Source organism: Chamaea fasciata, unplaced genomic scaffold, assembly GCF_029207755.1.
Source record: "Chamaea fasciata isolate MVZ Bird 193981 ecotype frontalis unplaced genomic scaffold, bChaFas1.0.hap1 SCAF_2, whole genome shotgun sequence".
NCBI classification, from domain to species: domain Eukaryota; kingdom Metazoa; phylum Chordata; class Aves; order Passeriformes; family Sylviidae; genus Chamaea; species Chamaea fasciata.
Genome location: NW_027094087.1, coordinates 43,145,478 through 43,289,656, shown reverse-complemented (window position 1 = coordinate 43,289,656; position 144,179 = coordinate 43,145,478). Strand labels below are relative to the sequence as shown.

At 40.6% G+C, this 144,179-nt stretch overlaps 3 protein-coding genes across 6 annotated transcripts; 1 reads left to right on the top strand and 2 right to left on the bottom strand.

Moving 5' to 3' along the window:
- Positions 1–8,528: 8,528 nt before the first annotated feature.
- FDX1 (ferredoxin 1) lies at positions 8,529–23,893 on the bottom strand. The gene is made up of 4 exons (XM_066175809.1): positions 23,609–23,893; positions 18,289–18,413; positions 15,393–15,522; positions 8,529–11,656 (listed from the first exon to the last, which is right to left on the bottom strand). Exons 1-4 carry the CDS (start codon positions 23,776–23,778, stop codon positions 11,542–11,544), a joined length of 540 nt encoding a protein of 179 aa, XP_066031906.1. The 5' UTR covers positions 23,779–23,893; the 3' UTR covers positions 8,529–11,541.
- Positions 23,894–43,369: 19,476 nt separating this feature from the next.
- RDX (radixin) lies at positions 43,370–88,273 on the top strand. 3 transcript variants are annotated; one of them, XM_066175805.1, is made up of 15 exons: positions 43,370–43,618; positions 51,626–51,697; positions 60,466–60,549; positions 65,356–65,451; positions 67,654–67,928; positions 69,140–69,223; positions 69,671–69,817; positions 71,281–71,377; positions 71,998–72,161; positions 72,776–72,906; positions 75,022–75,182; positions 76,150–76,242; positions 77,077–77,319; positions 78,284–78,444; positions 87,623–88,273. In XM_066175805.1, the coding sequence occupies exons 2-15, from the start codon at positions 51,686–51,688 to the stop codon at positions 87,657–87,659; spliced, it is 1,785 nt and encodes a 594-aa protein (XP_066031902.1). In that variant the 5' UTR covers positions 43,370–43,618; positions 51,626–51,685; the 3' UTR covers positions 87,660–88,273. The 3 variants fall into 3 exon arrangements, with proteins under 3 accessions (XP_066031902.1, XP_066031904.1, XP_066031903.1); XM_066175807.1 differs by lacking the exon at positions 87,623–88,273 and adding an exon at positions 83,261–83,285; XM_066175806.1 differs by lacking the exon at positions 87,623–88,273 and adding an exon at positions 83,258–83,285.
- A 5,529-nt stretch (positions 88,274–93,802) lies between these two features.
- Positions 93,803–138,248, bottom strand: ZC3H12C (zinc finger CCCH-type containing 12C). 2 transcript variants are annotated; one of them, XM_066175803.1, is made up of 6 exons: positions 137,994–138,248; positions 117,919–118,685; positions 105,648–105,787; positions 102,655–102,889; positions 101,658–101,764; positions 93,803–100,905 (listed from the first exon to the last, which is right to left on the bottom strand). In XM_066175803.1, exons 2-6 carry the CDS (start codon positions 118,611–118,613, stop codon positions 99,509–99,511), a joined length of 2,574 nt encoding a protein of 857 aa, XP_066031900.1. In that variant the 5' UTR covers positions 118,614–118,685; positions 137,994–138,248; the 3' UTR covers positions 93,803–99,508. The 2 variants fall into 2 exon arrangements, with proteins under 2 accessions (XP_066031900.1, XP_066031901.1); XM_066175804.1 differs by lacking the exon at positions 137,994–138,248 and having other exon boundaries at positions 117,919–118,770.
- Between the last annotated feature and the right edge of the window lie 5,931 nt (positions 138,249–144,179).

Genomic DNA, 144,179 nt, shown 5'->3' with positions numbered 1-144,179 from the left:
AGAGGTGCCTTTGGCCAAAGCCCTGCATTCTACCCTCTGGCAGGAGCAGCCAGCACTCACCATGTGACCCCTGCTTTGGGCTGCCGAGGGGGCTGCTCTGCGTGTGTATAGATGCTTTGAACCCCTCGAGCTGCCCTTGTCTTGGTCTTGCAGAGGTAAGAGCAAGGTGTGGTAGTGAGAGGGAATTTTCATATGGAGAAACCTGGCACAAAGCAGGAGTTGAGTTTTCTCACATTGGTCCTTTCTGTTCCCAGACAAGAGCTCCAGCATCCCACCAAGCTTCTGAGACAGGGAACAAGCTGTGATTTTTGAAAGTAATTGCCTGTGGGAGATAATAATTCTATTTTTATCCTTCCCTGTAACAAAAGCTTTTCAGTAATGTCCTCACCACTCATCAGCATTACCCACTAAATACATTTAAATAACACAGTTTCTGTACTACCCTTTAAACTCCCTGCATGCCTCTTGATATTTGGCCCAATAAATAAATGCCACATTTCTCTTTTCAACACTATTGTACTTATATGCTCTCAGGACACCTTCCAAAAATCATTTCCTAAGACAGAAAGATACTCTGTTGTGAAGGGGACTGTCCTAACCTGGAAACCAAGAAAGCAGCACACACACACACTCAACTCAAAGATCAATTGAAAATGCACATGGTAAAAAAAGAAGAGCTTATGAGGTCAATTTGAGCTTCAAATTCCATTTGAAGAACAAAGATTAGTTAGAGAGAGGATGCATGAAGCCACTTGGTTGCATAGTCACCCCCAAAACTGGGATTAGCAAATATTTTGAGCATAGAGCTCCATTGAATATATAATGTAGACCCACCCTAAACCACACACAGGCACAGTAAACATCTAGTGAGCAGAAATATGTCATGAAGCACAGGGCTAGACTTAAGGTGACTGTCAAAGATTAAGGGAAAAGAAATGAACCATAAAGACTCCTCAGATCACCTCTTTTCCCGCGTCACTGTTAGGGACTTTGCCAGACAGAAGTGCCTTGGTGGTCACAAGGCTGTGAGTGTGCCCTGCCACTGTCCCTGAGCCACAGGCTCCCACAAGGGGCCAGAGAGGCAGGACAGTGCAGGCAGGGAGGCACACAACCCTGGGAGCAGAGGTGCACCACATCAAACCCCCTTCGTACTAAAACACAGATCCACAAATGGAGAGATTAAAAGTTAACCCTTCAGCAGGGGGAAATGGACCTAAGGGTTTGCAGCTTCTGAGGCACAGCACAGAAGTTCCTCGCCCATGATGAAGATGAATCACAAAAGAATCCTTGGATACAGATCCAGGGGTGATTAAAAATGTCTCTAATCCTCCCACTCCAATGTCCTTAATTTCCCAAGACAAATGATAGCATCTGAGTATTTACATACTCTGTGCAGACTGATGGGAAAACAAAAAGATCCACCCAAGATTGTAAAAATTTCTCCTCCTTCTGGGTATATCTTGAAAATGTTGAATAATTACAACCTAGTTGGAAGATCATACTTAAAAATAACTTTTCTTAGACCTGTGTTGGGTTTTTTTACCCACAACCTCTCTGGCCCTCCAGGCACCTCCCGCCCATTCCAATCTCACCTCCAGAAGCAACATACCTAAGATTAGAAATGATTTGGGTAAAAACTAGGTGACCATTAGTCGCCAAACCTGACTAACTGGGAGAGCTGATAAAGGCCCAGAAGAACCCAGTTACCCACAAGAGATGTGCATTCACAGCACTCCTCTTCCGGATCTCTGACTCTCAGGGGATCCAGCTGCTTTCAAAAGGTAAAACTTCAAAAAGAAATTAATGATTACTTCAGATACTGAAAATTATGGACTCCATGAACTTGGGTCTTTTTCCAGCTGAGTGGTTTCCTAACAATTATCATTTTTCCTTCTCAGCCATGATCTCTGAAGAGCTTTTCTCTGGATTCTTTATCATTTGATAGGAGAACAGTTTTGCCTTCTAAAGCCACTTATCCCCACGGTGGTTACGGAGCTCATGCCAGAGCAGGATACATTGGGTTCACACATGTCACACCAGAAGCTCTACACTGAGAATAACCTTTGAACTAACTCTTCAACTGAATCCTTGTTCCTGGCATTTATATTTATGAAAAACAGCAATAAAACTGCATTTAAAGCCCATTGACAAAATGTCTTAGGAAATACTCCCGGTATCCTGGGGTAATTTTTTTTTTTACTCCTCCTGGAGTAAAAAAAATTGTTAAGGAGAACTGCTTTATAATGTATCATGAATTACTTAACATATTAAACTAATAAAGTCTGTGAAAACATACCGAATTTCAGTAATCAACTTCCTGAAAAATCAGAACATGTTCAGCAATAAACTTACCAGATACACTGGAAATTTTATGCAGCACCCTTACCAGATGCACAAAGTATATGCAGTTGCCTAATCAAGTGCACTGGGGGCCAAAATCAGCGATCTCTGAACTTTCCTTCCACCCCAAACTGTTCTGAGTTTGTGTGACTCCCCAGCCAGATAGCTGGGGTTTATACCCTTCTGTCCATCATTTTGAAAAATAATGCAACATTAGAAAAGACTTTTTAGATCTTGGGCTATAGGGAGATAATTTCAGTCTTTACCAGACTTAGAAAACATTAAGAACATGTTTACCAGAATTAAATGGTATCATGTGCCAGCCAGAATTGATTTTCTGCACATGCATTTTAAATTAACTGCTTCATTGAAGAGAATGTCTGAAGAGCAATACAAAAAGAAAAATTTTCAGATTCCACATGTTTTTCCCAAGAAAAAAAAATTAGGAAAAAGAATCAGAAAAATTCAGCCGTTTATTTACATTTTCCACGAGAAAATAAAAATGGTAATTGTGAAAATACTGTAGCCCAAAATTCAGTTTGGAAGTCAAAAAGCTCCCAGCCAGGACCTGGAGAAGTTGTCAGCAAAGGGGATCTTTTTCAAAAGCCCTACTACCAAGGCTATGAAACTACAAAAAGAGCACTTTGACCATACAGATGGCCTCAGGGCCGTGGATAATCTGGGAGAAAAAGGAGAAGCTGGTCCCAGATTTCTGCTGCTCCACCTTTTCAGAAGAGATGGTGGTCAAGTTTCTGGGGAGCACATCCAAGTCAGCAGCACTAGCAGGGAGAGCCGTGCCTGGCAGGGGCAGCGTGCGGAGGCCGCGGTGCCGGATGGAGCTGTCTGGACGGGAGTTATTTGTGCAGTCACCAATGAAATTGTCTCCTGCTCTCTGCTCAGCCACCCAACACAGCTCCAGCGTCTCGCAGCAGGAGCTTTGGCAGAAGCCACTCAGCAGAAGCCTGAGGTTTTCTGGCTTTGCATGGCTCTAGGAATGTCTGCTCCACAGAGTCATTTGGGCAGCCCCTCCAATGCTGAGCTGTGCAGCAGTGTCATGCTGGGGTCAGACCCTGGGTTCCTCCTGCAGCTCCTGGGCATGGAATAGAAGACACAAGCCAGTGATGTGGCACTGGAGCCAGGAGCTGCTCTTGCACCCCTTTCCTGTTTCCTCTGGCAGCTCCTGCAGAGCTTTTACTTCTACCAGCAGTTTACCCCACCAGGATTCCAGGCATCACAGTTCTCTTACTTAAAAAGTAAGAAAAAGCTGAAGAATTTCATTACTATTGAAATGAGCAGAGCTTGCTTTCAATGCAAATATTGACTTCTGAGGTATAAAGAACAGTTTTACAGCACGCCTGATGTCTCTCTGACAAAGGAACACCATAAAAAGGACATAAATTGAGCAGAAGAAAAACCTAACAGATGTACCCTCTGAGTGTGTGGAAGTCATGAGAAGCTGCAGGCAATGGAGTGGGAGGCAAACAGTCAATAAATCACAGGCTCTCCTGCAGAAGCAGTGTAGGAAGAAACAGAAGAGAGGGCTTGGGAGCTCACTGCATGCACCAGTGGGGCCTGGCCAGGTGGTTTATTTTTATTTCTAAATATTCAGTGTAGTCTGGAAGGAATATTGTGATTTTCACTTTTGAACTACTACTGTGATGTGGGTCAAATGCAATTTATTTAAATGTTTTTGCTAAACCAAAATGTACAAGCCTGTTTATTTTGGAGGGATGAGGAGCAAGTGGCAAGGGTTGGCAAAGGGTCTTTTTCTTCCCTCAGTGGATCTGTGTAAAGTGTTTACAGATACACACATGATGTCAGAGCAGCATCCACTCAATTTTTCTGACAGGAATGAACCCCTTAAATAACATGGGTCTCCATCCAGGCTAGAAGATGACCATGAATTTATAACAAAAGGACCTTCCTGTGTATTTTTGAGTGCACTCCAGATTTGAAGGGCTAAAAAATCCCCATTGGTCTAGTACACAGCATCTCATTGCAGAAAACATGAACTGCTGCCCGTGCCTGCATCAGGCAGTACGTCAGGTCCTGGGTCAGTTGCACTTGCACAGATTACACTGCAGCTCAAGCTGAGCTGAATTTTTACTCACTGGCTAAAAGATTTGGGGAAATTACTTTGCCAGAGTAAGAATTTCTGATAACTGACCCTCAGGGGAATGTTAATGTTACAAGTTTCCTGTGATTAGAGCCATTACGGAGACTCTTCAGCTCAAAGGAAGTAGAAAGGGATTAAGAGTATTATATATGGTGGCTTTATGGTAAACCAGGAGCTGCCCAGTGCTGGGCAGTTGGCAGCACTAATTAACCAGTTATATAAGCAGTGAAATAACACAGCAAATATCTGGCGGTTACTCTGTACTTTTATTCTAAAAATTAACTCCTATTCCCCAGTAACTGATTTTCCCCCTTCATTTCTGTGTGCTGCTGTAAAGATCTCTGATGTCTTGTCCCCCCCTTTAGGCATTTTTACCTCCAAAAGTAAGTACTATGACAGACAACTCAGAAGCTAGGTCTTTCCCGATCTTTTTAACCAACTATTTGATAAAAGGCAAAATAGTAGAAAATAAAGACCGGTGATGAGGTATGTAATTAAGGTAATTTTTAATGTGAAGCTTGCTTTCAATGCTCAGACACAGGCTGTTCAAGCTGGAAAAACATTTTCTGTATACATCACTCAGCAGAGGGAGATCCCAGTTTCCTGAGCTTCCCTACTAGGGCAACACTGACCCTCAGAGCAGCTCTGCTCTGCTCTCCAGACCTCTGCCTCAGAGACTCCTGTTGCTGTCTTTCTCCTCGAGGGACAGCCCCAGAAGTGCAGGAAACTTCAAGACAAGGGACATCTATTGCTTTTATTTCTCCAAACCAGAACAAAACATATTTTTCCTGATTTTCTGATGAAAATCCAAAGGCTGTGATCATAACAACTCAATCAGGCTGGAAGAAACTATACCCAAAAAGTGCTAAAATCTGAAACAGAGACTCTCCTGCTCCAGCCATCCCCTGCTGTGCTCCCTCCTGACAGTCATCTGCCCCTGGAACTGAACCACGGTCTGAACAAGTTTCCCCATCACTCTGAGCCACCATATTCCTTTTCTCTGTGACACCATTTGTTTTCTTTTTTAGCTATTTTCATCTGTTGCTAAACATTGCTCTGAAAAGACACCTTCTCCTTTAATCTGCAGCCAAAACCCATTGCTTGCTCCCTGGGATGCGTCTGCCTCTCTCCTGGATCTGAGAAGCTGCAGCTGCATCAGCACAATCTTGTGTCCAGTCTCCCTCTCTTTCTCTCCTCCAGTCAGAGTTTTCTAGGAGGGGAATGCTCTTCTTCTTCCAAGCCATTCCCAGTAAAGCCTGTGAGCACTCACCACATCTAAAGCTTGTGCTAATTTACCTATGCAAGGCAGGGCCGTTCCTCGAAGAGTAAAACAAAAATGAGCTGCTAATCTGCCCCTGAGTCTGGTCAGATGCACTCGGATGGAGTAAGAACATCCAATTTATCTGGATATTTGTTTGATCCAAAACTGGATCCTTAAGGAGAGGCATTTTTGATCAAACACATCCTGAAGGAGGAATGCTGTCTATGGCCTGGCATTTCCTCCAGTGAGACGGCAGACTTCTCCAAACCCAGCGATTCCAGCCCACCAGCTGCCAGTGGCAGTTTGCTGCCAACAGGAGGAAAACCAGATCAGCCATAGCTGCAAGCAGGTACAGCTGCCACAGGTGCTTGCAGACTTCCCTGGTGTATCAGGAAGAGGATACTTAACATGGCACCAGCATCCCCGGTTGCTACCACTTCTCATGTGAAATACATGCTCTGCTGCTTGCTGCAGTGCTGGAGAAACCAGGAGCACAAATGTCCCACGCTGTATAGTGTTCAGTTATGTGATCGATGGATCACAGCCACCAAGACATGGAAGCAGACACACCGTGACAACCCACGTCCCCAGCAGAGCCGCCTGAGCCCCTGGCAGGGCTGCTCCCAGGACTGTCACGGGACGCCACCAGCCCCACGGGCACCGGCAGGGGCTCCCCGGCGGCTCACAGCCGGAGGTGTCGGTGCCTGCGGGGCTGTGGCTCCCCGGGCAGATGGCTGGCGACGCGCTCCGCGTGCGTGTGACCGATGGCGTGTGCCCGTGCATGTGTGTGTCTCCGGCACACACACTGGCAGCCTTGCCGCCGCGGCAGCCCGGCCTGATGCGGCAATAGCGCTTTTCCAGGGCCACCCTAACCCCGCCGCCACAGACACCCGAACGGGCGGCACAGCGAGGGCGCTGCCTGAGCGGGGCTGCCGCACACGCCCGCTCCAGCACGCCGCGCAGCTCCCACGCCCGTTTTAATCTCTGGAGCGATGTGCTGCAGGGATTTACCACCTGGGGTCAGCACCAGCCGAAGGAATGTCTGCAACACACGTTCTCTAAAAGAGCCGCCAACGCGACGGCTCCGCGGTACCCGAGCGGACCCAAAGAAGGTGGCACCAAGTCTGCTCAAACCCCGTTCTGTACCTTCTCATCTCTCGCACCGCGCTATGGAAGGGGGCGATAGGCGCAGAGAACATGAGGCCGGCTAGACCCGAGCACGTGGAAGCACAGGGGCAGTGTAAAAACACGGAATAGCCTTTTCCTGGCTGGGCTGGGGCCAAAGGAGCTTCTAGAACTGTGAAGGGCAGCCCCAGGGACGCTTGGCCGAGCACAATAAACCAACAGCTTTTTGATGAAGAGTTGAAGCTGCAAACGCTAAGCCACTGCCGGCTAGAAATGACTTCTTAAAGACATTTTGGAATTTGGACTACTTCACATTAAAAACTTCTGCTTAACTCTATAAAAAGCAAGTGGTGGCCAGTGCATTAGAAAGTAAAGCTCAGGGTTACTTTTAACTGCATCGTTTATGCTTTTAATGACTGTTGATGGATGGACGGTGCCTCTTGTCACTCTCCCGGCAGCGCAACAGGGAGAGAAAGCACCGAGGCACTGCAGCCTGCAGCAGGACGTGGATCTACACGCGCACCCTGAGAGGCCACAGCCCCGGCCAGGATGAAGGAAATTCCCACCCTCACATCTTTTCAGATCACTTGAGGAGAAATTACCTCAAGCAGCTGCACTCTTCCCAATGTTTTCTGCTATTGGGTAACTCACTGATTCAGCTTGAGCATCTCCTCTCCTGCTTTAAAGATTTATTTCTCCTTTTTTCTCCCAAGGAATAAGGATTTTTTTTAATTTTTTTTTTTTTTTTTAATATTTTGTATACTACATTGTCCCCTGCAAGGGCAAACATGGGCTGTAGGAAATCTCCACACACGAGCCTGGACCTGTGAGCAGGGCAAGCACTGCCTCTTCCCTGCAGCTTTTTTGGACACGGCCTTTTCAGCTTGCCTCCAACTGGGATGTGAATTAGTTTTGGACATGGCTGTCTTAAATCTTTTGGAGCCCCACAGCCAAATATAATGAACTTCCAAGATTTAGTTTTTGTCGGAGAGCCACAAACTGACTACAGCACTTGCTTTTTTAACTCTCAAGAGAGCCTGCAGTCCAGATCATGGGAACTTCTGAGATATCAAGAGGTGGTGGTGAGGGAATGCAAGGCAGACCCTTCTTTCCCCTTCAGGAACCATACAAATACGTCACAGAAGTGGGAATACTGGCTTGGGCCTGACTGCGGTTTAGGGTGGTAGAGGGGACAGAGTCTAGAGCCACAGACAAACTTCCCCAAGAGTCTTGAAAAGGCAGAGGGATGGTTGGACAATCCAATCCAAAAGACCTTTTTACCCACAAGCAACAGAAGACAGTGCAACCCACCACTCCGCCCATATTTGCAAAGTACAGGTCTGTGCCAGCACCAGACTTCGAGTATGCTTCTAAAGTTTACTTTACAACACAAAGGATACAGTTTTGATTTGCTCATTTTTGAGTGGGGAGAGACAGAAGAAACCCACTGACCCCATCTTTTAACAGAGAAAGGAAATGGTTTTAGAAAGCAAATTACCCATAATCTTTATTTGAACAGGGAAGTAAACATGTATTCAACGAATTTTGACACAATAATTGTGTCACTGCACAACAATTCATACTTACACTTGAAAGTGCACCATTAATGGCTAAATTCCATTTTTCACCCAGAAATACATTCAGTAGCTTAGAGAAGAAGGAAAGAAAAATCCATAAAACAAGAGGTGTCAGAAAGAGGTTAAAAATAAGATTTATTTGCAAATCATTTTGACAATAAACTAGTATCTCTGAGCTGTGCATTTTGGGGACTCAAGTCAGTTCCTCTGCGTTCTGAGATTTCCATTTGCGTGCAGTATGGGATACCTCTAGAATTCAAAATGAACTTCAAAGTGTCCTTTTTTGCCTTGCTGTGCTGAGTAATTCATTCCACAGGCACACTATAGGAGAGTCAAAGTCTTTGTAATGAGAAGCTGTCACAGGAAACACACAACGAAACCACCTTGGCTTAGAAAGAAAACCCAGTTGGGAGCTGTTCCACATTTGTTTAACACAGTGTTAAGCACTTCAAGATTCCCACAAGAGGTACCTGGTGCTCTATGAAAAAAAACCTCCAATAACCCAATTAAAAAAAAAACAAAAACAAAACAAGACATAAACCCAAAACCAAGAAGAGCCCAAAACTCAGTAATTATCAACATCTACCCCTAAACCTCACAAGTATACTGAAACTTCTTATTTCTTTCTGATGTACAAATGCACAACACATCTGGTTATGACCCAAGTTCCCTCTCTTGGAAGCTGATCAGCTGTCTCACATAAAAAAACCCCAAAAACCACAAAGCCTCAAGATTTAATAGTAATAACTGTATATAAATGAGCTCAGGACAAAGGCAATACAGAGTGAGATTTACCTTAATGTCGGACTGTGTGAGGGCAACCTCTCAGTCACGGTTAGAGTAACAGCAGCAGGAGAGGAAGACAGCAGCATCTTCATAACATTTCTTCAATTTATGCCCACCCATCTCCCTGACCTTTCTCTCTCTGCCCTTTATAAAGCCTGGAAGTTTTAATTCTGAAATCTTAATTTGAATCAGATTACATCAGAAGTGTATTCTGAAACCCCTACATGACTAAGTTTTGAGCAGACCACAATTAGTATACCTTACATTAGGACAAAGCTGAAAGGTAAGAGAAGGAAATGAGGTAACTAAGAGAAGAAATAAAAGAATCTCATCTACATCTATTTTAAATACAGTTCTAGAAAATATTAATTCTTATAACAAAGAGGAACCTTTTTTTTTCCTCTTTACAAAGCTCAAAATAATCCCAATAATTGACACTGGAAAAATAATTTTTCTCCCCTCCCATAAATATATATATAATAATGCACGAAAAGATGTCCAGATGTCATCAGTTAGAACAAAGAGTTAATGAATGCATTAGATCATTCAAATGTAAACAAACATGGTTTATATATATATATATATATATAAATGCCCCAAAACCTCAAAAGTTAACAACTACTGGTGATAACCAGTACATATAAGTACTTATGCAAAGTTGGAGAAAATAATAGGCTTAGAAACATTATTTTATTTGGGCTATTTTAGAAAGACTAAAACAATATTCAACTGAAAGTGCTCCATCATCAATGCAGACACCATCTCACCACAGGGGTTTCCCTGTAGCTTCTGGGGAACCTAGGCCATTTTTATGAAACAAATACTTGGTCAGTTTGCATCAATCATTACAGAAATGATCCTGTGAGCAAGGCCCAGAATTAAGCGATCTCTTCAAGCCGAACACCCGAGCTAACATCAGACTGCCTCATGCACAAGCCCAAAACTAAAAAGGGATTAAGATTTCAGAACAAATCTGAAGTAGACAAACATTGTCCTGTTCAATCCCAACTTAGCCAAATTCAGAGAACAGTAAGAGTTTGTGATGGGTAAACTGTAATTCCACTGGGTATGTGTCTCATTACACAGCTCCAAGGACTCACTCTTCTAAGTCTGATCTATGCCAGTATTTGTGGTGTAGTCAAATGTAAATATTGTTGAGGATTACTGACATCTGATCTGGGCCAGGGTTAAGCTGCAGGTGCCAAAATCGTGCATCAGCCTGTCCTGGTTCCACCTGGGAGAGAGCTGATTTTCTTCCCAGTTGCTGGTACAGCGCTGTTTTGGATTTAGAATCAGAATAATGTCGATAACACACTGGTGCTTTAATGTAAACACGGCTTAGCAACAACTAAGTCAAGGCCTTTTCAGATTCTCACCTCACCTTTTGAGGATGCACAAGGAACTGGGAGAGGACACAGTCAGGACACCAACCCCAAGTAACCAACGAGGAGGTCCCAGACCATTTGGTGTCATGCTCAAAATATCAGCTGGGGCAAAATTTCACCAGGGGTCACTGCCCAGAAACTGGCTGGGCATCAGTCATCAGGTGGTGGGCAATTGTGTTGTGCTTCACTTGTTTGATGTATTTTATTTGTCGTTATTACTGTTGTTTTCCTTTCTGTTTTTGTCCTACTAAACTGTCTTTATATCAAGATAGGAATGTTACTTTTTTCCCCACAAGTCTACCTCTCCATCCCATTTGGAAGGGGGGGTGGGCAGTGGTGGGGTGCAAGTGAATGGCTATGTGGCATTTAGCTGCCTGCTGGGTTAAACCGTAACACAGCTCCTACAACTCATGAGTTTAGCAATATTTTCACAAGACAACATTTGCCACATCTCATTAAGATTTCAAAGTTTGGGAAATTCCTATCCTGAAAATCCACTCTTTGCTGAGGAAGTATCGTATTTTCTGAGAATTTTAACTAGCTCTGAGCACACCATCTTTATTGGCAACACTTCAAAAAGATCCCATGCAAGTCTTTTCTCTTACACACTCAGGTCTGACACCTAGAAATGATCAGAGTTTGTTTCAGGAGAAGTCCTGTACAAGTGATCCAGTTTATAAATGTCATTAAGTGTTTTGGCAAAGTAATGTTATATGAAATCTGTAATACACACGCTAATGTTTATAATCCAATGATTACTTATAAGAAGTATTATTGCATTTTAAGCGTAAAAATATAAGAGGTTCTATAAAGAAAATTAAAATAGCATTAATCTAATATTGATAGTCATATAAAATAACTCACAATTATGTAAGTTTCAATATTTAATTACACATTTAAAAATAAGTTATAAAAATAATTAAGCTTCTTTAAAACCCCTAGGATATTTTTTTAGGAGTTTTTACTCATATCTACTGATTGTCTAGCATCAGCCACAGCTTCTGGTACTCGAACAGTCATATCATTCATTGATTTCTTCAAGCAGATTTGGCAGCCTAAACGTGATCTGTGGGGAAAGAGGACATTATTGTTAGTTCTAGCCCACCAACAATCTGACAGCATTTACTCCCCTTAGGTCTCCAACACTCAGCCATCCCAAACAGACCACGAACTAGGAACAGCCACTCTTGTGCAGAGCCTTAATCCAGCACAGAAGTGAACCACGTGCATCAGCACAAGGATCTGTGTGGCAATAGCCAGGATTTGGGGCCAGAACAGAACTCAGCACACTGGAAAGTCCCACAGCTGCGCACTTCCTGCTCACTGAGACAATGCAGCATATGGGTGACCCTTCCCTTTTTAGTGGGTCACTAACAGGTCAGTCCAGTGCAGGGAGTGATGCTTCATCTCCCAAGGAACATCTGGCACCTCTGAAGAGATAAAGGCAATGAATCTAAATGAAAGCCTTGGAAAAAGCAAAGCCTAGCCCCTCCATCCAGAAGTCAATGTACTCAAACTAAAAAACTCAAGATTGGGTGTAAGCCAGAAAAGACAGAAAAGACAAACATAGGAAGGAGAAGGATAAAACACTCAAGGCACCAGAGATGTCGTCCTTCATTTCTATACCTATCATTCAGCATGAGAAAACCAGGTGTTGCACACAAGCAATTAAAACCAGAAGATTTAATACCACAACAGAACTCTGCAGACATCACAAGCTGCTTTTATTGCTGGGATAACTTTAATTCAATGTCCATGTCTCAGTATTTAAGTATAGAATACTAAAGACATCAGCAAGGACGGGCACCAGTCCCTGGCAAGACACTAGCTAGCTGACAACCTGTTTCAAGACTGTAAAGTTCCCACTCTTACCCACCTCTCCATATGCATTTATCTGTATTTGCCTTTTAACTCCAAATGTCATTTCCTATTGCTCAAGAGCACAAAATCCTCATGCATGTTTTCACAGGCAGGTGATGATATTACCACAGCACTGTAAACAAACCTTACTCCTCACTGTGTTTTCCTAAGTCTTTCACAAGGATGCTCACACTCATTAAAACCTAGCACAAATCACTTTTACATCATGTTGTTGATCACATACTCTTACCAGGCAGCTTAATACTGCTTGTTAAAAAGATTTTTTTAAACCAATTACTTAGCCTTTACAGGGCCTTTGCTCTTATGCTGTTGCATCTCAAAATTTAGTGAACAATTTCTAGACTTAAGCCAACAGCATGAACTGCAAGATCTTTCTTCATCTCAGTGACTTAGATGAAGAATTTTTGTATCTGCTTTATCCCTCTATATAAAGGTTCTGTTGAATTCTTTCCTTACCCATAGCAGATAGGATAAAAAAGTAACAGCTAAGAGAATCGTAACAGTGTTTTTCAGTTCCGAATCTCACTTTAAAATGCTAAATCTCATTTTAAAAGCTGGGTTCCCACCTTCCCATTCCTTTGATGTGGAAGCATTTTCACACCAACTAATTAAGCCTTACAGACAGCAGTTCAGAAATGCCATATTGAATTCCTGTAGAGCTCCTGGGTGAATGCTACCTGGCCATTACTATTTGTTATCACTCAGTTGATTTATCTGCAGTAATACTACTTCTATGGACACATTGGTTTGAAAGAAGATCACAGAAGAAACCTTCCAGTATAGGGACAGCCCATAAAACCTCTAGAGATAATAATGCAAAAGAAACTTTGCTTTTATGTTTCATGCACCTTCTACATCACCCATTGGCTCTGCATGTAGACAAAGTTTCCTGTTTCTGATAGGTTAGAAACAAAAATATTTGCCTACTTTTGGCAAGCTGTTTCTCATCTTATTTTTTGCATTAGTATCCTTATTTTAACTTGCCAGGGTTTGCACTCTCCCATCTTATACTTTCTATTGTTTTGCAGTTAATCACAACGATTTTACTTTAACCTAATTAATCCTTCATTTTGAAAAGCACAAGCTCTCATGGCAGTTGCTGGCTGAAAGTTTCCCAAATTCAATCACTGACAAGAAGGAGCTTCTATGCTTATACCTATGACAGAACATAGAAGTGCATCTCCATTACATAAATTTACATCAGCACAGGAGTCCAGGTAACCTGCAGCAAATACCAGCCGCATAAAGCTTTGTCTTTCAGAAGAGTCATCCTCTCACATAAATGGAAGGTCCCTGGCCATAGGAAGAACATGTGATGCTAGGAAAACCTAACAGAAGTACAAACACCTTCAGACGGTGTAAAGCTTCATTTGGTATGTAGAACTTATAGGGAAAATAGAAATATTTAAACAGAGAGCTCTGGCTTGCTACTGTTTTCCAGTTCTTCAGTAAAATCTCCTTGCTTTAAACCTTTACTTAAAAGGCAGCCAAAGAAAAAAATGTTTTCATTAGATCACACGCCTCCAGAGCTGTTCAGGAAGTATTTTGGCCCTGAACCTTAAAGTTACTCTTTATTATGGTAGGCAGCACACTTACTAGGCTAATGGGTTGTTCTTTTTTCAAAACTGAAAAGGGGTTTTTGTGAGATGGGAAAAATGATAAAACAAAAGAAACTGCAAGTATCTCGCAGCTTGACTTCTTCGCCTTTCCAACCTCCCAAAAATGTCCAGATTTGGCTGAAATGAGAAAGCGTATTGTCATGTAGAAATTATGAGCACAGGACTCCTTTTACTGATATAAGGAGATAGACAAGTTAATTCAGAGCACCTCTTTGCAGAGACAAACGCCATGCTATACAGACCAAATATAAAGCCTCTGACACAATTGGAAATACTGTCCAAAAACTTCAAGCGGTTCCGCTGAACGATGAAGGAAAGGGCTTATGAAACCTCCTAAGGCACAGCTGCCTGCTGTTTGTGAGGGCACGTTCTGTGACAAAGGCTACTTGTGCACCAGCAAGTACAACAGCCCACCAGGAATGGGCCTGTGATGAGAATTAACACCCTAACTACAAGATGTGTGATGGTGAGGGTGATACAGAAGAGGTTTACCTTAGAGTACCACTAGTCTAATCTAATGCTTATCAGCAGTCGGAGCACGCTTCAGAATCAGTTTCTCCCAAAAGGGAATCTGGTTTATGCGCACAAGAAGCACTGTGATATGAGCCAAAGCATAACAAGTACGTGCACTGATATATCTCTACACTGTTTGTTCTAGAGAAGGCTTGGAGGAAGGATCTTAGCAATGCACATAAATACCAGGGAGGCTGGAGAAGGTGGAGTCTCAATCCTTGGACATATTCAAAAGCTGTCTGGACATGGTGCTGGACATCAGATCTAGGTGGTCCTGCTTGAGCAGGGAGTTGGACCAGTTGACCTCAAGAGGTCCCCTCCAACCTCAACCCTTCTGTGACTCTGTGAAAAGAAGATCTGACCAAAACCTAAAATACTGACATAAACACATTCACAAAATACATTAACTAGCTACAGATGACAAGGGAGAGAAAACAAAAGGGAAGAGAAACAAGAATAAGAAAATCTACACACAGGATAGCAGTGGCAGAGCTTTCGTGGAAGAACTGGGTTTCCACTCATACTTTAGTGTTAACATTTCTGCACCAGACCCCTCTGAAGACAAAGTACTGGCAACTGACACTTTTCAGGCACAAAAACAATACTGACATCTTTTCAGTAGTAATTCAGACAACAACATTTAAACTCAGCAGTCCCATTTGTGTAACAGAATCCAGCTATTCATTAAAAGCTGTTTAAGGTGCTCCAAGAACACTTGACTGCCCCATCTGCAAAACTTTCTTCCCATTCTTTGGGGAAGTAACGTTGGGAAGTGTTATGTTGCCTTACGTTTCTGTGAGGCCATATGCCAGGTCCAGCATGTCCATCTCTTCATCAGTAATTGCATCCAGTTTCTCAAATATGTGGTCTTCAAATATTAAATGACAAGTTGAACAGGCTAGCGTTCCTTCACATGCACCTAAAGAAAAATAAATCAAGATAATAGAAAATCCAAGTTCCAAATTGCAGCTGAATTTCAGATGAAATTCTGTATGTGTTTGTTTCATATAGGAAGTCTTGGTTGATTAGCAAAATTAATGTTCTGTATATTCCCACATTCATATACCTACTCTGATTTCAACTGTCCATAGTATTTCTACAGTTACTATAGCACGAAGATTTACTTAAATGCTAAGTAATCAGTTAAAATACTTAATTAATTCCCCTTCCACCATTTAAAGAAAGAATAGCTTTCTACTATAGAAGCAGACAATGCTGTCAATCAACACTATTTATTTCCAATGCTGATCCTTCTTAGCTCTCTTTCCCACGATTCTGAGGTTTTCTCTGGAAGTTTAACAGCAGACACCTGCTACACAAAAACAGTTCCTCAGAAGTACAGGGAGGAGGGATTTTATACTTCTCACTCAACAGAAGAGTAATTCACAGCAACAAAGGTAGTCAGGCTAGAGAGAGATGGCCTACATGGATTACAAGGTGTTCGACTATGAGTCAAGGACCTAACAAGCTGCTGGGGCAGAGCAGCACAAGCACCAACTCCACCTACCTGCTACAGATATTGGGCCACCACAGCACAGTACAAGTTTGAACTCTAACAAATTTGTCTCTGTCACTGTATTGGGCTGTGTCTTGGGCTGGCACCAAGCTCTCCACAGTGTTCAAAAAGAAATATGCACCTTCAGGAAGAGGGGGAAAGCTAAATACTGTAGAGAATACAACCTCAGGCTCAGATTTAAATTGATAGAAGAGAATCAGATAACACATTAGGCAATCTTCACTTATTTGCTTATTTCTAAGGAGAGCAGAACCAAAAGTACTGTGACCACATCACCTTTGTAATCCTTTGGAAATAAGGGAAGCAAGACTGTATGTATAACCACTGCTATGAAATTAAATAGTGGAACTTATCATTAGACCATGAGAACCCCACAGAAAGCACCATACTGCTATGGTACCAAAGCATACATTCAAAGTGACCACAACACTGTAATACAACATTTGATTTTTAAATTATATCATGTCTTCAAATACACGTGAAAAAGCAGAGTTTAATTAAAATGCCAAAACATAAAATTCAACACATCAGCAGCTTAAGGATCATTAATGTTGGGAAATTGAGGGGAGGGGTCAGGGGGGAAGGAAAGAACACTGACCAGTCTCCTTGAACAGTGGAACATCTTTCTACAACTGCAAAACTGGCAATAACAAACAAATTGAGTGCAGCTGAAACATTCAATAGATCTGTAACCCTTTATACAAATACATTTCTATTATTGTTAATGCATATGGGATGCCCCCTAGTGATAGAAGCAAATAAGCAGGATTTACATTTTACTTTTCCCTCATTACTTTTTTCTTAAACAAAGAATATACATTTTTACCACATTATTTCTCTGCCCTAGTATGATATTTCATTAGCAAGTGGTTATTGAAATGGGAATAGCACATATTATAATTAAAGACTGTAACAGTATCCCAAACTTTCAGTTTGGCTTCCCTTCATTGACAGCATTGCTTTTTCCCCACTTTGCCACAATGCTTTAACACAGCTGATACTGACACAGAGAACATTTCCTGTAGAATACAAGCAGACCAGCCATAAGCCTAAGTGAGTCATTTAATAAGTGATACATAAAGCTAATTGCATTAAAAAATTTTGATACAATTTTTCTTCCGCAGATATATGCAACTCTAGACATAAAAGATGTCTCAAATATTAAGTATAAGATTTTAAATCTTAGCAAAATTTTTATTTCTATCAGTAAAATTTATTTGCACTTAACTAAAACACACATCAAATTTCAAACTGTGCTACAATACTCTGCTGCTCTCTTTTTTTACCAAGTGCTTCATGTTATGCATTCAGTTCTGCAAATTGTACTACCACTTTCTGCTTTAGTTCTATTAATTTTCCAGCTCACGTTCATATAAATATCTTCCCAAGGTATTTAACTGCAGTTACCTAATACCTTTGAGCAATGTGTTCTAGTGTTTTGACCAATGAGGGCTGGTGAAAGATGCCCATAGCAGGGGGGTTTGGAACTGAATGATCTTCAAGGTCCCTTCCAACCCAAACCATCCTATGATTGTAACTATGGAAAGTGCAAAAGTTTGAAGAAATACAAGTTTTAAATTCCTCTTGTTTTGATTTTAAACTGAACTAGTACTAAGTTAGAATTTCGCAAGGTCTCCTTTACCCCAGTTCTGTAATAAGAACTAAACTTCTTGCTCTTCCTTTCTTACTGACATGGACTTGGTTGTTTCTTTCACTTTGCATTCCTCTGCTGTAAATACGGTGCTACAAAAAGCCTGATAATAAATTGAGACAGACTGGCACTACAGAAGTAACCAGACACTGTTAGAAACACACCAGTTCTGTGTTGCCTCCAGAACAGAACCTTTCAGCTCAGAAGAGGTCTGCAGGCAGCATGTCTCAGACTCCACTTTGACGGCACTCCGTGTGTATTCCCCACTTTAACACTCAACTTAATAATCACCCCAAGTATTTTTTTAAAACTTGAACCAAAATATTCTATGCAGGAGGAAAAAAAGGGGAGAAAATCCCAGCAAAGTTCAGCTAGGTTTTATATATAAAATATTCATTTACAGTTGGGCTCAATGATCTTAAGGGTCTTTTCCAATCTAAATGGTACTATAAATATTTATGCATAAAGAAGAACATAAGTTCTAGACGCTGAATAAAATAGTCAGTGAATCTACTTACCAAAACCATCTATGTCTAGATTATTGTCAACAACAACATCCAGCAGTGAATCTCCAGGTTTTCCCTTGGCTGTTAGTTTGTCACCGTCGCGGTTTATGAAATGAACAGTTATTTTATCTTCTGAGCTGAAAAAGGAAATGATACAACACAATTAAACAATTCTAGATTTTTTTTAGTGCTTTGGAATTGATTGAATAATACTAAAATAATAGTTGATACTACTACTATCAGCTCCAAGAGAAGAGAAATTAAAGTTATTAGCTTTTAAGAACTGCAAGAGGTACAGGCTTTTACTGCTGTATATTGAACAAAGACCATGAAAAACAAGAAAAAAAAAACAAAACAAACTCTTGGTGTCTGTTTTGTCACTATAAGCTATATGGCATCCAGATGTTTTGCCTTTCACCAAAGACAGTCAGTTTATTTTAGGCACAATATTTGTATTTTTAACAAATATAGGAGCTTATTTGAAATGTTTATCTCCCCACCTTTCTGTGAACTCTTGCTTTGGAATTATGAATTTTTTGTTGTTCTCATAATTATCATTTAGGATAAATTCTAAATTTTCCCATTTCTGCTTAGAGTTTTAGATATTTTACTTTATTAGTTCCAAAATTTAATTCTTCTCTCCCCCAACAACTGAAAATTCTCCAACAGCATTCTGCCGTTTTAAGGCACAGATTATCTGAGGAGTTCATCTTGTAAATATTAATTCTAGTGAAGTACAAAATTTTTACACTGGTTTCAAGGAAAGAAAGATTTTTTTTAAATTTTTTTTTCCAGACAAATGTTTATTTAAGAAAAAAATCACTTTCAGTCTGCACAAAAATGTCTTAAGATTAAAGCTTTTAACCTTTTTTTTTTTGCATTCTGTATTACTTTATTTCAAATTAAAGGAGAGCTTTAAATATACTAATAAAATACAGTATGCTCAATTTTAAACAGGCTATTTTCTTTCCTACAGTAAGTGACCAAAACAAAAACTTGCTGGATGGACAGTGAAGAAACCTGCCAAGAGATGACAGGTGAAAAAAGAACAACTAAAAACCTAATTCAAAAATTTTTGTTTCCATGTGAAATTCATGTTTAAGAACCACATGGTTCATATTACCCATACCCGTCTTAGTAACTGTGGGCCTGCAGTGATTTATGACATATGAAAAATATGCAAATTTGAATATCAAGTCACCCCCTGGAAAACTCTAACCTGTACATCTGAATATTAAAGAAAAAATTTGAAAGTGGCCATGCTGAAAAAATCAGTGAACAAAATATTTTTGTAACTGACTGTAAAAGAATGTGTTTTCTGTGTCCTGGCTTGTTATGAAACAACAACAAATGTTTGTTGCTATAGACTTCATACACCTGCCCCAAGTCAAGTTCCATCAGCACCAGTGTGCTCTGTGATGATTCAATATGTCATGTTCAATTCTTTTCCTATCATCCCTCAGTCCCCTCTCCATAAGGCAGCCACAAGCCACTATTAACTATAAATTCATTCCAAAACTATAATTGTTAAGAAAGGCTTGACCTCACTGACCTGCAGAATGCAACTGAAGCGTGTTTCATAAAAAAAAAATTCAGAAATCTTAAAGATATATCCTTACAAAAGATGATTTATGTTGCACAGTCACCTGTGATATCCAAGGACCACCAGCAAACCATTCTGTGGGAGTTTAAGAAACCACTCTGCTTTTCATTTTGCTCCTCGGCTATGTTAACACCTCCCACAGCAGAACCAAGGAAACAAGCGCCCACTTAGATAAACTAGTACAAAATTCACCGCCTCCTCTGGGAGCTTGAGACTGATGGGTTTAGGCTGCCTCTGGAAAGGTACAGATTCACATTCTGAGAGCCCAAGTTAACGTCTGACAGTATAATTTTAAACTGCCTCAAAAAGCCCCTCCTGAGCTCAAAGTACACTCTCCTTTGCTGAAATATTTCTGTCAACGTGACAAAAGCAATGCTGACAGGAGACACAGTGCAATATCTACTTGCATTTCTGGGAATGCTCTGCCAAAGGTATAGACATGGCAAGTACTAAATATTTATTCCAGTATCCTAAACATGCTCTTTATTATAGGATTAGGCACTCACAAGTACCATGGACCAAACAGTAAGATGTCTGGGCATCCATTAGATCCCTGGAACTTTTGTAAATGACAAGTCAACTCCCTCCCAGTTTTCAAAATACACTTGAAACTGTCTTCATCTGTGGTTACACTTGGATCTGATAAAACACCACAGTGCCACGTGAGGAACAGTCCTGCCCCCACTCCTTTGTTCCTTGTTTCTCCAGCCTCACAGTGTCCTGTAGTAACCTCGGTCTGGGAATGCACTGGCTCAAAGCCAAGGTCAATTACCCCACAGATGTCAGAACCAGCAGTCAGACCGGGACCCTTAGATGAGATTTACACCAGTTTAGAATGGCTGTGTTACTCAAACTTTAAACTGCAATGACACAATCTGGGTTTCATGATCAGATTAAATCTCTTTACAGCATAAAAATGTGGGTTTGGGTGATCCTCACTGCAAATCACCCTGCCATCACCCTCACACCAGTATTACCACAAGCCAACTCTTTTTGCTAACGTGGATGAAAATCAACCACAAAAACAACTGGACCCAGAAAGCAAAACTGACGAAAGTGCCACTGCCCACAACAAAAACAAGGAAACAGCAGCGGGATCCTCTTGTCATTTGCCTCAGCCAGTTGAGGACCTGCACTGTGGCTGCCTGCGCCTCATGGTGTGGAAGCAGCAAGGGGACAGATGGAAGCACCACCCCCAGGTCACTGACTTTTGTTAAAAACTGACACAGTAATTAATCTTTTGACAGGACCTAATCCACCCTGATTTATAACTGAAACTAAAATTTATTTATTTGTGTGAAGTTAGATACAGCCTTCTTAAGTCTTTCAGTAGATCTGGCTTTTTGCTATTCCCACCTTCTATCACTCTTCACTTAGCTAAAATATTTCAAAGAAACAATCTCTGGTGCTTCACTCGGTGAAAATTCTTTCAGAAGTGTGTGTATGTAATAATCAGACTGGTCAGACATTCAAAACACACACTGAGCCAATCTTCTCAATAACTGGGGGATACCATTAAAACAAAAATCTCATCCACATGAAACAATATTTAGGCTTTATAAATTTCAAGTAACGCCGGGTTTGTCCACCTAGACATTGTCTGTATCAAGGAAAAACAACAATCCAAATACCAAAATGCTGTGAACCAGCCACAGAAACAGCAAATCCAACAGCCCTAATTGCCCAAGGAGTCCCATGAATTAAACTATTATACAGGCCTCAATCAACAGAGGTTATAAATCTCAACTAATCTTTAAAGCATGCAATTAATATGCTGTGCACCAAAAACATTGTACAGATAACCAGACTGGTATAAAAGAATTCTGAAATAACTAACGTTCACCATGAAATTAAAAGAAAGGATAAGGGATAAAACAGGAACAAGAGAAAGGGGGAAATGGAAATGAAAACAGTGTCTGCTGCTCCACTGAAACCCTTGGAAACCTCTGCTCACAGGAATCACTACAGGTAATGTTTCGTATAGTAAGGTCTTCATCCTCTAGACACAAATACAGCTGATTTTACATACATAAATAATGATGTATCTTTTTACTGAAATAACACTGGCTGATTATATAAAGGTCAGGAACTGGGTCTCAAATAGGATGCCCAGGGAAAGTAACTTATGCATAAATGGAGAGAGAATAGTAATATAAAAGAATTTTCCTTTTCTCCCAACTCACTCAGCCAGGTTATGACATCGAGTATATAAACAATATTGGAAACACTTGTTTGCATAAGCTTTCTTGCTGGTGTGATTCCAAAAGGAATGTAAATAAATTCCATTCTGTAATCAGCCTGTTTGCGAAAGACCTGAGGGGATAACAGGTCTTACATTACTATTAGGTAAGGAAATGCTTTCCCTTTACAGGATTCTTTTTTCAATTATTTTAATACCTCTTAAAAAACTTGTCAATACATCACATCTTTAGTTTTTGAATTAAAAACTGCAAATCAGGGACCTTAAAACCAACTGATTACCAGCAGGATCCTTCAGAGAAGAGATCTGACCTAGCAGCTTACGCATCTCATTTGGGAGTCCTAGGCTAGAAAAGTTAAGTCTCTCCATATTAAAAGTATCTGCTGGAACAAAGTCAAAGATCACCTACAGGAGAGTTTAAAAGCAAACTATTTGAGACAGCTTTGATGTTGAGGGCACTATCCCAATCTCCTGGAAACAGGCCAGGCTACACCCCTGATGCTGGGCTGCTGATTGTGGGTCCTGCTCCAAGCATAGAAAACTTCTCTGGCAGCCAAGTACATCAGGCTTTTAAAACTTCAGCACTTTAAATACTGAAAGTTAGCTGTAGACTCTGACCTACCTTTGAATATACAAACCACAAGCCAGAGGGCTGTGCATAAACAATCTGTGACTACCTGTAATAAGCATCATAACTACAGCTGTTGACTGTGTAATATTAAATGCCCAGAGATGCAATGCGTTCTAAAATACCGACTCATACATACTGGTGAGGAGAGGAGGAGCTCTGCACATTTAGATCGGACCACAGAATCAATTAGGTTGGAGAAGACCTCTGAGATCATCCAGTTCAAGCTATTACCAAAAATGACCATGCCAACTAAATCATGGCACTAAGCGTCATGTCCAGTCTTTCCGTGAAGAAAGATGCAAAAATGCTCTTCAGTACAGAAAAACTATACCAAAGGCAGAACATACTTTAATTATTAGGATCTCTCTGATATGTGCTTTACTTCTACCACAAGCCCAGCCAGACTTTCACGCAAAAAAACTAAAACCAAGCAACAGAAAAAAAGAAAAACAAGTGCAACTTTAGTAAGGTCACAACCTCTTAGAAAACCAGTCTGAGCACCAGGGACGCCGGTTCAGCGTTCCACAGCGCTACAAGCCGTGTCACCAGGGTTCCAGGTCACACCGACCCCGAGCCTCACCCGTGCCGGGGGCGGCTGCGGGGCCTGGCCCGAGCCCACCCGCAGCGCCGGCACAGCCCGACGGGCACGGCTCGGGGGAGAGGCCACCCTGGGGCGCCTCGGGGCCGCCGCCAAGCGCCGGGGAGGGCGGAGGGGCCGGGACCCGCCAGGGGCACCGCGGGAAGGTCATCCCGCGCCAGCCCGGCTCGGGCGGCCCGTGCCGCAGGCAGCCGCTGGCCCCGGCTGCCCGCAGCGCCGAGACCCGGCCCCGTCCGGCTCCTCCGGGCCGCCGCCCAGGGGAGGGAGCCCACCCGGCGCTCCACGGCTGTGCCCCCTTACCTGAGCACCGCCCGGGCAGAGAGGCTGAACGGCCGCGCCGCCCTCCCGGCGGCGGCAGCGCCGCCACAGCCCGGCCTCGGCCCGGCTGCCGGCGAGGCGGAGGAGAAGAGCCAGCGGCGGGAGGAAGCGGCGGCGGCGCGGAGGAGCCGCGCCGGCCCCGGGGCGGCCATGGCGGCGATGGCGGCGGGACGGGAGCGCTGGGGCCCGGCGGGGCGGGGGCAAAGTCCCGCCGCTTACGCGCGCGGCGGCGATCCTGGCAGCCGTTTACGCAGCGCGCGGCCCGCCCCGCCGGCGTGACCGCGGGGCTACGCACAGCGCGCGGCAGCGCGCGGGGGGCGGGGCCGGCGCCAGGGCCGCCCCCGCTGCCCTCAGGTGCCCCCGAGTGCCCTCGCGCTGCTGTCCCGCGCCGCCCCCGGCCCCAGATCCCAGCGCGGGGTCGCCTCTTCCCGGGAGAGCGGCGTCATGGAGCCCAGCTGACCCTCTGCCCGGCTGGGTCCGCGAGGGATCTCTTGTCACAGCAAGGGCTCGGCGCTCACACGCCGTGGAGGAGTCACCCGGAGGGTCGTCACTACGTCCCTTTGGGGGGGCCTGACCCGTGAGGGAGTGGGCTCCAGTTCCAGGCTGGGCAAGTGTCGATGCCGCTTAGAACTGCCTTGAAATATCTTATTAAATAATGTGGAGCTCTCGGGGAAGTGGAGCTGGCAGCTGGGGAGTCTGAGCCTTCCGCCTATGCTGTCCAGGCAGGACCATGGAGAAATTCCCAGTTCCTCAGTACTGTTTCTTACGACGGAGGATCCAACCTCTAAAACACAGGCATCAGCAAGTGGACAGCAGTGCTGTTGTCAGAGGGTCTAGCAGGGGGTGAACAGTCATGGTGCATGGCTCAAGTACCAGTATGCGCCACAGGAAATTTTGAAATTTCCTGAGCAATCACAGACTGCACATGCGGGCTTAATTTGTCTCTGGTAGCTTTGATCAGATGGTTGTGTAGAGACCCTTCATTCTACCACACCCTAACTGGAGTGTTCTGAATAAATAAGGAAGAAATGTAACAATTGCTTTGAAATCATTCTTTCGAATGGGAATGGAAATGAATGGGGAAAAAGAGGAGGGAATGATACCTCTGATACACTTGAGGTTGCAAAGACTATTCTTGATGCCTTGTAATTTTGTTGCATCAGAGTGAGATTGAAGAGGGAGATAATATACTGTATAACTTGAGCTTCTGTATTTTCATTAAGGAGAAGAGTAGGTTCTGGTGGAAATGTCCTGGTGGAATTGTCAAGAGCCTTCAAACTGTCTGTCCATAAACCAAGTGATGCATAAACCACACTGATCACATTTTCATTGGGTTTCACTCTTTTGCACCACAAGAGAATGTGGCTGTGAATAATGCAGTTTATTTCAATGCTGTCACTATAGCATGTGATTATATATGCATAAGCTTAAGGCAGTATACAACTAAAGACGTACAGTTCCAGCTGGAGGTCTAATATTGTAAAGCCAAAAGAGCACATTACATAATCTAGTTTGACTTCAACCAGATGGCTGCTCATTGTAAATTAATGGTTAATGCAGGAAATAAGCCTGAAAGGGACCCTCTGTACCTTCTAATGTAAACCTTTGCTGTTACATTCAACTCAAGCAACTAAATAAACAAGTATTTATCCATTTCATCAAGTTTTCTTGCTCGTATTAATCACACTGAAAAACAGTCCCAAAATTTCAATCCTTGGAAATGGAGAAAACCTAAATTTTGAAATGATTTCTTTTATTAGTTTAATTCTGAGTATAGAAATATTTATGTCAATTTTCCACAGCCAGGGCTGTTCACAAATCAAAACAGTTTCTGTTCTTTGTGATGTTCGCCCATCATTTGTTGAACCTCCTCCAGCCCTTTTATTTTAGGCACTGTCGTTACTAGTCTCCTTCCATAATACAAGAGACTCTCACTGTTCTCCTGGCTATCCCACTGAGCCATTTGTCCATATATTAGTTTGAATTCCCTGAAACATGTGTGACTAGTTAGTAATTCACTTCAGATCTCATAGAGTGTCCCTAATAGATGATGAGTCTGAGTGTCCCTAATACATGACCCTGTATGACCCTGATACATCCTAGGATTGTGTTTGATCTTTTTTTATGTGCAAATTATATCAGTAGCCTCAAATCAGTGAGCTTTAAATCAGTGTGACTAGTTAATAATCCAGATGTCCTTTGGTGCTTCTCATTAATGAAGCCATCATTAACAGCAAGAGTCCTTGACTTGCCCAAACTGAACAGAATAAGGTCTTTGAACTTTGCTTCAGTCTGCTTTCATGTGGGGTTTTCACTCATGTGCCATTTTAACAACAAAAAAAACCAATTCCATGAACCTGCTTCCCCTGTGTTGGATATGTTCCATAGCTCTGTTCTAGCCCTCTGACTGCCGTGGCCCTGAGCACGTTACCCCTTTGCAGAAGTTTAGTTGGCAGAGTCCAAGGTCAGTTTCTTCACTGATAAGAGCAGCTGTGAAAAAAGCCAGCAGCAAGGGCCTGACTATCTCTCGAGAGCCACTTTCAACCTGTGGCTTTGCACCGGCCCTCACTTGTTCCACAGGGCAGCTGTACAGCAGCTCTGTTTGCACCATCTCCCATCTCCGTGAGTCTGGCCCTCATCCAGGCCTGCTGACTTGGCATCCTGGCTTGGCCTCAGACCTGCCTTGCCACTACAGCCCTGCTGGGTGACCAGATGGGCTGTGTCTGACCCTGACCACTGTCTCTCCACCTAACCTTGGCCCTGGGTTGCTGCTCCACATCCTGGCTCCTTGTTGATGAGGTGGCTGCTTTCACCTGCCTTGGTATTGTGCTTAGTCTCTGGCACACCTTCTGTTGCAAAGCAGCCAAATCTTTCTCCTCCCTAACATCTGCCACCCCAAAACACAGAGACCCCCTAATTCCCTCATAATTTCTGTATAATGTAGCTTGGGGTGGGCAAGTTGAAGAAAATGGTGGAACAATTTAGGTCAGGACTTCTCAATGAAATAAGAGTAGCAGAGTGAAATAAAAGAGAAAAATTACAAGCTGTGTGTGTCTATATCTCTCTGAATCTCACCTTGGTTGTGTGCAAGTTTCTGTTCCTTGTCTCTGTGGGATATTCATTCTAATTGTAAACACTTTGCAAGAGGCACTTCATCATTTCATGTTTGTTTTGTTAGGTTTTTTTGTATAGGTTCTTGCACATTGGGGAACCTTTTTAATTTTTGTAATTATATCCTCCAACTCTTTACTATTTTTAAGATTGTATTTATAGAAGGCCAACAAACCACTAGATGGCAAACAGTTTCAGCAAGAGAATTAACACATGGGTATTGATACAACCTTCTGTCCTCAGCTTCATCCTTCCTTTTTTTGTTCATCTTCATGAGTTGGACCTGGGAGATCTGGATTGAAGCTGACTTGGTCCTTCTTCTCCCTGCCTGTCCCTCTCTTTTGCAGTAGGATTCATGAGTGAGTCAGGTGTGGGGTGGATTCATACAGGTGATTTTTGCAGAAACTAACAAGGCAAAAAAAAACCAGAAAGGAAGAAGAAGAAAGCAAGCAGTTTCCAGGCATTTCACTTCCATCAACCAGCCTGGAGACCTACTGTGCAGAACAAGATGTATCCTGTAAGAAAAGCAGTCCCAGCTTGGGTCGTTTTATTCTGCTAAGCAAAGGTACCCCATATCCTTTTTTTTTTTTTCTTTTCTTTTTTTTCTTTTTTTAAATAGAATTCCAAGATTCAGGATGATACAAACATTAAATATGTGTATTACTGTCAGCAGATAATTTGTATAAATTACTGCAGAGGGTCTCTCGGAGCCCTATTTTTCTATCTAAAGGAAACACAACATGAATGTATATTTACAAAATATAAATCCAACTTTGTTTTTTAAGAGATTTTGAAAATAAATTAACCAAGTCATCAGACTTCTATAAACCATTAGCTTTCCTGGTCACTCTCAAGTTCTCTGTGAGCCTGTGTTTTAACCAGGATTTTCTTGGAAATAAAATTGTGTCAAATCATCCCTTTCAGTTAAAATATCCAGGAAGATCCAGAAAAAGGAAAGAATCCATCCAGCCATAAACCCATGGAGTTTCCATCTGTAGCTGAGTGAGTGGGACACAGGCTCTGTCACCCTCTGCCCACGAGCACAGGACTTGAGAGCAATGAGGTCTGAAGTTAACCCATGCTTGAGAAAAGGCAGAAATGGGAAGGACGGGTCATCAACCAATGAAAGATCAATGGACAGGCCAAATGCTCATGGGGTGGTTGTTTTTATTTTGAGAATTACTGTGGTTTGTAAGCCTTTCTGTAAAGGACAGGCAATCCAAGTACTGTGAAAGTGTCTGTAGCTGCCAAGTGTTTCTGTAGCTAAAGGGAGATCTGGGAATTTTGGCACTTTGTTGGTGAGGATCTGGTAACTGTGGTGAAGGAGGGTGGGAACGTGTTCTGTTTGCATTTGCTTTATCTTTGCTGGTTTCTCTATTGCACCTGAAATACAGCTGGAAACAGATAGAAATGTTTGGAGTTTTGTTGTTCAAAGAGGTGGCACTCTAGGAATAAGCCAGAAAGCCTGGTGTTCATTATCCACCCAGAGAGGAAAGAAAATTTCTGAGGAGGTGTGTCTATCTTATGACAGGAAGGTGAATTACTGCCAAGAAATTCTGCTAAACTGTAAATAATCCATTGCTTCGAAGCCATGGTTCTGTCATACATAATAGACTGTGAAATCTGTATGAGAATTTGCATATCTGAGTAGGGGATTTTAAAGTTACTTGCCTGAAAGTTCTATTAGCTTGATAGTCTTTAATAGAAGCATGCGTGAGCTTCTCCACAGGAAAACTTTTCTTACTCTTTTAAACTTCTGAAATTCTTCAACTTCATGTTATACATAACATTTCATAGCAACAGCTCCTTCCTATGATAGCTGAAAAAGTCCATGGACAGTGTAAAATGACATTTTCAAAACAAACCAGAATTTGTCAGCAGTGAGCTAGAGCCACATTTCCATTGTGATTATTTGTCTCCATCAATAGGAGACCTTGAAGTGTGTTCAAGATGCATACAATTGTATTAGCATACAATGCATACAATGTCATGGAAGGGAAAACCACTACGAAATACAAAAGCACCATGTCCAGCTCATGTCTGAAATTCTTCATCTGCATGTTGTTGGTAGATGGGAATGTATTCTGTGGAAACCAATGCTTGCTTCATTCTTAGTTTCTTTCCCAGGTGGCAACTTTTACAGTTGCTGCAGACAAAATACGGGGCTTGAGGGACCTTTGGTTTAACAAAAGAAACTGTTCTTTTGGTCTGATGCTTTCCTAATTTTCATACGTATAGTAACACCCTGAAGTTGAACTACTTCTTACTGGAGGACAGGATTTGAGGACCAAAATCCACGACAATTTCCCTAGTAAATTTGGGCCAGGCCAATCTTCTTCACTACTACCAGTGTCACAAATCATGATCAGGACAGTAACTGGCGTCTCCGATTAAATAAAAAAGCATTTCCAAATGCCCAAGATTGGTGCTGGCAATGAATTACAGCCTGACATGCACTCCTCTTGTCTGCTGCTACTCACTTCTCTTCTCTGGATAATGCTGTTATGAATTCTCAGTAACACATTTCCACTCTCTTCCCAGAAGTCCATACAGTTGTTTCATAAGAACAGGTGCAACAAAGTGTAAGTAAAATCTCTCCATCGAGCAAGGATGTCAATTCCTCTAGATGCTGCAAGTCCTGCTGTGCTGTTGGTAGCAACTGAATGAGTGATGTATAAGGTCCTGCATGCTGACCTTTCCTACCTTTGAAAAATACCTCTTTCTATAAACCTCTGTGAAGGAATTCACTTCCTCTTAGTGGCAGTCTATTTGTAGTGAGAAGCAGCTCAATCACACATGAGAAAGGCTCTAGTATAAGATTCTTAGAGAAAGAGTGATGCTCAAAGGTAGTGAATGCACTGAGGTAGGGGGTTTTGTGTCCACCAGGAGGCACAGCGAGCTCGGGCTCCGTCTCGTTCACAGTCCTGGACATGCGGCGTGTACCAGCAGTAAAGGGGAGCAAAAGTGTTCATCAGATATTTACAGCCATAGGTAGAAAATGTGGAGAGCTGGCAAGAGGCTGAATGAAATGCATATATGTCAAAATGTTTTCTGGTCAAAGGCTATAATTTCAAATAAACTTTGTTGCTGTTGTTCACAGTCATTGGAAGACATCAGCGATACAACAAAAATAAAAATGCTAATCAGTGTATGAAGCAATAGTGGGGCTCTACTTCTTAAAGTATACACCATCAGTTGTGTGAGAGGCCAAATTAGATACTTCCATGTATCTAATGTACATGTGGAGAAGGACAAGGTTAGAATTATTGAATCGTAGAATATCCTGAGTTAGAAGCGACCCACAAGGATCATCAATCCTGGCCCTCCACAAGACTGGCCCAAGAATCACAAAATGTGATGCTGCAAACATTTCTGGATGTGAATGGTCATATCTGTTACATCTTAACAATATAAAAGAGATTGCAAAACCAGCTGGAAGCTTACCAATAAGTACTTGCACGTTTGGGACTTCATTGGAATACAGGCTGTAACAAGCGTATCAGTTATTCTCCTTCTCTGACAGGAGTTACAAACAAGGATCTTTCTCTCTGATCCTAGAAGCATGTTTAGCACATCAGGAATATGATCAGTAGTGTTTCCAAAGTTGCTAAATTTTGTGATTTTTAAAATACTGTTGTAAAATTATTCTTTCACGTCATTTCAAAATCTGGTAATTAGCTAGGAATTGAAAATCTAAAGCCAAACAAGTAAGTTCTCTTCCCAGACTTTGAGAGAAACCTGAATATAAGAATATGGAAAAGAAAGAAAGAGAACCCCAAACTATTATTAAGTCTGCATGAGTTTTGGTTTTTAATGCCAGCCTCATGACTTTCTGGGAAGAAATTTATTGAAAGCCTTGGTTTGACAATTCTGTGCTTGGCTAGCTTAGGCTTGACCCAAGTCCCCTTTTTTCTTGGCAGCACTTAAAACAGTCGAGATGTAGCCTATGACCCTTTGTAATCCAAGATTGCTGCATGCAGTCAAGAACTTTTAAGCATGGGAAATGAATAAAGTGATCCAAAGCCGTGGGGCCTGGCTGGTGGTGTGGGCCAGTGGGGCTGGGATAAGGAGCCAAGGGCCCACTCTTCTTCCCTGGGACCAGCTTCTATGTGGGTTTAGTCCAGCTGACACACTCTGGTTGGTGTAGAAATTCTGTTTGAATTTTAAATTGTGCTAGTTTAACTGGCACTAGTCCAGCTGCTGGAAACTCAGTTGCATAGAGAGAATTCTGCTGATATTTCCAGTTCTTCAGCATTCACATGAGCTGCTGCTGCACTCAAAAGAGACGCAGTGTGCAGCCATCTCCTGCAGCAGGTCACATCCTGCTGGAACAGCGCGGCAGCAGCGCCAGGCATTTTCGTGACCATTCAGCAATCTCAGCAGTAAAGCAGCAATAAAACAATGCTTCCAATGTACTCCACTGGCTTTGCCTGCCGGCTCTTATTTCAAGGCAGAGTGCTATGCTGGCGTATACATAGCATGCAGTGGGTTTCTCCCGCGCCGCTCCGAGGGCTCCTGGCCAAAGTGCGGGCTCAAGGTTGGAGTCAGCAACGCATAGCGGTACCGCTGTGGCTCCAAACTGCTGAGGCAGCACCCTCCCTTCTTACTCTTTCATACACTTCGGTTTTCTATGTGGAAACAAGGGTAACAGAATCCCACAGCTCTCAAGTCTTAAACCAGGCCAAATTCTGTGCTTTAAACAGGCACGGCTGTGAAGTTAGCAGAGTCCTGCTGTGCTGCAGCAGCTCAGAGCTGGGCTTACAGTCCCGAGGCGGAGGCCTGTGCAAAGACAAGTAAATGAATGTCTAGCTCCAGTTTTTATGCCCTCTGGAATTAATCGTGATACTTTTTTTAGTAACCTTAAAAGCAAATGTCTGTCAAAGTTTCCTTGTAACATCTTGCTCTCACTGAGTTACTCGCAATTGTGATTTCGGGACGGGTGTTTTGTGCACTTGTCAGCTTCTATCTGTAGACTGCTGTCTTGCTAAGGTGGGAGAAATTTGAACTATGCCATTATATAATGTAAAAGCAAATACTTTTCCAGAAATTGCTGTTTGTTTATTGAGGGAGGGTAGGAGTGTGTGGGCTGTTTCCTGGGCCACCATTGTTGCAGCTATTGCAGGCTTGCTTGTGTCTCTACCATTTTCTAGCTGGGACATCCAATTAATTGGACTGAATTTGTTTCCTTTTGTATCTACCTATTCTAGATTAATAGTTTAGAGGCGTGAAAGATCGAAGTTCCTGGCACTGTGAGCATATGAACAGTTGCATTCACAAGACTAGTCTCACTGCGTGTAAGACCAGGTTGTCACACAACAGCTACAGAAAAAATACTTGTATTTTTACATCTGTTTTATTACAAACACTCAAATTTTACTGAAACTAAAATACCTCAATTCAAACACAAGGCCACAGAGTTCCATGCTTTTATTTGAGAGTATCGCATTTTAGTAGAAGTAAACAGAAGTTAACAGTTAGAACAGCACTCACGCTCCAGCACCACTGCGGAACACAACCTGCGTCAAGATGCACCTGTCCCTTGTGATGTCAGCCCCATGTGACACTTGCAGAAATGCTCACAGGCAGCCCACGGGCACCCTGTCTCTCTACTGATGCAGAGTGGTGGCCAAGGCTGAGCTGTACTTACTGAGAACCAGCCTCTGAGGTTCTCTAAAGCTCTCTCTCATGCTGCATGGCCAGGTTTATGCACGACAGAGTATAATTCTTCTACAGGACACGCATAGAGCATCCCTCAAAAGGCAACTGAGATACAGCCACCCAGACCAAATATGAAATCAGAGTTACCCACATCCTTTTCTGCAGGATTGATGTCATAGGTTTATCTGCCTCCTCTTCACAAGGGAAAAAATCTAGGGAACATGCTGTGTTCTTTTCCCAGACTTTTGCTATAGCTCTGACATCTTGTGTAAAGAAATATAACAGTCACAGCTAAATTTAGGATAGACAGTATCTTTTAATTCATCTTTCCTTGATTTGCTGAATTATCTTTTTTTCCCCCACAGATTTTTTTTTGGCCTTGCCTATTTTGTAGGAAAAATACCAGTCCAGTGGCTTAGATTTCACTGAATCTGGAAAAATTTAGATCACCAGTTCTGCAAACCAAAATGCATATAAGCAGTTCTTTGACTAAATGATCAGTACTACTAATGAGACTCATAGCTCTTTTGAGACCAACTTTACTCTGTATATTAGCTTACTGCAATAAAATGTAGTGAGCTTTTAAGTAATAGATAACATTAGGTATTACACAAATATTTTTGTAACTGATACATCTCAATATATTAAGATGCAGATGAGCACATGGACTATATTAAACTGATGAACAAAAGTGTTGGCAATTAAAAATCTCTTCCAGGGGTTTTGAAAATGCAATGCAAAGCAAATGACATCACATTATACTAACATCTTGAAGAAGGCCTGAACCTTCTCTAAAGCATTGCTCCAAAGGCTTTAGTTTTGATGAAGAAATTTCAGCAGCCGTTCAGCCGAAGTGAAGAAGTGGGCAGAGAATGTGCCTACATGTGCATGTGACAGTACTGCTGCTGATTTTACTCACAATATCTGGATTAAAAACCCTTATGCAAACTTCAGGCATACCTTGATTTTGCCTGTAAAACCACCTTAACAACACAGCCTTCCTTGCTATATTTTGTAGGATGTGGTGTTTCAGTTTTATCATACAAATACTAATGAAAAAGACATGTAAGCAAGAATGCTGTGTTCTGCTCCGCTACCATTGCCAGTAATATTGTGACTATGCCACTAATAGAAAGATAAGCAGGTTACACTGAGAGCTGGACTCTCTTCTTCCATTTTACATTTTATGTAAAGCTTATTTTACTTTACATTTTATGTAGAGCTGGACTACTGCCATCAGATTCTGGATATGTGGGAGAATGAATATCAAAATGAGCCTTTGCAAATACAGTGAACTAAAAAGAATCTTCGGTGGTACCACGGCACACCCTTCCACAGGGAATGGTAGCACTTTTGAAGATCTTAATAGTTGGCCATTGCAGTTTAACTTACAAGTTTAAATTTATTAGAAGAGCTAAAACCAGAAATCCATCTCACCATTTTCATGGTCTGTTACATTTGTGAACAAGATTTTCCAAGCCCCAATAGTTGTATAGTAACATCTGAAATGGATCTCTGCATAAATGAATTTCCCAAAAGCCTAAGTAGCCTAAAAAACCGACTTCCTACGGTAATGAAAGATTTTCTGAACACTTGTGTAACATGTATTTCTTACATTCCCCTAAAGGGTACATGCTCCTAAAGGGAACTAAAAAAATGACCTTTCAGAAAAGAGAGTTTGGAGCAATTACTCGCTCTTCAACAGTCTCTTTGAAACTTTGCTTTACAGAATTAAACCTTAGAGATTTCTTCCTCTGTTTTTCCTTGAGGCATGTATAGTTTGATCACTGACATGCTCTCTCTGTGGGCTAAACCTAGTTTTATTTCTAAGAAAATGTTGAGCTCACTGAAGCATATAACTTGCCATACAACAAGTTACAGATATACAACATCATGTTCATTTAGCCCAGCTGGGTGTCTGTAACCGTTGTCGATTCCCAGTGCTTTTGAGAAAACGCAAAACTGAAGCAAACTCAAACGTATTTTTGACAGAATTTGGGTGATGGAGACTTCATCCTAACTACTAACTTGTTAAAACTTTGTTTTTCAAGCTGCATTTTTCTTTTGGTACCTCTTATGTAAATAACAAGAATATCCAAATTTCAGTAATCCAGGAGAAGAGAATATTGTTCTTCCTCTTAGACTCCTGCTGTGTGTTTTGACTTTAATGACATCCTGAAGCAGCGAGTTTCCCAGTCTATTTTGCTATTTGATGAAAAGACAACACTCAGAGTTGTCAGCTATACAGCCTGCCTCCTCTTGTACTACAAGACTGAGAAAATGGAATCTCTCAAACCATGTTCTCTATGCTATTTTTGTGTTTGCAATCTGTTTGCTAGACCTTGAAGAAGACTCTATAAAGGAATATTTATTAAAAAGTGACCTTAAAATACTGTATTTCCTATTCACAAACAGCTTAATAAAACAGAACTTAGAAAGGAGGAAAGTAAAGGAAGGGAAATGGGACAGCAATTACACTTTCCCTAAGACAGTAGTCATAACTTAGAGGGGTTCCCTGATTTCTCAGGGCAAGTGACAGCTACTCACCCCTTAAGGTAATATTTTCTTCATTGGCAAAATACCTCAGTTCTAGTGTATCGACCACCAGCCTCAATCCAAGTGAGTAGCTGGACGTGTGTTGAAGTAACACCATGTGACTTGGGTTGGTGGATCCCAGTCCTCTTCTGCCCTTTCCTAATCACTGTCCTGATGGCTGTTGCTTTTTGTTAGTCACTTGTTAGTGATTTTGTGCTTTTCCATAGGAGATAACATGTAAAGACACAAATAATCCTTGTTGCCCCAGGATGATTGTTTTTAACAGAAGCTTCCCTTCTAGGAGCTGCTGCAACCCCAGGCTTGAAGGGAAGTTTCAGATTTGGATGACTGCTAACCCTGAGCACATTTACGCTGAGTTAGTTTGCCCAGGCTTTTCACACATTACTGCAATTACATCACAATTCCAAATTTACATCGTGTTTTTTCGCAGTGTCTGAATTGTTAACAGAAAGGCAGCAAAGCACATCCTTCCAAAAGAAGGTTTCAAGCCTGCTCCTTTCTGCTCAGCTCCTTTTATATTCACAGGATGCAAATAGAGCACTCACCCCCCTCCCCTCTTGGTTTTCCATTCCTCTACAGTGCTCAGAGAAAGGCTGGCTTTGTTTTTTCAAGATTGTTTGTTTGTTTGTTTTTTCCTCTCCTAAGCCTCAGGCCTGCATATTTGAATCTCTTCTTATTTATTTAATTTCTTAGGCAAAATGTTCTAATTCAGTTACAGGCCATTTTTCCTTGCCAATTCTGTACCCAAATGTCTCCTAATTCTGTAGCCTTCAAGACTGCAACAACCAGAGCTGCACAGGTTTCAGCTGAGATTGTATCATTTGTACATACATGAACCTTAAACATTTTCTTGATCATAACCACATACTGTACCATCTACATTGATAACTCTTTTTCTGGAAACAATATTTTTAGCATGTAATGTGCATGATTAGGTTTTTATCTTCTCTACCTTGTGCAAACTTTACTTGACATTGTGCTCCCACAACACAAACACTGAGGAAATTTCCCCATGTTTGCATAGATTGACAACAGAATTGAAGTTTGCAGGCACCACTGAAGCAATGAAGGAAACAAAAAAATCTCAGCTGTACTTAAATCATAGGAAATTACGTAAAGAAACAAAAAAGGCAGATCTTCAAAATATTAAACCTTTATTTTCATGCAAAGCCTCAATGATTTTGACTGGATCCATGTAGAAGAAACTCCGTATAGAAGATGATGAGCAATCAGCAGGGCAACAAGAGTAACTCTGCTCTTGATCTGTTAAGTGGGTGCAAGGAACATATTTTGTTTTAAAAGAAACAAAAAGTGAGCAAACCAGACATCTTTGCAGGAGGAACGCTCCATCTCATCTAATTAAACTCAAAAGATGAACATTTGGGCTATAGAGATGAAGGCAGCAGACAGATGTTCAACCTATTCCCCGAATACAAATTTGGAATGTAACAAAATTTTGAATTTTCAGATGGAAAAAGTTGTAAACAAACCTGCTGGTTTCATTGTAGGCTGCAAGTAGCATTTAATGGCAAAAATCAAATTTAATAATGTGTTATCTACAGTCTAATCTGAACATTAGTTCAGGATATAGGAAAAAAAACCCCTCTGTTCATTGTTCAACTAGGTAAATACCTGGGATTGATATTTCTTCTGCCTTCGTAGGGGATCTCAGTTTTATAACATAATTTTCAGCCCAGCTTTTGTCATCAAAGTGGGTTCCTCTGCAAGTTTACTTGATAACTTTAAAACCTGCTAGCCAAATACAACCAAATGCAACAAAGGAAGAGCCCTGGAAAAAATTAATATCCTAGAAATTTAATGTAAATATCCATCAGGAAAGAAGAAAAAGACAATTGAGGTGTTACCTGCTGGGACAGATTGCCTGAGCAATCTAGTAACTTCTTGGTCTGCAGGGAATCCATACCAGGCAGAGTTCTCAAGTTTGCCTCAGGCATAGGACAGAATTACTGCTACTCCAAGTCAGTCAGTCACAGGACTCTCTTTCCAAGCACACACAACTTAAGTCAATCCAGTTTCATGCAGAAACTTAACTATTTTGTAATTTCAACCTCAGCAGCATCTGCAGTATCAAATCTACCCTTATTTACCGTCCTTTCAATCTCTGTTCACCAGGTAACAGAGAACCAGTAACAGAATTTAAATTCTTAAGGGGACTAATTTCCTGTTTTAGTTTAATCATATGTCGTGGTTTTGGCAGTTTTTATTGTAGCCCACCTGGTTCTTCAACTGCCTTTGAGGTATCCTTAAGGGAAGTGAAAGACTGTATCTTTTAGTATTTTTTTTCTGAGGCAAATAAATACCCTTAAGTCTTTCAGACCTTCTTCATACACAGTGAAATGAAAAAGAAGCAGCCTTTAAAAATATACCGGCAGACACAGCACACTAAAGATCTTAGCACCCTAGCATTATCTTATCTTTCTGCTTTAGCTGCCTCATTTCTCTTTGATGAACTTCAGCGAAGAGTGACTTGATCTGCTAGGTTTCTTTTGCAACATAGTTACTGCAAAAGCTTGTGCCCTCTTAAGGCTAAATTACCTTCATGCATCCAAATTACATCTTTGTAGGTGTGCTGATGGTAAAGCTTTGTGGTATTCTGGTTCAGCAAAGGAAGTGCCTTGTTACATTCCTCACTTTTTATGCTTGTGAGGTGGAAAAACTTAATCTGTGGGGATATCTGCTTCAACAATAGAGCTATAGCTGGTTTTAATGACACATGCTTTTGCTAATATCAGCTCAGCCTTCTTGTTCCTGAATTCCTTCAGAAGTTTAGAATGTCTGTGGACTTAAAACCTTGTACTCAGTACTGGCAGATTAACTCTGAAATAAGCCAGTGATTTCAGTGGAGGCATAGAACATTTAAAATAAGGGAGGAATCACATACAGTCTCTTGCTACCTCTTCACATAATGTTAATGCTGAGACTTTTTTTAGGGTTTTTTGCTAGTTTTAAAAGCAGTTTTATGATTAAGGTTTAGCTGAAAACAACTTTGGCAAAAATGGGTTGAGGAGACTTGTGGAACATCCCCTTCAAAGAGGCAATGGGGTGTTTCCTTTAGGCATCTTTTCATGTTTCATGATGCTACTGGCATGCCATCAAAAATGCCCCATATCCGGAAAGCACAAACTTATTTCAATTTTCCCTCTTCCCCCCTCCTGCTCAATATATACAAGTATTCCAGAAAATTCCCATATTTTAAAAAGGCTGGATTTGTGAAGAAATACATACTTCTATTTTGACATCTATATTTTTGTAAAACAGGGAGATGACAAAATGTTGTGAATATATTTTGCCTGAAAAGTTGTAACACTCCTTCTATGGTTTTGCTTTTTTCTGCTTGTTAATAAAGAAGTAAGTAAACGCAGTAAAATTAGAAGGGACCAGGACCTAAAAATACTCCAGTGATGGATTTCTAGTAAAAAGCTCTATCTTTTATTATGGTTTTACTTATTCACAAAATGTATGGCTGTGTCTCAGAACACTGTACATCCACCTTAGGAGAAGCAAACAAAAAAACCCCACAAAACACAAACCAAACAATAACACAACCCCCAAAAGCATTTGATTTGGCTCTAACAGGTGTATACATTTTTCAAGTTTTCAAACACTTGCATCCAATTCCGTGGTAGTCTTTTTTTTTTTTCCTGCAGAAATAAATTCTTCAAAGAAGATATCTTGTGCATTTAACTGCTCTTGTGCCTTTAACTGCTTAGTATCTTACATACTATTTTATTTTGTTATAACATTATTTCGCTGAAGTGAATATTGTTATCAATGACTCTGATTTCCAGTGCTATGGACATGACACAGCTACTGCCACATTCTAACTCAATAAACACTGCCACGAGAAAAACAGTGCTGTCACTGCAGAACAACTTGTACTTGTCATAATAATTATAACTATGAATGAGATAAAAATATTAAGTGGACGCAAGCAGGAACTGCAGCTAAGTGTCAGCTGTTAGATGACAACCTTGTGTATCAGTGAAGGCATGATTGAAATAAGATGGAATGTAAGTGCTGCATAATACACACTGTGTACAAAAATTAAATGAGCAAATTATTACCAAAATATGTGAATATTGATTCACTTAGAATGGATATCTGAGATCCATATTTGGCACTTAAGTAAACACACTCCTCTACAAGTGATTCTGCTACTCCCTTTCTTGAGTAGAAAAGGTAGTAAGATTTGACTCTGAGATAGGTGAACACCACTGTGGTATCTTTGCTGTAGTGCCAGAGACTAAACACCAGGAAAAAGACAAAAATCTCTCACTGAAAGAAGTCACCATGTGTGAGTGACACCATCAGTGATAGAGCCTTTGGGCTTCTTACTCACCTGGTCTTAGGCTTCCAGCGAGGACAGTCAGCAAGAGAAACAATGTTCTTGAATCTTACCCTGGTAGGAATTGATTGAGCTGCAGGACAAAGCTTTTGCAAACAACCCTTTGCATTTTCAATGGGAAAGGTGTGCCCTGACCAGCCAGGCTTCACAGTCAATGTTAGAGGTGAAGCCTGCTCAGCCGGGTGATTAAATCACTGGCTGGAAGGCCGGCCTGACACGGAGCCAGCTGCCAGCGCTGCAGCTCAGTAGTAGCTTACTCTGCCCACTGTTGTTCAGGTGTTTTGTCCAGGTGCAGATTTATCCTTTCTGCTCACTGTATGTCTCTGAAGAGGGAGGATGCCCTTCCATATAACTTTTTGCACACTAGGTCTGTCCTCCCTCATTACAGTGCTCGTGCAGGGGATTATCCTGGACATGGACTCCTGGACTTCTTCACTGGAGCTGAGGATTCTGGAGGTGCTGCCCAAGTGCAGGATCTCGGCCCTGGAGGACACCCAAATAAGCTTCACACACCTGTGGTATTTCAGAGAGGGAAAACCCAAATTCTCCAGGATCATATCATATTTTGCCTTTTGAATTTGATCAAAGCTAAGACTGTACATATGTATGCAATGAAGGTGAATTGGAATTCTCAGTGTTTCTACTGGAACACTTTCATTTTTATTGAAACCTGATATTTTAATACTATGCATGAAAAATAATTTTTGGAATTAGATACATTTAATTTTAAATGACAGATAAATCTAACAAGAGACATAGAAACTATTACTTTAGATATTTATTGTAATTTCACCAAATATTTAAAATATCTGTGAATTAGAATCATCTGATGACCACAGAATACTTTAAATTCCATTTGTTTCTAGCAAAGACTTTAAAGGACAATCTAATATACTTTCTGGAAAAATAATTACTATTAATGTCCTTTAAGGCAATGTATCCTTTCATTGTTATTCAAAAACTAACAAAAGAAAGAGCAATTTGGTTTTAGACCATGCAATTAGTACGAGTAAAATTACCATGCAATAATTTTAGACAATGTCAGGTCTGCTTCTGTAAACATATTAATAGCTGAGTATGCTTGTTGAGTCATATATATAATTATTCCCAGAATGGCTGCCTTCCAGGCTTGTAGGCTGAGTCCATGTATAACTCTTCACTTTAGGGGCATGGTATGGGCAGCACTACACTTCTATCCAGGCTGGTGGCATAAGTCATACTTGAATTAGGTGAATTTTTCAAGGTGTTTTGCATATCATTTGAAAAAAAAAAAGAAAAAAAAAAAAGAAAAAAAAAATTGGAAACTTCTCATGGTAGGTTTTTTTTTTTTTTTTTTTAGTTCTCCTTTCCAAAATGCCTTGTCTAGTAAATGCCCCTTGAACTGTACATTTGGCTTTAAGAAAAGTAGATTCTAACACACAACTGGGTATTCACTGACTGATGCTTTATGCTTCTGCAGGTGCACTGAAAAAGAGAAACCTTGCCCCAAATTCTTTACTTTCTAAAAGGATTCTAGGATTGATTTTTCAGATCAGGCAATAGAAGTTCAAAATCTGCTTTTCAATGAAGAGCTGGGATTTGGCATTACTGCTGGAAGATAAACTTTTATGTCTTGCAGTTATGGTCTTCTTATCATTAGCTTTATCTTTATAACCTACCTCTTAAAGAGCTGTGTAATTTAAGTAGATAGGGGTATCTGAAAGCTCTCTTTATTGCCTGTGGTTCTCTCTGTAGTTTCAGTTTCATGGCTACAAAGAATATGATCTCTAACTACACTTCTGTTTTTACTGCCCTGTTTTATCAGACAAACTGCAATTTTACACCTTGTTAAGGAAGCAAGGTGAGAAGAAAACCGCATTATACTGTTGACAAGGAAGATAAGACTATTATTTACCTTGACATTTCTGAGCAATAATATTCTTCATGTAACAGGATAAGAGATAAAGCATATCCTGCAGTGATAATGCACAGACTGAAAGGAACTGGCTTTCACATGCTATCAACACCAGTAATGAAACTGAGCCCTAGTGCAATAATACTATATTTGAGCCAGCCCAGAACGGACTATTTGAGAAGAAAGCAAGCCTTTAATTCGGTCAGCTAAAGTAAACACATTTTATCTGTGCACTGCAGTGAATCATAGTCAATTTATTTAAGTGACTGAATGAAACAGGGTTTGTTTTTCTGCATTTTGTTTGTTTGTTTCATTTCCCTTGCTCTGACCTGCAGGTAAAGGCCATCTGAACAGGGAACAATACAATGCATACTAATGGTAGCTGGTCCATGAAACTGTGCAACTGCAGATGCTGCAAGATGCCTTTCAAGTTTAATGTACTGCAAAATACTGTTTCATACGAGGATGTTCTTCACAATGAATTAGCCACTGTCACTTCTTCCTTGGAGCAAAATGGGACAAACAAAGCTGGAAATGAAATTTTAGCCCGTGTGAGGAAACTGAATATACCTTTAATAGACTGAGACATTCAGATTCAGTGATGATGACTCTTAAGATAAATGCCTGTTTGAAATATACCCCAAAATGCATAATATATCACAAATTAAACAAGATGTCTCCAGAAAAAGTAATGACGTTCAAGTTTCTATCAATAATTAAATTCAATTTTATAATAGTTTGCATTATGTGGTCAGATTGTGTGGTCATTTACCTTCTCAGAATGTTCTTTAAATTTTGTCAAAAAAATTTAAAAATAGTCAATGAGGCTCCTACAAATTCTCTGGGACATGATTCCTTGTTTGCCAGGCTGCTTTCCTCTTCTTCCCCTTCTCCCCACCTCCAATTCACCCTAGATTTTTTTAAATTCTTTTTGAAACAGCTTTTAATTGAAAATTCCTCATAGTTCTTCCCCCAACCTCTCTTTATCAGACAGCTGGAGGGCGAGGTGTATTAATAGCAGCTGCATGACTCAGAGTTGGTAGCTCGAGTGGATCCCTTTGCACTGAGCTTTGCTGTTTGGCCTCCCTGCTTGGATTGCCACTGAGCTCAGGGAGCACCTTCACTTCCTTGCAAACAAAAATAAACTGAGAAAGCACAGTGGGGGCTGGGATTGCCTTAACCTCTCTGTCCTTCAGAAGGATTCTCCTTACTGCTATTTTCTTCTACGTTCCCATTGGGACCGTATACAAAAAAAAAAAAAAAAAAGAAAAATATCAAAAAAAGGTGTGATCCCATCCACCAGCGTGACTGTTTCACACGACTGAGTGATGAAAAAAGAGAGAACGCCCATCACTGCGATGATACGGAGGAGAGGAAGAGGGTCAGTGCTCTCCACTCAGACTGCATTCCGTGCTCTTTCCCGGAAGGCATCCCTGTTCTCATGAGCCATCACACCTCGACCCTTCCCAGCCCGTGGCTCACCACTCAGCCCGCTCCTGCCCGCCGCACACCGGGGCTGGTGGCATCGCCAGCTCCGAGCCACCCTAATCTGGCGAGACACCCGGCCTCCCCCCGCGCCCCGGAGCACACGCCTGCCAAAAAGGCGGCACTTACGCCTGGCGGGGCCTTGGACGGAAAAAAACCCCAAAAAGCAAAACCCACAAAACCCACGCCGCCAACTCCCGCTCCCTGCCTCAAGCCTTTTTTGAGGTTTTCCATTCCCGCCCGCCCGCGCCAACGGGAGAGCTGCTTCTCCTCATCCCCTCCTTAGTCAAGCGGGCAGGGAGCTCCTGGAGGGCAGCTCTGCCGCTGGAGCGGTTACCACAGGCTCACATAACACGGCCCGGGCTGCGCTCGGCCGGGCTGCGCGGGGCCCCCGAGCACCGGCTCCGCCGGAGCGCGCAGAGGGGCGCGGAACTCCGTCCGGAGGGGCCGCTGTCCCCTCACGGGACCTCCATGTCCCTTCCCCGCGAGGAGCCGCGCCCCCCGAGCGCTCCCCGCCCCTCACGGGAGCCCCTCACGGGAGCCCCTCACGGGAGCCCCTCACGGGAGCCGCCCCCGCGCGCCTCCGGGCAGCGGCTTCGCGCCGCGCGCCGCGCATGCCCGCCCGCCCGCGCCGCGCGTGCGCAGTGCATGCGCAGGAGCCACATCTGATAGGGGGGAAAATCCGAACGGCGGCGGCGGCCGCCATATTGCAGAGCTGTCAGAGCGCACGCCGCGCTCCGCGCCGCATCCCCGGCGAGCAGCGCGGGGCGGCCCCGCAGCGCCTCCTGCCCCGCTGCGAGGGGGCGGCGGGGGGGGGGACAGACCGCCCCGCCAAGAGCGGAGAGCGCCGCGCCCCAAGCGCCCTGCCCCGGGGGCTCGTCCCCCCCCACCGCCCTGCGCCGCGGAGGGAGCGGAGTCCCAGGTGAGGCGGGGGCGCTGAGGCGAGGGGCGCGCGGGCGGCTGCCGGGGGGGCAGCGCGGGGGCGGCACCCCGAGGCTGAGCCCGCCCGCAGCCCCCGGTGGGCGGGGGGCACCGGGCGACTTGTTGCGGCGGCGGGAGCGCGGCATCGCTCCGCCCGTGTGCGGGCACCGCCTCCGCCCGGGATCGGGACCCGGCTCGCCCCGTTCCTTGGGGAGCCCCGGGAGCGCGCCCCCGGCGTGCCCGCGCAGCCTCCGCTGCATTATTCATGTCCCCGAGCGGCGCGGCTCGGGAGGTTATACCGTAGTAGACATGTGGCAGTCGGGTCGGGCCAGCTGAGAGCGGCGGTGTGGGAGAATAATAAGGAATTACTTCATAAACAAGTGCTGTGGAGCATCTGTTGCTGTCTATTGTTTTCGATAAATGCGCGTTTTTAAGAGTCCTTAAGTACTGACCGACGTAATGGTCGCAGCGGCCCTTGAATGAGCCTTTGTGCATTGTTTTTTTGAATGGATTAATGTTTTGTACAAGTCGTGGGCATTTGTAATTAACCTTGTCGCTTAAAGTTTAGCGCAGATAAGGGGGTTTAGTTTCAGCTTCGTGGAATTCACTTGTCTTTTGTCAGTTTCTTAATCTGGACGCGAAAAAAACCCAACTCTTTGGACTCCATGCCAACACAACTAATCACTTTAGTTGTAAGGTGCTATTAAGCTGTCTTTTCCAGTCTGTATAACACCCTAGACAAGTATTTCGTGTTCCTCTTTCTGCTGCAGGCTTTTAAAAAGATTCCGTTTTTTAAACTGAGTTAAGGGAGTGGCAGTTCTGAGTTTAAAGTAGTTCTGTCTCCGTGGCTGGTTCGTGTCAGGCTTCAGATGTGTCCCTGCGTGTCGCTCTGGTTTGTTTCCATCGGGGATGCCTGTCGCCGTGTCTGCCACGGGAGCGTTTTTGGGGACGTATGTGCCTGCATAGCCGCTGGCACATGGGGAAGATTGTGGGGATGTGGTTGTTGCCGTCAGCTCTCGGTGCGTTGGCACAGCGCTGCCGGGCAACGCTATGTTCCCGGGGAAGATGTGGAGTTGGTGTACAGTAACATCATGGCTACTGCGATGGAGTTGTTTTTTAATCATTAACGATGGGACAAGTAGTGAGTGTTTATTGGATTATAGGACTTACTCTGTTGATCTATTGATTTAGCATGAGAGGGAGTGTGAGAAAAATAAACTGCGAGTCAGTGCAGTGTTCCCAGATAAGCAGCCTCCCAGCAAATGGCAATTGCAAGGTAGTGGCATATTTCCAAGCTTTGTACTGAAGTGACACACTTGGTCTACTAGTTTGGGAAACTGGAGAGCAAAAGCGAAACATCTTTAGAAAATGTATGAAAAAATGACACGGTGTGACATGTCTGGAGCTGTCCAGGGAATTTTCATTGAGTGCTGGCTCATAGAAAAGGGGTAAAAGTGTGTGTAGAGATGACAAAAAGAGTTCTGCTCAGACTGTTTCTGCCATTGCAGTAGAGAGCATTGCAGGACTATGGCAATAGTATCGCCAGAAAAAAGGTTGTTTCACAGAAAACTGGGTAAAGCTGTAAAGAGAGTGAAGATTTAGATCCACCTACGAGCTGCAGAACCAGGAGCGTGAGACATGGAGATGTTATGACGTGAGAAGGCAGTTTCTGGCAAAATTCCTGTAGCCTTTGGCAGGATAGGTGAGCGGCCTTTCTTCTTCAGCAGCCTCGCTGCGCTCTCTGAGAAGGGTGCCTCTGCCGGCAGTGGTGAAGGGGAAAGTTGTTGAAGGCATTACGTCTTTCTGTTGGATGTGTTAAACACATCAAAGCTGTCCTATTGCTTCATATTGCATTAGAAGTCTGGGGGAGTAGAGGAAAGGGGGGATTTTCAAGTTTGTAGATGTAAACAAAGCTTTATACCAACTTCTGGAGAAAGAACTGATTGTGGAAAGATACTGATCCATTAAAGCAGCACCCAGTGTATCCTGCCTGCTCAGCAAGTTTACTGCAGAGCTGAGGGAGCCTGGGTAGACTCTTTCCTTTCAGCACTGAAGAATTGCATTTGTTGGCTAACTTTACCAACAGGCTAATATTTAGCTGTACTTTGGATTTAAAAAATATTTTTTTTTCCTTTCTGCTTTAGATATTTATTAATCACTCTGTGAAGTGAAACCTTCAAGTGCTGTAGTACAAAGAAAAAGAAATATGACATTGTCCCAAAAAGGTAGTTGGAAATCTTTACAGTAGAACACTGCAATTTAAGAACTCTAGCTAGTTTATATGGAGAATGAGATGAGTGGCCAGTTCATAGGTTTCCTTTATTTTATGGAACTAGTTGTAAGAGGCTTTACAGCATCATTCAGAAAACACAGTACTTGACTTTGAGAGGAGATATACCCAAAATTCTGGGTACATGTCCTATTTCTTTGCTAACTGTATGTTTAGAGAAAGAATTATTGCACTTGGAAGCAACAGTACTTCCATCAGTTTATATTCGTGGTTTCTATTTTTGATGGAGCATCCAATGTACATGGTAGGATTGGCCATTCTGTTGTAGGACTCTTCAGAATCTTTGGATTACTTCCCTTAGTGCCTTTGTGGGTACTTGAAGTTAAGGTTACAAAACTCAATAAATACTAAGTGTATGTAAATTGTGTAGCACATCTAAAACATAGCAGTTTGTTAACTGGCAAAACTCCAAGTAGTGCACAAATATTCTTTGACTAGTATGAAGTTGCTTTTTTTGAATACTGTGTTGGCAACTGCAGCTGAAGTTCACAGGAAGTCCAGTTTAGAAGAAGTACTTCACTCTTCAATATGTATTGTCCTATAGTTACATTGAATACATAAGTTAGACAGCAAGCCTATTTTGGGTGTTTCACAGAAGGGAGGGCTGGGGGAATGGTGATTTTAAGAAGGGAAAAATACAGCACATAAAAAAAGTTGGCGTGTAAAACTTTGCATGTGATGTCTAGCAGTGGTCAGATCTCAATTTTTGTGTATTAGGTGTACGATTTGGGGATGGGTTGATTTTTTTTTTTTTTTTTTTTTTTTTTTTTTTTTTTTTTTTTTTTTTTTTTTGGTGAGATAAATGTCTTGTTTCAGTTCCTGCCCTGGTTTGCTTATATTGCAGACAGCTGTGTAGGCGGCCGCTCTGTCCATCTGAGAGAGTTGTATGCAGGAGTAAAGTCTGTGGCAAATGAACTTCTTTATTGGATTGCAGCAAGTGTGTCATTAGGGAGCTGTTGGTGTGAAAGATGATTGCCCTGCAGACATTTCCAGACTGCTTTGGAGTAGAGACACATTTTTGGAGGAATCTGAGACCAGTTAATCAGGTCCAATGGCCTGTGAATTGTCTATTGGTTCCACTGCAAAGGTCTAAAACTTTTAGGTACCACTAAAAATGGAATGGGAGAAGACTTTGAAAAGAAAATGTATATTAATTTAAAATAAGTTTTTGTTAATAAACAAGTGAGTTATATTGCTGTGGATAAAGCTCTGTGGTCCCTGGCATCTATCTGTATTTAGGGAAATCGATGGTAAACAGCTTGCTCAGCCTTAGGAGGGATGCTGCTGGAGGGACTGCTTTTGAGAGAGGGTCCTAAGCTGTCAGATAGGGATCCTGCTTTTGAGTGTTGCTTCTCTAGCAGCCAAGCATTTTGCTGGAGCTTTGTGCCTGCTATCCCATCCTCACCTGACCTCGGACCCATGGCTGTGTGTATGAATGTTTCTTTTGAAAACAGCTGCTGCATAAATTATTTGACAGAATTTTGGCATCAGGCATTTTATGCACCATCATTTTCTGAAGAAAGCTTTCATTGTCATCTTTCAACAATTGCTTTATTTGTTGCTTTCTGTGCCATAACTGGAAACCTGGATGATACTGATTTTAAAATCTCAACTGCCTTGTAGTGAAACGAATTGAAATTACGGCTTTTCGTTTCAAGAGAGTTCTTGGTGTTCTGGATGACTTTTATATCTGTTTGTGATGCGGAGCCTGCTGATACTTTTGTTGTTTTGGTCCAGAGTGCAGATTACTGCATACGCTTCTGTAGGTCCTGAGGCTTGTAGCAGTAAGAAGTCTGCAAAGTCACATCCCTGTTAATCCTGACTTGGAAGAGGGACCTTTAGGATTTTAAATGCCGAGATGATGAGCCTTTATGCCTAGTAGGTCACAAGCTGGTTTCAGAATGCAGGAATCAAAAGGAATATCATTCCCAATCCCAGTTGACTGGGGTCTTTTTTGCTGTTGGTTTCCCCCTGCCCTATTTGCAATGCCACTTCCCATGAACGTTAAGATAAAAGTAAGTAAAAGTAATTAGTTGCTTCAAAGTTAAAAATTTTGCATCTGATAAATACAAATTTATCTGAACTGGCATTGGTAGCAAAGATGAACTGCAACTCCAGTAATAACAGTGGAGATACACAATATTTTGCCTGGCTGAATTTTTGATTTCTTTTGGCCCAGTGTTTCCCTCCTATTTATTTTTTTTTTTAATGTTAGCTGGTGCCAATAATTGGGAAAGACAGGGTGATTTTCAGTTTTTATTCAGTGCTTATTTGATGTCAGTGTTTGCAGTTTTAAGATCTGTGAACTTCTTGATTTATATATACATATAATAGTTATAATGTGCTTATGTGAATGTACTGTTTCAAAATTGGACAAGGTTTTGAATATGAAAGCATATTCAGGCTGACACAGGCTGGTTTTTTTATTATATATAATAAGGCTGACACAAGCTGTCTTTTGTATTATATTTAAAAAGAAAACAATGGAAATAAGTTCAGCGTAGTTGGATATAAATTTTTATTTGGCTAGATTTTTGTAAAAGAAATTAAAGAAATTTTTTACTTTAGTAAAAGAAATTATGAGCAAACACTTCTACAGAAAAATACATGGGATGCTGTTTGTTTTGCATAGATTTTTTCTTTTCTGTTGCTCATACACTGTGATAATTTCTCAGCCCCATGAGATCTGTAGGACTAACAGTGAGACTTCATTTTTATTTAGTTTTATCCATGAGAGGATTCTTGCTTTTTGCTGATAACTTTGTTCTCTTGCATGCGAAAACGTGTCTCCCATTTATAGTTTGATGACATAGGATTAACCTGTAAAACTCTGTAGTCACCTTTTTGATTTTTAAAGTTACCTTAAGGTTTTAAAGTAAGTTTTCAAATAATTTATGGTTTGTTGATAGTATTGTAACAAAATGCTTGAGCAAATCCCAAAGGAAAAATCTGGGACTTGTTTATGAATGAATTTGTAGTGATGAAATGTATAAGGGTGTGACAGTCGTAGAAATTGCTAGACATGTCTCTTAGAAAGACCTCAGAAAAGAATCATTTGATGACACAGATCTTGGTCCTGTGCCATGAGCTGTCTTTGCTCTCCTGGAGACAGGACTCCCTTATCAGTCATCTTACCACACCCCTTCTGTTCAGTGCTGTGTTAGGAGAGGCGCGGGGAGGTGGCTGTGCTACTTTCTGTTCCTTTTGGGACTATGGAGTTGGCACGCTTACAAAATGGTGGACGCGAATCTAATTTAGCTTTTGCATCGTTAATTAACTGAGTGTAACTCTGGGGCTTCAATCTGCCTTTAGTTTTTCAAGCTTTGAGCCTCTGCTGTCAGAGCTGAGCTCAGGGATTACTACAGCTTGGAATCCTGCTAACTGTTAACAGATATCAGAGCTAAGCTTGTTTTGGTTTCTGTTATTCTCTTGAATTTTTCCAAGGCATACATTAGGGAAAGAAGGGGGAAGAGGAGGCAGTCCCTTCTCTGAAAGGGAAACATGCTGATGATTTTTTATGAAAAGCCAGGGTTTTTTTCCTCCCCAGGAAGCTTTTGTGGTTAAAAGCAGGGGAGAGGAATAGAGGAAAAATGTATTCATAATGTTCAAGAATATATTTAACAGTATCTTAGAACAGTAGTCTTACTGCTTATGTCCAGTTGTTAGAAAGATAAATGACTTGTCAGTAGAATTGTCTTGTTAAGGTTTAGGGCTTGACACTCTTCAACCATCTCAGACCCAGAGGAAAGTTAGCAGAGTTTGGGAAGAAGGATGTTCCATTGATAGTGGGCACAGGAAAAGCAGAATTCACAAGGACGTTTGGCTGAACTCCCAAGATAAGGAAGAAACAAACAAAGCCAACTCAGCAACTGTGTTGAATCAGCTCCAAGTGGAGAAAAGGTAATTCTGGCAGGGGGAGACTGTGACCACAGCTCAGGGCCCACTGACTCCTTAAGCCAAAGGGGAATGACTGAGCTTGTGGCAGGATTGGCAGGAGAAGGGAGAGAATCATTGAACCAGTAGAAGGTAGAACGTTGATCAAGAGGAGTGCCATGTAACCTGTAGCCAATAAACTGTGATTTCTTTGTTTGCTGAAATGTCTGAAAGGTGTGAAGTTTGGATGATTGTGATGCCAGCCTTTGGTGGGCTCCCACCCAGGTCCCTGCTCCGTGCACATCAGAATAAAGAAATGGAAATGCTCAGTGCATAAATTGGCACTGCACAGCAGGCAGCAGGCCGGCATTTGGGACGTGACTGATACTGTCCAAGTCTCCAGAGTATCTTCTGTAATTAAAAAAATCAGCTGGAATGTAGTTGTCTGTATGCTAGGCATAGAGTGTTTTAGAGTTGGGCTGGATTAGTTGTATCATAATGAATGTAACTTCAAGATAGTGTTTTAACATTTTCAGGACGATTTTCTGTTCAACATAGTTTTGTTCCATATCTGAATTATGTCATTAGATGTCTCTTTCTGTAATCTTTAGTCTTAATATTTGTTTTCTTTACCAGCCAACAACATTTATGCTTCTTAAATTCTGTTTTCATCCTTTATCTGTTTTTTTTAGTCCCTTTTCAAACATATCCATACAGATTAGAAGCAGAAATATAAAGTCATAGTGCACCTTAAATTGCTGGGCAAGTGTTTCTAATATTTACTGTATTTTTATTGCCAAGAAGCAGGGGAAATTTCTTCTGTAATTTTTATATAAGAATACTCTACTTTTTCATTTTTCTTTATGCCTGAAAGATCAGTTATAAAGGAGCTTGTTTTTGATAACTGGATTGCTCTCAAGTATTCTGTTTTTCTCTTTCTTTTAAGCACTTCTGAAGATTTTATTCATCTGTTGCAGCTGTGGAGTTGTAATACTGAAATATCAGATTATTCTGACTAGCATGTCACACTCATTTTTCTTAGTACAAGTGTAATTCCAGTTAATATTATTTTTGAAGGCAATGCAGTCTTTGATGCTCCTTGCCAGCCAGCTTCAGTCTGATTTGTGGAAGTCATTACTGTAAATGTGTGCAGGAAGGTGACTAGCTGCTTGCTCTGAGCTAGAAGGAATTGAAAAGGAGGTAGGATGATATCTACCAATAATGTTGCAAGCATATTTTTTCAAGGCATAAAAACTTCTTTTGGAACAGACAACAACAGTGAATACTTTCATCACCACATAGACATATACCATTCTGCTTAAAAAGAAAAAAAATCACAGTTATTTTAAGCACAGCAGAATTTCTTCCTTTTTTTTACTGTGTTGGTGTACTTGCATTTCTTTTCATTTGGGAAAAATTACTGTCATTCATTTGCTGAGAGAAACAAATGACTTTATAGCCAGGATGTAACAGTTTTGATGGTTTAAAATTATTAGAGCAGATTTTTTGTCTTCATGATGTTTCTTGTAAATAATGTTAGTGGTTTTAATAGTAGATGACGTATGATAACAAACCTTTAAAAGAATTTGTAGCACTTGGGGAGCTGTCATCTCTTTATTGTAATATTACTACATAAGTGTTCTACAGAAACTTGGAAGGATGTTACTGCTTAGAGACCTGTAGATTCTGGCACTGCCTAAATTAGTTGCCCTTTCTATAAATCATCTACTTAGAAGTGTATTTTGTACATGTAGAGCTTGCGTACTTGTTTTGGTGTTTGTACTATTTACTATGATTAAGTTTTGATTAATTTAAAACCAACCCTTTTAATTTTGTTTTTGGCAGAAGGGAGCAGACAGTTTGTGGAAGATTTAAGTGGACAGGAGACTACAGAAAACAAGAAAAATGCCGAAACCAGTAAGTAGCAGGTTTATATTAATCTAAAATCTAGGAAGGCTTTTACATTTTAGAGGGATAATCTTATAACTGTTCTAATTATTTTGACTCTGCTCTTTCTAGATTTGATCGTGTATCTTTCCTAAGATTTGATCACGTACAGTTGAAGTATAGTACCAACATGTGGAAAAAATGGTCAAGAGAGCTTGGTACTGCAAGTTGCATGTAGGATGATTGGAAATGGGAGCAGTCCTTGGAGCCCATTTGTCTGGCAGGAGAAATGACTTTTCAGGAATTGTTGACTTTGAGATGAACTGACTTCCAGTAGTTAATGGAGGCATAATTTGAGCCTGACTGATTGATTGTCTGTTAGAGTCAGTGGAAGGGTTTGCTACAGGATTTGGCAGGGGAAGGCAGAACCTGTGTAAAGTGTCTGCACTAAGTTAAATAGTAGTTTTACTGTGGTAGAGAGTATCACATTGAAAATAAGTTTTGAAGGGAGGAGATAAGCAGTGTTTGTGATCTCTTGTTCCTCTCACTTCAGCTAAGGGTTCATCCACTTTCTACCCAGGGGAAAAAAGAGATCTCCAACTTCTGTTTTGATAATAGTTCTAGGAGTCTTTGAGAAGATAATTATTCAGTAGGTTGATTCTTTTTCTGTTTATGTTATATTGCTAGCTTAGGATTTCATCTGCCATGTGTTAAATGACTTTTGCTTGTCTCTTCCACTTGTATCCAGTGAGCAAAGCATTCAGAAAGGGAACTGAATTGTCAGATTATTTCTACTCAACTCTTGGTTTATGTAACAGCCTTTGGGCTTTCTTTGTTTACTGATGTTTCATCTTGGTAGCAGATTAGGGGCAGGGCAGGTCTATTGCTAGGAATAAATGTGTCCATGTGCTTGTGTATACACACATACATCCGTATACATGGATAAATAAAAGGCTTTTGCAATTAATGAGATATTACCCCTATACATAACCTGTGTTGTGTGCCAGAATTTGGAACTGGTATAGCTCCATGAATAATGTGAGCATGGGGCTAAGGGCCTGAAGTTCTGTTCTGAGCTTTGCAGTTGGTCTGATGACCAGCTGGCCATACCTTGTTTCTGTAATTTATTCTTTTCCTGCCAGTGGATTAGGGGCTGTATCTTGGTACTTTCTCCAGCTGGAAGTAGCTGTTTGTATCCTGCTCATTGGTGACACAACGCTGCACTATAAAGGGCAGGAAAATGAATTAGCAGCATTTTGTTTTCTGGCCTGTTTGAGTGCTGGCTATGAGAATTGAGTACTGCCTTTGGAGCTTCTCAACTGGAAAACTCTGTTTTAAGAATGAGGCAAAAAGTCACTGTGAGGTCATGTGATTTCTGAGGCCTTCAGCTCCATACAGCTGGTGGGCTGTGGAGCCACAGAGGTGGTGACTAGAAAAAAAAAGCCTGGGTGAGGTAACTTCTTTTTAAATTCTGGGATTGGAACCATGAAATTTAGGCAGGCAGAGTTCTCTCTATTTTAAGGACCAGAGAAAATTGAAGGAAATGAGAATTTTAGGGTTGTTCACAAGGAAAGCAATATCGTTAGAACTGGGATTGCGGTGGTGTTGGAAGAGCACACAGTCCACCCTAATTATGAATATTAGCTACCAGATCTTGGCAAAGATGCTGGCCTTGTGTCAAAGATAATTTTTTTCTTTTATAAGGGACTCTTTATAAGAGTTCATGTGTCTCTTGATGATGTGGGTGCATGTGAAATCCTGGAAGGAAGCCAAGTGAAAGGAGCTATTATAAATGAAATTAAATTGATTACATTTCTCTATGTCTTCCTGTAAACTGCAGGTTGCTGTAATTATAGTTGGTAATCAGTGAATGAAGAAGTAGCACACTTGCTAAAGGTTAAGTAGTATTACCTATTAAAATCAAACCTCAGATTTTGCTCTGGTTGCTTCTTAAATGTTAGATGGCTTTGGAGCTCTCTTCCTCCCCCCTTCCCCCCCCCCCCCCCTTTTTTTTTTTTTCTTCCTTCTTCTTTGGAGGCTGTAAGCGCCTGGCCATGGTTATGTTTAATGAATCCGCAGCTGCTCTTTGAAGAGTCTTGCTGTTCTGCTCAGATTTGATAGTAGTGGACAGTAGGAGGTCTCTTGCTGTGGATATTTACTGGAGGTTTTGGGAGTTGTCTTTGTGGGCAATTCACAATAACCACATGTACTTCTAGTCCAGAAACTATTTATGCTTTAACTCCTTGTTGCTTATTTTTGACAGATGTTGCAATAAGACAATGTCAGTGTTCTGTAGCTTCATTGCTGAAAATCATTTAACCTGAAAACTAATGAAATAATCATGGGTAAGAGCTAAGAAAACCCAGATAACATAAGTGGTGAGATTTTTGACAGTGTTGTTTTATCTCTCTTCTGTATTACTGTGACCTATTTAGGTTTTCTTTTTTCAGACTCTGCTGTAATGATCCAATTGATAGTTTTCAGAAAAGTCTAGTACCTTGTAAATGTGTTAACCTGTGCAGTACAACTATACTTCATGTGTTTCTGGGATGATTTTTTTTTTGTTGAGAAAATAACAAATAAATAAGCCACAGATCAATTTAAATGAAATCAGTACCCACTGACCCACAGAAAAGGCAATTAAATGCATTTTGGGGGATTTTTTTTTTTCCCCCGGATTTTTTTGGGTTTTTTTTTTTTTGCTTTTTTTTTTTTGGTTTCACATTGAAAAGTTATGTCGTATTCCAGACAAAATTAAGTAAATGAAGGCCAGTAGAAGGTGCCATATTGGAATTTTATAGCAAACATCTTTCATTTTTCCTGGAAGTCTCAGGCTGAAATAAGTTTCATGCCACTGTGAATGATTCTTATACGTGGTAGTAAAAGGTCATGTTTTGGATTTTTTTTCTTAGAGGCTAGTAGGTTAAATTGCTTCGGTGAACAGGCTGTTTTAAAAGGGTAAAAACAACTTTAGTATATTGTCCTGAGATGTTAAGGTAATATGGGTCTGAAAAATATACATAATTGAAACATTTTCTTTTTTGATTGCTTCAGTAGAAAGTCTGTTCCTTCACTTTGCCTGGGTTTGTGACAAAGTGGCTTTCCAGTTTTTCAAGCTGTTACTCAGCATCTACTCTACTCTTGAAACCCAAATAATGTTTTTAAAAGACTTACTATTCTCTCAGTTCTACCTAGCAGTGTGAATTTCAGCTTCAGTTAGCAAGTTGTGATCCATCTGAATGAAACTGATGACTTCTTTGTTTAATAACGTCTTTGCTGCTGTAATCAAAATTCGAGCTGGTGCAAGTGCTGTTCTCAGTATGTTTAGTTCTCAGCTTGCTGAAGAACAGAAGATTTGTTGACTCTTATTTTCAGTGCTTTCTTCCTAAAAGAATAGATACAAAATGTTTCTCAGCTGTATGGTATTCTCACAGATCTGCACTGAAAATAGAAACATAGAAGCTAAAATTAGACATCATGAGTTACATAACTGTTAATCATTTCATATGTTAAGAAGATTAGATTTAATTGACTGAAATACTACATTTATAGGGTGTAGAAGGAGTTAAATTATCATCTGGTTTTGGTGGTAATTTGCAGCACTCTTGTACAGGACTGCAAGGCATGAAAGAAAGCAAGCATTACGCTGGGGAGTAACAGAGATAGGTGTCAAAAGTTACTAAGACTAATAAGGATTTAATTTTTTAGATCTATTCAACATTTTATGAAATTTTTTATTCAGAAGGAGTAAATAAATTCTGGATTAATATGGTGGTTTAAAATTCTAATATTTGCATGATCAAACTAATTTCTGTAAGGTGGTTGAATTGAAAGGGTGTATACGTTTTTTTACTACAGTGGTGGTGGTGCACAGGAAAATCTTTGAGTCTGTTTAATGCAGTATTTGAATTATGGCTTGAATTTATGATTCATATCTGTAGTATAAATAGACAACTGATGTCAGCTTGGAGGACTGCTTTCTTTAGATTCGTCTATTAGTAAAATCTGTTTGGCATTATTCTGTAGCCTTCAGTTCCTAATTCTGTTTAATCCATACCTTTTTATCTTCATCTAATGTTTTTTTTCTTTCATCTCTTCCTATAACTACTTTGACATTGTTATGGGGAGAGTGCTGTGTGTATATGTGCAGTCTGGAAAACAGTGGGACTAAACACTGCTACTCTTATCACAATTTAATATGCAAACCTGAGATAGTAAATGGCTGAACTAGTGTGAGGAAGCTCTTTGAACAAACTTTTTGCCATGTGAATTTTCATATGAATCAGACTGGGTTTTGTGGCTTTTACAAATGACTAATTTGTATTGCATTTATAAAACTAAAGCAAAACCTCTGGAAACCATTTATGTGTTATTTTAAATGGCTTTTCTTCTCAGTATTGGTACCTACCCAGTTTTGGAATTCATGATGAAAGCTGCAGTGCCATAACTAATGCCTGCAAAGCATGACTGAAGTACAGTAATAGAAAGTTTTAGATTATTAAGCTTACAGCCAGGTTTTGTGCATGTTGCATGGACTGTATCTGTTTGAGGAGAGGTTCAAAGGTTCATGTGGTGACCGTATAATATTCCCATAAATTGCGAAGGCTTGAAGTTAGGTACTACAAGAAAATGTAGAAATACTTTTTCAAGTCCTTAAAGGTGAACAAATGCAATAAAATATAATTCCTTTATGAAGTGCCTGCTTTTATTAAGTACACATAGATGTTTGTTGTTCCAGATATGTTCATTGACTGTACTCTATTGGTTTGATAAATTATTTAATAGATAATTTCCTGTAGAATATTTTTCTTTAAGTAGTATTTTGTGAGCTGTGGCAAATATCCTCATAACCCACTAGCAACATTTGTTACCAAAACATCAGTTGCACCCTTGGCAGAGAATAATCAATGCCTTGTTCTTTAGTGTGTGTTCTTCCCTCTGCTTTGGCCGTGTTTAATCATTCTGGAGCAAGTCTGGTAAAATACAGATAAACTCAGCCTACTGCTGAAGCCAAGGACCTGGACAAGCTCGAGAAGTGGGATAATATGAAGCTCCTGAGGTTCAACAAGACCAAGTACAAGGTGCTGCTCCTTGGCTGGGACATCCGTCAGTGTCAGCACAAGCTGGGGATGAGCAGGTGAAGAGCAGCCCTGCTGAGAAGGGCTTGGGCGTGCTGGTGGGTGAGAGGCTGGACATGAGCTGTCATTGTGCACTCACAGCCCAGAAAGCCAAACGTGTCCTGGGCTGCATCCAAAGCAGGGCCAGGGAGGGGATTCTGCCCCTCTGCTCTGCTGAGACCCCACCTGCAGTGCTGCATCAGCTCTGGGCTCCCAGCACAGGGAGGACATGGTGCTGTTGAAACAGGTCTAGAGGAGGATTACAAAAGTGGTTCTCAGAATGGAGCATCCCTCCACATGAGAAAAGGCTGAGACGCTTGGGGTTGTTCTGCCTGGGGGAGAGAGGGAGGAGACTTTATTGTGACCTTTCAGTACTTAAAGGGAGCTTATAAGAAAGGTGGGGACAAACATTTTATCAGGGCCTGTTGCAGTAGGACAAGGGTAATGGTTTTGAACGAAAAGGAAATAGATTCAAACTACATATAAGTAAGAAAATTTTTGTGATGCAGGTGGTTAAACTTAACAATTGCCCAGAGAGATGGTAGATGCCCTATCCTTAGAAATGTTCAAGGTCAAGTTGGGTGGGTCTCAGGGCAACCTGATGTAGGGGAAGGTGTCTGTGCTCGTTGCAGGGGGGGTTGACTAGATGTCCTTTTAAGGTCCCTTCCTAGCCAAACCATTCTGTGATTCTATTTAATATGCAAACTTGTGATAGTAATTGGCTGAACTAGTGTGAAGAAGAGAGCTGTCAGACTCTGTTACAAAGGTGTGGGGTCCTGGTGAGAGCAAGTTTGAAAAACAGGCATTGAATGGACCTTGTGCTATGTGTAGTGGTAACCTTCCAATACTTGCTACAGGAAACCTTTATGCATTTCTCTTGTCACCATTGCAGGAGCTCCTTCCTGTTTCCGTATTTGTGTGGTAATTCTGGTTCAGATTAGTGCCTGCCCTTGTAATTTGTGGTTCAGATCATTTCCCCCGTCACCAATGTCACATAAAGAGAATTGCTTCAGAGCAGCCGGATACCCCGCAGAGGTTACATGGGTGACAGACCATTGCTGAAGTTCCTGCACCTTCTATCTCTGCCTGTGTTTTCTCAATTCCCTGCCCTGTTTATGATATGGAAACTTGCCCTGTGACTCTTGCTAATATAGGTTGCTAGCTTTATTTTACAGACAATGCAACTGATTCCAGAGGTTTGATTTTTGTTCAGAGGGTGCGCTGTGATCAAGGTTTGAATTAGATAAGTAGACCTTTGGGGCTCTTTAGGTTTTGACAAAAGTAACTTTCTTATGTTCCATGCCCCGAAATACTTGAATGTGTGAAACAATGTTACAAGTTTGTAGAAGCCTGGAATTTGTCTGCCAAAAATCAAAGTCAGTCCAAATTCCTTTGGAAAGAAAATGAACTGTAGCGTTTACTTTGTCTCTTCTTAAGTCATTCATATCACAAAGGTAACATTTTAACACCACCATAATTTAATTTGCAACTTTCTTATTAGAACTGAATGTGTAAAAATTGATCAGCGGCTGAGAGAGCTGTTAATTGGAGTTCAGAGTTAAACAGAAATGCTACAGGCTTAAGCAGTTACTGTAATGTGTGTAAGTGGCCAGATACTCTTAATATCTGTTTGTACCTATTGCAGGTGTAGAAGCTCTGTAGGCTTAGAGCACTCAGATTTTTTGGAGCAGTAGCATCCAGAAGCAGGCACAATCTAGAGCTGCACTGAGTTTGTATTGCAGCTGTTACTTTACTGTTTGGGTATTCTTGTTCTTGTGAAGGATAAACTCTCAGGAAGTATTTCTTGCATTTGTAGGTGACATTTGTTGTAAGGATATTTATATAAGAAGTTTCTGCTGCCTGCTGCTGTGATTAGTTTTGAACTTGCTATGCTTTGTAGATCTTCTGTGACACTTCTTGTTTTGGCAGTGGTGGTGTTATGTAACAGAACACTTTGGCATTTAATAAAATTATTTTTTGGCCTTATTCTTTGTAACTTGCTTACTTGTGATTGCCCTAAAGAAGGCTTCATTTTTTAAATAGAAAAACTGTTTTGGAAAATTAGGGTTTTGTAGTTAAGGGGCAATCCCTCAAACTAGTGCAGTTGGCAGTGAGTTAGACCTACCATTTAAAATTAGTTATTTTGTTAGAGGAATTATGTTGTATAAGGAGTTTTGTTTTCTTCTCTTGAAATTAACAGACTGAGAGAATCTGTGGAAAACACATTTTTCCCTTCTTCCTGACACATACCCTCTATTTTTAATTTTTTTTTTTTGCAATAAAACTAAACTATCATTTACTCCAAAGTCCTCAACTCTTGTTCTTTATCAGTGTTTGCACGCACAGTAAAGTTGGCTAAGCCCCCTCTATCATTCTTGTTTGCAAATCTGTAACCTCAAGGTCCTCAGGCTCCTGCTGTTCTTGTCTTGTGTATCCCCCTCGTGTTTACCTTGACACTGAAGGGAGCAGTGATCAAGCTTCACCTGTTGTATGAGGACAAACTGCTCTGCAGTTTTCTTTTCCCCACCTTGGATCTCACTTCCATGTTTTGTCTTGTCTTCTCCAGATGATCACTTCTCAAAGTATTCCACCTGGTGGCAAAATTAGGGAAATTGTTAGTGGAAATGGTTCTCACATGCATAGATCAAGTAGTGTAAGAACATGTAATACAGGTCATAATTTATTCCTGTTTCCTTTTTTTACAGTAGAGAGAAACTGGAATATATCTCTGTGAGTCTGGGGTTTTTTTGCATTTATAGGAAGGTGTATTTAACCTTTAACACTTTATATTCCTATGCACTAAAGATGAATAAAATATGATACCCTGGCAGTAGAAGTGGAGGACTGTTCTAATACTGAGAAGACAGTGCTGTGTGTTTAATACTTTGATTTGTTTCATGAAAATTCTCACTTCTGTATGTACTAGCTGAAGAGAAATTGGAAAAGACTCTTATACTTCCAAGTAAGGCTTCCAATTATCTCCTGCAGTATTTGACTTCTTGTTTTATGCCAGATAAACCCAGTGATTGTCAGGAGTCATCTGGGAAATGGTCCTCCCTTTCAGGAGAAGGAGGCTCACTGAATGGTGGCAATTTTTTAGTCTTGTGGTAAGGGAGTTGAAGGAGGTTGGCACTAAGGAGACGTAACTTCTGTAGCTTTTCTTTCCATTAATGAAATCCTGCTTCTAGTCTGTCCTGAGATGTACAAGCTCTAGTCCTAAATACTTTAACCACCAAACTGCTTGATTTTAGAATTAGCAAGCAGGAGGCTGCTTGTCTTTTTATATTGCTAGGTGTAAATACCTTAAAATGATATATATGTGACCAAGACCTTTTGCATGCATTTAGGAAGCCCTCTGAAAGATAGTGCCCAGCAGCTGAATGTGCCAGTGTTCTTCAGCTGTTCAGTAGTGATGTCACTTTCCCATTAAATTTATTTTGAGCTTTGTTCTCTAATTTAACCTTCCAGCCTACTGGTAAATACTATACTGATTATGCTTTTACACTAAATAAAGATGAGAATTCTTTCAGATTCAAATTTTCTGTTTTTCTTACTGCTGTGTTCTGTGTTTTCACAAGACCATTAAAATCGTTGAACTTATTGTTTCTTACAGGCTAATCACAGGATATAGAAGTATTATTCTGTTACAGTGTGATTTAAATATTTCCTTATGTTCTGTAGATCAATGTCAGAGTAACCACAATGGATGCAGAGTTGGAATTTGCCATCCAGCCCAATACAACCGGCAAGCAGCTCTTTGATCAGGTAATTTACATGTCTCTATGTATAAATGAGCACAAGCACATAAGAGTATTGTGGTAATTAAGGCATAGTCTGAAAAAGTGGTAGTGTTCTCATGTACAGATTGTTTTTCCTTATGTTATCTAAGCTATGCTCTGAGTTAGTGTGAAGTTCCTCATTACTTCTCATGGAATGTTTTGAATTCAAAGACAACTCTAAATATGTTACCAGTGAGGCTTCACATAAATTGCATGTGGAACTGCTTTGAAATTAATTGTGGTTTTTATGTCTAATAATATTATAGTTGCTACTGCAATATAGTTGTTAGAACTGCATATTTTAGAAACATGTATGTGACAGTTCATTAATGGAAGCTAACACAATTGTTTTCCAACAACAGACACTGTGAGATGGTTTTTCCACTTCCCAAATGTTAGAACTAAGTACTGTTGTCCTGTGAACCAGTTTGGAATTTTATGTTAAAAAGAAAAAAAAAGGAAAGGAAAAAAGAACAGTTGAAAATGATGACCTTAATGTGCTTATGGATTGCAGACCTATAAGAACTGCGAACACTTGATGGTGTGTGTTGTACATCAGTCAGATGGACCCAGTGAATGATTTCTTAAACTGGGTTGTTCTTGCACTCATGTAATGTTAGTCATGAGAATCTTGAAACAAGTTTTTGGCCTGTGTTGTTGGGTGTTAGAGGAAACCTTAAGAATAGAATCTTGTCAATGTGTTGTGTCATTTGCCAACAAGATACCAATAAATATGTTTTATTATCTAGATCCAAGATGTGTGCTTTCATTTAGGGAATGTGGAAATATCTGAAATTACTCTTCTAAAGTAGTTAACGTAGATCAACAATTATGTCTAGAAGTTATGTCCATTCCACTACAGATGCTTGAAGTATGTAATGAGTACTAAGAAAAAGTAACACATCAAAAAAGTTCTTTAAAGTTTTAGTTGACCTTTTAGAGTCCATAAAGTGTCTTATTTTATAAATTGATAAGAGAATGTTTATTGCTTAAATACTGAACTTTTAGATAAATTAAATTGCTTTTGCAGCTTTTGTTTGAAATGACTGACCCTTAACACTGCCTGCCTGCCCTTTTCTCTAACATCAGTAGCAGTATATCTTCAGCCCCTAGGAAGGAATAAACTTCATGACTCTTAAATAAAGACTTCTTGAAAAAAGAGGCTGTCTTGCCTTTTGTCTAACCAGCATCATCATCATCCTCAAATGAAATTGTGGTATTCTGTGGCATAGAAGGCTCAAGCTGTTACTTGTCTTCTGCCAGCCTTTGCTATCATCTGCCCTGCACTGTTGGGTGGGGTGACATTCTGCTGTGTAATGTCTTGTGCCCAGGTAATCAGGCTCATCCAAATTGGGGTATTTGCGAACAGGGAGCAAAGATACAGTTCTGAATTTGCTGTCATGCTCTCTTTGTTCCTCAGTTCTCTGTGTGGTGTTTGACATCTCACCAGCTCTTACCTCTGGAGCTTTAAACTGAAAAAAATTGTAGGTCAAGAAAAATCAACCAGAATAGTTGTGTGTGAGAAACATTTTTAGCCTGATCTTAAATTCATGTGGGAGTTCCACAGTGTAACATCAAGAGCTGAACTGTATTGTGAAACCAGCATGGAATTTTCAGACAAAAATTATCCCATTTCTCTGTAGAAAGGGAATTGAATAGTGCTGTTACTGGAAGGATTTGCCTTCAGGGTTTATGCAGAAGTGGTGAACATGACAAGCAGGTTGGTTATTGTTTGCAGAAAATAACCTCTCCATTAATTCAGCTGTTATCTAGTGCTCCTCTACACTTCTGGTGAACAACCTTTCAACCTTCTACCAGCCAATGTTCTTTTAAGCTTTTAATTGGCATTTTCTGGAGTTGCTGATTTGTTTCCCATTCCATATATGTGTTCTCATCTTCATGTGCTAGCAGACAAGAATTTAGCATTTGAAATCTGTGACCTTCTCTTTTCCATTGTCAAACTCAGTAAACTTCTTATTTATTGCACAAGCTTTTTTTTTTTTATTACTTGCATTTCAGAAGGTGTTCTAATATGCTTATCATTGGTCCCATTGTCTATCCTGTCAGGGGTCAGAATAGGCAAGAGGGGATCTGTCCTCCTGTAGTCAACCAGTTAAGCATCTACAGATTTCCTGGGAGAGGAAGAGCCCTGTGAGGAATATGTTTCCACACACTGGTGATAATTCGTGGGGGAGTTGTTTTGTTTTGTTAACACTGTGCATTGGTAGCTTTTGGTTCACTGTAGCTGCCATTCAGAGGGAACGTGAGGGTTGTCTCCTTTATTTTGTATTGTACCCCACTGTCCTTTCCAGATGTCTCCAAAGCCTCCTTTACAATCTTGTGGAAGGTGATCATATGAAATCCTTGTTAGGTTGTCTTCATGTGTATGTTGTGATTCGCCCAAACATGCATTGTTCAGGTTGCTTTTCTTCTCCAAGAGGTTTTTATTGCCTTTTAGTAGTCAAGTTGTAGGATATGGTGGTGCATAAATCTGTTTCACATGTGTGATGAAAACTTTCCTGAAGCTACTTAATAGAAGTTTTGAGTCAGAATCAAAATCCTAAGTTTTTAATTTTCTACTTACTTTTCATATCATGCCAGTGCATGTATTCTCTCGGTACAAAGTTTCAGAAAGGTTGTTTCTCTTTCCTTTGAGCTGAGGGGCAGTGTACGCAATGCTTTTCCTTTATTTGTGGATTCTGCTGGTTTTAGTGTTGATTCTGCAGACTTGTGTAGCTGTACCCAGGTTGTTTGTGTTTAAATCATGTGCATCTCAGGGGCCGTAGTTAATGGGTTGAGAGCAAAATGTTTTGACGTGAGCATAAGCACTTGTCTCCTTATGCCTCACGGGCAGAGCTGTTGAGCAATAAGGTACAAAGGCTCAGCTGGGACAGCTGCTAAGTAAGGAGCATTCTCAGTCATCTGATAAAGCCATAAGTAGTTTGATCAGCGTTATATAGGAGATCTTTGCCAAAAGAAACAGCAGGTCTGAAATTCCTGAGTTGGGGCACCAAATTTAATGCTGCTTGGGATCATACTAGTAACATACACCTGTTCTTAGCATTTCTTATGATGTAAAGTAAATGATGTGGGAATTCTAGAGGAAATAACTGTGCTCACCCAAGGCATCAATCAGGTTGGATCCACAAACATTGTCCATTTTGTGCTTTGGAGTTTGAAGGTGAAATGATAAAGGAAGAAAAAGGGTGCACACTCGAATGGTTGTTAAGTGATTATGCAAAAATGCAAGGCAGCAGAAGTAAGTTTGCATAGTTATCTTATGACATTTTCTAATTTTCAAAATCTTAATTTTGCAACCCGATAGTACTACTTTAAAATGGAGGAGGATCTATGTGTAAAATTCTATTTACTTCACATGCATCTGAATGCTTCCATAAAACAGCCTTCAGTAAAGCAGCTTGGCACCATGGTCCAACCTGAGGACATATGTAAGTACTACCATACATGATCTATGGAGCCAGAGTTTACAGTCTTTTAATAATCTTTGCTGGACCTTTGTGATTAATTGCTTATTAAATCCACATATGCTTTTGCTGTGCAAAAGACTTGTAAAATAATTCCACAGTTTCATTATACTTTGTAGTAAAAGTGCTTCTTTTTGTTTGCTTTGAGCCTGCTATGTCATGATTTCTGTTGATTCTCTTAATTCTTACATTATAAGAAAAAATGAACAATCATTCCCTATTTTCCTTTTACATGCCATGCAAGTTATACAGACCTGTATCATATCTTTCCTTATTTCTGTCAGTAGCCCTAGTTCTTGTCTTAGCTATGTAGAACGTGTTCCATGTCACTGATCATTCTTTTCAAGATTTCTGAAACATTTCCAGTGCTGCAGCATCCTTTTTTTTAAGTTGATGTGACCTGTCCTTATGTAGAATTAGATTTGTGAATACCATACATGTGTATAGTAATGTAATAGCTTTCTTGCCTTTTTGCTTTGTAACTAGAACTTTGTTCATGTAATTTAAATTGTTGTCTCTTATGTGCAGTATTTTGCTTTTATTAAATATGATCTTTTATTGAGGTTCATCTTTTTACTGTTATTCACAGATCTTTGTGGAAGGTTTGTTACAGCAGATTTTTGTCACATAAGTTTCATCCTTTTTTGAAGTCCTGGGAGACTTCCCTAGTGGCTACACTACAATTCTATTATGAAAACAGCTTGGGTCTTTTTGTCTGTCTTTTTAAGCAGTGTATCCATAAAACAACCTTCCCTCTGTTCAAGGACAATTTTTCTTCTTTAGTAGCTTTTGGTGATAGACCTGATCTGAAGTCTTACAGGAAGATCATGTATGGTTAGTTAGGTAGATCATCCTTACCCCTTTTACCATGAACTCTTAGAAGATGGCAGAACTATTTGAAGGAGTCAGTTCATCCTCATTACGTCATGCTTGTCCACAAATATTACTCTTTATTATCACTTCACCAGTTGTCTTCTGTTGAGGTGTCCTCACTTCTCCATAGGCTCCAGGTCGCTTCCCAGATGTGCTTTGTAACCTCAAGGTTCTGTTACTGCCTTCTGTTCCTCAGGTGCTGATGTACACAGTGAGCTGCACACTCCAACTGGTAGCTTGGAGCATTTGAGTTTATTTAGAACTCTGGGGTTCCCTGAACCTGATGTTTTGCTACTATTTTATCTTCTTTTATTCTTGTAAGACTTGATTGCATTTCATCTTGAAATTATTTACGTAGCTTTATTCAGCTGCACAATACCAGTTAAAAATATGTTGTAGTGATTACTGATGATTATGGCTCATTCTTTCTTTAGGTGGTGAAAACTGTTGGTCTTCGTGAAGTCTGGTTTTTTGGGCTGCAGTATGTGGACAGCAAAGGCTACTCAACTTGGCTGAAGCTAAATAAAAAGGTAACAATTCCCTCATATTTAGCCAAGTGTACAGTTTGAATATATTTTATAGGCTTTACTGATTTAATATCTTAAGTGACATATAGCTGGCTTCAAATTTAGTTGAAAATTTGCTTTTCATATGCTTTAAATGACAAAATAGTGTTGTTAGATTAGTTATAAAGAATATGCAAAGCTGCATCAATATTTAATTTGTGAAGATAGTTTCCAGTACTGTGGAATGCATGCATGCATGCATTAGGAAAACTTGAATTCATATGATTGTCCCATTTTCATGTAGCAAAACATAACAGAATTATTGTTTTACAGTTTTGGCATGTGTATGGGAAGTATTTGAGCTTCAGGAATTTGTATGCATACAGCTATGAATCTTTAAACAAGGCACAGTAATCAGCTTCTAAACTTTAGATATCTAATAGGTAGATTGCAGGATTTTTTTTTTTTCCCAATAGATGTTGAGTACCTTGTATCTTCCAGGTACTGGGAACTGGGTCATTTTACTTTAAATTGTATCTATGAATTTGAATGGTTCCTTCTTATTTAATACTTGCTGTCAGATTATTTGTTAATGTCACTGTTTAGAATGGTCTTAAAAACATTGTTTTTTAGTTCAACCTAATCAAGAATACCTTTTTTATCTTCAATATTGGAAGGCAAATTTTGAGGGTTTTAGGATCAAGTCCCACTGTCTGCACTTTTCTTCTCCTCTGTGGTAAATCCAGTGAGTTTAGCCTGCTAACCACCAAACCTGTCTCCTAGAATTTCATATTTGTCTTGTTTCATAGACAATAAACATCTGTAGGGCTACAGATACTTTGTTAACTGTAACGGCTTATCTCAAGTGGTTGGAGATGGGGATTTATTGTATCAATTGTGAAAAATACAGAAGCATTGCTCTATGAAAACCTTTAGCAAGTTAAGTTTCTGGTACAGTTCAGAAGCAGCTGAAGGCATGTTTATTTTTTTAAACTTCGACTAAGACAGTTATTTATCTTTTCTTTAAAAAAACTTGTAACATTTGATTCTGAAATGCATCAAATTAGCTGTCTCTCACTTTTAAATTACTATTTACATATTTTCAGTAAGTACAGATAAAATCTGATAAAAATAGAATTGCAAGTAAGATTTTATTATGATGAGCACTAGTTTTTCACTGGTGAGATGAAATGCAGCATCTCTAACTAATGACCAACAGTAATGAAAAGTGAGCTAAACTTTTAAAACTGACACCTCAAATCTTGAATATATATGTACTTATGTTGTCTTAGTTGTTTAAAAGGTTGTGTTTAGTATATTTAGTTTTTGAGACTTCCTACAAGTTGAGCAAACATACATAATTTCATGCGTGACAACGAGGTTTTAGTGGGAATAATAGTGCACATAAAACTAAATGTGTAATAAAGAACTTGAACTGGGATGTATGAGAATTATTTTACAATGAATGTACGTTTTAACAATTACTATTTTATGTTAAAATTAGTTTAGTTTTGAATGTTTTTGCTTTGGCCATAACTGGTGCTGCAAGCTGAGCACAAATGGAATTCTACATAAAAACGAGTATTTGTTGAAATATAAAGTAGAAGAAGCCTTAAGGCCGTATCTGATTTCTTTGCAGAAATCACAGTTTGAAAGCTTATCCATTCTAGAAAAATAATGTAATTAAAGGAATTAAGGTTTTTGCACAGGATGAAAGCACATATATTTATTTCAATAGTTGAAAGACTTCAAAAAGACTCCAACTTCACATTCACATGGAGGAAACGTGCTGTAGTTCTTGCTAAAGAACCATTGTTAGACCCTAATTTATTACTTCCTGCAAGTCATCCTTGGATATAGTTTTGATCTTTGTAATGTCTATTGCAACTTCTTAGTTTCCAGGTCTTTATCATGATAAATAAAAATCCACTCAAGCCTACAAAAAAAACCACTGAAAAAACAAAACCAAAACCAACCAACCAACCAAAAGAAAAACCATAACAAAAAACTCTTAATGAGCCTTTAAATAGTATTTCAAAATTGTCTGGTTTATTCAAATGGATCTACTTGTTCATGCCATGTGAACCTTTCAGTGAGTTCCACAGTGGGCTTGTCAGGAAGCTCTGGGTTTCAGTGTAGAGGAGCTAAAGAGTTAAGTACTGTTAAATCACATTTAATTTACCATTTGGTACTCTTTTTATTCTTCTCTTTATTCCTCTCCTTCAGGTGACACAGCAAGATGTACGGAAAGAAAATCCTTTGCAGTTTAAGTTCAGGGCCAAGTTTTTTCCAGAGGATGTATCTGAAGAATTAATTCAGGAAATCACTCAGAGACTTTTCTTCCTGCAAGTCAAAGAGTCGATCTTAAATGATGAAATATATTGCCCACCAGAAACTGCGGTTCTTCTGGCTTCTTATGCTGTCCAGTCCAAGTATGGAGATTACAGTAAGGAGATCCATAAACTGGGCTACCTAGCCAATGACAGGCTTCTCCCCCAACGGTAAGTGAGATGGGTTTTGCACCAAATGCTGCACATAAACTTAACTATTGCACATTTTTTATAAATAAAATATTAAGCGATACCATGCATTTAATGGTGACTTTCTTAGAGTTCCTCTTTTTGCTAGTAAAATTTAGAGATCCTAATTTAGACTAAGTAACAAAGAAGCGTCAGAGCCACAGGTTACTTGAGATGTATTTCCTGTCCTGTCCACAAACACCTGAACAGATTTAGTTGAACACATTTCCAAAGTACTCCAAAATCATGTAATATTCTGCTAAATTAAAATCAAAATATGCCAATATAGAAGTAACTGAAATTCGTTTGATTCTCTCTCCTTTTCTTCAGTTTTCCTGTTTTTGTACACTTAAATGATAATAATTTCCTGAAAGTAAGTGTACTGCAAATAAAATATATTGCATTAAAATAAAATTGTTGCTTGGATACAACATGAATTCATATACTTAAGGTGTTCTTTTCAGTAGACAAATGCTCACATCATATTTTACTTGTCCTTTAAAACATTTTCTCCAGAAAAGTCTGAAATGCTGTGTGCATGGAATGAAAGCATAATAAAGCTATCATATGCATTTGATTTACTGCAGTACTGCGCTGAAAGTTCTAGTAGGCCAAAATATAATTCCATCATTGTAGCCTCTTGTAGATCAAATACCTTTCTGAAGCTGCTTCCCTACTGATTTTATTCATAAAGGAAAAATAAAAAAAAAAAAAAAAAAAAAAAAAAACCACAAGAAAACCTCTCAAGAAGGTTGTCTGCTAACCTGTTGTAATATCTTACCTTTTCTTTCAAATGACAGCAGAATAAAAGCTCAAGTGTATCTTTGCACACCTAGAGATTAATTTTCAGCATTGTTGCCAGAGGATTGTATAGGTGTGCATTTTCAGCTGTTGTAAGTGTGACATTTTGACTTAGCTGAGGTATGCTAAGTCATATTCTATTCTGTTCAAAGGTATTCAAAGGTATTCTATTACAAAGAATATAGAATACCAAGAAAAAAGAGGTGACTTTCACAGTATTGAAGAAGGGAATTTGTTGAAATACAAAGTTTCTGTTTCTGTGCTGAAAATATTAGCAGTATATAGGAAGCCATCTTTTAAATTTATTCAGTTAAAGCATATGGTGTGCTGTGGAACAATAGAGGTTAAGTTTGTTGTCAGTGGCATTTAATAGCAACAATTTCTATTCACAGCGTGTTAGAACAGCACAAACTGACAAAAGAACAGTGGGAAGAAAGAATACAGAACTGGCATGAGGAGCATAGGGGAATGTTAAGGTAATTATGTAAAAAATGTTCGCGACACCTTTCATTATTATTAGGATGTATTGTGGGAGGTATTTGTTTAAAAAGCGGCTTTCTTTTATTCTGACCAGGGTAGGTAGTTATGAAAGACTTTCACGAGAGCTGAGTTTTCAGTTAGGTTGTTGGTTTACCAACATGGTTTCTGGTAAGGCTGTTAACTGCCTTTGTCCACAGTTGCCTGCCTCTAAAATAGATTTAGTATTTCCTTAGCTCAGGGGGCAGAAAGACAAGGTCCAATGATTGGACTCTACTTGGATATTAAGGTGTAGATCTCTTAACAGTATTTGAGCCAAACTACTTTAGAGGGAGATTTAATTCATAACTAAATTTTACCCCAGCTGTTTATTCTGCAGTTCCCTTATTCTTACAATGTACTTATGATTTCTTGTCTAAACTATACCAATTTTTCTTCTTCATCAGGGAAGATTCTATGATGGAATACCTTAAGATAGCACAAGACTTGGAAATGTACGGAGTCAACTATTTTGAAATAAAGAATAAAAAAGGAACTGAATTGTGGCTAGGAGTTGATGCTTTGGGTCTGAATATTTATGAGCACGATGATAAGTAAGTGGGAAATACTCATTTTGCAGTTTTGTCCTAGGAGTTGCTGAGATTGCACAACTCCCACCTTACTGCATTGTCAGTAAGATCTGGCAAAACAGGTTCTCCTTCTAGTCTATGTAAGAGATAGAAAAAGAGAGAGACTGCCAGAATGTTTGAAGTTTAAAGATGTGGGATGCAAAAGAGAGAGAAAGAAGAGCAGGTCTACAGAAGTTTAAATTTACATTGCTTTATACGGATCACTACATCTTTATATGGTTTGTTCCTGTACCTTTCACTCAAAACATTCCCTTTGGTCAGGATGAAAAGGACATTTTAAAGCTGAGTGATGTATTTAATGAGAAACATTTGTAAGAGCCATGACAAGGACTACAGATGCTGGAGCATGAAAAACTTAGATATTTAAAAGTGAAACCTTTTAGGCAGCGAAGAAAATAGATCATTCATGTTTTCTGATAAAGAGATCAAATAATCTGTTTTACTTGAAAAGGGAAAAGCTGAAATGTAGGAAATACGAAGAATTTGGAAACAGAGCAACAGACTTACTCTTTTCTTTCTTTACAAGTGCCTGTTAGTAATATCTGATGTCAACAGACTGTTCACAGTGATTTGAAGTTACACATAATATGTCAAACTTCAGAGGGGAGCAGTCAACTTTAGATGTATATACTCTGTAACACAATTCTGTAAAACTTAATTGCCATTAGATGGCAATATAACTCCTGAAAGCTGGAAATATTCAAAATGTTCAGATCAGATTGAGCCATGAGGCAATTTTTGGTATTTCCCGACTCCTGATAGTTGGCAATCAAATACTTAAATATTTTCTGATATTTATAATTAAGATAATATGAATTGAAAAAACTTCTGTGCTGACAGAAAAATATTTACTGTTATGCAGTTGATGCATAACATTGTAAGAATTTCTGATTTTCATTTATTTTGCTTAAGGTGCAAGGGAAGTAAATTTAACTTGAATTCTGAAAATGTAAGAACACAAATCTAGCTAAACAGATGGCTGAAAGTTACTTTAATTTCAGTATTTGAAATGTCAAATTCAAATACGTTTAAAAATTGAAATAGAAATTTCAAATCACATTTAAATAGTTATTCTTTCAAGTGAAAATACAGTTACCAGTGGCGTGTGAAGAATGAGTATGTGATTGTAATGTTTTCGGTAATAGTAGTAGAATAAGTCATAAATCAAAATTCCTTACAATGCCGTGTAATTTATTAAAATATAACTAATTTGATGTAATATTTGTAAAAAGAAAATTCTACTAAAATATGCTTGAACTGTTGCTAAAACTTATATTAAAACATAATGTTGTAAATGTAATATTCTAAATGTAGCTAAGTGTAGTAGTGAGAACGGCACAGACATAAGCCTTATTAAATTAATATGTATATTTATATATAAAGTGCACATCCTTGCTGCTTCTAATAAGAACTTTTTCTCTTTGAAGGCTGACACCCAAGATTGGTTTTCCCTGGAGTGAAATAAGAAACATCTCTTTTAACGACAAAAAATTTGTCATAAAGCCAATTGACAAAAAGGCCCCTGTAAGTAGTGTGTACAATAGTATCACTTCCCTATATGAAGGGGTTTAAGCCTGCAGGGACTTGCTCTGGCATAGAGCAATGAGTAAATATTGGTGACATTCATTACTTTTACTGATAAAATAGTCAGTAGTCAAAAGAAAATGTTCATTTTGAAATATGGTTTGTTTATTTTTTCTCTTTTCGTTCTATTTGATACTCCTAAATTGTTGGGTGGTTTAAAGTCAACTAATACTTTGTGATGTGTTGAAAGGACGGCATAAGATGCTAAATTTTTTACCTCTTTTCTCCTCTGTTTTTCTGTTTTATTTTTTTTTTTATTACAACGGTACATTTAATGAGACTTTCTAGGTCAAATGACTTCAGAATAGACTAGAAAATGGTCTCATTTTTTAAAATTTTAAATAATTTTATATAAAGCAGCTAATTTCTGGAGTATTCCAGGTAAAATTTTGAATTTATCTTAGAATTTTCTGGCAGTAACTAGATTTATAGATTATGGTGTTTGCTTGCTCACAATATCAAAATAAGTTTTTGCATTTAACAAATGCAAGAATGCAGTGATGCTTTGTCATAAGTGTATTTTTAGGTTAATGGATATACTGGAATTACTTTTTTCCTAGGATTTTGTTTTTTATGCTCCCCGTCTGAGAATTAACAAGCGGATTTTGGCACTGTGTATGGGAAATCATGAATTGTACATGAGGCGAAGGAAACCTGATACAATTGAAGTGCAACAGATGAAGGCCCAAGCTAGAGAAGAGAAACATCAGAAACAATTGGAAAGGTAATTAACAAACTTCCATGAAACAGAAAAAAAATTCTACCTTTTTAAGAAGTCATGGAATATCGTATATCTTAGAATTCTGGAAAAAAAGAGATCTGCTTTTCTTTCTGCACTCTGTAAGCAGGTTTGTGAATTGGCAGGGCTCCCCTGTCTTAATATGAAAATGTATCTTTTGTGAGCGTTCAGCACAGAAATAGTAGCTGTACTGCTGTTCCCCGTTACGTACTTTGTGCAAGTCTTACCTCTCTGTTGCTTGATTCTTAGGGAATTTTATACTCTATGGGTGAACCCTTAAAGCAAGTTCAGTGAAGAATGTCCTGGCTTACCTCTTGTGTATTTAAAAAATACTGTTGCCATATCTAGCCCAGGTGAAACATCGTGCCTAAAATGCAGATATAACTGTGGAACTACCCGGTTGAACTGTAACCAAGGTTGATTATCAGTTCTGTTCATAAATTGTTTTTCTCTACAATATTTTGTATTGAAATTAATTAGAAGCATTTAAAATTGTCCTGCCCTGCTAGCTGAGTAAACTGAAAAATTTGCTACCTGCATCCAAAGAGTAGCATTTAATATGTTGGAGAGTGAAAAAACCTTTCTACTTTTTTTTTCAGGGCACAATTAGAAAATGAGAAGAAAAAAAGGGAGATAGCAGAAAAGGAAAAGGAAAGAATAGAACGTGAAAAGGAGGAATTAATGGAGCGTTTAAGACAAATTGAGGAGCAGACAATGAAAGCTCAGAAAGGTGAGGTCATAGATTTCTTAAATCTAGTGACAGTGTTTAGTTTAGCTGGGTAGTTTGGTTCCACAATTCTTTTTGTTCGTCAGTGTCTTTTGTTGCTCGGGGGGGGGGGGGGAGGTGGAGGGGGGTGGGGGGGGGGGTGTGTGCGCTAATTTTACTAATAGTGGCAAGAATTTAGTGGTGTTTTATTTGATATGAGAGATATTCTTTTTCTGTGTTTAAACGATGGTGTGCATGCTTTTGTCTTTATCTTTTTAATATAAAACCAATTTCTAATATAACAGGTTTTGATTTAGTAAAAAGAAAAATTAATGCATATACAGAGTTCAACTCAGAATTATGAAGTGCTTAAAGTGCTGAACACTGGAGTTGAAGGGAGCAGGGAAATTAGAGGGAAAGATTCAAAGTACTCTCTCTGGGATTTTGTTGAATTTAGCTTTTGATTTGGAAATTCCTTGTTCCTTTCTCCTTTCCTATTCACTTGTAAGATTTGAGAAAATTAAAGACTTGTCAGACATTAGTGACAAGACACGTAGTTTCACCAATTACAATCCTTTGTGTTTAATCACCCTGTAGAGTCCCTGCCTCCATGACTTCCCAGTTCCTCCTCTCCATGTTCTTTTTTTTTTCTTTTTTTCCTGCTTCAGGTTTGGTTCACATTCATAAAAGTTTTGTTGCTCCTTTCTTTTCCTAACTCTTGGCTTCAAGCATCATAGAGAGAATCACTGATTACCTCTATGCAAATAAATTATATATGCCTGGCACTGCTCTCCAGCTCTACCCTGCATTTTTCAGTCTTTCAATGCAGAACAGGCTGGACACATCCAGACAGGTAACACACTAACTGTGCCATGGAATTGTTTAGGGAGAGCTACTTGGCCCAGGACAAAACAGCGTCAGGGTGATTCTGGGGGTTTGACAATACACATTTTCTCATAACTTTGTGAGCAATATAGCTGAATTTCTGATGCAATACAAAATGCTCATGTGTCATTTTAGACTTCTATTCACACATGGAAAAGTCTTTATATAAATGATGTCTGTGTTAGTTTCGTGTTCTCCATCTTGGGAAGATTTGAGTGGTGTTTTTAAATAGTTTTGTGTTTTATTTAATTTCTAGGTACTGCATTTGTAGAACCCCACATACTTGTGATGCTGTTCATTTAATTCTATAACTGAAGTAGTAGTAGGCCTGGGAAACCAGCTGAAGAATAATCAATGTGAGACCTACTTCAAATCAGAAATGCAAAGATGAAGCATGTGTCAGCATACCTGGGGAGGTGCTTTTAAAGTATTGAAGCTCATGATGAAAGCAAGTGGATTGTTGGGGAAAATAAGTAGTTGTTTAGGTTTTCTGGTGAAGGAGCCTATGATAGCTGTGCCTAGCAAAGAACATAGTGGAAATTTTTTCATTAGACCCAGCAAAGACCTTTAGAAAGACTTTTCATAGTCACCTAATTTTTCTCATTGTGGAGAAGTATATTTTGTCTGTGTGAACTTTAGCTTGCAGTACTCTTAAGACTATTACTTCTTCCTCTTTCACTAAGGGTTCTGCCCTGTAGATTTCAATATTTTGCTATGGAGGCAGCTAGACAGCTATTATCTCTCCTTTGATTTAAAATCTTCCTCCTCTGATGTACAAAGAATTTTTCTGACCTTTCCAGTGGGTCTTAAGTCATTTTGCTGGAGGCATGTGCCTAAATTTTCAGCTGCGATTAAGGAATCTGTCAGGCATTTCAATAAAGAGGAAGAGTTTTTTTGCTTTCTTTAAAAGAGTGAAAATATCCTCATAGAAGGAGCGTGTGCATGTATATGTACATGTATTTGGGTGTTTAGTTTTATCAGTGATAGGTGACACTTTTCTGAAACACTAGGCTGTCAGGAATGTCAGGTGAGATGAAGTATATCCAAAGAATATCTTAAAGTAGGGAGGAAACTAGACATGAGACAGAGCTCTGGGTGATGTGCTCAACAGCTTTTCTTAGCTTGAGGTGGTCTTGTAAATCTTGGTTAGTGTTCTAGGTTACTTTATTTTGGGTGTATTACAGCTGGTATCAATGATACATTTTAGGAAGAGCTAGGTAGTAATACCTTGCCTGCAAACTTTCCTCTTGGCAGAGCTAGAAGAACAGACTCGAAGAGCTCTAGAACTGGATCAAGAACGGAAGCGTGCAAAAGAGGAAGCAGAACGCCTGGAAAAAGAGCGTCGAGCAGCTGAAGTAGCCAAAGCTGCTCTAGCCAAGCAGGCAGCTGATCAAATGAAGAACCAGGAGCAGCTAGTAAGAAACTTCATTTTTTTTTTCCCCCTCAAAATAGGGTTAAAATCGGAAAACACAGTTGAAAATTTGGCCTTCACTCTTGTTTATGTCAAATGAAGAAGTACATTGAAACACAAAAGTACTTGAGATACTGTTACAGAGTGTTGTGGGAACTGTTTTAGAAAACTGCATTAGACTTGCCACTACTTTGCAAGACAAAAATAAAACTCTGGATCTGTGGGAGCTTAAAAGATGACCACCACCTTTCAGACTGACAACGCTCATTACATTCTCTTTCTAATAGTCTCAAGCTTATCCAGCTGAGAATAAGAGTAGCTTCCTTCTGCAGCCCGCTGGGAAGCCTGTTCTCTGAGGCAGGTCTGTTCTCAAGCTTGGTAGTGGTGGCGGGGAGTTGGTGACACTGGGGTTCATTGGGGTATTTTTATTGCTTTTCCTCTCCTGTTGCCAGTGTTAGAAGTAGTCTAAAACAAAATGTGAGAAGACGCTGCAAATTCAAGATTTGTGCATAATAATCAAGAAAGGCATGAAAATAGAAGAAATGATTTCTCAACTATAAATGAACTTTAGATCTTCTGTAAATTTAGCACATAATTCTGATGGCAAGATTTAGCTTAGTAGTACTGAGATTATGATCCAGAATCATAATCTTAATGGTGGGATCATTAAAGTTGTGTTAGATTGAAACAACCTGAAATGCTAGTTTGTAATGACAGCTTGCTGTTTCCCAGCAAGCTTTGGAAGTGCAGGAGAAATTTTTTTTTTTCTGGACTTATTTCTGTTAGGGAAGAGTACTCTGATTCATTCCCTCTGTCATGTATGCTTAAAATTTCTATTTTTCACAGGGAAGTGATGGATGGTAACTAACTCTTTTCAAGGCCTATCTTAACAAAGGCTCTGCTTTCTTCCTACTGCAAAGCCAGACTGATACCAAATTAAAACTTCTACTTGGTTCTTTTGTTTGTTTCAGGCAGCAGAAATTGCTGAATTCACAGCCAAGATTGCACTTCTAGAGGAGGCCAAGAAAAAGAAAGAAGAGGAAGCTTCAGAGTGGCAGCACAAAGTAATGAGCCCATGCTGTGTGAAGTCAGGACTTCAAAGAAAATAAGGGAAATGAGTGTGGAAATCTCACTAGAAGTCCATGGGGTCAAATCTCTTTCCCTTAGGTGTCAGAAAAGTCTTTTTTGAAGGTTTTTGTCCTCCAGTCTACTGAAGCCAGCCTATGCTTCTGTTTAACTGATTTCTTGATATTACATAGCCATGAAGGGGGGGAAATTGTCATTGCAAAGGTATAGTCAAAGATTAGAAATGGCTTCCTTTTGTGTGATTATGAAATAGATTGTGTTAGAGAGAAAACACCTCAGGAGGGAGGTGTATAAACTCATGAGATTTGATGGAAAGATGAACCAAAACAGTTAGCAAAGGCATGTGAAATGCAACTGGGCAAAAATTTTAAAGCAAAATAGTATTTCTTCATAAAATCTATAATTAGCTATGGACTGTGAATAGTTACTGTACATGGGTTCCAAGAAGGTTTGAACAAATTTTCAGAAGGTCTGGTTAAGTATGAAATTTGAAGACATCACCTTTGATCTAGGTGATGAGCCTTGAATTTCAGGAGGCAAGGAAAGTTAGAAAACAATCAGTATGATTTCCCTGTTCTTTCACTCTTCTCTTGCCTACTGCTGGAAATAGCTGGACCCTAGTACAGCATATTTTGAGCCATATCTGGTTTTTACTCTTTATCTCTATTTGACAGTTTGCAGTGCATCAGCTAGTCATGTCAGTTATAAAGAACAGTTTCATGTGTCTGAGAACATCTCAAATATTTATTTTTATTTTTCTGACTCTGGATAAATCATTTAAAAATATGCTAAGTACTGTTTGCTGTATTTAGGCTTTTGCAGCCCAAGAGGACTTGGAAAAGACCAAAGAAGAACTGAAATCTGTGATGTCTGCTCCTCCTCCACCTCCACCCCCACCAGTTATTCCTCCAACAGAGAATGAACACGATGAACATGATGAGAACAATGCTGAAGCCAGTGCAGAACTGTCTTCTGATGGTGTCATGAATCACAGGAGTGAGGAAGAACGGGTAACAGAAACACAGAAAAATGAACGTGTTAAGAAACAACTCCAGGTAATGAAGATTCATAGTTGTATCAACACAATTCAGGCTTTGGGTTTTCATCCTTCTTTTGTAAGAAATTTCACTGATGTTATGGTCTGCCAAGGAAACAGCTTCTTTATCATTTATTAGGTTTATTACCAGTTTACCAGCCAGTATTGTTCATAGTGTTGTAGAAGTGGAATATATAGAAAGATTGAATGTAAGATTGTGCTATATAGCTTAAAAATATAAGTATGCTATTGCATTGGCCAGCAAACATTTCTAATAATTATATAATTTCCAGAACTCTGCATGTTAAATCATTATGCTTTCCTTTTTCAATACCAAAACTCATTAAGTGGTATGAACAGACGCTTGCCTGGTACCATTTATGTTTGTTTGTAGTCATGTAAATGCAAAAACTCAAATTATACCCATTTTGGATTACTCCTATTTCCCTGAAACTGAGCAATTCCTCCCAGGCTAAGTCTTACCTCTGGAAGCATAATAATCTGTGGTAAAAGTTGGTAGCCCTTTTCCTGGTTTTCCAAATGTTTATTTGGGAAGAAAACAGAAGAAAAGGAAAGCTGTTACTTTGTCGGCAGCATTGTCGTAATAGTGTGTATGTGTAGTATTCTTGCTTGGTAAATCACTCACCTGATCTGGGAGATAAATCTTTAGTTAAAGAAAAATTGAAAAATAAGGTGGTTTTCCTGCTTTGTCCTGCTGGTCCCTTTCTTCTTGGATTTTATGGTGTGTCGGGCTTTTTTTTTCTTTTGTATAGTTTGATGCTTACACTCTTGTAAGGAAAGAATCCTATCCTCTCCTTATCTTTCCTTCTACATTCCTTTGGATAGACCTCACAACTTGAGTTACTGAGGAGCACAAGCATTCAAGAAATTCTTATCCAGATTGCAGAATAGTTGTTATCAGAAACTCCAGAACTGTTGTAGGATTAGTCAAAGCACTTAAATTCAAATATTTTATTCAACAGGCTTTAAGTTCAGAGTTGGCTCAAGCCAGAGATGAAACCAAGAAAACACAAAATGATGTCCTTCATGCTGAGAATGTTAAAGCAGGCCGCGATAAGTACAAGACTCTCCGGCAAATCCGACAAGGCAATACAAAGCAGCGTATTGATGAGTTTGAAGCAATGTGAGAGCTGGTATTTTGCATATATGTTCCTCGTAAAGCTGAACCACCAACAGAGAAAAAAGCAGGCCTTTGCAGATTTGATGGATTGCACCCCACTTTGCCAAAGCACTTAATACCAGGTTGACTACAATGACTAGAAGACAAATTTAGGGGAAGCTATTCAACAGTAAGGCAGTCTGTTAACCCTAGGTTTTGGGTGGAGGGAGGGTGTGGAGGTTAATAGTAGGTTTTCCCCCATTATGTTTTCAATTGCATTGTTTGGGTTTCCCCCCCCTTTGGAAACAGATGTGAAGTAAATAATGACTGACAAGTGTATATATTGCTGAAACATTTAGAAAAAAGAATGGAACTGTACCTAGGTACAGAATAGGTACTATTTCAGTATGAAATTTGAAATTAGTTTTCAATGTAGCTACTCCATTAAGAGTTTGATATTGCTCACTTTCAGTTTTGGTTGTTTTTTTCTTGTTTTGTTTAGGGGAGGGGGTTGTGTTTGTTTTTTTGTTGGGTTTTTTTTTGTGTGTGTGTGGGTTTTTTTTGTTTTTTTTTTTTGTTTTTTTTTTTTTTTTGGTGTTTTGGGGTTTTTTTTGTTTGTTTTTTTTTGTTTGTTTGGGTTTTTTTTCTCCCAAGTGAAATTCTTTGGTGTTTCATGTCCTGTCATCATTGATGGTTTTCTTTGCCTACCTGTTCACAAAGGTCTGGATGGCAGGTGGTAGTTCCAGGAATTTTTTTTAAATGGAACACTACCTGTGGGCAGCACATGGCTGCTGATAGGCTTGAGTAAGTATTGCTTTTCCTAGCTGATTCTTCTAGATGTGCAAAATGTTCCAATGCGGCAAAGAGGGAAAAAAAAATAAAGGTTAATGTGCTATTTGTTTGTAATTATTTTATTTGCAGTAGGGAGACCTGGACCTTTCTGGCAAGGGAGCATATGAAAACATCAGTCCCAGGGAGGGGACAGTATCCTACCTCACTACTATGTACATGATGACTGGTCCTTCAAACACCAGGAAAAAAACTGTTTAAATACTGATGTCACTACAGAGTAACATCAAATATTGCTAGGAGCTCTTACTCCTAGGATTTTATTTTACTTTATGATGGATTTATAGTGCTAAATACTGTCTAACTGCCTTCTGTTGAGTTTAAATTGTAAAAGCATCTGGTGTGTTTTAAAGCTGTAACCTGTCACTGGTATACTATATTCTGGGAGGGGTGTAGAATGTGTGTATCAGTCAGTTTGGGTTTCAGATACAAAATGAAACTTCCCAGAATTGGAGTTAAAATGTTTGTAGCTTCAGTTTTCAATGAAGCTAGTATTGTAATTGTCCTATTTGATGTCAGATTTAGTCCTTTCCCTCTTGAAAAGGAAACCTGCTCTTTTGATAAATTTGCTTAGAAATTGAACTTTAGTAATAACTTTACAGTTAATGTGGACTTCAGTTACTCCCTATGTTAGAGTACCCTAGTAAGTATCCACAGTGAAAGAACCTAGGTTTCTCTGAGGATGGTTCAGCTTTTTTTTCTGTTTGATATTATGCACTCATAAATTTACACTTAACTATTAAAATTTGCCATTTTATTAAACATTTTTTTTCATGCACAATAGGTCTAAATTTCTTATGAACAGTCTGACTAAGTTTGTTTTTTTATTTTGTGGAGTAGAAGTTTGGCTATGTGGGGTGACATCATGAAAATTAAATAAAGATGCATTAATATATTTTTGGTTTGTGGGGCTAAACATATCTGCTTGACCTCGAAGACTGATGTGCAGATGTGCTGTGCAGATGCTTCAAAATGCTGCTTGGTGGAAGTTGGTGTTTCAACTTGCAGTGCATTGTAAGAACAGTTTTTGTTTCACAAGCTTCATACACCGAAGCTTAAGCAAATTTCTGAAGTATTTGAACAGTTTGCCATGGCAGGTGAAATACTGTGCTTCCAGTGAGTTTTCATTTTCCCTGAAAATTATGCACTAACACTGATCCATCAGTTTCAGTGTTGGGAAAAAACACCAGTACAGATTGTTGTTCATAAATCTACAACATGTAGAGTAGGGCTAAATGGATTAGATCCATTTATAAAGCTGTGTGATTTTTTTTTTTTTTTTAATTCAAACAACCAGGAGCAACCATTTGTAATACAGGTTTTCACAATGAACAAAGTGGTAATAGCTGCTGTCACCAGCAGTTGGGAACACTTACTGGTGCAGAAATACTAAGAATACATCTAATGATAACTTGGTGAAGTAATTTTCCACATGCTTTTTCCTTTAGCATCATGTTTTGTGTTGTACAATTAAGCTACAATTACATCTACTATTTTGGATAACATTCATTGGTTAACAATAAAGAGATACAGTTAATTTCTCTGAGGTCCATTGTTGTTATTTAATGCCCTTTTTTTCTGATAGCTTTACTGAGCACACTCCAATAGCTTCTCTTTCCATAGCAGTGTAGAAATTTTGATCATCTTTTTGTTTCACACTCTGGTCAGAATGAAATAAAATCAAATTATATTCCTAGAGAATGGTATTTTGCTTAAGAAATTACCACATACAGTTAGGAGGAAGCACTGGTGTTTGTCGATTCAAAACAGGATGTGAATCATCACAGCAAATTTGCTCCCTTGAGAACAGAGGGTAATTTAGCCATATAAGAGCTCTGGGTAATGTAAGAACTTTCAATCACTGCCTACATATTGCTTAGCCCCAGGTTAAGTGAAATTTAGTTTAATGGGTCAATATCTTAATTATTGTGAAACCTTGATCTGGTGGTTTTTGTTTTTTTTTTTTAAATACTGCACCTTATAGTGAACAGTGGTGTCCAAACACATGCATGGCCATGTGTTTTAAACAATGGCAAGTTAGTGGGCTTTTTCATTTCTCTAACACACTTGAAAAGGACAGGAACCGTCCCATGTAAATAGGCATACAAATAACCTGCTAAAATGTTTTCACATAAATTAGACCTCTTCTCAGGTGCCATTCCATTCTCTCTTGAATTTGTTTGGCCCTGCACTCAGTACAAGCACATGACCCTTTCTGTTGCTCCGTAGGGCAGAATTGCCATGAGGAATTAAAACTTGGTATTTGTAAACGTGCATATTTCTAGTTTAAAACTTCCCTCTTGTTGGAGCCTCTCCTGCTGAAGCCTTAGCTCTGAGGTTTCTCACTTGTTAGAGAGCTTCTGTATAGGTATGTAGCTTCCCAATATTGTGCTTGAAAGGGGGAGGTAAGTGCTTTGAAAGACTATTTTTTCAAAAATATGCCCTTGAGGTAGATAGAAAAAGATGCCAAATAGTGCCACTATTTACAGACTATTATAGTCAAACAGAATGCCTTGTTATGCAAGAAGGTATTCTGTCGTCTTGAAGTAGTCCATTCTACAGATCAAAACCTACATTTTCTGTAACTTGTACCAGTTTGGAAAGCATTATTGTGCTTTTGCTTTTTTTCTTAAAACACATTCTCTAGGGTTTTTCAAATCACCTGCTTTGAGCACCTCTGAGGAAAAAAAAAGGAGATTTGTTCTAAATGAGGTATTTCAAACTTCTGAAGAAAAAAGTACCACAAATATTTTCTCTAAATTTTTAAAGAAAATATAGAGATTAAAATAATTAAAACCTTTTGCTTTTGAAGAGGAACTTTATGCAAGCGTTTTCCCTGTCTGTTTAAAAAAGTTGTTCTGCCCAAGATGTCGGATTTTAACAAAGACGATGTATCCAAGTGGGCTGAGGTAGTTGATCCTGGTGTTTGTAAATGAACTTGGAGTAAAAATAGCAACATAAAATTGAAAGCTTCCTTACAAAAGAGCAAAGTTCACTTATTAATAGAAGTTGTCTCATACACATAATTTAATTCATCTTAGCTGGGAGATGTTTCTGGAAAATGTAATATGTGTCAATGTATCAGCATACAAACAGTGGTGATTTCTTTGACTCCCTTGGGGCATATTCTGCTGTTTGTGCTTGTAGGCGGAGAGTACCTGCTTCCCAGTGGGAATGCTGTGCTGCCTGGGTGGCTGAGGAGATGCTTCTGGCTGGGCACCTGCCAAGAGCCGTGTCCCACTGCTCCCCTCCCGAGCAGCACAGTCCAGTGCCTTTCCTCCCCACAAAATTGGTCTGCAGGCAGGGGAGTTCTGCCTGGCTGCTCCTTTACCCAGTTTGGGAAGCCAGTCAGCAGCAAGGGGCAACTTAAAGCTGAAGGGCTGGTGTGATGGTAGAGGGCTCAAAGAGGGGAGAAAGCCCCAAATGCAAATGTGCACCAGATTCCCCTACTGGTTCATTTATTTACTTGTGTGCAGGACTCCTTTTCAGTGTAGTCCTGTGGCAGGTATGTGACCAATAATCTGTTTAGCAAATTTAGCAGCCAATTTTCTGGAGCAAGTTGCACTTTTCACTGAGCTGAGTCTAGATCCATAGGCATAGGCCAGTTGCCTGATTTTGTTTTGATTCATGGAGTTTGTCACTTGTGTTCGCTTTACTGTCTGAGTTGATAAGCTGCCACTTTGGAGTGCTATTAAAGAAGCTTTGCTTTGCTTTTTTTTGTTTTATTCCTTCCACCCAAGAGATTGCTGCCATATCAAATGTATATGTTTTGTTCAATGTGAATGAAATGGGCTCACCAAGCTATCGAATTTCTTCAGAAGGGACCACAATACTTGCAGCAGTGCCTCAGGAAGAGACGGATTATGCCCACATAGCTCATAGTTTAGGGATGACAAGGAGGAAACAGAGCATTTTGAATTGCTGATATTCCATGAGGTGTTTGTATTGGCTTTTGTACATAATATGTGAAGAGTGTTTCTGTTTACAGCAGTAGGCTTTAGGCAGCAGAAGAAATGAGGGGAGATGGAAATGCACATCAAAGGAGGCGGCCTGGTTGGTGCAAATGTTCCTAATGCACATGTGCATGAGAGTTAATGTTTCCTGTGCTCTGGGTAAGTGGATCAGGTGAAAAGAGATCAAGCTCAGAGGTAGGACAATTGCATTGCTCTTTGTGCTTATTTGTTTTTGGGGTTTTGTTTGTTTGTTTGCTTTTAAGCTACCTTATTTACAGAGGAGGAGTTGCCATTATTTGAAGGCTTTTAGAAAGCCTGCTGCCCAGCACTAAAAGGTCTTGAAGTTCTTAAGGCCATGTGCTCCCAGCCTGGCCTCTGTGTTATAACTTCCTCTAGAGTGTGGTAATTCTGCCCCGGCACATTTCTGTAGGGCCAGGAGCCGTGCACATGCAGGGTCCTGCTGCCCCACTGCTTGTTCCAGTAACACGAAACCCGTGTGCCCCAGTGAAACGGTAATCGCTCCACAACCCTGCGGCTGCCTGCCCTGGGCTCAGCGGGATCTTGTATCCGCAGCTCTCTGCAGCCTCAGCTTTCACACCTCTTATTCACCCTCCATTTCTTCTTTAAACTTGATACAGTATTTAACTTCTTAATCTGTGGCTTCAGTAACATTCTGCTAAACTGAGCTTTCCCAGAATGGTTGACATCTGTGTCAAATGCTTTCTTAAAATATATCAACGAGCCACACTTTTATTCAAATAGCACTTCTGATTAATTAATAATCTCTGTGAATATGGTAATTGCAGTTGTGTTGCCAGAAAGAGATTAATTTGCATTGAGACCGAGGCTCAAAACTTTTCTGCCAAGTGCATTTCAGTCTTCAGCAAAGTTGAGAAATAACATCCAGAATGCACAGATGAGTCGATCCTGCTGCTGCCTTTATTGCTGGGGACAAGTTCATTTACGTCCAAGTGAGCAGGTTCAGCGTCTGAGATTCAGGCAACCTTGTTCACACATCAGAGAAATTTCTAAAAATTATAAGAAATCTTCACACCGTTAATCAGCACTCCACTGTTTGTTTCATGTCCTTGATAGTGTTTCTTCAGTTTAATTCACCTTTTGAATTCTTGGATCTCTTCTCTTGTGAGCGGTGTTTTGAGCATCTGTCTTGCTGCTCAGTCCCAGTTCTACTTTTCCATACCATTTGGAAGCACAGCTCTTTCTTCTTTTGCACTTGGGACCTTAGTATTGTTTTCAGCAAAGCCAGTGAACTCATCATCTTCAAATTTAGAACTATTACTGCTGCTTCTCCAAATAGTCTTTGGATTAAGTTTGGGTGCATGTTCTCTTTTCAGACCTGCAATGGCATATGCCACCTTATAGCATAAATAATTGAGTTTGACTAGTTAATAATTGCTGGTAGCTTTCTGGAGAAAATGTCAGAAAACAAATATGTTAATGTAGAATCTGAATCACAGTGTTTATCCCCATGAGGTTCAGCTTTGAGCCTGCTCACGTGCACAAAGGGAGCATGTGGGGGAGAGAGAAATTCTGTGCTTTCACTGTGTAGCTCATCTGGCTGTCTGGACTAGGCAGGAGAAAGCACTGGAGCAGGATGGTTATTCCTGCTTGAACAGCAGAGCTTTGCTTTTCTGCATAATAGGTGTCCCGCATGTAAAAATAAAAATAATAATAAAAAAAAGCAGCCATGAAATAGTTGGCTTTTCCTGTGGGGTCCTAAATAAAGATTTATTTATTGTTATATTCCTGTCTGGCTTGAACCTTCTCTGCAGGTCACTTGTAAAAGCTGAACTCCTCTATAGCATAAGCACAGATACCTGAGAGCAGGAGTCAGGTATCCCATGGTTCTTCAGCCTGTCCTGTCTGTAAAAAACAGTGGCAGGTGTGGGGGGAAAATACCTGTCTCTGTTCATTTTAATAGAGAGCCATAAAAATAAATTCTGGAATTCTGCTTCTTTCTAGCAGTAGCCTTTCTTCTGTATTGTTTGGGATGGCCCTTTCATATGTGCTTCTCCCAGTCTTCTCTGTACTTGTTCTTACATCTCGCTTCTCCTTGCTGCTTTACTGCTTGGTTTGGGCTTGTCTTTGTTTTTTGGTGTTTTTTTTTTTTTTTCTTTTCTTGCTAATGTGTCATGCCTTTTATTTCATCTGAAGAACAGATTTCAGTTGACATTACTGAGCGCTTCAGTGCAATTAAATAACTTTGTTACAATATGAGAATGCAAATTAAGACAGGGAAGGAAGATGTTGCATAATTATTAGTTTAAAAACATTGTGAGGGTAAGTTTAAGCCTGAAGTCCTACCAAAAAAATGTGTTGCACTTAGCTGACTAATTAGACCTTAGACTCAAGGTGAAAAACGGAGGCAGACAGGGATGGCAAGGTGGACTTCTCAAACTAAATTCATGATAAAAAAGTACTTTGGTAAAACTCACATGGCTTTTTTTTTTTATTTGCACTTGCTGGATTATTTTGAGAGCACTGGAGAGGAAAATATTGAATCATTCTTCAGTCATATGTCCCTTAATTACTTCTGTTGTGGCTTATTTCACCAATTTAAGAGTAAAAATGCTTTCTTTCCTCTCCAGCAATTTTGTAAAATTATGTTTTGCCTATGACACTGAAATTATCTTTGCAATCTACAGCTTAATGGAAGGAGCTGTTTTCTGAGAGAAAGGTATCATGACTTGTTTTGTGTTTAACTGAGCTTGATAATTTATATGAATGTATATATGTGCACATATATATTAAAAACATATAGATAGCATGGTTAAACTGGAGATTTCTAATACAGCATGTGGCATCAGGCCTTGTAATGGCTGTATTAAAGTGAAATGTACAAGTTGCTACTTACAGGAACTTTGATCTTGAATAGTTTTAAAAATGAGACTTTTAAAAACTGTATTTAAGATACCATTAAAAAAACATCACAGCAGGCAGAGTGAATATGGTTCAGTTTTGTTGTTGATTTCAAAATCAAATGTACTTATCTGCATGTTTGATTTTAGCCACCTGTGAAAGCCAGCTGTTCCTGGGGACCTCTTAGTACCAGGAAACATTTCACTGGTTTCAGTGGTGCCCTCCCAGCCTACAGTTTCACTCACTGACAGAAACCTGTTTCTTTACCCCACCCATGTCCAGGAATTGCTGTCAGACTTTTAAAACACCGGTGTTAACCACATGCTTTATTTGCTTATGGTCAAGCCCTGGAAGTTCTTGCTGACTTTCTGTGCCAGAAAATTGTCTGTGAGGGGAACAGGCTGTGGTATAGAATTTTGAAGTTCCTACATGTTACATGCTGTACCTGCATTCAAAAATGGGGAAAAAAAAAAAAAGCTACTGAAGGCTTCTTTCTTTTTAATAGCTGCTAATTCCCTATGCTTATTAATGTCAAAGAGAATCTGGTTATTTGCTGGTTTTCCTGATTAATTTTGAAGAGTATTATGATATATTGGTACTTACAGAGATGTTCACAACAAAGAAAGGTTCACATAAGAAGGTTGAATATAAAATACTGGTTATTCTTTGCCTAGTCATAGGAAGTCATTCTCCAAAAGGAAGGCAATATTCAAGCCACTTCAACATTTTTTTTTTGTAAAACTCAACATGGAAAATATATATTTTTGAAATGTGTTTGCGCTCAAGTAAGTTTTGACTCATTGTAAAGATTTCCACCAGAGAACTTTAAACGTTAGGAGAGAAATGAATTTGAGAGAGATTCTTTTTGCTGTCCTCACCTTTTACTCCAAAAGGCTCATGCAAAGGAACAAACGGAATAAACTGAATGCTAGAGCTTACGCAGCAAGCAGCACATGTACTGTGCTAAAAGGAAAATATGTCTGAAATCAAATGGGCTGTGATTGAATGTTCTACAAATAAGTCCTGTATTTGGTGTATTTGTGCACAAGGCATTTTATTTCAGCCATCTTTGGGAGTAGTTGTAACACAATCTGTGTTGCACCCACATGTGGTTTGTATTACCTGGAAGAGGGGATTGGTCCTTTAAAACTACTGCCTGGGTGAATTTTCAGTTAGGTTCTTTGTAATGCTAAAATTTGATACCAAAACTGGACTGCTATGTGGAAAAAATTGGCATAGAAGAGTATGTAGACAGTTGGACCTGCTCTTGAAGCTGAAAGTCTGTGAAGATGGGTTCTGGGTGCCCCTGGGTGCCTTGGCCACAAGAATTGTGTGTTTCTGAAATCACTGTGTTTCTGGTGCTCCCTTGTTCTGCTGACACCTTAGGAAAAAAGCTCAGTTGGAAATTAAATATGCAATAGCTACAGGAAGTGAAGTATGGCTCATGATATTGCTGCATATTTCTATTGTTGAGTATCCTTTTGCTAAATCTATTTGATCTTCTCTGTCTTTCTGTGCAGGTTACAAAAGTACGATCTCTTGCAACCCTTAGGATAGGAGCAAGGTAAAGATCTGCAGAAGACCTGGGGTCTGCCAAGGCCTGCTATTGCACTTCTGTAAATCTGGACAGTGTACAGTGCTTTAAATTAGGTGCCTGGTCTGTGAAGAGTTTTGGAAGGACCAGGAAGTGCTGGTTACAACATTTCATTAGTGTTTGATTCTGTCATGGTCTCTAAATCTTTCCTTTGTGGTCTTTTTCCAAGGAGAAAATTAGCTATTTGAAGTATTTAAGCTATTGTTCTTTCCAGGAAAACAGGAAATAATACTAATGTGTTAATCTTTAACTTGTAATGGGATGTGCTAGAGTAATGTGACCCTCCAAAGTGCTTGGGGCGTCCTGTAGGCTTTGTCCACAAGTGATGTAGTGTGGGAAGCCTGACTTATATCCAGCCTGGGTAAAGTGAAATAACAGTAGATACTTTCCAAGTTTTATTGGTTTTCTACACAATTTCTAATAGCCTTGATGATACCTGAACAGTGTCAGATAATTTTCTAATGTAAAAATCCCAGTTTAATATGTCTGTACATACATTCCCAGTGTAAGCACCCGTTGCTCCTTGCCTTTTTGTATGCTGTCAGGATGTGCATACTGTGTATACGTAACTGCTGGACTGTGCACCCTGCACAAAAGCCTGAATAAATGGGTTTTAACATTCATCCAAAGAATCACTATTCATTTGATGATCAGTGGTACTAGTGGGTTTTCTTTCACTTCTCTGAGTTTTAATTCATTTTATAGCACCAATCCAAAGTGGAGTTTCCAGGTAAATAACTTGTGCTGTGACCAGGTAAGCCAATGAGAAGCTTTATTTACAAAAAATGGGTTACTCTTGAAGGAAAAGACAGCTGATAATTAAAGAAGCTGTTAACTGAGTAGACACCCAAATTATCCTCAAATCCCGCTAGCACCTCCTGGGAATATACCAAACCTTGGTATATTTCTCAGAGTGAACTTTGTGTTCCTTGCAGTGCCTTCTTGCACAATGGCTTCCTGCACTGGGAACTGTGCCAGTAGATCCATCAGAGGACTTGGTCTGGAGCAGCAGCTGCCAAAGCCTCTGGCATGTGCCCAAAATCATTGGGTGATAACCACCCAAGGAGGAAGCTGCCCCGGGGCCCTGCAAGCACCCCACAGACCTGGGACCTGCCTTGGTGCTGCTGCTGTGCCTCCTGTAGGCACCACTTCTGGCAGCAGCCCTCCAGCTTGGCTGAGTGTCCTAGACCCTCCATCCTGGCAGGGTTTGGAGCCACATCCCCCACACCTCAGGACTGCAGGTGGGGAGGGTGGGCAGTGGGTCATGGCCAGGCTCCTGCTGAAGCCCTTGCAGAGACAGGGGCTGTCGAGAAGGAAGCCTCCCCTGCCTCTGATTGGCATACCTGCACACCACCAGCTGAAGCAAGACCCTGGCTCAGCCCTTAGAAGACAAGGTTTGGGTTTAGGATGCTAAGAGGAACATAAAATCCAAAGCTGTGGACTTTCAGGGTCTGATTTGCACACATGGGCCAGCACTGGGGTCTTGGGACTGGCTTGCTCAGCACTTGAGTGATTATTTGAAATTGTTTCTGCAGCTTCCCTCTCCCTGCATGACCCATGTGGGGGCTTGGAGATGTTCCTGGTGCTCAGGAGACCAAGGCACAGTGGCCTCCATGAGTTTTATGTCTAGCAGGTGTTTCTGCAATATCTGCTGCTTGGAGTGGCCCTCTTTGGGACTGCTTGCTTCAGGTACCAACAGTTAAAGGTTGTAAGACCCTTTTGTGCAAATTTATCTTCAGTGCCACCACAAAATGTTCCCGAGGGTTTTGTCTAGTGCTGCCTAGGATGCTTTTTATCTTCTCTAGTCTGTGTTGAAGTTCTCTAGTGGATGTCCTGCAGAGGGGGAATTGGGCCAGATGAAGTGTACTAGCAGCCAAGTTTAAAAACAAACGAAATAGAGGTTCTGATATAATGAAAGCTTTGGGCTCCCTCTCACTGTTGATTGTAGCGTTGCTCACCTGGCCTGGTCTGGCTCTGACAGGTCGGATTGGCAGCTCATTAGCTGGAACATGCAGGTTCCACCTGCTGCTAGTAATCAGCAGGAGCTGGTCTGGGAAGGGGTGGCAGCTCTCCCCTGGCAGCTGCTGGAGGACCCAGCCTGGGAACTAGGCTTGCTCTGCTGCAGCAGCCGCTTTGGAGGAACCTAAATGGTCGGAAATAGTCCCAGTCTCTGCCCTGCGGGGGGAGGGGAGGGGGGCGCGGTCCTGCCTCTGGTCGGGTGAAGCAGGTTTCTCATTCACCTCCGCGGCAGTCAGGATTCTACCCTGGTGAGGATGTTGTTGGAATTGCAGATTGGTATTTACCTGTAGGGAAAGATCTGAAATGTTGTAGCAGAGTTGTATGATGAAAAATGCCATCCTGCAGGGAAGGAGAGAGTGAATTCAATCGTGCCTGTGAATGTCTGGCATCAAAGAGCGGCGCCTCGTCTGTAAGGCAGGAAGCAACTTGATTACCACTTGAAACGGTGGTGTCCTTCTTGTTCCTCTCTCCTACAGGCTGTTTCCACACTTGATGGCTGGCCAGCAGCTTTGCTTCTCCTTGCAGTTCATCCTGGGTCTTTCCTCTAAATTCACCAGTGGTCTTTGCATCTGTGGCTGCAGCAGGGTGTGGATTTGGAAGAAGCTGGGCTGCAGGTGGCCCTGGCCAGCTGGGCAGGCAGTCACTGGGGTGCAGACACCCCGAGTCTCGCAGCTCAGCCACCTCACTGCCCTGACTGCAGAGGGCAATGCTGTAAACCTGCAGCCGTTTGGGGATCTCTTCCCAGTTTTTTGTGATGGTCTGACTGAAGCTCTGCTGCTGCTTGGCTTTCCATAGCGCAATGTTTTGATATGCACTGATGAGTTAGTGAGTGGAAGCCTGCCAGCACTTGCTGGCCCTCAGCTGGGGGTGGGTATTCCATTAAATTAGTTTTAAATTTTAAAAGTTGGGGTGAACAAGTTAACTTTGATTTTAAGTCTGATCCAGGTTTAGAATAGGATAGCAGCCCCATTTCCTGGTGGCACATGGCACACTAACACTTTCCATTTTTATCATGCTGACGTTTTCCTTTTTCCGAAATAATTCTATAGATGTAGCCCATGCCAACCATGAACAGCTTTGCTGCATCCTGTGTACGCAGAGTTTCAGCATTAATTAAATCACTTTGTCGCGGAGGAACCAAGGGAAGCTCATTTAATCAGGTATTAAATAAGCAAACAAACAAACACACATAGCATCATCCCTCTCTGCAGTTCCTGAAACATCTGCCTCTCCTAACCATTGTGACCAGGATGAGACCAGGGCAGAACACTGGGGGCAGGTCAGTACTGAGGATCACCGTGGTCTGCACCTCCCAAAAACCCCAAAATGTTTAACTGGGTTTGAGCCCCAGCAGCTCTGTGGTTATAGGCACTCTGTAAACATGTGACTCATGCCAAAGTCCCCAACAACTGCTGGAGGTGGCTGCAGTGAGAGAGCAGGTAGCAAAACACTGCCTGAGACAGGGAGTCCTGTCACTGAGTTCAGTTCACTTTTTTTCCCCACCAGGGAAAATAGACTTTCTATTCCTGAAATTGGTAAAACATAAGTTAAAATCCAGGTTTGTGCATACCTGAGTTCTGTAGAGCTGGATGAAACCCAAAAATTCCTTCTCTCAGGCACCCTGGCCAGACCCTAATGCAATTTTCTCCCTTTCAGGCCAGTTCCTGAGGGTTGGAATGTTGGGTCACCCAAACCACCACTGCAGCTGTGGTTCCAGGGTGCAATTGGGGATCTCTGTAAGGTGATCTTGGCTGGTGTAAGGAACCTGCCTGGAGAACATTGCCAGCTCCTTATCCCCCACACTCCTCTTGCTTACACTTCACCCAGCTCATGTAAGTTAATAGCAGCGTTGAATTTCCATCATATCTACCTGCTGCTCTTGGCAGTTCAACTGGGAAAGAAAAAGCCTGACTGTTGCTATAGAGACCATCAGATGGAATGGCACCAGAACATGTTTTGCACCACTGGCACTGAGTGCTCACGTGTGCCCCAGCACCCCCCTCGTGGCCATGCTTGGAGTGAGACACCCCTGCTCCTCGAGCCACCCCTGTCCTGCCCTGCAGAACTGCAGGGAGGACTGATCTCCTGGGTCTCCTACTAGCTGGATTTATGCAGGTCTTCCTCAGTGTGAAGCTTTTCCCAAGCTCTCCTTGAACAGGCTTGTGGGTTGGACACGTCCCCAGGGATGGGTAGGGAAATGCAGGGCAGCAGCGCCTTCCTGGTGCCGGTTGTAGGACTGTGGGAGCCTGCTGGGGAGGCCGAGTGGAACAGGGTGTGTGACAAAGCTGGCAGGTGGAGGCAGCTTCAACCATTTTCAACACTTGTGCCGCTGGCTGTGCCACACCAGGTGTCCCAGGAATGGGTGCTGTAACAGGTCCTCTGCTGTGACACTGAGGAGCAGGATGATGGTGGTATTTAATGCATGTGCTCATAATGTGGCCAGTTCAGGCCAGCTTTTTTTTTACAGTTACAGCGAAGGGGGCAGTTCATGCACCAGGACACAAAATCTCTCCATGTCTTCAGCACAAAATGAGCTCAAAGATCCTGCGAGGCTGGAGGATGCTGCCCAGAGCAGCCCAAGGTGACACTTTGTCCTGCTTGGAAATGGTCTTGCAAGGAGCATCCCTTTGTGTTTGTACAGCAGCCTCCAGACAAGGTCATGCAGGTTGTCAAGTTCAGGTTTCAGCTCCAGGCTGAGTGACAGAGCCCTTTCATCTCCAGTGTCACAACACATCAGGGGCTGCTGTGATGCCTGTCAGGCTCGCTGGCATTTTGTTAAAGCTTTTGCAAGAGAAATTTCCAAACAGGTGACAGGGTCTCCAGGCCTGCCCTGCAGGTGATGTAGACAGATCTCATGGGATTTAGGGAATTGAGCTAATTGGGGAAACTTACAGTCCTTGTTCAGCCCAAGGGAGAAAACACCAGCAGCTTGATGTTTTGACAAAAAAAAAAAAAAAAAAAGGCTGTATTTGGCATTCTTGAAGCAATCTGAAAAACTGAAATCCAACCTGTGCCAGCAAATCACCTATAAGAAATTGGCTGGATTGATGCAGCCAGAGGTTTGTGGTCCATGCTTTAATGTCCAGGAGGAGGCTGGTGATGGGTGATGTCCCTCACGGCTCTGTCCTGGGACTGGTGCTCTTTAATCTTAACAGCACCCTCAGCAAGTCTGCATGTGGCACCATACTGGGTGGTGCAGCTGACATACCTGGAAGATAGGATAGGATGTCATCCCGAGGGAAGTTCAACAGGTCCAGGTGCAAGATGCTACACCTGGGTCAGCGCAACCCTGAAAATGAGAACTTACTGAAAGAAGGACTGTGGAGATCTGGGGTTTCTTGTGGATGAAAAGCTGGACACGAGTCAACAATGTGTGCTCATAGCCCAGAAAACCACTTGTATCCTGCTTGTGGCCAGCAGGGCAAGGAAGTGGATCCTGCCCTCGTGAGACCCCCACCTGCAATGCTGCTGTCTCCAGCTCTGGGGTCCTCAGCTCAAGAAAGATGTTGGCCTGTATGAGCAGGTCCAGAGGGTCACAGAGATGATCAGAGGGCTGGAGCACCTCCCCTATGAAGACAGCCTGAGAGAGTTGGGTTTGTTCAGCCTGGAGAAGAGAGGCTTCTGGGAGGGCTTACAGCACCTTCTGGGATCTTAAGGGGGATTACAAAAAGGAGGGAAATGGACTCTCTGTGTGGGCAGATAGGACAAGGGGCAATGGTTTTAAGCTAAAATAGGTTTAGATTAGATGTTAGGAAGAAATTCTTCACTGTGACCATGGTGAGGTACTGGAGCAGGATACCCAGGGAAGCTGTGGATGCCCCATCCCTGGTGATGTCCAAGGCCAAGCTGACCAGGTCCAGTGAAAGGTATCTCTTCCCATGGCAAGGGGTGTGGGACTGGATGATCTCTGAGGCCCCTTCTAAACCAAACCTTTCTATGATTTTATTTTTGAAACTCTTCCAGTTTACTCAAAGTGAGCAGCTTTGTTGCAGGTTTTGCGCAGGTAGGAACACAAAGCTGTCTATAACTCACTAGCTGCTCTAGACTTTTTTTTTATTAAACAAAACCAGCCCATCAATGAAGAAAATGAATCTTTATTTTTTTTTCTCTAAAAGCAGAATCCATGTACATGGTTTTTTTATGCTTTATAGGTGGTTTTAAGATGTGAATAGTCACATCACAGAAATAATACAGAACAACCAGTGAAGGAATGAAGAGCCAGTTTGACAATTGCTTTATCAAGTAGCCCAAACGTTATTTTTAACTAATGGTTTTGCCAGAGTGGACTTCAGGACAATATTAAAATCGCACCTACTCAACACAAATACAGAGATAATGACTGGGAAAAGAGCTACAAAATACAATTATTGCTGCTGTATCTGCATTGCTTCCTTGTAGGATACTTAACTGTATGCTGGGAAAGCAGTTTTTAAATTTCAGTTTCATTAAGAATGTCATTTAGATAAATAAAAAGCAACCAACCAGCCAATCTCAAATGGTAATTTATCTGAGAGCAAAAGAAAATGGGTTGTTCTAAAAAAAAGCGGAGAGGTTTTGTTTTATAAGCCGAAGAGTGGATTGTTATACTTTGAAAAACAGAGGCTGGATGTGCTTAAATATCTAAGTAAATTTGGTTTGCAGGCATTCCCAATGCCTGCAAAGGGCAATCCTGGCCGAATGACCTGACAGCACCAGTGAGATCTCCCCTGAGCCTGGGAGGAGGTGGCTCTCCAGCTGTGCTCCTCAAGGTCCCAGCCCAGCTGCATTTACACACATACCAGGTCTTCTCTCACACCACCAAACCAGCCCACACCCCTACTTGTGCTGCAGTCAGGTGTACGTGTCTGTGCTTGGTAGACTGGGCCCTCCCAGGGCTATTGAGTGTGAGAGGGAATGAGAACTATTGCAATCATTTAGCTTAAAGGGTAGACAGAATAATAAACACTCCAAGTACAAGTTATGACAACCCTTTAAGACCTGAAAATGGAAGGTGGAAAATTATTTCAAGCACACTGATAACTATGAAGCACACATGGTATTTGGTAGTGCCTTTATAAAACATCTGTGAGAGACTTGATGTGCACCAGCACATTACCCTGTACTGCACGGCAAGGAAGACCCAGTGTTCTGCAGGATACTTCCCACGTAATGTGCCTTTCCTGTGTGATTGGGTGCCTAGGTCAGCAGCTTCTGATGACACCTTGAGAAATGTATTCTAGAACATCTGAAGATGAATTTGGAACGCATCTTATGTTACCGAGCAAAAGGTAGCTGGAAAAACCATTTAATACAGGTGATTCTAGGTTTAGTTACATGATTAGCCTAAACGATGTGCCCAAACTTATTTCATTTGAACAAAATTCTTAAACTATGCCTCTCTAAAATTTACAAAGTATATAAAACATGTGATTTGAAATTTATAAAACCTCAGCCCTTTTACAGAAAACAAAACAAGCTCATAGAATTTTAAGTTTAAATCCACTGGTTTTTCTTCTCAGCAGTTTTAGTTCCTATGATAAAAAAACTTCAACAAATGGCATTCCACCATGGCCTTATAATGCAAGGAATAAATTAGCAAGTCACACTGTAAATAAAAATAAATAATTTCCAAGTTTTTTTTCTTTTTTTTTCTTTTTTTTTTTTAAGTGGTCTTTTTAATTGCACAGTATTTTAAACTTTCAGTAGCAATGAGAAGTCAGTTAGGTATTTTTCTAAATACTCCAGAGAGTAGGAAAGCATTATGTCTCATTTTTCAAGCTTTACACATTGAAAACACCTTGGTCAAACCATCAACTGATAAAACTGGTAAATGTTTTGGTAGTCTCTTACTGTGGCAAGATGCTGCAGTATCTCTCACCCAAGGCATTCAGTCCTCCAGCACTCAGCCTGCTGGGGCAAACGCCCCCAGTGTCCCCTTCCAAGTGAGGTACTCTGGTTTACACCAATAGCTTTGATATTTTTGGAAAGGTTGTCACTATTAGCTACAACTTTTACAGCAGAAGTTCATCAACATCTCAGCAACAGTCTGCACCTGCTGAGGCTGCAGAGGTCTCCTTCAAGGGCCTCCCCAGCCTGGCATGCCTTCCCTTTTTGGGGCATCACAAACACATCAGGCTTTTGGCTCTCCCCAGAGCTATTCTGCAGTGGAGGACCAAGCTACAATTCAGACATACCAAAGAAAATGGGACACTTGGAAAGGTATGATCTTACCTCAGACTATTAGCAGTATCTTAAACCCACTTGCCAAATATATGTATATATATACACAAATATATATATATTACACATATTTTAAAAAACAAAAAACAACAAAGTGATTAATACTGTCATAGCCTGGGCATATTTAGCTCAAAGTTAGTTATCTACAGGACACAGTTAAAAACTCTAAATATTTGCAACATGTTGTATTGAAAACAGTTGTGGGCAGATGCCTAATGTATGTGCATTAAAAATGCAAAAATTACTGATGCAGTTATAACAGCTTGAGATTTTATCTAAAAATACAGAGTTTCTGCTAAGTATCGAAACAACTCTCAAGTACTGAAGGCAAAGGGAAGTTTTACCCTTTGCCCTCTTAGCTGAAGGACAGCTCTAACTTGAAGGTACTAAGTCCTTCATTGCATCTATGGCACTCAGCTGGGGCCAAGACAGTATCACTGAATTACCTCTGCTATTTAAGGATCATGGGAGGTTACAGTTCAGTTATTTGCATCAATGCAATTACATAGACAAAGGCAGTATTTGACCAGCATCATTGCATCCATGTTTGCTACTGGTGTACTCTTTAGAAGTTGTTAAATATACAGACTGATCTCATCATGGAGATGTTCACACACAATTCCTCCATCTGTTACCACAGCAAAACAAAAGGAAGTATCAAGGCAAACATTTTGTCCACAGTAAATTTCCTTTACCCAACATAAGTAAGTCTAAGGGGAACTAGCACATCATTGCACAACATTAAAATCCACCAGATTACTCCTGCTCTTGTAGTTTTAAAGCATTTTCAGTGCTTGGGTGCAAAGCACAGAACCTATCACAAGAATTTCCTAGCAGTCACCACCCTTTGGGGATTCAGTACTGCCCTGGCTGTGTGCGGAGGCAATGGACACTGCTAACTCAGGCCTGGGCAGTGCAGCTCCTCACACTGATATCCCAATGGCTATGCCTGCTGAGCCCCTGCTCTAGGCCAGACTGTGACATGTGCATGGCAGGAGCATCCTGGAGCCCACATCACAGGAGAAAACACAAAATACTTCTATTACATATGCACGTTTCAGTTCATGCTTAAAGGAATTGAACTTTTGGCAGAAGTAAATACCTACATAAAAAATAAATGTAGAAACCCATTAAAAACACAAACACAATAATTGCATTATTAAAACAGCTGCATCTACACTATGGTGTAGTACTTCAGTGTAATTCAATTTAACCAAATCTTAGTGTACAACTAAGATGAGAGCCATTTCCCAGTCCAAACCTCAGCGTCAGCGCTGCATCAATCTCTACATTAAAACATGCTCTACGGATGGCGACCAACCAAATCCAGGGAAAAACTGTTGCCAGAGGTGAAGAGGTCTTCTCCCTAAACAGACAAGGCAGGACAGATGGTGTAGAGCCCCTCTGGCCTTGCCACGGGGACAGGCAATGGCAGAACCTGCAGCGCTCCGGCTGTGGAAGCTGCAGGAGCACCACGTCCTGAATTGGTTTGCTGAACATGGTTCAGATTATTGGATATGTCTATAGCACAATGCTCTTTAGAAGCATTTACTGTATACCCAAACCCTACTTGCTGCAACACATGGTGTCACACAAGTAGTGAAAATGTCTTCGTAGTCAAAGGTGCTTGGACATAATTTTCAGGCAGCATTTTACCTTTATTTTAGTGAGTTCCCACTACAAAGATTTTAGAAGGAAGAAGATGCCAATAGTTTATTTTTTCCTTTTAGTATGTGAAATTGAGACAGACACCTAAATAAATACCTACTTTTACTTGCCTAAATCTATTCTATGTCTGAAATCTCTAATTTTTAAATAAGGGATAAAATGTTGCCCAAAAGACTAGTTATAATTATACATTTGTGTTTCTAATCTACAAATCAAAATAGTTCTCAGTTAAAAAGATACAATTTGTATCAACAGTAAAAGGTACTTTCTGGTTCTTCAGGGCCTTACTTAAAATTCCATCAAGTGTACCAAAATTATCAGCTGTAATAGTGTAAACGAGTGACTTTTTAAACACTGAACATCGTTACAATGGATGGAAACCAAAACCGTCGGCAACCGATTATGTACATGGAAGTACATCTGACATCAATTGCAAAAAATATTTCTATTTTTCATATATATATATAAAAGCTTAAGAGGTGCTAGTAAAACCCATGACTTTAAACCAGAAATATCCCTTACTAATGCTAAAACAGACTTGGCTTGTCTGTTTCTACAACTACACTATTTGTGGCAAGAATCAGGCCTACACAATGTAAAAAGCGAAAAACTAACTCCAGGAACACATATGGTATCTTCTCTCCCCATAACCCTCCCCTCCCCAGCCAAAAAAGAAAAAAAAAAAGTTTAAGTTATTACTTTGAGCTACAATATCATTACCATAGTGCAGTTAATAAGTGTTGCATATCCTGAACACACAAAACCTTTTCAGGCCAGCCTTGATAAATAGCAAGAAAAATCAAACAGTATCTTAAATACAAAACTTGCATTGAGATAATTAAATTCATTTAAAAACAGGTAAATATTTTATGAAAAGCATATTTTATCCAGTACAGTTGTGCAGCAATACAAAGGAAAAACATATAAAACAACTAAACAGGGCCCTATGACTTCAGGTCCCCATCTACTAACCAGAAATACAGAGAGTTGGGTAACAGCACATGGGAACTGAAACAGAGTGGCCTGGTTTGGGATGGTTCTGAGCACTTGCAGTTTCTCTTAGCTTCTAAGGGGGCTGCAAATTCTCAGCACCTTTGAAAATCAGGCAGTAAGGCTTTTACCATATCCATAAATTAGTAAAAAAAATTCTTTTCCTCCTCTGTTTGCATCTGATTACTAATTGACTGCCATCAACAAAAACCTTAACTATTTATGCAAAACAAATAAAGCAACGAAAAGTGCCATACTATAAATTACCAATATATTGTTACCCATTTCACTGTTAACTGGTAACTTAATTATTTGTTTCAAATGAAGTCAGTGCTGTAGTAAATCTTTGTTTTCTACAAACTGGTGATTACAGCACAAAAAAGCTCACAAAATCAAACAAACATACATCAGACATACTCATGGTGGTGTAAAAAGTTCGGAAACTTGGCTTGAAAACTGGCTTGAAAATTGCCTGTCAGAAGTAGAAAAATCCTCTTTCTGCAGGTTAGTATCTCACAACCCAAGGATAAGCATCCAGCAAGTTAAAAAATGAAATCAAAAATCCCAACAAAATGTAACAATGAAAAGAAAGTGCTGCATATAAACCCCTGATGCACCAAAGATTATAACCAGAGACGACAGATTTTTATATATATATATACATGTATATATATATATTAATTTAAACTGGAACATCCTCCAGATGTGAAAATAGCCATTTAAAAATTTTCAAACTAGAACACAAAACTTATCTGGTACTTCCAATGCATGGGGCTATACATACAGTATTTCACATAAACGGATTACTATATAACCTCCTTGCTGAGAAGGAGATCCCAAATGCTATTGTAGCAAACCTCCCTCAGCCTTAGAGCTGAGCTGAAAACTACGAGACACCACAAAGATGCATCATCTCTCAATAACCTAGCTGAGACTTCTCCACTAAGATGGCCGCAGCGAGCTGCTGAGCGTCCGTCACGTGAGGGTTCTTCTTCATCACCATCCTCACGAGATCGGGGGGGAAGATGTTGCAGAGGTTAATGTAAACCTTCTCCCGGGTGTCTTGGAGCCTCGGGGGGTCTTGCGGGATTCCACAGTAAGGAACGCGCCAGGGCTGGTCCTGCTGCTCGGGAAGGCTTTGGAAGGCGAACTGCTCATAGCACGGCTGCGTGGGGTTGCTGGGCAGGGAGTACGTCTGGCGGTAGCCGTAGGCATCCATCCCATAACTCTGCCTATCCCAACCTCCCAGCCCTTCCTGGCCAGAGTAAGGCTTCCTGTGTCTGAGCGGAGAGTTTTCGTACAAACGCGAGTCCGAAATGCTGTCTATCCTCGTGGACACCAGGGCCCTCCCCAGATGCAGCGCCTTGGAATGGGACGAGCTCTGAGGTGCAGAGTAGTCGTTGGGACAGCTGGAACGAGCACCCACTGCTGGATGCTGCAGATGCACAGCCATGTACGGAATGGGAGATTTGTGGTGATGCTTTGGTTCTTCGTGACTGTAGCTCTGCACTCGAGTGAGGGGCTCGTGGTAGCTCTGCAGGAAGGGCTGGGTGTTAAGGCGGCTGTGGGGGTGCATGTGTTGGCACTTCAAGTTCTCCTCTAGCTGTGGGTCAGGTGAACTCACGTAGGAGCGGTCGCTGTAACCCACGTAGGAATCGCTGCTGCCACAGCTGACGCTGCCCTCGCTGCTGCAGTCGGAAGCTACAGAGCTGATCCGATAATCTGTGTCCAGGGAGAAGCGTCTTTCAGGACTGCGTGGTCCAGATATACTGAGATTTGAATACGCACTCAGCATAGAGTAATACCCTACATCCACCGGAGAATCACATTTTGGATACTGGTCATAAGGCATTGGTGTTCCATGATTTTTGGTTGCCATCATCACTGTGGGATACTGTCCCTGTGGTCTTTGATCCTGAGGCGGGAAGTGAACTCCGGATGGAAGGCTGTTAGTTAAAGGTGCAGTACTTTGGGGTTTTCCAGCAGAGGAGCTTGGTATACTAACTAAAGAAGGTACAGACCTGGTTTCTAATTTGTTTTTGGTGGGAAGCTTTTCCTCCAAGTCTTGATAGACTTGAGTCCTTATACTAGGATCCGATTGCCTCTTTGGAGCAGCACGCTTCAGCTCTGAAGTGCCATCACTTTTAGTGCTACAGGGAACACTATTGCTTTTTACCAGTCCTCCTTCACTTGTAGTTTTGGCAGCTGTGCTTCTAGACATGGCACGAAGTTCATCAGCTACAGATCGCTGAGGCTGATTTCCTCTTTCTGGATGATAGTATTTGCATTTGTGTCCATAGGTACATTTCTTCCCTATTAATACAAACACAATCAGATTTTAAAAACTTCAAAGAAAATCTGTTTGCCATCAAATTATAGAAATGCCCCTCCTTTGAAGTTTTACTGTTGATTTGAAAGATCTTGCAAATGAGATTGGTTTCGTGCAACACGGGGTGTGCTATAAGAGCTCCTCTCCTGCTTTGTGGGGAAAAAAGAGGCGGTGGTAGTCTCCTGCAGCGGGTGCTCTGACAAAGCAGACCAACACTACCAGCCACGTTTTGAGCTGGATGCAGCACTGCCAGGGAGGCTGTATACACCTGCTGTGTCAGGCCAAGGCAATATACAGGCAGAAAACTTAGTAGGGAAGTCCCACAGCCATAAGGCCAGCAGGTTTCAGCTCAGTCAAGATGCCTGTAGGAATGCTCAGTAGCAAAACTTCAGATAGCTCAATTAATTTTCTGGAAGAAAACCTCAATATCTCATGACATTAGAAAAGGGCATCTGGAACCTGCAAAATTTAGGTGTTGATTTGGATTTATTCCAAGGAGTGATTAATTAAGTTGCTCCTTTAGTTCAACTAGTAGACAGAAATGTTTTCTAAGTAGCACATGAAAAAATCGCTTCAGTTTCCACCATCAGCTCAGAGTTTCAACCCATCTCAGGCTAAGACAACAACATTAAAACCACTGTTAAAAAGTTTTAAACAGTTTTGGCAGTGTCAAAATAAACCAGGAGCTTGCTCCCCAGTCTCAGTACATAAAAATTGAAGGGTTAAATCAAATTACCATATGGACATGGTTGCTTCTTATGTTCTGGCACAATAGGCTTCTTCCTAAGAAAATTGTCCAGACTTGGACCATGGCGGCCAAGAGGATCATCAGGAGGCATAAATCTATAAAGAAAGAACAACGTATTATGGAAGCAAACAAGCCTTTTCATACTACCTATGCAATGACCAAGGACCTCAGGACTATGCTACACCATAACCTGCCATCCTGTCATTTTTAAATCTGGGAACCTCAAGAGCAGTTTTAGAAGGCCATCTTTCTGCTGCAAGTACTGCCTGAGAGTTAGGTCACAGGAAGACACTGTGTGGACACCCCTGGACTGCTACAGACACCTTTGGTCCAGCTCAGCTGAGGCTTTGTGGCAAAGCAGGGCTGTAAATAACCCATCCCAAAATCAAAAGTAAGGGCTGCAATACAGGCGGCCATTTCTTAAAACACCATTACTAGCTTTGCAAAACTGTGCTGATGGCCTAGGATTCTTGCATCAGCATTCAGGCACCTCAACACAAGCGCCTGCCTGGGGGAGCACTGAGTCCCTATCACTACAAGAAGCCACCAGCAGTAACTGCAGTCGATATGTAGGCTGGGGTACATTACTACAGATGGATCTAATCAGACAGTTGAACTACAGACCCCCTGATGTTCATTCCAACCTGGGTTTCTCTATGACTCTAGGACTTAGGAGTCTAACCACAGGCACTCAGAAATGTTGGCTCAGTGTATCAACAGAGCTGGAATATTATACCATAGTCATACATCAAATTTACATTGGCATACACCACAGAGGAAAAAATAGCATAAAAAGACATAAAAATGTTGCTACAAAAACAGTTTCAAGTACTTTTAATCAGAAGACTAAATTTAGATTGACTATTCCTCCTGTTTTCCTACATGTACCTTATGATTTGGGTGTAAGATAAAAAGGTCGTACAAATCTTCAAACTGTCCTTTCCTCAATTATTTTAGTGGCACGTGTAAAGACAGAATGACTTACTTGTCATTAACAAAAGAATACATCAACAAGCGTTCATCTATAAACTTCTTCCACTCTGGTTTTTCATTAGCTAGATCCCTGTAGTTATCATTGGAGACAATGATGCCATCTGACTCAAAGGCCAACTTCACTATGAACCGGTCATCGTAGCACACCACCCTTCTCCCCTGCACGCGCCGGGACGGTGTGAAGACGAGAATCTTCTCCTTCTCTAATTTACGCAGGATTTCTTGATCTACAAGGGAAAAGAATCAAAAGTCAAACGAGAGAGAAAAGAAAAAAGTTTTTTGATTTCTAAAGATATCAGATTTGATGAAGAAAATCCAAGCATTTAGGACTAAAAATGTCTTAGATGGTTATAGTCCAGTAGAGGGTGTCCCACACGATATCTGAAGTTATAGTCAGCAGTCAGCTGGCAATACTTTCAAAAAACCCTGAAAACAAATTAAAACCTACTGTTCCAACCATTTCTCTAAGACTAGCACAGGGGACATAGTTCATGTTCCTGTGGCTCAAAAGAAAAACCATATTATCAAAATGCCTGTGGAAAACAACTCTGCCTGAAGGGGTCATTTTAAACACCATTGAATACAAGGACTATACCCAAGTACAGCCACGGTTTTCCCATAATTGAGCTCCTTGGTGAAGACAGACCTTTTTCGTCTCTTTGTAGAACCCAGCAAGAAACATCTTTTGAAAGAATTCCAGTAGCTCACATTAATGGGACTGTCTCATGAAAGTCTGTCCATCAACAGAAGGGGTACCCGCAAGGACTAGAAAACCCATATTCTGTACAAGTACTCAGGTTCTCCACAGATATCAACAGCATTCCCCAGAAAATCTGATCTGATGTCATTTTGTAACCAAGATCAAAAATGAAGATGGTTTGTTTTGGTTTGGTTTTTTTGTTAACACCAGTAATAGTTTAGACTGTATCTTTCCTTGAATGGTTTACACATTTATACATAAGTTCTTATCAAAGCCAAACAGAATTTTCTTCAATCCTTCTAAATAAGTATATTTTGCATTTTATGTAGTTCCTTCTTGTTCTACACAATCTGTCATTCACATATCCCAAAAGTATTTTATTTTTGCTTTTCCAGTGTGGAACAAGGAGCTTTGAAAGACGGACCTCAGGCTATGAAGGAGGTTGTACCTAGTACTGGGGCACCAACCCCTAATGTTGATTCTGCTACCTATAACTCCCCTTGGAGCAGACAAGCTATGAAAAAAAACCTAAAAAAACCCCTAGGCAACATCTAAAACAGCAGAAGATGCTTGCACAGTGAATATGAGTCATGGCTATTAGTAATGGTTATTAGTAAACTCAACTGTTTTGTAGCATAATAAACTTGACAGGGAACATGTTCCATCTGGGAAAAAAAATTCCAACAGGGAGAAATACAGCATTAATATTACATATAAGCAATATGTTTGATACAAGCATTTATTTGCTTAGTAGAGAAAGCACAAGATTTTAAATTAAATACAACCTTTTTTTTATTCAACTCCTCCACAATGTGCTACATGATGAGTGAGAGTGAGATGGAAGGTGATTTTTTTCCCTGTTAAGAAAGAATTAAAAAAGATCTGCCATATGATGACTTATGGGTACTGGTAAGAAAGATGTGGCTGTTGTTTAGTCCAAGAGGCTTCTCATGAATGCTGACAGTCTAGAACCATCCCCACATTAGTCACCTTGGGCTTTTTCAAAACTCCAGCTGGCCGCGTAGTTCAGGTGTGTATCTCTGGAAACATAGTGTCAGCACCAGGTATTTTACATGCCTGGTAGCACAAACACTTCCTGCATCCTTAGAGGAAAACAGAAAATGCAATACTTTTACAGAAGATCCAATAACCTGCTCTGATCTTTCTCCCATTTTCAGGGTCCATGATGATCCATGGAAAACTGATTTCTCATTGCTTGACAATTGACCACTGCTAGGTCAATTCTAGCCTTGCTGCTTTCTTGAAACACCTTTTGGGGCATTTAGCCCTATGTACACTTCAAGCAGATGTCACAATTTAATTCTAAGTGGCCAATTTTTTATTACTTAGCCAATGCTCTTCTCATACCCCAAACACTAGTACAGCAAAAGAGAACGGCTTCAAGAGAAAGGCTCCACACTGCCAGTGCTGACAGAGCAACACTAGCTTTCCAAATGTCTCCTTGTGTTAACAGGCTACATTCTAGTAGCAATCAAGCAAATGGAATGAAGTGTTGAGAGGATCTTTCCAGATATATGAAAATGTACATGGCAATCAAAACATACTTCTGTATTTTTTTAGAAGCTACAGCTATTAGTCTCAAAAGCTTCCTCACCTTTAATGGTAGCTGTGCTGGGCTGCCCCATCCCTCTCCCCTCAAACCTCCTTCTTCCTCTCCAAGTTCTAGGATTTTTTAACCCCCAATTCCTTCCTGCTTCAACTTTAAGGCAGTTGGAGGATGTCTCTACAGCCTTCACAAAGAATTTGTTAGTTTGATAAAGGAACATATACCTCTACACCAATTTTTTTTTCTAGATAAACACATTGAAAATTAACATTTTCAAAAGTTGTCTATTTGCTAATAGTAATGACAAAGAGGGGAACCATTCCTTTTCTGTCTGGATAATTCCCATAACCCAAAGCATGGGCAGAGACAGGCCAGCCTGGCAGAATCTGCTCACCACAAGAAATAATACCCAGCAAACTACTAACTTCAAACCTCTTTGCTACGAATGCTGCATGGACATAACAGATTTTAAAAAAAGGCAATCACATTCTTCCAGAAGTAAGTAGCAACATAATGGAAACTTGAGCAGATGAGCAGAACAGAACAGGAGGACTTGGAGAGGGCATTGCTTTGTCTTTTTCCGCCTATAGATCACAAGGACGTCACTACACCAAAGATACTTTCTGTTACAGCTTTTCATTGCTAAAGGTTTGTTCATGTGAGCATCAGCACTCCTGCTGGGGAAAGCACTGAGCAAACAAGCAGAGACGGAGCTTACCTGTTATAAGAGCATCTGGTCTCGACTGTTCTTTCCTCCACGCTGGCACAAACACAGTAACATCCTTGTGGCCTCTTTCCAAAAACCAATCTACTGCCAATTTGATTCCTCGACAAGAAAATACTTCTTTGTTCCCGTGGCTGAAACACACATTGAAATTTTTTATTAGATGACTTTTCTATGACCGTAAGTGGAGCTCAGTAAAATGCAGATGTCATAGCATGCTCTTCACTGGCTCCATGGTTTCTAAAGGCAGCTGGGAGTCTGTCTGAGCCTTGCCCAAACACAGCCATCACTTCCAAAATGGTGTGGGAGAGGGCTACAAAATCTGCCAAACATATTTATCACCTGTACACAGATTTGACAAGCAAAGAAAAATCGAAGTAGGGGCTTTTAAAAATCCTCATAGCCCAACCAAATGTATGGGGGATAACAGGCAGCTCAAAGACTTGATGAGGGAAAGCAGGAGGCCCAAAATACCAACATGAGAGTGCACCGTGTTTAGGAAATGGCAGCAGATGAGCAGAGGTGTGCATAGCAGCAGGGGAAGGGACAGCAGAGCCAGCTGCTGCAGAAGCTCCACAAGGTCCTGTGTGAACAAGGAAAGAGAGAGGAGAAGCCTCCAAGCCCAAGGGGATGGCAGGCACTCAACAGGACAAATTAGACAAACTGGAGAGATTGTCCAAAATCAACACGGCAAAACTAAGAATGTGCTTAGTAAGTACTTCAGAAGGAGAAATTAACATGTATTTAAAAAGCTGTGAAGAGACAATTAATTGTGATCAGACACAAGCAAAACAAAATACGTGTCTGTTGTGCAATAACTGTCTGGGGTAAGGCAAGAGACGCAATTATGTCATTTTCTAAAGGCAGACAAGTCTTTGCCCTACTTCTACATCCAGTTTCAGGCATGACATTATAGAAGACATAGATGAAATGGAAAGAATCCAAAAGAAAGTGAAAGGAGACCTATGGAGAAAGGCTGAAGGAAGTACATTTAGCTAATCTAAAAAAAAAAGCAGCTTGTAGAAGAACAAACCAATCTTCCATGTATAAGAAGTAACTGAGGGAAGACAGCAATCAACCAATGGGTGTCCACAGAAAGGTTCAGGGAGCAGGGAGCTGCAAGGGTGGCTGCTGTGAGAAGAATTTGGGATGGCCCCATGATGGGCACACCCAGTTCTAGCCAGCTCCACAACGCAGGAGACAGGAATGAGGGAACACCGAGGCGTGAGGATGAGGAGCTGCTTCATGAGGAGCAAGGACACCCCCAGAGGGACTTGCACACTAGAAAAGAGGAAAAGTGCAAGAAGGAAGGAGCAACAGAGAAAAGTTGCGACATTCTGACCCCAACCCCCTGCACTGCTCACAGCTGCTCTGAAAGGACTGACTGCCACCTGCAGCTGTGACAAGGTGTAAGAGTGACGCTGTGGTGAGGTAGTGAAGAAGACACATTTGGAGTGAAGCGAGCCTGGAAAAGGGGACACAGTCTTCTCCCTAAGTATTTTAACATTTGTCTTTTTGGTTTCCAAATACCTGATTTGGAATTAAATATTTATATTAACTGGCTAGAAATTAAACTGAATTCCCCAAGCTGAGTCTGCCTGACATAAAAAATTATTTGATGAGTGATCTCCTTCTCATTATTTTGAGCCATGGGTTTTCTTGTTTCTGCTCCTGCTGTTTTCTCTCCCATTGTGCTGGGAGGAGGTGAGCCACAGCCAACCCACTATAGTCCCACTGGATAAGGACAGAAAAGTCCTTAACTAGAGTAAGGAACAGTTAAGCACTATGTTAGTAAAAGCTTTCTCCCCGATCCGTGGGACAGTCTGGCCATGGATTTTGGGATGTCCTCACTGGACACTGCAGAACAAGTTAGCTCCTCTGAGGCCCATCTAGGTTCTCCATGCAGAGAAGGAGACAAGCTACTTTTGCGATGTCTCTCCCAAACCTGCAGCTCTGTGTAGCAGAAGAAACAGAGGCAGGGAAACAAGCCATCACCTTTCACTTGACTGGCTTGTCATTTATAGCAGATATGCCACAATCTGCTTTCCGGAAGGGTAAAAGACAATTCTTTGTATGTGAATAGTGAAGGGACAATATCATGACAGATAGCCACAGGAATTTTAAAAGTCCCTTCTCCTTGCATGTTTTGAGGTAAAAAACCACCATAAAGGTATTAAAAGACTTTTTCCCCCTCACTAGGAGAGTAAGTACCTACTTTTTCCACTTTTCTAAAACATAGCAATGCTGTGTCTTTCTTGACACTGTGGGAGCTTGAGTAATTGTGCAGTAGACAAAGTGCCAAAGAAAAAGTGAGAAAACTTTTGCAAAAATGTTCTGATTTCAGAAGCCTGAGAAGGAAGTGGCATACACTTGCACCTGTGTCAAGAGAGAATGAGTCATGGCTAACACCTCTTACAAAGCATCATTCTCAGCAAAGGCTGTGTTGAAGGTCACAGATCCCAAACAAAAGGAAAAAAAAAAAAAACCAAAAAGAAGAGCTCACTACCATTAACTGGATTTAAGTGCGGAAGTGTCCTACTTCCTCTTCTAATGAAACTGGAGACACTACCTGCAAACATAAGCATATACTCTCATATTGCAGTTGTTGCCAACCATAATGATCAAAGCTTGTAGATTTTAGCTGGCATGGGGTACTCAAAGGATAGTTTAAGCCCATCTTCTGTGCCTTTAGGGCTGCACCAGGAACACTGTCAGGACCAATATATCTGTGTATCTCAATATCTTGCTCAGTTATAGGCCTCTGGAGTAACACATTCCCTGTTTTCTATGATCATACCACACAATATAGTATTACATCATAACACTGTAATAATAAAACACAGACCAGTATTTTTTCTAGGCATTGTTTTATACTATGCAAGTATTCTTACGCTTGTTTGGCTGCAAGAGTAGTATCTCTGTGTATTTCAAAACTTATCAGGAATGGGACACCAAACCACACACAGATGTGACACACTTTAAGTGCACATGCACATAATGCATAACAACGACCAACAATTTCATCCATGGTCTAATTCCATCTTCCCTCAACGACACAAGATTGGGACACTTGGTGAATATTCAATGCCCAGGGAGCAGACATAAGGCCTCCTTTGCAAAGCCTGAGACACGAGGTTACTGCTCATGCTATCAGCAGGCTGCAACCATAAACAAATTGTATTCCATTTTAAAACAGTCAGGAAGATCTTGTTCCAGCTATTAAAGTCCAGTGGAATCACTGTACTGTGATTGCTCTACACAATCTCCATGGTTTCAAGAGGATAAACCCACCTTTCACTTCTGACATTGAAAAAGTGGTGTGTTAGACTACATTTTAGCAGCACTATGTTTCTTTCTGCAACTCTGAGAAATAATTTCAGGAAAAAAAATCCTGGACTCTTGGAAAAAAATGGACGTCCTTGCCTAGTGCTTTCCATCAGGTTGTAGTTGAGGCCATGCTTTTAAAGGCAGAGGGAGGACCACGCAGTTCAGCTCCTTAGTTTCCTATTGCCTAGTACAGACTATTAAAATTCTTTCATCCAGAATACAAATTTTAAATATACTTAAACTGTATGAAGCAGAAGTGGGGAATGCATTACAATGCATACCAGCTATTCTGCACTGCTGAGCAAGTGAATTTATAACTTGTATAACTCTTCCTTCTTTTTTCTGCTCCTTTTCAGACACATGCCTAAGCTCAGATCTGAGCGGATACAAATTCCAAGGAATTTAAATCATTAGTGAGAAAGTCTGTGAAAGAGATGCGCAATTAAAATTTGTTCTTTTGTTTTGTTTTTATGCAGATTTGATGCTCTTCATTTTGTATCTTTCTGCTTCATCAGCTTTATGATACGTCATACGGTGAAAAGACTGAAATCATGCTATGCTGCTGACTTCTTTTCCTTCTTCTTAGTTGTGAAAAAGATGACAAATGTTTGTACTTATTTGTCAAGAAACTTCCTTTAAAAAAATCTCTTTCCAATTATTAGGAATACGAGAAAGCTCAGACCAGTCAGGTTGACAGCTGCAGCCCTGGATGAGATACTGGTTTATAGTACTTTGATTTTGTTTGCTGACTATGTTTCATGTACCACTCTCAGCTGAAAGACAAAGTATATTCATTTAGAAGTATCTATTTCTTTTTTGTATCATGTATGAATGATTCCTTTTACCACCACTTTTATATTTGGTCTGTTGATAGTTGTAGTTTTATTTTTAAATAAAGAAAATAAACTAGCATGCTTCATGAGCAAAAACATCAATCAAGCATTTTTTAAGCTAGGAGAATTAGTAATAAGTGTAAAACTTCTGATGAGAACACTTCTCATTTTCTCTGTTACCTTTCTAGACCCCAAATCAGATTTCCTAGTGACTGTCTTGGAAAGACTTGGTACACACATTTAAAAGACTCTTTAGAATACTTGCAAGACTTCTCGTGTGGTCTAATAAATATCCAAACCAACACTCAGATTCTGAAAGCTACAGAAAACACACACGTTGATGACAAGAGGTCCACAATAATGCCTGTTGCATACAGGTTTTTATACAGCTGAAATCTGGACACATCCACACACTTACTATGTAAAAGCATACTGACTAAAAGCAAGAACAAAACTAAAACTCGTACTTGCCCAGTACGAGTTATTACAGCGTTATCAAACTATTTTCTTCCATCATATCATGGGAGGAAGAGTGCTCAGTCCATAGCACAGACAGAGAAGACTTTCCACCCTGTATCATATCAGCGACTCATAACCCTGTCAGCGTGGTTTGTAACTAGCCTCATCCCCTTTTACTTACTTCTTTTTAAGCTCTACTAACTCCCTAATCACAGAAATCACTTGTCCCAAACCATTTTCCATTAACTCGAGCCTTCTATCAGTCCTGCACTTGTTCCCTGTATATATGTATATTTTGGCGCTGACATGAAGTAGACAGAACAGGTGCCAAATGTTGGTTTTCCATTTGCCCAAATTACTTCAATGCTTTAAGGTGTTTTAAAGAAGAAAGCCATGGAAGCTGTCACATATTTCACTACACCTTTTGCCTGTAGGGCTTCCAATGCTGGAGCACTCGGCAAGTGCAGCAGGTGCTGTCTCCAGCCACAGCTGCAGTGAGTCTCTATTCGAGCAGGAGCCACACACTCAGCACTTGAGGTCAAAACAGGCAATGAGAAGCTACACTCAAAGCTGCCAGTGACAAGCTCCTCTCCATGTGATTGTTAGTTGCTGGAAAAATATTTTAATCTATTCCTTAAAGGGCCTTCTCAAAATAAACTAAAAAAATAGACAGATAGTACTACTGAAAGACAAATGCCTGAATCAAGGTACCAAGATAAAACCATGTCTACCAAACTCAGCAACACAATCTGAGGAGAAGCTAATGCAGCTACACTGTTAGTTTGTTAAAATAAATGAGCAATTAAATTGTCACATGAAAACTCCACATGGCATAAATGAGACAACTGAGCCATCCTTTGGCTGACACAAGGTCCAGTTGTGGAGAACCTTCTTTTGTAGGCAGGATATCAGTGAACCTTTTACTACAGCCAAATGACCTGCCTCAGGGTTAACAGATGGGATGAAGGCTCAGATGCCTGAACAGAGATGTCTAACACTGGTTAGGCACCCCATGGGCACTCCTGAATGGCACTGGGGGCTCTGCCCACGACTGTCAGGCCTGGGTGCATGTTTCTGGTGCCACCAAGCACCTACAACATCCACAGCTGGCGGGATGGCTGGGCATGAAAGCTGGAAGAAAACTGTAAAATACCTGTCTTAAAAGCGGGAATGTATTTAACTAAAAACCAACTCCCCATATCAGCATCTTCCTCTTCCCAAACAAAAATTAGTACACTATTTATCTCATGCTGTGTTTTCCCTTGTGCAATGATGTACGATCAAGGACCATTTAAATACACAGGCCAAGGTTTTCCAGAAAGGGAAGCTGAAATGCATCACCTCCGTGGCCTGGGAATCCCAAGGGTGAAGTTTTCCAAGGAATCTAATTGCCCAAAACAAGATCAATTGATTTCAATCTGCAAATCAAAACAGTACATGATCAAAATACTTTGATTCTTTTGCCCATAAACTTCTGAAAGTTGTTGACTAAAACTAATAATAAAGTAAGTAAAATAATCAAATAATTCTACATTAGTGTTATCCTCATGTTGCGCTCTCTGTAGGCACAGCAGACTTCTGCCAATAAGTTTCTAGAATAAAGTTTTATATACATTTGAAACATTCTTTTCACAGTCAGCAAAGAAAGTCTGAAGGTACCAAGGGCACCTAGGGAAAACTAATATGGAACAGAAGCAAATTAATAAAATGGTTATAATTTTCTCACTGTCTTTGTAACTAACAATTTTGTTCTTCATTCCTAATTTCTTGGTGGCAAAACCCTTACTTTGATTCCAGCAAAGAAAAGTATCACAACAATAACCAATTTTAGGCCATTTTCAACATCCCAACCTGATCCTTGAAAAGGACAAGCAAAGGCAAAGGACTGTGAAAATATGCTGTCACATATTTCTCTCTTCAGAAGGAACTCCTTTGTTCTCAATCTTAGTAGTAAAGGAAAGTCTTAAAGGGTCAAAAGAGAACCTTAAAACCTTGCCTCTGTTGCTTCAAGGAGATACAGGACCTTCCCCCCGACCCCAAACCAGGGAGGCTCAGCTGACGAAGCTGGGGATGCATGAAAGAGCAGGTACAACAACTCACTGGAGAACAGACGGATGAAGGGGTGACAGCTGTGACAAAGAGCTGACAATACGCTGTTGTTAGAGGGACAGATCACTTTCTTTTGCTTACCTCAATTATGTAATAGGAAAATTTAGGGTAGCTAGAATCTTACCACAAAAGGAGGGATACAGAACTACTAGTGGCTGAAATATCTTACCTGGCTAGTATCGATACTGTGCAGCTTACACTAAATAAGGCCCTGAGTGCATTTTTATGGAGGACAAATGCCCCTCTCACCCACATGGACCAATGTTTTAAATGAAGATTTTGCTTTACAATATTATTATCTACATGCAAAACACCCAGCTCACCTTATGAAGCAGAGTTACAACTACACAGTTCTCTGGAAAACTGACATAGGTCACTGCTCAGGTATGGCACGACTGAATTCTGGGCCCTATCACTTTGTTCAGCCTCACTCCTTGCTGTGGGAAGGGTCTATCAAGGTCCACAGTGGCTCTAGGGGATTATCTAATTTGCTGTTCAGCTCTGATTTTAAGTTTATATACACAGAAAAATCAGTCTCATCTGTAAGAGCATTCTAACAAAAAAATTTGATGTTCAAGTCTTAAACTGTGGGTATCCTTCCTCTTCTGGAAAAGGATTAAGTCAACACCAAGAAAACAGAATAACATAAGAAGACCAGATTTGAAGTATCCTATAGATGCTAAATAGCAATTCTTCAAGTCATAGCTTGCAAAAGCCTCCTTTCTGCTATTCAGTTGAAAGAGGATGTTTTCTTTGTTTTTAAAACTTCAGCCAATTCATATCATTTAGACTATATACACAAGATGCATTTAATGCTCATTTACAGTTTAAGGCGCAAATGACAAGCAACGTCATATGAAAATCTAAGGAAAGCCTTCCAAATGTTACCAAAAGGCAGAAAAACTGAGCGTTGGGTTTTTCTGAATCTACAGTTTGCTAAAGCAGCTTGTCTGTAACAGGAATAGTCACCAGACTAGACTGGCATACATGCAGCCTCTGGCTTGCCAGAAGAAGTTGTTCTGACCCAAGTTGTTCTGCCAAGTAAGTTGTTCTGTGCTGCTCTAAAAGAATTCATGAATCCATCTTCATTAGATGCAGCCAGTTCCACAGATATGAATATCCAGTCACATAATCAGACATATCCTTCCTCCTTTTTGTCGGATCGAGTCGTCCTCCCAATGACAAAAATATCGGGTTATGTTTACACGTCTAATGGAAAAGTAATCCTTTCTGATTCCCCCCACTCTCTGAATTAGGAAGGTGAATCAACTCATTTTGCAGCCACCCAATCACTAGATGAGATGCAGATAGGAAAGCATCCCTGGCAGTGGGATAGAGGCAAGCCTAAAAGTAAATCACTCTGTCACTCGCTGGATGTTTTGTGAAACTACATCCTTAATAGTCATGGAACGGAGACACAGGGTAGCACAGTGTTTGATGCTTCCAGAAGAGGACAGCTGTCTCATCCTACTTGAATTACTGGACAACAGTCACCTCAACCTTCTCCCTAAAACTTTCCCTCTCCATCAAATACATCCTTTAAATGAAAATTAGTAGCTCTTATCTAGAATAATTCTGATAGTAAAAACAAACTGCAACAGTAAATGGTATCATCAAGTATGTGCATTACAACAACATGGGGGTAAGAATACAGAGCAAAGTTTAACCATTCCTGTGATAATGTGTGAGAAAGCTTCCAAGAACACCTCTCAAAAGACTATCTACAGTCCGGCTTAGGGCACAGGCCCATTTCCCTTTCGCAACTCCAGAGTCAACTCATTGGCCACAGCTTGGAAGAGCAAAGAGGAAAGAAAAAACTGTGACAATTTATAGCTCCCCAAAACAGGACCCTGGACATTTACATACAGAAATCTTAAGAGGACTGAGATGCAAGTGAACTCCTGTTTCTCTTGCATGTAAAAGCTGAAATCTTTCCAGTATCTGAAGTGCTTAGTTACTGGTACCTATTTTCTTGAAGGGGAAAGGACAGATCCTATGAGCAAACAACTGGCTGCACAACTGGCATCAGCAGCTGAGACTCATCTTTTACATGAGACTGGCTTTCCTAATCTAGGACTGATTTCTAGAAAAAGGTGGGATGCACTGGACCAACCAGCCAGTTGGCAAAGATGCTTTTGTTCTGACAGACACAGCAAGGCACCAGCAATCCAGGAAGTCTCTGGAGTGCTTTTGCGGTAACTTCTTAACACAAGTGACCGAGTACCCGACAAGTGCACCGGCTGAGCCTCATACTTAGAAACGAGGGAGAAGGAGACTGAGAAGGGAAGGTCAGGGGCAGCCTTTGCTGCAGTGACCATGAGAGGCAGTTTCTACGAAGAAAGAGCAAGACAAAAAGCAAGATTACAAGATCAGAAGTCAGGAGAGCATATTTTGGCCTACCGAGGAGAATCCCATGCAGAGAAGAGGGCACAGGAGAGATGGTGCATTTTTCAAGATCACCCATGCCAAGCTCAAGACTGGCCCACAGCAATATGCAGGAAGTTGGGCAAAGGTAACAGGCTGAGACTTTCCCTCAGCCAACTTCTGGGAACACTGAAACAGAATATTGCCCATCTGCTGGGCCCTGGTGGGTGTTAAGGGAGCTGGTTAAGGCCTCCCTCGGCAATTTTTGAAAGGTTGTGGTAACTGGGGATGTTCCTAATGCCTAGAAAAGGGAAAATATCCCTTTCCATTTTAAGGGGGCACAAGAAGGATAATTCAGGGACCTACAAAGCTGGTCAGCCTCACCCTGATCCCTGCAAAGGGGATGAAGCAAACCGTCCTGCAAACCCTTTCTGTAAGTAGATTGGATGAAGGTGACTGGGAACAGTCAGCATGGATTTAAGAAGAAATATGCTTGAGCAGCCTCATAGCCTTTTGTGGTGAGATGACTTGTTCAGTGGATGAGGAGAGCAGTGGACACACTATTTATTGTGGCTTTAACAAAGCTTCTGACAGCTTTGCTCTTGTAACAGCCTTCTCTTATCACAGCCTCACTGACAAACTAGGGAAGTAGAGGCAAGGTTAGAGGGCAGAGATGGACTGAAATCTGACTGAACTGCTGCACTCAAAGGTGATTAGTGGCATAAAGCCCAGTTGAAAGTCAGTATCTGTGTACTCCAGGGACTGACACAGGGGAATGCATTGCTTAACATCTTCATAACGACCTAGATAACAAAACAGAGGCCACCCTTGGCAAGTCTGCAGAGGATGATCATCTGGGAGGAGACCACCAGATGGGTGTACTCTTATTCAGAGGGACCCTGCTCAGGGTAGAGCAACCGGCCAGCATGTACCTCAGCAAATTCAACAGAAGGAAATGCCAATCCAGCAGCTGCAGAGGTCTAACACTAATCATCAGTACAGGCTGACCACCTGGAAAACAACTCTGAAGTGAAGGACAGGGGGGTTCTGGTGAACACCAACCTGATCACGAGGCACCAATGTGCATTTGCAGCACAGAAGGCCAACAGCCTCCTGGGCGGCATTAGGAAAAGTGCTGCCAGCAGGTTGAGGGAGGGCATCCTTCTCTACTCACACATCTGGAATGCTGGGCTCAGTTCTGAGCTCCCCCATATAAGACAGATATAGACAATACTGGAGAAAGACCAGTGAAGCACAACAAAATTAATCAAGGGACTGAAACACCCTTCATACAAGAAGGAGGGGCTGAGAGATCTGGGACTGTGTAGCCTAGAGAGGAGAAGGCTTGAGAAGATCTTATCTGTGTGTCTAAGTACCCAATGGGAAGAAATAAAGGGAACAGAAACTGATTTCTCATTGGTGTCCAGTGACAGAAGAAGAGGCAATGGGCACAAAACAGAATATTTTGAGAAAATGTTGCTTAAACATAAAATAATGAAACTTTCTTACAATAAGGGCATTCAAACACTGGCCCAGAGAATATGTTGAGTCTCCATCTCTGTAGAGACATTTAAAACCCAACTGGACACGGCCTTGAAATGATGTGGCTCTGTGTAGGGATCTCCAAAGGCACCTTCCAAATGGAATGATTCTGTGATTACGTTTGGTAGAAAACAAGTAAAGACCTGTTAATTTGATTCTTGGATACAGAACAACCATTCTATTAATAGATTTAATTAGTTCTAAGGCTCTGCAGCATGCATCACATATATTCATAGCTGGTTCATTTAGTGCAGGTGGTCAAGAAAGTAAATCGAACATAGGAAGGCAGATCCTAAATATTTATGCTAATAGCTGAATAAACATTAAGGAAAAATGACAGATCTGGAGCTAATTTTGCAATGTGTTCAGTACAGTTTGTAGGAGAAGTTGAACCTATGTCCACCCACCGAGTCTGAACCATGCTAACTAGCTAACACCCAACAATTCTGGATTTATGTGGCGTACAATAAAAACCACTTTAGAAGTCTCTGGATAACTTCTTGGTTGAGTGCCACAATCATGTTTGTTCAACAGGACATGCCTCCTCTACAGCTCAAGTTGAACTAAGAGAAAAGGAATGACATATCCAGCAGGAAGAACTCACAGGAATATACCATATTAAAAAAGTAATATCCCTGCCTTAAGTGCTAACTACTTAAAAAAATCCAAAACCCATCACATTGGCATAAATAAGAGGTATATTTAAATTTAATTTTAAAAAGCTTCATTTAAAGGGAATTGACTTAATTAGAAGCTAAAAAAAAGTCCAAGGGAAGTGCCCAGAAAAGTCTTGCATTAACTTTTATTTCTAAGCTAATGAAAACTACATCAAGTTGTCAGAAAACTAAAACTGGCCTCCTAAACCTTGCTCTTAGCAATCAGATAATCCTTATGACTTACTGAAACAGTTACCAATCAATTGATCATTTAATCATTTATACTGCCATAAAAACCTAATCTCTCAGCATGTCTCACTGCCATTTCCTTCTCTCTTTAATCACCGATGAAGCATTAACCTCTCGACTTCAGAGGCAAATTTCTTGTTATGCACCCAAATGTCAGGATCAGTGAATGCTGTAGGTAAATGTGCTATCCATGGCATGTAAGTGAAAGACATCTTTCACACACTAATCTCAACAACTATTGGCAATAAGACCTAACTCCAAAACGGAAAACTACGACCAATGTTATGGACAGATCAGTTCCCACAGATTAGCTGACTAAGAAGTATCCATTAAGCTGCCTAATTCTATATCACTATTTTATAATCTTAAGGAATCTTACATATGCTGTAACTTTCTGTATGTAACATCATCCAGCAATTGCCTGTAGCAATGGTGACTACCAAAAATTAAGGACTAGAGTGGGAATGAGGAGGAGAGATTTGACATCTGCCTACAAAGGGAGATTGGCACTAACCTCTAGTTGTTCTAACAGTGAGTAGTACACCACTGAAGTCCTACAGACCTGCCTGGTTACAGTATCAGCACACTGTGTGGTTGACAAAGACACTTACAAGAGACCCTGCATACAGTATGAGGCAGTCACACCAAAAATCACTGCTTGAACTGACCGGCAAGACCCTTCTGTTCCCATTTAAATAGAAAAGCAAAACCTTCATGGTCACATACCTCATTGCAACATTGCTGCCATCAATAACTATTGGCCTCAGGTTGTCTCCATCCTCTGTCACATCCTCCTGCAGTGGAGACTCTGACCTCTGAGACTCTATGGAAGACGCTTCGCGCATTACACTAGTGTTAGCATTAGTTACAGTCTGATCAGTCTCAGTTTTATTCCCAAGTTTGACAAGTTCTCCCAAAATATCATTTATTAAAGCATCAGTACCAAGTTTATTTAGTACAAGTTGAACCTGCTCTTCAGAGTAACCCAACTTAAGTGCAAACTCCAGTTTGGTTTGATATTCTTTCACCACATCAGGAGGCTTTTTGACTTCCTTAGGTACTATCTGAGCCTCTTCTATCCTAAAGTCTTGCAAGATTTCATTTCTTTTTAATATATGAGGCTCTAAGCAAGGAGATCGGCACAACTGTCGGTGAGTCTTAGGCAATAAATGTGACTCCGATGCAGAATTATTCAGTCTCTCTGAATCATTATCAGAATTTGTGCTTTCTTCAGAGTCACAGCTGGAGCTTCCAGAAGTCTCTTCAGATGCCTCCTTTTCTCTGTCTTCTTTCCTAGAATTAACCTTATCCATCGTTGGCTTCTCCGCCATTGACCAAGGTACAATTGCATTTATCTGTGTGCCAGTGCTCCCCACATAAAGGTGGCCTAAGTCATGCCCCAGATGATCCTTCAAGCCCATGAAGCTGCTGCATGTACTTGACTCCACTTTGCTGTTTTTCTTGTATTCCTGAATATAAAGTGTTCCGTATTCCTAAAGAGAAAACAAAAAACGTTGCAACTGGTTACACGCATTACTTGTTTTCCACTTTCTTGCTCCTTCCTCAGAACTGCATTTATTCTCTTGCAGCAGAGAAATCAAACTTTTTTCTTTTTTAAAACATGGAAAGCTTTTTGTGGGAAAAACTCTTCCCAAGGAATATCTATAGCTAAGTGAGTAAATAACTAACCATCTGTCTTCTGAATGTATCAAATGTTTGTACTTACACACTTCTAGAAATGAATTTATGAAAGAATACAAAACCAAAGACTCCAAGTTTACCTACTGTAATACAGAGACAGGAGAACAGGCATTTTTAAAAAGCAATGAGATATTTTTTCTAGCATAAGGTTACGTTGTAACAGTAAAAAAGAGTGACTATAAAATACATTAGAAAAGGTTTACAAACTAAATACCTTACGGTATTTAACAGAAAGAAAGAAATTAGTGTCGTGCTAGATTCTCTGGCTTATTAGTAACAGAAAACATGATTAAATAAAAACTTATTGGCCCTGAAAGACACTATCAGTTCAACTGAATACACTCAAAGTATTTCTGAATTCCCTTATAAAGTGATAATTAAATCAAGAAAGACTAATTGCTCTCAACAGAGTGTTGTATTACTCACACATACAGCATTTAGGGACATGGATTGATCTAACGGCCAATAAAGCCAATGGAAGTCTTTGCACTAATTCCAATAAGCCATTCATCAAGCCAACAAGGCAACAAAATTAAAAGCTGATTTCAGCTCCTGCACTAGATTTGTGCAAGCCTTTTGATAAATCAAAACTATACATGTATAGATACGAGCCATTTAGGAAGAATGGAAGAAAAGAAGTTGCAGTTTTCTGGACTTCATATACTTGCTGCATTGAATTTTCTTGAGGAATTTTGCATAGCAGTAATTATATGGAAGTCAGCTACCCATTTCATCACAAACATTACTTCAACAACCTACACTGAAAGGCAGATTGGTACCACTTTGCCTTAGTTTGTTCTTTTAAATCTTTGGATTTAAATAGGAATCTTTGCTAACTGCTTCAATAAAGAAAACAGAACATAAATTATTACTCATAAAATAAAAATGGGCCATATGGACCAATTGTACTGCAAGGTTACCATGAAAAAGAAGAATTTAAATTAAGGAAAGACTATGAAACAAAGAGTTCTTTCAGACTTCCATCTTGTAAGGCAGAATATAAAGCAAGATATAGAGACAAAGGACTTCACTTGAACTTTAAATTTCTGTCAGCAAATTTATTAACACTCCCCTTACAGGTGAGCATTTAAGATTGACGCAGTATTTTTAAAATACAGTGTACTTTCCTCTTCTTGTGATGAAGATTTGAGAATGTGCACCAGAGAAATTCATCCAGGCTTAAGATTAGAGAGAATCAAACAAATAATCCAATCCATGGTTCAGCAGAAGTAGATTCTATAGGCAGGGAGTGCCAAGACATCACCATTGTGGTAGAGCATTCTGGTAATGGGGCACAAAATCTTACTTTACCTAAACATTTCCAGTTAACATAAACAAATCTTATCTATCATCAGTGCTTTCATCTCCAACATCTTAATCCCAGCAAGACTGATAGGGAAGAAAACAAAGTTTTATTTAGGTCTTATCTTGCTAGAAGGCAGTAGGGCTGTAATTCTCAGGCAGTGTATTAATGAATATTGCCTTCTACTAAAGCAAAGCTTTAGGATTTCAAGCAACCCACAGATTAAACCCAACAAGAATTTAGGAAATGGACCTTTTCACATGGTGATTTATTAACCAAGATAATACACTTGATACCACAGAAGTAGTAACAAATCACAATATTCCAATAAAAAGATACAGTTAAAAAACCAACACTGTGGCCTTCACAGAACTGACACACACACACACACACACACACACACACACACACACACACAAATTAAAACAAATCGCAAACAAGCAGCCCCTATTGGAAGCCAGGCTGCTTAGCAACCAGCCTCTAGTTGCTAGGATGCGCTCCTTTAACATACCATCATGAATACTAGCACAGCCAAAGAATAATTTGGTATGAACAAAAGCCCATGAAAGAGAGCGGGACTTAAGTGCGTCTGGTTTCCCCTCGGAGAACAATGCAGCTGCCAAACCAATCTGGAAGCCCCGACATCATTGTTCCACCAACCCCACAATCTGCTCTGACTCGAGGAAGTCTAGTTAATGGGCAATACTTTTAAGCTGGACTGAAAAGTTGAGCTGGCTCATGTACCGCTGCTGCAGAATACAGGGAGATAATGGGTCACTGCCTAAATCCGTGTACTGTGAAATGTCATTTTAGTATTGAACTAAAAGTGAAGGGAGGGGTTTTTTGGAAGGGGGGAGGGGAAGAAGAGTATGTATACTAACACCATCAAATACCAAAAGCCTGAAGTGCATAGATTAGAAAGAGGATTTTTTTCTGTTTTTACTGTTAGTTAAAATAATACTTAAGTCATCCTCCAATCACTTCTTTCTTGAAGTTTAAGTGCTTTACAGCAACTACAGTCATAACACCCTCCAGTGGGATTCAAAGAAGTCACTAGCATATGAATGTGTCTGAAGATCAGGCATTATATGAAACGTATTTTAGATGATTTGCACATCAACTGCATATGAAAAATGACCGCAGCCTGAGCTTGGTCCATTGTTAGGAATATATACATAATCAGCCTCTCATCTATCTGGTTTAATTCACCTGTCAATCTCCATCATGCTCCAATATATAATTGCTTGTTTTGCAAAGAACACTACTGTTTTTCAGAAACTATTTAAAGAAGTTCATAATGAAAGCAGCAGCTTTAACATCTCCCACAGATAATATATGGTCATTACACTATTGCTTTAAAAGGGTAGTTAAAATTGTATTCGTACTGTAAATCCAAAGCGAAATATTTCTGAAACAGTTTTGCATAAGCAGTACACTATTCCTGGCATTTGGCCTAAACCCTGCATGTAAATAGTATTTATTTTCCAACATATTTTTACAATGCCTGGGAACTCTGTATATTGTACTTGTGGTCACTAGCATGTCTTAGAAACATAACACTTTGGAGCTCCCATCATGATGTCCTTTATGAGATTCATTGACTAGAACCATGAAAATCAGATGTCACTGTTGAATGCTGCTGATTATTTTGTCTTGGTTTGGTTAGTGACGAGCAACATGCCAGGCAGTCAATTTGAATGAATTTGTATTCCAAATAAAAACTAGTGTACCTATTTACAGGACAATGAAGCTCATGAAAACCAGAAAAAGTCACATTTATCTAAGGAACATCATCAGCTAAGAACTCCTTTATTTACAAGGAGCTTTTATCACACACATTTGTATTTAAAGTGTGCTGACAGATAACAATGCAATATAGCTAAGAAAAGCATCTACTACGAATTCTGACTCAAATGAGAGATAAACAAACAAAAAAAAATCATCAAAAAAATTCCATTCATTAAAGTCTACACCTTTTGGTTACGCTCACCACAGCTCAGTAAAAGAGTTTGTATTTATGAAAACGTTAATAAAATGGGTAACTCCCAATTCAGACATACCTATGATAACAAAAGTTTTAAACTATGTAGTATCTCTCACACTGTGTTCACCGTTACAGGCTTATGTACTGTACATACATTTATCAAGCATAAACATAATAATCCAGACGAGTACTTCAGAAGTATAATCTTTCACCATTTCTTAGAAGTTGCCACTATTTCCCACTAACCATTAACAACAATCAGCCCATCGGTTCACCTCCATACAAAACAGAAATATTTCTCAAAGGGATGTGGGCAACTAGATCACCTAATCTTCTACTGTGTATTCAGAATATTTTCCACTTACAGTTGAGCACCAAAGAAGTAATTTAATGCAAATTTAGTTCACAGAGGAAAATAACAGAGTAAAGTAGTGTCGTGTGGCAGAGTATAACAGAAAATGTGTATTCTCAAAAGACCATCAACAAGTTTCTGAAGATACACTCTACAAGGAAACAGCTCAACATGTTTTCACACAGGTAGACTTTTTCAAAATCTTCGAAACACAAAATGGAAAATATTGAAATCATTTTGTTGAAACACTCACTGCTTGTCACAAACAGAAGAGCAGAGTTGATCAGAAAGAAAAAGAACGTATCCGTTATCCAAATGATAAAGATACTGCAACAATGCAAATAAAATAATGAATATGTAATAAATACCTACTGCCGTAGTTTCTATGTATTTAATTACCATTGTATTTGAGCGAGTGCTGTTGTCTGCATCATTCTATCCAACAAAGGAGGGATGTCCCATTGAACAGATTGGTTAATGCTCTGGGGCAACAGATGTCTACTGGAACTGCAGGAGACCAGCAACTGGTGGCCTGCCCATCTTCTGAAAACTTTCAATAGACTCATGCATATGTTCACACAATAGGGCATGTGGTAGAAATGCAAACCTCTTTTTAACCCTTTTATATGCTCTCTTTCCCTCTCAACTGATATATGAAGGTCTTTGTTTTGGACTTTTTTTCTTTTTTTTTTACAGGATCCTTGGAATACGGGCTCATGGAGTACACAGTGTTTGCTCTTCAGCCTAATATCTGAACTCAAAACATAAAACAAAACAGATTAGAAACTTAATAAAAACAACTGGGCTAGATCTGATACACTGATAACTGATTTTCAAAACTCAAAACCTTTGACTGTAACACATTCCTATCTGAGAGCACCCCAATGCTCAATCTTACACTACAGTATCTTCCGATAGCCCATAATGGAGCTCTTCCTATTTCCACAAACACGGTAAATTTCACCCATGGTGTGGTATAATGGAAAAGGTGTCTAATTTTGTTTTTCTTTAAGAGCTTTTTCTAATAGTCACAATTTAAGTAACAGCTTATTTGCAAAAAAAGGGTAAATACCTGCAACTTAAAAGTTGAAACCTCTCCTTCTCTCCAGTGGGCTAGAGAATTCATTCTGTTGATGCCTACTGCCTACCATTTCTTAATTCTGGGAAAAGCACCATTACTGATGCCTTTGAAAGTTCCCTAATAGAATGCACTGTGTGAGATCAACGCTCTTTAATATACTTAATCTTAGCACATAACTGTTTTTCTTTCCCTCTTTTTCCAAGAGACACCCAAAGCGTGCAAACCTCAGCCAACACGCAGGCTAGCTCGTTGTCCAAACGCAAACTGATAACGCTGCAGCACCAGAAAGGTGAACCATCCCGTTTGTGCAGAGAGAAGCCCCTCTATACTTACGTTGGCTGGAAAACACACAGACATTGGTTTCTCGTAGCTGTTCCAGAAGCAACTCCTTAACACGATTTCAGCTGCAGACTTCAGGCAAGCAAGCAGAACAATGAATGGACGAACAGATGGACCCGCGATGTCTTTGCTTAACCTACTACTGAGCGGCCGCGGAGCCAATCACGGCCCGCAGAGCTCACAATTAGTTGGCTGGGCAGATGCAAGGCAACCTCCCCACCCTGCATCAGGTTCGGAGGTTTCTAAGATAAGCAAGTTGATGTCATTCTCAGGGTCTGCCCCGGGCAGCATGTGTATTAACGAGGGGTGTGCAGCAACAATAGGCCATACAAAAGAGACTAGCAGGCAGCTGCTGTATGAGAGCCAGAGTCATTAGGGAGCAGGCTGCCAACAAGAAACACCTGGCTTGGGCAGACTTCAGCTTCTCCTCATTGTTTCTAATTCATGAAACAAAGAAAAGAATTATTTTTTAAGTAGTAAAAATTGTGAGTTTCTATTAAAATACATCAGTATGAAGGAATATAACCCCTTCTATTATGGAAACAAAAAGTTCTTTGTCAGGAAAAATATTAAAGAAAAATAAATCTATCAGGAGCTATTGTAGTCCTCTTTTCTTGTTAGCAAAATTAATCATAGTGGTATAAAGCACAAGGGGGTATGAAAAGAGCCCACACTAAACACCAAAATGTATTCAGAAACTGCTTTCTGAATTTTCTGACACTTTTCTACATTAGTCAATAATTGTGACAAACAAACTCGCATTTACACACAACTCCAAGAGTACTTGTGGGCAATTACAATGAAGGGGGTCAAAGTGCTTAAACTAAAACCACACAAAATTAATATATGGAATAATGGATATTTTTAAGCAATTGAAACATTAGAGCACTTGATAGAAAGGAACTACGAACCATTCTTTTGTTCTGCAGTCCCTTATATTTGTTTGCAACAGAATTTCTTTCCTATTTTATTTTTTCACAGATCTGTTCTAGATGCCAAGATCTTTCCATCTCTTCTTGATGACAGAATATCTGAACAGAAGTCTGGAGCTAGGCTATAGCCAACTCTTTACTGTTTTTATTTTCAATTGAAGTAATCCACATAGAAACACAAACTCCAGTCCATATCTCACCTCGCTGCCCAGCATTTCCATTGCCCAACACAGATGTTTAGCAGCATAATCGTGGCAAGGTTTGATGCTCGATAAAAAAAGGTGGTGCACTGTGGAGTTTCATATAAGAATTTACCACTGCTGATAACTTCAGCTGAAGACAGGTCAACACACAGAAGGAAGGGATTCTGCACTTGCAAATGTTCATCTGAATGACTACTAGAAAAGTGCATTTACTGAACATCCAGCATCATTACATGACTAAAAGCAATAATGAGAACCAGAGGGAGCTGTCATCCTCTGCTTGAGAGGACAGGCAAACTGCTGGGAAATATCGACTGTGATTTAACAGAAGAATGAGAATAGGTTTGTTAGAACTGTTTTGAGTAACTTTCTAAGCTTTATGTGGATATTAAAGCAATTCAACAGAGTAAATGAAATTACATACTGTCACGTTATTACACTGATGCACTTATCTGGTGCCCAGATACTAAACTTCAAAGAAGAAACCCCAACTGTAGTTTCTCTGCACTGTCCATTAAACACTCCTGGAAAACAACTACGTACACCACAATTTTGGAGCTTTCAAGTCGGAGGCAGGAGGAGACTCCACACTAATTTCTGCCACTGTGAACACAAAGACTGAGAGAAAGCTACCCACGAGCACAGTGGGACGCCTGATCCCCAGCACTGGATTAAGCCTCTTTGCAAACAGGGAATAAAAGCAGTGATCTGAAAAAGCTAATCAGTCCCTGCTGTGGTATTTAGACTACCTCACTTGCCGGTATTGGATAACGTTAAGCATATTAAAACTTCTGTAGGCAAAATTGGAAGCCAGTCCACTTCACCCATGCCCAAGAACCGCACTTAAATGTAAGCAGGATCACTTGGCTAGTCATTTGTTATCCCCCTGATTAGAGCCAGGCATTTCTTTTGCAATTCAGAGATGCTTGCTTTGCAGAGACACACATGATGCCCTTTATATACACCTACAACAGAGAACTCCGTGGCAGAGAAGTGTTGTACTTATGGCTCTACAAGCACAACTAGTGCAAGTGTATTACACAGCTTAGAAAACTGCCTTAAAAATAATCCTGTAAGAAGTTCCCTTGCAAAGACCTGCTCCCTCTACGTCTGCTACAGTAACAATAAGAATACCACCCTATTTTGTGTACCTCCCAGCTCCCCACACACCAAGCACATGTCTGCAGGGAACCAGGGATAAACTTCAGTTGCAGATTAAAGTTCATGCAAACACCATGCTGCAGCACTACGACCAAAATGAGAATAGATGCAATCTGAAGACTTACATTATATTGTTAAATTTACAGATAATATTCTAGCAAGCTATAGCTGTGTGAATTAAGAAGACATTTTCTAATTCTATCTTGTGCACAACATCAGTTACTTAAACCAGCTGCCTTCCTCTGGAATCATCTTCTCAGCTCTTCCCTAAAAGAAGTTGGGTTGTTCAAGGTTCACAAGATGTCAGATCATCCTATTAAATCGTGCCTGTGATGACAGAAAAGCATTCATACTAAGGTTTATCAAGTACATGAAGCTTCCTTGTGGGAATGAGCTCACCAAAGACACCTTATTAAGAAGAAGTGGGGCTCTGCCATCACATCTGTGAAAGGCTCTAAGTGCATCACCAGAAAGTAGAAAGGTACACAGCACAAAAGGACAAAGCAAGTTCTATTTCTTGTGCTAAAACCTCCAAATGCAATAACAACTTCAACAGCTTCCTATTGCAATACACAAAATACAAAGAGGTAGTAAATTAAATCCAGACACAGCAAATGTAGCAGCTCCTTCAAATTTCTGGTCTTGCAGGACGAGTAAGCGATAAAAACCTGTATTTGTGGCTGCTAGGTATGGGACATTCTGTACAGTGCTTGTTAGGTCCTTAGTGCCACTTGATTAAACAGCAGGCCAGCACAAAATCCTGAAATGCCTGGAGGTGAAGGGCTTGGAGACTCCACAGTGGAAGGAGATTTCAGAATGGCACACTGGAAGGGGATGGGATGCTGCAGAGAGACACAACCAGGGGGTCTCTTGGTTTGGCAAGGGGTGGGAAGGAGAGTATCCCCTTTATCCCCCCAAAACACTGACCAGTGTGGTGTAAAAAGCATGCATGGAAGGACCAGAGAGACCATCGGGGGGAGAGCTGGAGCAGCTGGGAAATTCAGACAGCAGAGGCTGAAGATATTACGGAAGAACTACTGTAAGGCAGAAAACCCCTAAACCCACCACTCCCCCTGCCAAGCTACTAGCTCCAGCCAAATCTTGTTGTTTCAAACACATTGAAAACAAAGCCTTACTTAAAAAGAAATTATTTTATGCAAACATACAAAATGGTCATTCTGTAACTCCAATGGTATTATTGTAGCAACTAGAAAGACAATTTGTCGCATTAACGTGTTTAATTATCTTTTATTTTATAGAACTTTGTGCTAAGCCTCTTGTAATAAATGATGCCTTTGCAAGAACACACTGCACAAGTTAAATCAATCACATACCACTGCATTTATGAAATAGAAATTAAAGTTATAGGCTAGAGACAAAACTCAGCCCCCCCAAAAAAGTAAAAACCCTATGTTTACTGTTGGACTTGGGAGCTGCAAGGGAGATGCTCATCTTTAAAATTACAAGGTGGCAATATACAAAAAAAATATTCTTTTCAAGTTATATGAAGAGATAGACTATCTTAAGTAGAACACTTGAAAGACGTTCACCTGATTTTGAGGAGTGGTAAGTGGTGCTATAGACTGGATCTGCTCACAGACAAAACCAGACAAAAAACCACCACTCTACAGCCATACAAAGGACAAAGGAGTGAATTAAATAACCCATAAAGAGTGCCTAGGATTCAGAAAAAGAACTGATATTATGATAAAGATGAGTAATGTTTGGCCTAGAGAATAATTAACCATTCAAAACCACCATATTTTAAAATAAGGTTCAACTGTATTTTCAAATGCAGTGCATTTGCTCAGTAGAAAAATATGCACTTTCAAATGCATTAAAACAAAGTGGTGAAGAGTTCTTTCACTCTCCGAAAAAAAGACTCATCTCTCTCTAGTTATCCTTAAAATTAAAAAAGCAGAGATGCGTTTTCCAGCAGGATGTCATCTTAAAAGAAGGTCAGAATGTCTACAGTTTCTGGTAAAATCCCACTGAATCATCAGTACACTGGCAGCATGCAAGACTTGAGCAAACCACTAGAACATTTATCAGGATGACCTCTGAGATTTTGAAGAGAAGCAGAAATTCCCAAATTTTATCATAAGTAGTGATTACTTTTTTTGCTAACCACAGCTGGAACAGATCCAGTCTTTGCTCTTCTGTTGGTAGACAAAGGCAATGACCATGAGCTGTTCAACACAACGTGACAAGGCACCCACTTACAGCTGCACAGTTTGCTTACATGAGGAGCCCAACAGGCTTGAGGCACACCAGTCAACTACACAGAAAGCATAAAGCAGCATTCTGTGTCACCAAAAAATGCTGGAGTCACCCCTCACTACCACACTGAGATGTAGCACCTGAAATGAAACACGTTTTCTCAAGCAGGTTTTAATTTTAAAAGTAAATAGTTTTGATCATGTGACAAAAAGACCAACTCTGCTATGTTTACCTAAGACGATGATGAAAAAGTCATTGCCCCAGTACTGTAACTTAGAGATATTCATTGTAGGCATGGATTCCTAAGCTGTGTTCCTTTCACAGCATCACAGAATCACTGAATTTGGAAGAGACCTCTGTAGGACATCAGGTCCAACTCCCCTGCTCCAGCAGGGCCATCAAGAGCCAGCTGCTGGGCCCTGTCTAGACAGCATCTGAATGTCTCCAAGAACGGACACTCCACAACTCCCTGGGCAGCTGCGAGTGCTTGGTCATCCCCACAGTAAAAGTGCATTTCCTAATGTTCAGAAGGAATAGTCGGTGCCCACAGCTTCTGGTCCTGTCCATGGGCACCACTGAAAAGAGGCTGGCTCTGTCTGCTTTGCACACACCCTTCAGGTATTTACACATCGATAAGAAACCCACAAGCCTTCTCTTCTCCAGGCAGAACTTCCCTCCTTAAGGAGATGCTCCAGTCCCTTCATCATCTTTCTGGCCTTTTATTAGACTCACTTCAGTAACTCCAGGTCTCTCGTCTACTGGAGGGCTCAGATTTATCTCACCAGTGCCAAGCAGTGGGGAAGGATCACCTCCTCTGCCCTGCTACACCACTCCTCCTGACACAACCAGGCCATTGCTGGCTGCCTCCAGCACAACAACATACAGCAGGCTCAAGCATTTCCTCATCTTTAAGGGGATGCTACAACTCAAATGTGGTTAAACCCCAGCACAAATATACAAGCCACTGTAAGTACACTTGCACAAGCACACCAGGGTATGCACACAGATGGACTGTCACAGAAGTCTTGTTCCTGAGGGCAGTAAGTCACATGGCCAGAAATTCTTGGGGAGGTTTTGGGGAATTGACATGAAGTTCTACTGGAAAGTATTCAGGGGTTTACAAGCCAGAAAGCACTGAAACCCCCTTCTACACTCCAAGGTGGCTGTTGGGCAACTGTTCCCATCAACACCATCTCATAAACTCCAAGCGTGAAATGCACTGTCCATTTCTGCAACAAATGGGGGAACAGTGCTTACCTTAAGACTGTAACTGTTTAATTTATTTTTTAATTTTATTATTTTTGAATTTAAGCAGACACTGAGATACAAAGCATTCTAGGGGGAAAAAAAAGTTTCCACCAATATATGCATTGGATTCGATCCCCTCCCACTTCCAGAAAGAGTCACGTTGTGTGAATGCTTTCTGAGCATGAAAATTTGAACTGTCTAATTAACTTTCCCTGTGACAATACTGGGCGGCCAGACAATGCCTACAACTGTACAAAGTATATACCATCGTGCTCAGCAAAGTCCTTTTATTCAAATTTGTTCTGTCAGAAGAAAATCCTCTAACAAAACTAACACGGTTATGTGAAAAAAAAAAGTATTCTCTTCATTTAAATACACTTAACTAGTCAACTTAATATCTTTTATCTGTGCCACAGACTATTGTTAAGAGTTTGAAAGGTTCGTCAGAGGAAAATAGGCCTCTCAAACTGTCCAGAGACATGGCCAGGTTGTGTTTCAGGCCATGTTGCTGGCAATAGAGCCCCATAATCTCCAGGGTTCCTGGACACAGTTCAAGGTGTTGGTTGGACTCTGTGTCGCCCTAAATGGCTTCACAGTGTTATGCTTATTTGAGACACAATTCCTATGCCTGTACCACACGGCTGCAGTTGTCTTTTTGGCCTGGAGCCTTCTCCGAGAGAGCTGCCAGCAGCAGATTTTCTGCACAACTTTCAGCCTTGCCATTTACTCTCTACTGGGATGAAAGAGTCAGAGAACATGTAAAGTACAATTTTTAACTCGAATTTAAAAGTAAGACAGAGATGATCATGTGGTTTGTGGAGACACACTTAGTACATAACTGCTTCTTACTTTCTGAGGAAGCTTTTAATACACCCGATGTGGCAACAATAGCCAGATCTTACACAAAGTGGGTTACTGTAGCTGCAAATCAAAGTTCCAAATGAACTTGGATTCTTGGAATGAAAGAAAATAGCTGCACAGAAGTCTATCTTATTATCTGTCATTTAAGTATAGCTTTTCTTCTGAATTAATGCATTCCTGAACTCAGGAAAGACCATCAGAAAGTCTCTGCACTGAGCTACATACAGGCTTTGAAATCCTAGTATTTTGCACATTAATAAAACAGCTTGCTCACATTTAATAACCTAATACATCAGAAAGAGACAAACCACGTTCATGATTTTACATAATTCTTCCAGCTATTTGAAGTCTAATAGTCATTCTGAGCTCAGAAGTCTGCAGCTTTTTAAGTAGTAATTAATTTTGCTGACCAAATTTTCTTGTATTTAATTGAAAAGCCAGCTAGATTTTAGACCTGTGAATTCATGCACACATTTCTTTAACAAGGCTAACATTTTGAGCCCTTCTGAGCCCCCAGTGCTCATACTTTGCTCTTCAGAGTCCTTGTCATGAAGTTAGATCTGATAAAGACATGCAAATGGGAATACTTCATTCAGAACTATGGTGATGCTATTAACATTTAGTATTAAATAATTTAGTTTAAAAGGAATCTCTGGAGGTCAACTAGTCCAACAAAACCCCATTTAATATAGGGTCAGCTACAGTAGGTTGCTCTGTGTCTATTCCAAGTCAATTTTTGAGCATTTCCAAGGCTGGAGACTCCACAACTTATCCAAACACCTGCCCTAGTCTGTACGTATTCTCATGGGGACATTTTTCTTCATCTTCAGCCTGAATTTCTCACTAGACCTTGCCAACTCCAGCCTCTTGTCCTTTTGCTACATGCCTCCAAATAGGGTACTTTGTCTTCTCCAAACAAGTTACAGAGCTGAAAATGGCCGTAAGATCCCCCTTAGTCTTTTCTTAAATGAGGCTGAACAAACTCAGCTCTCCCAGTGTCTCTCCCTGTTACACAATGTACTCCAGCCCTCTCATCAACATGGTAGCCATCCACTAGAGTGGTCCCTGTAAGGCAGTGTCTTCTCCTGTCCTTTAGAGACCAAAACCGGACTCAGTGCTCCAAATACAATCTCACCAGTGCCAAAAGGAAGTAAATGATCACTCCACTTGGCCTGATGGTGATCATCTTGCTAATATGCCCTATTTAGCCTTATTATCTATTACTGCAACATCATCTTAAACTTATCAAGGAATGAGGCCTTACTTTCCACAAAAGGATCTCATGTCAGCAGATGAACTAAACCCTATTTACAATGCCCACTGGAGGCATCTGTTTTCAGCCTGCCCACTACAAAAGTTTTTTTGTCAGAGACCTCAGAGGCAAAATGATGAGTGCATTCAAGCTGCAGATGAGCAATTCAAACTGCTCACAGAAATAGCAACAAAGATCAACTTTAAGATGATGATGGTTATTTCACACTAATGAGTTTGCTTATCTGAGGTCTCTCCTGCAACATATGTATATATCAAAAGCAAACTGATTTGTGACATACTAATGCCCAAAATTTATCAAGGCATTCCATGCGAATTATAGAGTGCTACCACAGCCTCATAAAACTTTGGAGCAGCCAGTTTTATGAACAAATCAGATGGCAGACTTTCACCAAATACTGAACAAAACATTAGGGAGAGACCATGCACTGTACCAACACCATTAAAATTTCAAAGAACAATTATTCTCACGTCTGAAAAAAAATGGCTGCATAATTTCACAATGCAAACACACACTGAATCTCTGTGAGATCCGTAGTTTAGCTTCTCGTAAATTACCAGGCAAGATTGGTTTACCAAGTTTCACTTTTAAGCAATGCTCAATTCAGAGAAGACGGCAAAGGGCTCACACAAAAGTCGTGACTTTGAATGGGTCCTGGCAGTAAGGTCAAGCTCCAGGAAGTGGGCGCTACCTAAACACATCTAGCCACACAGTCTTTTGCAGAGACCAGATGAAAGTCCCATCAATGTATGCACAACACCAGATGTTATTTTCTCCCACAGAACAGCTACAGTAAGAAGCTATAAAAGACAAGTGAACAAGTAGCTGGGGAAACAGCAGCTGAAGCAGAAAACTCTAATTTTAATCTCTCACCAGAAAGCATGGGCTGTAGCTCAACAACTTCAAGAAACCCAGATTGTAATCCCAACAGTGACAGTTCCAGAAACTCTAATAAGTCCAGCTCACAGGTCAGCAAGGATGGCAAAAGCCTAGTTGGCAGCCCAGCAAGAATGGCAGTACAAACTCCAGAAGCAGCTGCTACAGAGACTTGTGAACCCATGTGCACAGCCCTGGGCACTTGTACATCACAGTCCTTCCCTAGCCAGAACAAACAATTTCCAGAGATGTAGTTGGCATTTCAAATAGCATGTATTGGAATTATTGCTGAAAGAAAAATCACCTGAGGTTTCCAAATTAGTTGAACGTTTTATGGTGGAAAAGCCTTATGAGATGCTGCTGCAATCTATGAAGCTCTAAGGCTCTCCACTAAGATAAAGTTGAGATCTCTATGAAAGTGTTTATGGCACTTCTTATAAGAAAGACATCTCTCATCAAGAATGAGGCCATGCATTGAATCTGGAAAGATCAGATAACTCACCAATTCAAGTATTAGCTTTACAGGTGACAAAGGATTGAAGAGACCTGTTGAAAGTCAAGGCACCAACTATAATGGGAACTATGAGAGCAGAGAGATGAAGAATGAGATACCAGCTACTTATGCTATTAGTTTAAAGAACAAAAGTAGACTAGGAAAGTAGCTTCTGCTAAAGGAAGTGCAATCTATGCCTTCTCCAGAAAATCTCTGCCAAACCACCAAATTTCATTAATCCTAAGATAAAACATCTAAGTCACACCAACACTGAAATTTTCAGTTCAACACAAAACTACAAAGCCTCATGAGACTGATTCATTGATTTCACAACTTAGCACATTACTTTTTCCAGCTCATAGGGGATCATGGCTCACACAAATGGTCATTTAGGAATTATCACGTGAGTTTCACAAGCAGTAAAGGGCTCAAGGATTTTAATCTTTACGATGCTCCCCAGACTCTGAGCCTTACCTACTCACAGCAAGCAAAATGCTTTTCAGCTATTTGCAATATCCTGTGTCACATTTACTGAACACCTCCAGCTTCACTGATTCTCCAACCTTTGGCACTCCTCTGCAACTTTCAACCACCTCCCAACACATTCCTTTCATACCAAAAGAAATTACTCTATTTCTTCCATTGGGAGGATTAATAACATCCATTAAACTTTTCTGCACTCCCATCCACTGAATGTCTTGCCCCTCCCTCCTCTCTACCCACTCTTTTCTCAAAATACCAACTTCTCATAAAGTAAAATCCTTCCTCCTGAATAAAGCTTTAGTTTCCTCATTATTCACCCTGAAGAAAACTGTAATTTTAAGAAAGAATACATTTTAAATACTTTGTATAATACTGAAGAAATTTTATGCAAAAGAACAGCTTTGTCCTGAAAGAATTTAGAAACAAATCACCTTGGTCTAAAACAGAGGTATTGGGAGCTACATTTATTCTACACAGAGAAGGTTTCGACATTTAAAGGACAGCAGAATGTGGGATGGTCTAGCATTCTATCCTGTATCCGTCTACCCATACACAAACATGTAGATATAAATAGATAAACACTCAATCTCCCAGGGAGGAGGATGATGTATGTCAAATTTTAAAGTGTTACATAGGTATCATAAATGAAGCCAATATAACCTTAAAACAGTCAAGCCGACAGGAGAGGTAGTCTGGGGCACGCTGTGACATAAGGCTGGAAGAATGCTGAATCTCAAAGGTGCAGAGGGTGAGCTACGTTAGTCCCCAGGGGAAACTTTGAAAACGTCTCGTCTGGACTCTTCGATTCGGGAGAGCAGAGGTGTGAGTCTTAAAACTGAGGTATGCTTAGAAAGCATTCTCATTCTGCAGCTATGACTCAAGAATGAATGGAGCTTGAGTTTACCGAAGTGCAAAAGTAATTCCTTAATGGGTAGTAGAACATCCTGAAAGAATGTGAAAGTCAGTGTCAAATGTCAAGCCCAGCACTTCGTGCTAAGCTAAACACAACTTGGACTTTTGGTAGTGCAAAGCTAAGCTTTTTATGTAAGACATATGATCTAACCTGAAGTAATCAATCCTGATAGCTAAAAGAGAAATGCCTGGTTCATCTAAGCAGAAAGTCCCAAGGTTACAAAAAATCTCTGTCAATTTCCACTCACCACTGAACAGCTTGGTAAGGAACACGGTTTTTGACAGAGCCTCAAGCTGTTACACAAAAACATTTAAAGATGAAGAGCTTTTCAATGAAAAATCTCCTCTAGCTCTGGAGAGAGCGGCCTATTCCACAAGACATACAGAGGAAAAAACACAGACAGCGAGAAAAAAAAAAATTAAAAAAAAAGAAGAAAAAGGAGTGGGGGAGAGGGGAGGGAAGAGGGAGTGAAATGCCTCATAACTCTACCAGAAAGGCAATTATGAACAGATTACAATTGATTTTCTATCTATTTTCTAACTGAAAATAACTACAGTTTGAGGCCAGGAAGTAAGAAAAATGACTCTGATTCTTATTACACCATCTCACCTCTGCTTTTTTTATAGTCTACTTTTAACATATAATTTAGCAATTAAAATGAAATGTCAATTCTTTCAAGCATAAAAATATGGGCCTGTTCAACTAATAGGTTTCTTGATTCAAACATATGGTAGAAGTAGTACATTCATTGTAAATATTTAGCAAGCTTGGAGACATGAGGCATTTTACACATAACTATACATGATAAGAGATATAAAGCATCGCTCTGTAACTTCCATCCAAGGACAGAAACACTTCAGTCTCTTCATAGAAACAACTCACTGCAGTCTTTGTACAACATCTGTTTCTTACAGTAGCTCAGGCACAGTTTTCAGTACCCCACGTCAAAAAATGAAGGGTAATCACCTCTATCATCAGGCCATTGGCTAGCTCCCATGGCAACAAACACTTTGGAAATGACTGAATGATGAAATACCCCTTGAATAACTTAGAAAAACTCTTATCTATGACTACCTAGCTACATGTGGAACACTGTTTCAGAGAACAGCAAAAGCAGCAGAATACTATTTACAGAAGAGGAAAAGCAGAAGTTTTACATCACACATTTTCTAGCCTTCCTCCTAGTTACTATAAACCTCTCTCCCTCTTTTTTACTACTGTTACTCCCTCTGGAGCATTTAAATTTTTAATAATTATTTAAAATACAGATTATGAAGAGATTGATCACTGGAGGCTGAGGCTACCAAAATCCAGACTATGATCTGTTTTAATTAAAAAATAACGGACAACCGGGGGGAAAAAAAAAAAAAAAGAAACAGACTCTTTAGTTCTCAAGGGCAGATTTTTTTAAATAACTGGTTCAAAATAGAAGTTACTGAGACGATGTAGAAAATACCAAACAAGATTTTATGACTGCTGTAATGAAAAAAGTCAAACTAAATCACACATCTCTTTTCTACCAAATGGAGTAGCTTAGCTGTAGCCATTTCTGAGGACAACAAAAACTGACCTGAGCCAAACAAGTTCCTCATTTTACTTCACACTGACTTTGAATTGCTTTTTCTCCAGCTTGCTTAAAGAGTACTTTCAACTGCATGTAGCATTTAAAAGACCTCACAAAATAAAATTTCGTAAGGTTTTTTGACTTACCTATGTAAAACTGAACAGTAAATATATAGTCAAAATATTTAGGTTTCATCAAATATCTAACTGCATCGCCAATCTTTTCAAACCTCACTAACTGCAAGCCTAGTTTTCTTCAAAAATATCAACAGCTCCAGAACACCAACACTGTTTTTAAATGTTGGTACAACCTAGAGAAGCAGGCAGTGAAATCACTACAGCAGTGATGTTTAGCACAGCAGTCAGCATGAAATGCACAGTCTGCACAGATGAGTCAAGTCTGGATAATCCATTCATGCTCTGTCAGGTTGAGAGTATGGGGTTTGTTTTTAAATTGCATACCTTCAACAAACTCCACTTCTCCACATTCACATTTTAAGACAATATTTTTAATGCATGTTTTGATTTGCAGACATGTAAAAATACTGCTAGTGGAGTTCTGTCTATCAGGATCTCATAAATAATAACTGCTTTTTAAAAGTCTTGCAAATGGTAATGGTAATTGCAGCTCCACAGGTTGACTGCTGCCCAGAAGTCTGGTGTAGTAATAAAGATGTAATAATCATGATAAGATTTGTAGAGAGATGAAATATTTCAAATTGGTTCAACTACATCCATTAGGAAAAAACAAAAAGTAAGTTTTTGAATTTTCAATAGTAAGTGGTCTAATTAATAAAGAAAGAAGGGGGAGCAGGGAGAGAGGAAACAGAAATTTTTCCCCCTAATTCACTAAAATAGTTGCAAATGTGTTTTACACAGACATAATGAATTCTCTTTAAAATGCCAACATGCTTCAGTTCAGATTCATTCATGACAGATTACACTCTGTTGAAGTGTAGTATCACCCTGGAGCACTGCCAGTTAGAAAATTCAGTTCACTAAGATATATCTAATATAATCCTTGAAGAAGTCTTATTGTCAGCTCGCTGGCTTGCTATACAGGCAAATGCTACATGGTAAGGAGACAGTGGAAGAGGAAGTACCCTGCCAGTTTGAAAACCCAGACATACTTGAATGGTTTATTTTCCTTCCAGATCAAAAGACTGTGCTACTGCTATCTTAAGTACGTTGTTAATTGCATAACCCTAAGAGCCGCAATTATGAGTTATGTCTCCGCTTTGCAAACACAGATCAAGAGGACAAGACACAGTAAACATGACATTTCAATACATCTGTTGTTCAAGAAATGTGGTCTGCCGCTCAGCGGGATGGATTTACTTCGCCCAGTTTTTGGCAACACCATCGCTTAAGGGCTATTTGGCCCTGTCAGACCAGAGCCAGGCACGGGAGCGAGACAGGACCAGGTCCGGCTGAAGAAGGTGCTGCACAAGCACAGCCCGGCGGAGTTTCCTCCCCCGGGCATTAAAAAATAGCGTCACCGCTCCACAAATACAACCCTACATGCCCGGCGCTTCTCAGACATGCCTGCAGAATTACACCCCAGACACACAGGTGATTGAAAATTAATTTTTAGGAGAAATTAGGACTCAGAAGCCACAGCCAGATCTGAGAATGGTGAAACCAACACTTATTACGGTTCGGTTAAGTAGAGCAAGGCAAATTATGCAGCCTGTCTCCTCACACAAAGCAGAGGGAATAAATCTACGCTTTCGTCACAGAATTATTAAAAACAAAACATCCACAGAAACAACCCCGAAAGTTAGAGGCAGAGGAACGGCAGGGAAGGTAGAGTACCTGAAACAAGTTTTAAATTCCTTGCCAGGCTCCCGGCGCGCGCGGGCACGCGTGTCCCCCGGGGCAGCCGCAGCTCCGGCACTGCCGCGGGCGGGGCGCGGCGCGGCGCGGCGGGCGGGCCAGCCCGGCGCTGCCGAGGGGGCACGGCCGCCCCCGCCGCCTCGGCCCGCGGCTCCCGCCGGGCTCGGCGGTGAACGGCTCCGGGAAAACTTTCCGGAGGGACGGGGCCTGCCGTGACGAGCGGCGACCCCGCCGGCCCCTCGGGGCAGAGGGCCGGGGCTGTCTCCTCCCTCACCGGGAAGCGCCACCGCGCCGCGGCCTCCGCCGCCCGGGCGACCTCCACCGGGCGACCTCGGGGAGGCGCCGGGGGCAGGGCCGGCGCGTGTGTCAACACGGGACCGCGACGCCGGCCCGGCCCCGGCGATGGGCGGCGCCGGAGCGGGAGCGCGGCGGCCGCGGCCCGGCGCTCCGCAGCCGCCATCGCCGGGGCCCGCCCGGGGCCGCCCAGCCCCCGCGGCCTCGCAGTGGCCCACCTGCAGCCAGCCGCCGCTGCGGGCGGGAGAACGGCCGCAAGGTCGCCTTCACCTCGCCCGCCGCGGCGGCGGCGTCTCCCGCATCCCCGCGGTGCTGCGGGCGGCGCTCCGCGGGGCCACGCCGGGCCGCCCTCGCCCCTTCCCGCCCGGGGGCACCTGGCCGGGGCGCCACGAAATCCGGCGGGGGAACCGCCCGGCCCGGCCTCGGCAGCGGCTGTGGGCAAGCCGAGGGACGCCCCCCGCGCCATGGGTTCCCACCGTGAATTCCCGAAGGTTGACGCGGTGCCCCCCTCCCGAAACGCCGCTACGTTACCGGCTGGGGCCAGCGGGGAGGGCCGGGGCGGCGCGGCCTGGGCAGCTGGTCCTCCGGCCCCGCAAAGGTCCTGCCGCCATCAGAGAAAACCTCCGGGTTGCTCACGGGCGCTCACTGTGCGAGTGTCCCTGTGCCCCACCGCCCCGGCTGTGCAGGTGGAGAGAGGGCGGTCGGAAAGCCTTTCGCAAGGATCACGAACTCCCTTTGTGACAGAGTTGGTAGAGACTTTAATTTCCGTCCCGTGTTCTAATTACGAGATGTTTCCTCCCACCCCGCAGTTACTTTTATGCAGTTGCAGTAATCTACCTCTCACCATCCCACCCAGCCTTCTGTGCTTCTGCCGAGGCGGCTGAGCGCCAGGAGCTGCTTAGAAGATATGAATGAAAGTCTGGTGTTGTGATTACGGCTTGTAGCTGATGGAGCGTATCGTATACACGACAAGACATACAGCCATTGCTACTCACAGCCTGCAAATGTGTGTGTGTATATATATAGAGAGAGAGATAACTGTTATCTTCTCCTATTTTACTATTGGAATTTGTAAGAACCTCTTCTGGTACCCAGCAGAAAAACGGGCTAAATTTTAAAAATTTTGCATCCAATTTACACAAATTCTACGCAAAAATATGAGCCCCGAAGGGCCACTTTTCAGGGATTATTTTTTCAATAAAATGTGATAGATTTGCCTGGACAAAAGACATGTGGAGGGCTATGTTGCTTTCCTATATGTTTCCACAAACCCTCCCTCTTAGAGCTGACATAGCCCGTGGAATGATGGCATGATTTTGTTAATTTGACTCATTCATTACATAGCCTGTTGAATTTTTCGGTGGATCTCATCCCCATCCTAGGCACAAGTTTGGAGGGTTCAGTTTATGATCCAAAAGGCCGCCTCTCTCCCCTGGTTAGTTTACTTAGCTGTACAGAAGGAATTTGAGGCCTCTAGTTAAAAAATTAAAATACTTGTTCCCTCAGTCCCATATGCTGATGCTGTTTCAGAGCCAGAGTGGTGTCCAAATGTGATTATGAATATTAATTTAATATGGGAAATTGGTGAAAGCATTATGAAAGAAGGAGACATTTGCAGTGCTACTTTGCAGCTTATTATGGACGCCTTTGCGGGTGACTGAGGAGCATATGAGTCAGTTAAAAGCACTGCAGTGCTGGAGAAAATGATTCTCAATTATCAGAATAAGAGAGAACAGAGCAATATGGAATTGATTTTGAAACTACGTAAAATGATGAGAATTTCACATTAACTTCTTTTTCTTAGTATACTATAGCTCCTCCTCAGTTTGCCTAAAGGGTCTTTTTGACCTCATCTCCTGTTTAGATGATCTTGTGATTCTCTAAACCATTGTGAGTGACTAAAACATGCCACTCATAGGCATGAGTTACGTCTGCTCAAATGGCAGGGCTGCTCACAATGAAGCGAACTGCTTGATGTCACTGCACTGCTCTTTGGTAAAACTTCATTTCCTCCTTATTGCCTTAGGAAACAACTTGCTTCTCAATTAAAATAGAAGCAGGATTCTGACTTGAGAGTGAGAAACCAGGATTTTTCTGTCCTGTGACCACACACCTACAATCTGGTAATAGTACTTTTGAAGGAGGGATCGTAAATGTTAAAAGACTTTCTTGGGGTAGGGTAGGATAGTCAGTGGCTGGGGATTTATATGCCTTCAGAACTTCCCATATCTCTTTCTTCCTTCTCCATTGTATGTCCCCAATCACTCCTACATCACTGTTCTTCAGGTTTTGCTGAAACTCAGGATTTCCTTGGCTTCTTTGGGACTTCCATATCTTTCATGACACTCTCCTGGTCAGCTAATGAAAAAAAAAATTGTGAATAAATGAGAACGTACTCACGGGATTAGTCAGTACTTCAAAGTGAGAAAAGGGAAAACGGGACCAGCTGCCCTCTTTGGAAACCAGAACCTCCTTTGTTTCCAGAATCTGTATTGGCATAACTACAACGTAATATAGAATAGCAGAAGTTTATAAACAATATTTTTTCTGTAAAACTGATCTCCTGTATGTATTAACTCTGATTTCCCATCTGTCTTCCTTCTCAATCTCTGTCAAGTCAAACTTTCATTAACAGCTCTACATCAGTTATCTCTCTTTTTAGTTAAGAAATACACATTCATCTTTTCAGAATTTCTTTACCTTCTCACTTATGTTGTGCATCAGCTATTTTCCATTACTTGACTATTTTCTGCCTCAGACAGGGAATGGGTCTTTTATTCCTTCAGTTGTCCAATGCACTGGCCAGCCCCTGTAACTGAACCTACTCCTCACCCTCTCAGCCTGGGAAACCTGCTTCTATATCCACAACAACCTGCTTCTAAGATAACCCCCCAGACTCTGTTGATCCACCTTGTGATGCTTGAGACTATCAGATGTGCCAGAGCAGATAACTGATTTCAGCATTATGTCATCAGTATCAGTGCCTGTTGCTTTTGTCTTCTTAGCTTCTGCTCTACTTGAAGATCCTGAATATTGCATGTATTTCTTGTTGGCTTTCTGCATTGGTTGTTTGAGTACTTTTGGCAGGTAGACACTTACCCTTTCCTTACACTTAACCACAATTATGGTCCCTGATTCCAAACTGACATCCTTGAAATATTCAGATGGTTTGTCAGCTTTTTGTTTAGCCTTCTCCTGGCATTATTCTACTTTTTTTAGCCATCACATTTTGTCCAGATATTTTTTCATCTGAGGATCTTGTGCTGCTTCTGCCATTATTTGCGTGGAAAAGCCTACGTACTTATATGACAAAGCTGCTACAACAATGTACATTTTGTTAATTCATGTTACCACAGCAACTGAGTCATGCAAAAATGTTTCATTGTTTGGTATTGCACTTTGGCATTCTGATAAAAAGCTAGGGGTATGTAGTCTCTGTCCAGCTGCTATGAAGCTGGGTCTGAGCTAGGTAGATAACCGTGTCTGTTGAGTAGGTATCAATAGCTGCTATCAAAATGGGCTTACCAGGTAGGATATCTAAATCCAGTTCTGTTCATTTCTGTGAGGAATTGCAGGCATGCTGGAAGAGGGGATTCTGGAAAACATAAGACACAGGTTGGGGGGACAAAAGCAATGAGCCTAGCCAAGTATAAAAAATTGCACAAATTTAGGAAATGAGCAAGGGGTGAAAGAGCAATCTTCCAGAAAAGAATCTGGTGCCTACGATAAATCACAAGCCGAGTATGAGTAAGCATTGTGTTTTCCTGGCAAAACCAGTAAACATTCCAGGAAGATATAGATGTGGGGGGAAATCTGTGGGCTCTATGCAATATTGGTAGGACATCAGTGGGAAGGCTGATTTTCTGCACCACAGCTCAAAAGCATTGTGAGCCAACAGGCAGTTGGCAACAAGGATGGGCAAAGGACTGGGGAGACTGAGAAAGCTGGAGTTGTTCAGGCTAGAGAAAACAAGGCAGAAGACAGACATGCTAAGACTCTTCATATACTTAAAAAGCTATTGCAAAGAGATGGGGAATCATCTATTCTTGGTAGGTAGGGTAAGATGTAATGGACTTAAATTGCATCAAGGAGAAAAAGCTTTTCTAATGGTAACATTAGTGAGGCACAGCTTTATATCACAGGGTGTAATGGTGTCTCTGTTACCGGATGTCTTTAAGTACGTACTGGACAAATATTAAGTACTATTGATCTGGCATTGGAACTGGAGGATGGACTAAGTGACTAATCAAGGTCTGTTACAGACCTATTTTTCTGTGATTACATATAATCTGAGGCTTCTCATTAATCATTGTTTCTTTGTCCAGTCCCATTGTACCTTCTGTTTTCTTTCCAGAAGTCATATCCCTGGTCATCTCTCTCTTCTCTGAAGGAAAAAAAGAATGTTTTGTCCCTTTTTTCTTTCTGTGTAGTTAAAGGCCAAAGCTCTTCTTGTTTTTTTGTTTGTTTGTTTGTTTTTGTAGCCCACAACATACACAAACTGATGAGTTACATTGCATTTTACTGCTGAGATAACTATTATAATTACAAGTGAGTCAAACATGCAATAAAAATTACTTAGATGACTGTTGTCAGTCTATTCAGACATGTTCTACATAAACCATACAAAATGTTAACATAAATCTGAGATTCTCTAGTCATATAGTAGAAAAAATAACTCAATTAGTAAAATGTTACTGTATTCCAGACCAATCTAATGCACATAATCCCACATTCTCTGATCTGCACTGACAGGCACCCATGAAAGTTTTTAATGTAAACTGTACTACGTTACTTATTTTTAAGGCATAATTTGATTCTGAAAATTCTTGTATATTTGAAAAACTCCATTGACTTCTACCTTTCAGTGTAAAATAGCTTATACCAAGAATAATTGGCATTTGTTTACTTGGCAAATCTGTTCAACGAACAATATTCCTGATAGATTTTTCTGGGTTTGTTTTGGTTTTTTTTGGTTGCCTTTTTTTGGCCATGTTTTTTAAGTAGGTATTACTTTTTTCTACAAACTTGTGTTTATAGCCTTAAATCAGCATCTCTGTCTGAGCAGATCCATGTGTGTGATAATGATAAATACTGTATTTCCTAAGCTTTTAAAGCTTAGGAAACCATCAGAAGTTTAAACCTACTCTTTTTCACCTTAAGGACGACTTTGCCGAAGCTTACAGTCATTTTATCCTGTCAAAGAATGAGAATTTTCTTTCTGTAATGATTTTTTGTTACAGATTAGTGTACTTTTCTTCACGGAACCTGTACTGCACATGTACCTGTGCTGATCCATATATTCATAGGTGATGGGGAAGAAAAGGTGGGGAAAAAAGTGATAAAATTTCTCTATAATAATGAATTTCTCAAGGTCAAAAAACCTAAATTCCAAAATGAAGAACCATTGACTTCAGTAAGACTAAGGATATTGGAATTGTGATGAAAATGTCAATGTGGCTGAAAGAAATACATATTAAGAAAAGAATAGGAAATATGCACTATAATTACGCCCCTATTTATGATGTTGCAGTTTTTTATACGCCACAAGCACTTCCTGCCTTCACATCTCAGAAGAGATGCAGTGGAACAAGAAAAAAGTAATGTGGATAATAAGGGATATAAGACATCTTTTCGATGAGGTGCAGCTAAGCAGACAGTTCTTTAACCTGAAAAGAACACAGCCAAGCGAGGGATCTGTAAATCATGGATGGAACAAAACCCATGAATTGGGTATCTGTCACAACACAGCGCTGCCACAACATGGTTCCCTCAATGCCTTTCTGCATGGCAAAAGATTCTCCCCCATGAGACTTTTACTGTTCTGCCTAGGATTAGCGTTCAGAAAACCACAAAGCCTAGAGCTCCAGTGCC

Coding starts and splice junctions, on each gene's coding strand:
- FDX1 (XM_066175809.1), bottom strand. CDS start 23,778: ATGGCCGCCCCGGGGCCGGCGCGGCTCCTCCGCGCCGCCGCCGCTTCC. Junction 18,414..23,608: donor TCTGCCCGGGCGGTGCTCAG/GTAAGGGGGCAC, acceptor TTCCTTTTTCAG/CTCAGAAGATAAAATAACTG. Junction 15,523..18,288: donor TCTAGACATAGATGGTTTTG/GTAAGTAGATTC, acceptor ATTTTTCTTTAG/GTGCATGTGAAGGAACGCTA.
- RDX (XM_066175805.1), top strand. Junction 72,162..72,775: donor CATCAGAAACAATTGGAAAG/GTAATTAACAAA, acceptor TTTTTTTTTCAG/GGCACAATTAGAAAATGAGA. Junction 78,445..87,622: donor ATTGATGAGTTTGAAGCAAT/GTGAGAGCTGGT, acceptor CTTTCTGTGCAG/GTTACAAAAGTACGATCTCT.
- ZC3H12C (XM_066175803.1), bottom strand. CDS start 118,613: ATGGGCTTGAAGGATCATCTGGGGCATGACTTAGGCCACCTTTATGTG. Junction 105,788..117,918: donor GGCAGCAATGTTGCAATGAG/GTATGTGACCAT, acceptor TGTGTGTTTCAG/CCACGGGAACAAAGAAGTAT. Junction 102,890..105,647: donor ACCAGATGCTCTTATAACAG/GTAAGCTCCGTC, acceptor TTTCCCTTGTAG/ATCAAGAAATCCTGCGTAAA.